Below are 141,773 nucleotides of genomic sequence, written 5' to 3' on the forward strand. Positions count from 1 at the left end.
ACATATTCATACAGTTTAGCAGACTGTAAAATCTGACAAAAAAACTCTGTTAATTCATGCAGGAATAAATGATACAAAACGAGGTAACAAACTATTTTTCATAAGAAAAAAAGAGCAATATATACCAAACACACATTACAGCTTGCTTAACAACAATCCAAAAAATATTCCTGATGAATAAAAATTTAATTTCTTTAATTTATGAAACCTTTAGAATTATTTAGTCTGTGTTTTATATTTATTTTTCATCTGTCTATGAAGATTTCTATGTGGGATAGATTTGTAAATACTATAAAGCAACACAAGTTTGATTATTAAAATGTACCATTTGAATTATTAATTTTTGCATGATCACTTACGTGAACTGCAAAATGGTCTCCTTTATTTTACATTAAAAAATGGTTAAGTTGATTACATTTAAGTATCAGCTTCCCAATTAAGGAAGCAAATTTGGTTAATTTAATCCAAAAATCATTCATTCACATTTTTCTTTGCAATTTGTTTTCTCTGTCATAAAGAAGTAGTTCTTCATTAAGTTTAATCCATCCATCCATCCATCCATCCATCCATCCATCCATCCATCCATCCATCCATCCATCCATCCATCCATCCATCCATCCATCCATCCATCCATCCATCCATCCATCCATCCATCCATCCATCCATCCATCCATCCATCCATCCATCCATCCATCCATCCATCCATCCCTTAGTGGGGTCGGTGGGGTTGCTGGTGCCTCTCCAGCTAACGTTCCAGGCGAGAGGTGGGGTCACCCTGGACAGGTCGCCAGTCTGTCGCAGAGCAATTAAGTTTAATCAAAGCTCAAAATGCCATGAATATACAGGATGTATGTCATCAAAGGCAAAAAGGAATAGTTTAGGGTTTTGGAGTACGGTTGAAAGAATTTTATGAAATGTATTAGGAGAAATGTAAAAAAACCATATGAAAAATCTTTTTTTCTTCTGTAGAAACAAAAACATGGCGTCTCCTTAATTTATTTGGTTTGCAGAGAAAATATAATGTTTGAGTTTTACTCAGTAAAACACTGACCTCTGGTGTTCAGAGGTGGAACTGCATCCTGCAGAGAAGTTCCTGGTTTATCAGTGAAGCAGGAAAAGAAGCAGTTAGAAACCATCAGCAGCTCAGGATGAAGGTCTGTCTCACTCTGATCTGCCTCTTCTTCCTCAGTGAGTACATTGTTGCTGTTTTTAAAAAGACTTTGTAGAACTCGTAGTCTTTTTAAAACATTAAATTGACAGGAAATAGGATGAAGAAATAGGGGTAAGACATTTAGCAAATGACAACAAACCAGGAATTGAACCAAGGCCAGCCAAGTCCAGGACTATGCAGAGTCTATTATTTCTATCAAGTTCTCTGCTTCCAGTCCTTCATCCTGCCCTTCTCACTATATAAAAGATTTGTTCTACTTTGTTGGAAAATTTGGAGCCAACTGTTTCAGTTTTATCTATTGCATCCCTTTTAATTTCTTTGGTAAACCAATTTCAAATAGAACTCTGACTTGTCCTCCATTTCTATGTGTTACTTTTTGTTCATTTTGTGGTGAAATTTGCTGATGTTGTAAACTTCTGGATGTTAAATCTGTTTGTTTTCACACAATAACTGAAAACTTGATAGGAGGCAGTTGTATGTAGAAGTAAAATAAAATAAAACTCATGTTTTTAACTTTCACATGCTCAGTCGGTTGCTTTCCAGAAATGTAGGTTTTCTAAAACTCAGAGAATGAAATAAACAGAGGAAACAGTTGTGAAACTGAAGAGGAACATCAAGTTCCTCTCAAACACTCAAATAATGTTTGAAGGATAACCTAGAAAGATGCGTCAGTGCTTTTCTTCAAAACTTTACTTTGCAAACTTCCTCAATTGATATTTTCAGCTGTTATGAGGAAACCATAGTGTTGTTGATTCTGTTTAACAGTGAAATTAGCTGAATTAGTTTGAGACACTTCCTTAAGTTGACACGTATTCTAATACATCCAGAAAACATAGTTAAATTCATAACTATGTTTCCTGTGATTCCCCTTTACAGTGACAGTAACTACGGTTTATTTCCTCAGCAGCTCTGCAGGATGGAGAAACTATGGAAACCTTCAACAGAAATGAAGGAGAAAACATCACAGTTAGATGTGAATTTGGTTACACAGGAACCAAAAGGTTCTTCTGCAAGGGAACCTGTGAAGGAAGAAACATTCTCATTGAAACAACTGAAGATACAGATCAGAGAGGCAGATTCAGTATCACATATGAAGAACGAGATATTTTTTCTACTGATTTTCTGCATGTGAGCATCACTGATCTGAAACCGTCAGACTCAGGATGGTACCAGTGTCGCTCAGATGAAACCTGGACTGGAACTCTATATTATGATTTTTATCTTGTTGTGACAGAAGGTGAGTTTTCTGGTTTAAATATGTATTTCAGATTTTAAACAATTCAGCTCTAAAATGCTAATATGTTCAAACTGTAAGTCATAAAGAAACAAATAAAAAATAGATTTATCCTTGATTCTGTTTCATTCTGACATCCTGAGAACCAAAATGGAATCTGCAGTGTAAAAACATAAAATCATTTCCAAGTATTTTTGTCTAGTGCAAAACTTGAAATAAGACAAAACTAATTTTAAAGTAACTTTTCAGCAAGATGTGTTGCTTTAAATCAATAATTCGTGTACTCGTTCTACTTTTCATTGGGAAACATTTTTCCATGTTTCCCAATGGATCTAGTAATTTTCCACCGATAAGGAATTATTGACCTAAAACAACAATTTCTATTTCTGAAATGTTATTTGTAAGTTAGTCTTGTCTTACTTTAAGTGTACTAAGATATTTGCACTAGAAACTAGACAAAAATAATTCGTACGATATTGTGTTTTTACAGTGTGAGACCTTTAATAAGATCAACTTTTCCCCCATCAGCTTCTACCACAAGCGCAGCAATTACATCTTCAAGAAGAACAACAGCAGCAACTCAGAGTAAGAGTTTCTCTCCTTCTCCATCTGAAACCATCAAACTATCTGAGAAACCAGCTGCAGCTTCAGGTTCATCATCTGTTCATGTTTATTGAGATCATTTGGGCCTGTTAAAGTTCATCAGTGACATTCAGAGCATTTAAAGGAAAAACATATTAGTAATAAATTTTGAAAGTCTCAAAATTGAAAAACAAAGTACAAAAACAAATATAGATAAACTAATTTCTGATTCATTTAAAAGGTTTTGTCAGGGGTTCTTGGATTTGTGGTTTACTGACTCACTGGATTAAAACCCACAAACCAGCAAAAGATCAAGACCTTAAAGCTGCAGTATGTAAATACTAAAAAAATGTGTTTTTCCATACTTTTTAAAACTGTCAGTGTGTTGAGACAGTGTAATATAAGACAGATAATTTATGGAAACATAGATCTCTTCCACCTCCTCCCTGAGCTACTATTGCTGTCTGAAGAAATGAAAACCAATCAGAGCCAGGAGGCGGGTCTTAGCGCTGACAATCAATGCTAATGGCAGATAGCCAATTTACTGATACATGAAAGTCATCTTTCTATTGTCATCATTGGTGGCTATGCTAACTAGCTTTAGCATTTTTGGAAAAAAAAAAATCTGATTTAGTTGGAGCAGAGCGTCTTGTTTGCATAACATCCAGGACAGGGTTGTGATAGTTTTGGGTTTTTTATTATACTTTAGTTTTATTTTTGTGACTTTTTTTCTAAGTCAGTTAGTTTTAAGTAGTTTTTAGAGTGTGTTTGCTAGTTTTTATTTGATTAAATATTGCTTAGTTCTACAGTTTAGTTTTTTTTAGTTATAGTAATAGTTTTAAGTTTTTGAATTCTGGACCTAAAAATTAACTAAAGTATTGTATTGTGATTATTCATACATCAATTGGGTAATGAATACTCAACAGAAGATACCATTTTATAATATATATATATATATATATATATATATATATATATATATATATATATATATATATATATATATATATATATATATATATATATATGAATACATTTCTCCCAAGTTTTGTGACTCATGTAAGCGCCAACAGGATGAGTATGGAGTGACGTAACTTACTGACAGCTGTCGTAAACCTCCAGTGAGACAAAGAAAATCTCTTTCACGTCAGCAGATTCATAAACATGTAAACAAAGGATATTATATCTATAATTTCAGTATTTTGTAGTTATATAAATACATGGTTTAGTTCCAGTTAGTTATGGTTTTCCCTCATTAGTTACTATTTTTATTTATGCCAGTGAAAATATTTTGGGTTTTTGTTATTTTGTTAGTTTTAGTTTATCTGTAATAATCTCGATCCAGGAGAATTTGATATGAGAGTTCAGATACTGACGACTGTTTTGGGTCAAACTGATTCACTACTGTGTCTCAGTGCCGACTCTCAAACAGCCAAATTTTAAAAAGAATGAAACTTCTTTTGCATTTCCTGAGCAAAACCACAACAACATTCTTACTTCACCAACCTCATCACTGTTGTAGGTTTCATCCTTGGTTCTTTACGCTGCAAAGTTTAGACATTAAATATGTTATACTAACATAGAGGCAGAGAAATGTGTAGAAATGTGTAGAAATGCTGACATTTAAATGTTACTTGCAAAGATAAATGTCATCATGAGCTGTTGGATCAAATGCACCACATTTACCACTTTGTCCTGATCAAACCAAGCAGTTCTCTTTTTTTAACTCCCCTGCAGATCTGCAGCTTTATGTGGTTTTGTCTTTGGTTGTCAAGATCATCTTGTTATCAACGCCTTTGGTTATTTTCTGCATGAAGAGGAGGGCCATGAACAGCAAAGGTGAGAAAACACAGAAACACTTGTCCTTCCTTTATGTAAACCTACATCTATGCTAAGGTCCTATTAGCCCTGAAGGCTTCTTCCTCATTTTCTTCTTCTTCAGAGTTTTATTAATCCAGAACAAGAGTCTGTCTGAAGCTTCATTGAACATATTGGAAGAATCAGCAGAGCAGTCAGATCTCTAAACAGGAAGGAGTAGAAATAAAGGTTCAGCAACAAATTTACAGAAATAGGAAAGTTATTTATAAACATTAAACTATGTTCCTCTTTCAGCTGCATCATTTCTAGAGAACAAAATGTTTCCAACATGCTCTGATCATCAGTCAGCTGTGATTTTCTAGGACTTAATCTCTGATCTAAATGTTTTTCAGGCTCTGCTGTGGAAACAGAGAATGATGGCATCAACCAGGAGTGTATGAATATTTATGAAACATCAGAGTTTCTTTAGTGTTTTAAAAATCACCTCAGTGAAACAACTCAGAGAGAGAAGAAACCAGAGAGTTTACATTTGTCATTTTAAGACATCCCATCCCTAATTTAAGATAATTTATAATAATATTAGAGCTGCTTACCAAGTACAGACATGGTGAACTTTCAGGTTGTTTTATACTTTTATCTTTAAATATGTTTGTGTGAAGTGATTTTCTGTCTTTTGTAAATGTGAAAATTTGACACCAATAAATCCTACGTACCATCTGAAGTTTCTCAGTTATTTTAATCTAATCAGGGGTCATAATCTATCATATCTGATCAGACTCAATTGGTTCAGTTATTAGAAATATGATCAATATTAAGTGCAATAAAATATATTCTAGCAATGTGGCTAGCAGCAAACAAGAAGGTCCTGAGTTTGAATTCAAATGTCAAAGAAGAACTTAAAAAAATTACAATTTCAGTGAAATGTATTCAAGCCTCAACATTATGGAGTATCGAAAGCAGCTAAGTAACTTTCAACATCAAAAATCCTTTGAAATTTACAATTTATGGAGCTCTCCCTGTGTGTTGCTACCAGAATATCAGGTAAATGTGACGCTTTAAACAAAAAAGAAACAACAAAAGAAACAGAAAATATCAACATTAAAGGCGGGTTCACACCTTCTATAAGACAGACAATAAAAGTGGCAAAGCAGTATTTAAGTATTTTTTACCACTGGTGTGAAATGATTTTTCTGGCGATATTTTAGTTGCACTTTTAAACAACAATAAAACAGTATATGTCCATAAGTATATGACTGCATAAAAATGACAACAAGTTAAGTTTGTGCTGAAACACTTTATTTGCTTAGAAGGAAATAACAGAAATAGTTTAGGTCTAAAGAGTGGCTGGAGGAACAAACTGCTGAAGGTGTGAAGTGATTTAAATGCCTTAAAATAACGTCAGTAACTTTTGCTTCAAATACAAACAGTGTGATCCTATTTTCTCATGTTTGTAGAAGTTACTGTACACAAGAAAGTTGAATGATGGAGCATAATTTGAATTTAAGCGGGTTGAAAGTTATATATTTGAGAGTGACCTCTGGTGTTCAGCGAAGGAACTGCATCCTGCAGAGAAGTTCCTGATTTATCAGTGAAGGAGGAAGAGAAGCAGTTAGAAACCATCAGCAGCTCAGGATGAAGGTCTGTCTCTCTCTGATCTGCCTCCTCTTCCTCAGTGAGTACATCATTATTTTATTTCTATCAGTTTCTCTGCTTTATCCTTCCAGTTTATCAGTTTTTCTACCTTTTGCATGAAGTGGACTTTGTTTCAAATGGCCCTAAATGTGACCAGTGTCTCTTCCTGTTGGTTTCTGTCGTAAGACACGCTGACGCTCACTTTAAAACATGAATAAATTCAGCTGCTAGCTTATTTTAAACCTTTTAAAATCATGAACATAAATATGTTTGCAAGCTAATCAAGGACCTCCATCATAGTAACTTTAGTTTTAGCTCCTTTTACCAGTTAAAATAATATGCATCACATTTTTTGGGTTTGTTCTTATCCTTTTTTGTCCACCACGTAACTTAAAAGTAACAAAAACATCTGTTGCCAATATTTACATTTGCATTTTTTGGTTAACAGAAACAGTTTATTGCTTTGGAGAAGTTATGGTCTTTGCTTCTTGAGACAAAGACCAGAGCTGCAGTGAACCACAGACAGCAGCAACATGCAAACCGTAGTTACAGAAAATAAGATATAATCTGGTGAAGAGCTCAGCATTTAACAAAGTAGAGAAGTATGCAAGTTTTATTAGTTAGATACAAACTTTCTCATTTGAACCAAAAGGCTGTTGATCCAAACAAATTCAACTAAATTGCTCTTACTTAAAGTAAGAGCAATAATAACTTAGAGGAATAAGAAACATGTAAAGCGACAGTGGAAACCTCATTTCACAAGTAAAGATGCAGTCAGCAGAGGAAGGCCGTGCAGGAAGCTAAGAAAAAACATTCGCACTTAAAAACCTTAAGTTATTATTCTTAGTTTAAATTCATAGCATGGAGTTAACCTGTTGAAACAAGGAGAGAGTGAATTTGTTTTTATTAAGCTAACATTTTCTAAAATGTTGCCACCCATTGAATAAACACCTCATGTCCTCAGTTAAATTTTTAGATTATTTTATTCTGCCTGGTCTTACAGTAACTTTATCTTTACAGAGCTGCAGGATGGAAACGCTGTGAGGAGGGAAACTGGAGTAGAAGGAGGAAACATCACAGTTACTTGTCCATTTCTCCTCTCTGGAAGCAGGAAGTTTGTTTGTAAAAATGACTGTGAAGGAGAAAATATTCTGATTGAAACAACCAACAACACAGCTGAGAGAGGAAGATACAGTGTTAAATATGAAAAAAATGGGAGTCTTTCACGTGATTTTCTTTATTTTACCATCAAAGACCTGAAAAAGTCGGACTCAGGACGGTACTGGTGTCGCTTGGATAGAACCTTTACAACCGGATATGAAGATTTTGAGCTGGTTGTGAATGAAGGTGAGTTTTCTACATAAAGTCCAGAAAACTTTTCTTAATGTCTCTGAACAGAAGATTCTGCTCTCTGACTGATTCTTCTGCTAAAATTTCCCTCAGGAACCCCTGGTTCTGTTTCAGTGTTTACAGCTTCAACAACTACAGAACCAAAGTGGACTCTGCAAACTTTTACAACATCAACAGTTCTCCCAACATCCTTCAGAACAGCATCAGTCCAGAGTTCCTCTCCTCCATCTTCCTCTAAAACCATCCAGTCTCCTGCAGCTCCAGGTAAACTGTCTTGTTCAGGTTATGAGGTTTCACTTTGCTCCTCAGAGAGTATCAGAGACTTAATCAAAATCAGTTAATGAAAAGCTGCTTAAAAAGTTAGAAAGTCTTTAACATAAAATAACTTCACCTAAGACATTTTAAAGGATTTTGATCTAAAAGGTTAAATCAGGAAATTATAGTTTTCTGGGGTTTGTGCAAATAATCAACAGGATTTAAATAAATGTGGCCTTTTATCTTTCCTGCCATCACTACCTGTAACTCTATGATGAACAACATTACAACAACATTTAATTTCCTTTAAGGATCAATAAAGTATTTTTGAATTGAATTCAATTCCATGAATAGCTTATAATAAACCTATGAGTTATACAAAATATATTCATTACATTTACATCTTATTTTTTCCAAATCAATGTTTACTCTCGTACAACCGTACATCTTTGAAAAGCAGAAGTAGAGCCTCCTGCACAACCAACAAGAATGCAGCGGGATTTTTCTGAATGATTAGTCAACAACAAAACAATTTTCAAGCAGCTATTTGTGAAACTAGCTGACCAAAGTGCTAGAACTCTTCTTGGGTTGCTAGGTAACAGGACGTTGTTGCTAGGTAACGGTGCAGTGCCTGCTGATTTGTGACGTTACTTTCCAGAGGTTTCTGAAACGGCTAATTTTTCAGGCCCCAAAAAACATAAACTTATTTCCAAAAAACGGGCTGGGTGGTTTTGTTAAGCGCTAGATTCGTTTTTAGAAGCAGTAGAAACCCAAACTGAAGGACAAAAACATGCAAAATGTGAATTTTGACTAATATTTTCTGTTTGCCTGATATGTTTTAGATAACCAGGAAGCAGGAAACTGGATGAAATATGACAGGATAAAATATGAACATCAACCAGTTTTTCAGAGTGAAACTCAGCTGTCAATGTCCCTGCAGGTCTGTTACTTCCTGTGGTTCTGGTTCTGGCAATCCTGATCATAACGTTAGCTGTGGCTCTGCTGATTTTCTTTCAGAAGAAGAACTTTGGGCAAAAAAAAGGTGAGTTACTAAAAAAAAAAACGATTCTGCCCTGACACCATTAAAGCAACCAGACACAATGTTTATTTTCTTAAGTTGGGACTGAACACATGAGATAAAGAAAAGATTTTCAGAATTATTCCCAACTTCTGATACATCAGGCCACTTCTAATATGACTGATGCGTTAAATATGAACTTGTTGACTCAAAAGCTGTTTTCATTGCACATTGCAACCAAAAGTATTTGGTTGTAATGTGAAGAAGATTGAAATAATTTGAGGGTTATGAACACTTTTGCAAGGTACTATGAAAATACAGATGGGACATTTTAACCGAAACAAAGGAAATATTAATATTTTGTGTCTTTCAGGCCCTTTAGTGAAAACAGAATATTCTGACCCCACAAAGGTGAGTTTGAGTCACTATTAAAACAAGTATAAAGTGTTGGTTCTTGAAGTGGCTGATGCAGGAGAAGCTTCTCCTTCTGCAGGTCAGTACAGTGTATGATGAGATCAGACTGGAGGAGAGAGAAAACGAAACGCCTCCTCAGGAAAAATCTTCAGTTTATTCTCTGGTCAGATCCTGTGAACCAAACGGAGCTGACCTGTACAGCCTCGCCGAATGTCCAAAGAACGACGTAAGTTGGATTCTTGAACAACAGCAATAATATGATCAGTGATACATGTTGTGACTTATATGCAATTAACTATAATTTGCATGATTAGTGACTTATTTACAATTATATGTTAAGCAGAATTATTATTATTCACTGAATTTAACATGATTAGAAAAAGGTGAACATATTTAAGTGCAAAGCATGAATTATTTTGAAGAATACACAACAGGATCTAGTTTTGACTTTTTGTCACCATCTTGCCTTCTGTTGATTTCGGTTGCTAGGTTACGAACAGCCGTTGCCGTTATCAGCTGTCGCCATTTTTGCTAAAAACAAAAAACAAAAAACTGAACAGAAATGTTCAGCAAAAGACGTCTGAGCCTCCGCTATGACCGAAGAAGCTTTCATTTTGTAATAATAATTCATTCCTACTAATAATAATTAAAATAATAATATAACCCTTTAAAAGATAAGTTTTGTTTTCTTGTTTTCCTCCAGGTTGAAGATGACGCTGTGGATTACGCTGAAGTGCATTTTTCTACAAACACCACCACCTCCTCCAACAGCGCCCCCTGTGGCCATGCAGTTAACGTGACCTAATTTGAACCTCTGTCAGCCGTGGGATCTGCCAACCTGAGCGATGATTCATCTGCTCTTTATTCCAACGTGACTTGCTGTGGATAATCAGATAGTTTATATGATTAGCTTTGAGCTAACAGAAGCAAAAACAACAAATCAACAGTAAGCTGGCTACGTATTCTTAGTTTTCATGTCTAGAACTGTTATTTTGATCTACTTTTATGCATCATGAACATTTGTATAAACCATAAAACATTTGTATAAACCATAAAAGTTTTGTGTTATTACAGGTTTTTATGATTTTTAGCTCCTTTTTTACATTTAATAAAAATATTTCTGAAGCTACTAAAGCTCAGTTGCCTCTATGTGTCATGTTATTTATTTGGATTTAGAATTTCTGAAAGTAAAATTATTCAGTACGTGAATAATTTTGACTTCACTAAAGGTAAATATGAGATTAAACAACAGTATTTTGCCAGTGCACAATCTTTATGTGTTTTCCAAACAGTTTTCTGAAGTTCTGCCGTAAAATAAAACGTTCCTGCAGGCTAAAGCAGCAAAATAAACAGATGTTTTGGTTTATATTCTTATTAGCACCAACTGGATGTCTTTACCTGAAACTCACAAATAAAATACTTCATTGTTCAAATTCAAACTGCTCATTGCATTTCAGTCTAAAAGGTACCCGCTTTATTGTCAGTTTAAATATTTTGCAGCGTGAATTTTCCTCAGTGAATTCACCTTCTGATGTAGAATTTTGTTTTTGTTTTTTATAAACAATTAAAGTGAGCAGTGGAAATAGGAGGAGAATGACTGAGTGCTTAAAGGAGGAACTCAGACATTCAGATAAGTTCCTGGTTTTCACTGAAGGAGGAAGACAAACATTTAAAACATCAGCACCTCAGGATGAACTTTGTTTTTACGTTGGTCTGCTTCTTCTTCAGTGAGTACATTATTTTATTTCTTCATGTTTCTTCGCTCTCAGCTCTCACAGTTTATCAGAAAATATTTTACTTTTGATTTTATGATTTTCATCTTGATTGTTTATGTTACAAAAGTCGGCGGCTTGTAGTTCTGCAACTTAAGCCTTTCCTTCTGCTTTCTGTGAAGATGCACAGTAAAAATGTTTTCATTCAGATTTTTCAGTCAGATTATTTCAGCATTTTAAAAGAAGCCCAATTGTCAAAAAGGTGTAGAAATGTAGACATTGTTTCAGAAAACTTACCAACATCTCCCACAGAAAGCAGAGCATGTTGCTTTGGAGAATTTACAGATTTATATAAATCTTAGAAAAGTAAAAAAAAATACAAATAATGAAAACAGCACAAACTCCATTATAAGAGCATTTTTGTTTTTTCTACCTTTTTAACAACTCCAAGACGTTTGATTTATCTTTGAACTCTTTTTATATGTTGTCAACCAGCCTCCCTGTATGCTATGCCTGAAAAGCCTGACAAGACGAGAAAATAAGTAAATAAATGAATAAAAAACATATTGTTTACAAACTATTGCAAATGACTTGAAAAATCTAGTTAAATTATCTTGGTGGAACAACCATGTTTGTGTTGTGCTGACATTTGTTCCCCTGAATTTCCTCACCAAGGTAATTATAGTTAACTAAAACTAACAAAATAACAAAAACTGAAACTGAGAAAAATAAAACAGAAAAAAATGGGGAAAAACTCCAATGACGTCACATCGAAGTCAAACTAAACTATAATAAAACCCAAAACTACTACACCCCTTTTCCTCACCGACCTGTCAGAGTGGCACATAGAGCTTTACTCAGTAAAGACGACTTCAAAGTGCTTCACACTGACAGACACGCTGGTGGTGGTAACCCACAATTGTAGCCAAAATTGCACTGGGGCAGACTGACAGACGTGAGGCTGCCATGCCACCAGTTTCTGTAACATGAAGTGCTTTGGGGTTTCTGGGCTCATAAAGTGTTGTAAAAGTACAGCAATGCTGACATAAATAACAATTAAAACTGAATCAACCTCAGAAAGTACCAAATGCAGCAGAAAACAAATCTAGTGTTTGTTTTTGTTCCAATAAATGCAGATGAAGTTCTAAGCATAATTTCTCTTTAAGATTGTTGCATATAATGATAGTAATCAAGAATTTATCGAGAATCGATTGTGTTTCTCCTCAGCAGCTCTGCAGGACGGAGAAACTATGAGATCCTTCACTGGAAAGGAAGGAGGAAGCATCACAGTTCCATGTGAATTTGGCCTTTCTGGAAACAAGAAGTTTCTCTGTAAGGAAGTTTGTGAAGGAGGAAACATTCTCATTGAAACAACTCAAAGCAGTGATCGGAGAGGCAGGTATTGGATTCAGTATGAAAAGAGAGGCGTTCTGTCATCTGAACTAGTTTATGTGGGAATCAATGAGCTGAAACCATCGGACTCAGGACGCTACCTGTGCCGTTCGGGTCAAAGTATTCTCAGTCAAAGTGACGACTTTCATCTTGTTGTGACAGAAGGTGAGTTTTCTGCTAAAAGTCCTGAAAATGTTCCTTCATTCCTCTAAAGGGAAATTATTCTCAATCAAAAAACATCAAACTGCAAACTGAGTTTGAGCAATTAGCTCAGATTCCCACCAAATCAACTGTAAAAGATCAACATGTTCAAACTGTGCATCATGCAGACACACATAAACATCAGGAAGAAATATTCAGTTAAATCAATTGTTATAATTGTTTAATTGTTTGAACTTTTCTCCCAACAGGCCCCAAAACAACAAGTTCTTCACTGTCTCCATCTGTAGCCAGAAAACTATCTGAAGAATCAGCTGCAGCTTCAGGTAAATCATCTGTTCAGGTGACATTTGGACTGAAGTCCATCTTTGTTTATCTGTAGGGCTGCAACGAAAATTATTCTTTCTATTATTCTAACAATTAATTGATTAATCAGATAAAAAAAATTGGCACATTCTGCAGGTTTTTTATTTAAGGCCTTTTTACAGAACATTTGAAATACAATGAAAGATGCAAAAACTTTAAATAAGAAAACATTTTATTGCCTAAAATTCAATAACAGCATTCCTTTAGATTACGCTTAATCATTTGTAGCAAAGGAAGAAACTGCAGATAAAAAATGTTGTTTACTCGTCTGTTGATGTTTTTGGGTTAATAACTGGCAAAAGGTGATAAATATGAGATTTTTATTGACAGAATTTGAACCAGGTGAAGCTAAAACATTTGAGGATTTCTGGGTAAAACATGTTAACAGACAAAGTAGGTTTTTAATCTTAAATGTAAAATGTTAAAATTTTTGGTATAGTTTAGGTTAAATTACTTCTCTGACTGTTGTCCTATCAACTAAGGGCCATTATTAGAAGATGTATACTCTAGTTGACGACTAATTCATTACTAAATTAGTTGACGATAATTCAAGTAATTGATTAATCCCAATTAATTTGATTAATTGTTTCAGCCCTTTTTATCAGTGAAGCTCTTACCTGCTAAAGGAAAAATGTGCCAACATTACAGACACAAACCTTATAACAATAACTGGATTATCACTTTATCATCTGCATAACTACTAATTTAAAATAACTGTTTTTAAAGTTAAATATTCCTGTAAATTTCAACATGTAGCAGCTTTATTGTGACCTTATTTTTCAATATAACTTTAAAAATGAGCTAATCATTGAAAACTTCAGCATGTTGGATGTTTTATGTGACAGTATCAGCGTGACTGAATTGGTTTTAATCAGTTAATGTTACAAAGTATTTATGGGTAAAAGAGGCGAGTAATGTGTGAACATCGATACGACTTCTTGTTTTATTTCCTCCTTCTCTCACAAGTAGAGGCATTACTATTGCAGGTTTTATGTTGAGCTCTATGTGCAGAAAACTAAACATTTAACAGATTGTAGAAACACAGATTACACTGAAAAACTGAGGATTCAGCTTCTTTTATCTCAGTCAGAAGGATGTGCAGGGATGCAAACATTTCCACTTTATCCTGATCAAACCAGGCTGTTCTCTCTTTAACTCGTCTGCAGGTTTGCAGCTTTATGTGATTCTGTCTCTGATCGCCAAGATCATCTTGTTATCGACACCTTTGGGGATTTTCTGCTGGAAGAGGAGAGCCATGAAAAGCAAAGGTGAGAAAACACTGAAATAGTTGTGTTGTCCTCATTTTACGTATATCTCAAAAATATATATTTATACCAAAGCTAAAAGTTAAAAAAGATCTTCTGGCTGAAAATAATGAAAGATTTTGCCACAGATTGAATACAACAGAAATGGGAAATTATTACATTGTGTTGATGTTTCTGTTGTCTCATTTCTGGAGGATATTGCATCAGATCAAAATCTCCCCAACATGCTCTGAGCATCAACCATTAGTGGTTGGTTCTGTTCAGATCATCTTCATATTAAACAAGTTTTCTAGGAATTTGCTTCTAGTTCTTGGAAAATCTTCTTAGATTTTTTTATATCAGAAGTTTCATCTCTCTGATCTGAATGTTTTTCAGATTCGGCTGTAGAAATAGAGAATGCTGCCGACTCTCAGGTGAGTCTGAATATTTATAAAATGTTTGTTTCATTAGAGTTTCTAAACCTCTTCTTGCTTCTCATCTTCTTCTTCCTCCAGATCAAACCAGAGGGAGGAAATCAGAGAAGAGAACAGACAAAACAAATCATCTGCTGAGGAAATATCTTCAGTTTATTCCTGAACTAAACTCTCTGAAACAATCAGAGCCCAAAGAACATTTAGTTTCATGTTTTCACAAGAAAATAACCAAACATGCAGGAATGTTTCCTTTAAGTCATAGGAGTTTTGCCAAAAAATGTTCTATTGAATGTAGTTGTTTGAAAGATGATTTAATTACTGTGTTGTAAATTGTTTTTAATAATAAACTTATATAAATAGGAAAATATTTTGTGTTAGCATTAAGATATTAGGATAATATTTTGGACTGTATTTAAACAAGCTGCAGGTTGTCAAGTTGTGTCTTTGGTATACATTGCTCTTTTTTGACAAATTTTGATTTGTATTTTTACAATTTCTGTTTAAATTTCCTTTTTTGTATGATTTATTTCAGCGCAACTTTACATGTGTGAACTTGCACGTTTTTTTCATTTAAATTTTGAAATAATAATAAATTTTTAGATGTTGAAAATTTCAGATGTAGTTTAATCTGAGGGGTTAAAGGTCAGTTCAGAAGCTCCAGCAGAACTTGACTTCTGCAATAAAACTTGGAGGATTCTGCCCTCTGGTGTTCAGAGGAGGAACTGCATCCTGCAGAAAAGTTCCTGGTTCATCAGTTCAGTGAAGCAGGAAAAGAAGTAGAGTTAGAAACCATCAGCAGCTCAGGATGAAGGTCTGTCTCTCTCTGATCTGCCTCTTCTTCCTCAGTGAGTACATTATTCTATTTATATCAGTTTTTCTGCTCTCAGTCATTCATCCTTTCATTTCCTTACAGTTTATCAGAAAGTTTTTAACTTGTTGAAATGTTTTAAGCCGAATGTTTGTGTAATTTTATCTGTTGTATTCTGTCATAAAGTATGATGATCAGTTTACAAAAAAAGCTTTATTATAAGGATAATTAATTTATTCTAAGGTAAAATTTCTCATCTATTTGCCTATTAGCCTTTACTCAGAATCCATAAATGCAGTTTTGTTTATATGTCCAAAGTCAGATTATTTCAGCATAAAACTAGATTTAAATTAACAAAATGTTCAGTTTTGTATTGAGCTCAGAGTTTGTTCATTTAAAAAACTTGCAGTTTTCTACAAAACTTAGATCAGTCAAAGAAACACAGGAAGCAACTCTTTGCTTCCTAAATTTAAAGAAGCTAAACATAGAAAATAAAGATAACCACAAAGTGCTGCAACAACAAATTTTCATCATAGGGTATGAGCTGTAATCTACAGACCAGAGCGGAGTTGCACAAAGCAGAACAATAAAATGTTGTATTATCTAAATTATGTTAACTTTTTAGTTTTTCAACCAGCTTTGATTTTCTTCTCAGTTGGAGATTTAACCAGGTGGACCAAAACAAAAACAAAACAAAAAAACAAAACAAAAACAAAAACAAACAATAAAAAAACAGGAGGTTGATGAACTAAATAAACATTTTGGGAATGTATTAGAATTAGTTAGAAATTTTGGAATAAATGCTATTATTTATTTTCACATCTTCAGTAAAATGTATGAAATATATTTTGTCTTCAAGCTGCTGAATCTCACAGCAATACTGAGTGTTTATCTTCTCTGCAGCTCTGCAGGATGGAGACGCTGAGAGACGCTTCAGAGGAAAGGAAAGAGAAAACATCACAGTTGGGTGTAAATTTCTATTCCCTGGAAGAATAAAGTTTTTCTGTAAGGGAATATGTGAAGGAGAAAATATTCTGGTTGAAACATCCGAAGACACAGCTCAGAGTGGCAGATACAACATCGAGTATAAAACATATGACTCCGGATCATATGTTCTGTATGTGAGGATCTCAAAGCTGAAACGGTCAGACGCAGGACGGTACCGATGTGGTCTGGACAATCCTGGTGTTCGATAAGATGATTTTAAGCTCATTGTGACTGGAGGTGAGTTTCTGTCCTGAAAATGTTCCTTCATGTCTCTGACAGTAAACTCTGCTCACTGACAGCTTCTTCTGATCCAAATAACATCAAACTGGTTTTAAATCTGAGTTCAGATGTTTTTAACTGATTAAATCATCCAACGTGTCCAAACTGAGACTCACAGACAAACATCTTCATTGGTATCATGAATATTTAATTTTTCACAGCTTCAAACACTTCAGGATCCATCTGGACCCTGAAGACTTTTCCATCAGCATTAGTGACATCACCTCCTGTAACAACAGCAGCAACAATGAAAGAAGGAATCTGCTTACCTTCGTTTTTCTCAAAAGAGACACATTTTCCACCTTGTCCTGATCAAACCAGGCTGTTCTCTCTTTAACTCCCGTGCAGGTCTGCAGCTTTATGTGATTCTGTCTCTGGTCGCCAAGATCATCTTGTTATCAACACCTTTGGTGATTTTCTGCTGGAAGAGGAGAGCCATGAAAAGCAACGGTGAGAAAACAAACAATGAGTTGTGTCTGTAAATCAGACGTTTCATCTTTCTGATCTGAATGTTTTTTTCAGATTCTGCTGGGGAGACTGAGAACGCTGACGTCTCTCAGGTCAGTTTGAATATCTATAAAACACCTGAGTTTGATTAGAGTTTCTAACCTCCTTTAATAAAATAAATTAATAAAACACTTCTTCTCCCTGCAGATCAACCCAGAGAGAGAAGAAATCCCAGAGGCCAGACAGAACAATTCATCTGCCAATGAAATAATTTCTGTTTATTCCTAAATTAATCTAAAAAAACATCTAGTCTCATATTTTCACAAAAAAATGACTGAATGTCAAAGATACAGGAATGTTTTCTATATATTATAAAGGAGTTTTGCCACTTGGCTAAAAAATGTTTCTTCATTCAATGTTACAGAAGTTGTTTGAAAGATAATTACCGTGTTGTAAATATTTTTTTTTATTATAATAAACTCATATAAATGAGCAAATATTTTGTATTTTAAGAAATTCGGCTTTCTACCTTGACATTAAAAATATGAGGATGGGACCTTAAATACGACAAAAGTATCAAATCCAAGTTGGAATAATTTAGATTTGGATAAAACAATGAAACCTACAAACATAAAAATTATGATTTTCATAACTTAGAATACAAAAATAGATTGAACATTTCTAAGACATATACCTAAATATAATAATCATGTTATAAAACATTATTTAAAATGATCAAAATAATCAGAAACTCTATTAATTACAACTGTTTGGTCTGATCAGCAATAATCTCCTACAGAAACTTTAACTCTGCAGTAAAAGTAGTAGTGCCCTCTGGTGTTCAGAGGAGTTACTGCATCGTGCAGAGCAGTTCCTGGTTCATCAGTGAAGCAGGAAGAGAAGCAGAGTTAGAAACCATCAGCAGCTCAGGATGAAGGTCTGTCTCTCTCTGATCTGCCTCTTCTTCCTCAGTGAGTAGATTATTTTATTTATATCAGTTTCTCTGCTTCCAGAGAAACTTCCAGTTTCTCACAGTTTATCAGAGAGTTTAACTTGTTGAAAAGTTTTAAACTGACTGTTTGTCTAGTTTTATCTGTTGTGTTCTGCTGGTCTCTGTCGTAAAATATGTTGATGATCAGTTTAAAAATAAACGGCTTCATCCTATAGATAGTTAATTTATCCTCAGCTTGTAAAATGTCTCATGTCAAACTAGCCACTGTCTATGTTGCACAAATGAGCAGTTCCTTTTCTGCATCTACATTCAGATTATTTTGGCACAAAGCAGAAAACTAACAGTCATAAAGTTGTTGAAATTCAGGCTTATATAAACAAAATGTTCACTTTTGTCTTTCACTCAGAGTTTAGAGAACTAACAGTTTTCTTCAGCTCATAGATCAAAGAAACAGGGAAGCGACTCCTTTCTTCTTCTATTCAAAAGAAACTAAAAAAGAGAATAAAGAAAAACCACAAAGTGCTGCAACACAAAAACTCCATTATAGAGTCAATGTTAAAATTTAGAGAGCTGGCTTCTACAAAGATCAAAGATAAAATAATATATACTGACTACATGTTGTTAATCTTTTCATTTTTCAACAAGCTTTGATTTACTTATCAGTTGGAAATTGAACCAGCTGGAACAAAGAAACCAGAAGGTTGTCGAGCTAAATAAATGTTTTGTCCATTTATTAGAATTATTAGAATGTTAATTTATTTTCACATCTTCAGTTAAATTTATAAGACATATTTTGTCTTCAAGCTGATGAATCTCACAGTAATTACTGACTGTTTATCTCCTCAGCAGCTCTGCAGGGTGGAGACGCTGTGAGAACCATTAGAGGAATAGAAGGAACCACCATCACATTTGGATGTAAATTTATTGTTAGGTTCCGTGTTTCTGTGTGGTTATATTTGAGTTTTCTGTGTTCAGTCCTGTTTCCCTGTGAGTCTCTGTCCTGTCCTCCCCGTTGATTGCTCCCCAGGTGTGTCTCATTCCCTTGTTTACCCCGTGTGTATTTAAACCCTCCTGTTGTCTGTGTTCCTCGTCGGGTCCTTGTCGTTTGTCGTAGTCAGTATCTATGTCTGTCTAGTGTTTGCCGTCTACACTCTCCAGTCGTACTGCTAAGTCCTGGGTTGTGTTCGCTCGCACGAAGTCCGGTTTATTCAGTTGCTACCGGTATTTGGCTGTGTGCCTGTCTCTCTGCCGTGCTGCCTGTTTTTTGGACTGTGAGCTTTATTATTAAAATCTTCATCATCATCACTTTACCTGGGTTCTCAGCGTTCTCTCCTCACCACCAACACCCCCACCTTATGACAGTAGGACCCGACCAAGACCGGTGAGGAACGCCAACATGGACCCAGCAACCACCGCCACAGCTCCACCTGTTTACCCATTCCTCAAGTCAAAGGACATTTATAACATAGAATATGAGGAGGATTTCCAGCATCTGTCAAGTATGTTTCACGCTGATCCGTTCATGCAGGACTTAATTCAAGAAATGCATGAAGAATTCCTTGCAAAGAAAATATTCACCACACCTGTCAGACCTCCGCCAGTTCCAGCATCCGCTCCAGCCACCTCCGTCCGCCCGTCTCCAGCCGCCACCTCCGTCTGCCCGTCTCCAGCCACAACAGTCCCCATGGTGATGGGGTTCCAAGCAGCCAGGCTGGCGCCCGGGCGGCAGGCGGCACGATTAGTGGCGTGGGCCGCTCCAAAGTCCCCCGAGTCTGCTGCCGGAGCGCAGCCGCCCGAGCTCCCCGAGTCTGCTGCCGGAGCGCAGCCGCCCGAGCTCCCCGAGTCTGCTGCCGGAGCGCAGCCGCCCGAGCTCCCCGAGTCTGCTGCCGGAGCGCAGCCGCCCGAGCTCCCCGAGTCTGCTGCCGGAGCGCAGCCGCCCGAGCTCCCCGAGTCTGCTGCCGGAGCGCAGCCGCCCGAGCTCCCCGAGTCTGCTGCCGGAGCGCAGCCGCCCGAGCTCCCCGAGTCTGCTGCCGGAGCGCAGCCGCCCGAGCTCCCCGAGTCTGCTGCCGGAGCGCAGCCGCCCGAGCTCCCCGAGTCTGCTGCAGGAGCGCAGCCGCCCGAGCTCCCCGAGTCTGCTGCAGGAGCGCAGCCGCCCGAGCTCCCCGAGTCTGCTGCAGGAGCGCAGCCGCCCGAGCTCCCCGAGTCTGCTGCAGGAGCGCAGCCGCCCGAGCTCCCCGAGTCTGCTGCAGGAGCGCAGCCGCCCGAGCTCCCCGAGTCTGCTGCTGGAGCGCAGCCGCCCGAGCTCCCCGAGTCTGCTGCTGGAGCGCAGCCGCCCGAGCTCCCCGAGCCTGCTGCCGGAGCGCAGCCTTCCCCCGAGCCAGAGCTCCCCGAGCCTGCTGCCGGAGCGCAGCCTTCCCCCGAGCCAGAGCTCCCCGAGCCTGCTGCCGGAGCGCAGCCTTCCCCCGAGCCAGAGCTCCCCGAGCCTGCTGCCGGAGCGCAGCCTTCCCCCGAGCCAGAGCTCCCCGAGCCTGCTGCCGGAGCGCAGCCTTCCCCCGAGCCAGAGCTCCCCGAGCCTGCTGCCGGAGCGCAGCCTTCCCCCGAGCCAGAGCTCCCCGAGCCTGCTGCCGGAGCGCAGCCTTCCCCCGAGCCAGAGCTCCCCGAGCCTGCTGCCGGAGCGCAGCCTTCCCCCGAGCCAGAGCTCCCCGAGCCTGCTGCCGGAGCGCAGCCTTCCCCCGAGCCAGAGCTCCCCGAGCCTGCTGCCGGAGCGCAGCCTTCCCCCGAGCCAGAGCTCCCCGAGCCTGCTGCCGGAGCGCAGCCTTCCCCCGAGCCCGAGTTTCCTGAGTCTGCTCCGCCCGAGTTTCCTGAGTCTGCTCCGCCCGAGTTTCCTGAGTCTGCTCCGCCCGAGTTTCCTGAGTCTGCTCCGCCCGAGTTTCCTGAGTCTGCTCCGCCCGAGTTTCCTGAGTCTGCTCCGCCCGAGTTTCCTGAGTCTGCTCCGCCCGAGTTTCCTGAGTCTGCTCCGCCCGAGTTTCCTGAGTCTGCTCCGCCCGAGTTTCCTGAGTCTGCTCCGCCCGAGTTTCCTGAGTCTGCTCCGCCCGAGTTTCCTGAGTCTGCTCCCCCCGAGACCCCAGCCGGCCTTCCTGCCGGTCCTGCGGATCCGCCTCTACGTCTCGGCTTTCTGCGCCGGAGACGCCGCCCGCCGGATCCGCCTCCACGTCTCGGCTTTCTGCGCCGGAGACGCCGCCCGCCGGATCCGCCTCCACGTCTCGGCTTTCTGCGCCGGAGACGCCGCCCGCCGGATCCGCCTCCACGTCTCGGCTTTCTGCGCCGGAGACGCCGCCCGCCGGATCCGCCTCCACGTCTCGGCTTTCTGCGCCGGAGACGCCGCCCGCCGGACCCGCCTCCACGTCTCTGCTTCCTGCGCCGGCGGAAGAGACCGCCGGACCCGCCTCCACGTCTCTGCTTCCTACGCCGGCGGAAGAGACCGCCGGACCCGCCTCCACGTCTCTGCTTCCTGCGCCGGCGACGCCCGCCGGACCCGCCTCCGGGACTCCGGTTCCTGCGCCGGCGACGCCCGCCGGACCCGCCTCCCCGCCCACCCTGGTGGGTTGTTTTCTTTGTTTTGGACTGTTTTTTCTGGACTCTAGCCCTCCTGCCGTCGTTGCCTTCTCCGCCCACCCTGTTGGGTAGTTTTTTGTTGGACTGTTTTCCTATGGACTCTTGCCCTCCTTCCGTCGCCCCTCCACCCACCCTGTTGGGTTGTTTTGTGTTTATTTGGATTTTTTTTTTGTGGGCGTCTGGTATCCGCCCTTGAGGGGGGGGTACTGTTAGGTTCCGTGTTTCTGTGTGGTTATATTTGAGTTTTCTGTGTTCAGTCCTGTTTCCCTGTGAGTCTCTGTCCTGTCCTCCCCGTTGATTGCTCCCCAGGTGTGTCTCATTCCCTTGTTTACCCCGTGTGTATTTAAACCCTCCTGTTGTCTGTGTTCCTCGTCGGGTCCTTGTCGTTTGTCGTAGTCAGTATCTATGTCTGTCTAGTGTTTGCCGTCTACACTCTCCAGTCGTACTGCTAAGTCCTGGGTTGTGTTCGCTCGCACGAAGTCCGGTTTATTCAGTTGCTACCGGTATTTGGCTGTGTGCCTGTCTCTCTGCCGTGCTGCCTGTTTTTTGGACTGTGAGCTTTATTATTAAAATCTTCATCATCATCACTTTACCTGGGTTCTCAGCGTTCTCTCCTCACCACCAACACCCCCACCTTATGACATTTATATTCCCTGGAAGCACAAAATTTTTCTGTAAGGAAATCTGTGAAGGAGAAAATATTCTGATAGAAACAACAGAAGACAGAGCTCAGCATGACAGATACAGCATCGAGTATGAAAAGCATCGTTCTGAATCTATTGCTGTGTATGTGAGCATCTCGGAGCTGAAACGGTCAGATTCAGGACGGTACCGATGTGGTCTGGATAAATCCTGGACTCGATATGATGATTTTGACCTGGATGTGACTGGAGGTGAGTTTCTCTCCTGAAAATGTTCCTTTATGTCTCTGAAAGTAAACTCTGCTCACTGACAGCTTCTTCTGATCCAATCGACATCAAACTGGGTTTAAATCTTAAATCTTTTAACTGATTAAATCATCCAACATGTTCAAACTGAGACTCACAAAGACAAACATCTTCACTGGTGTCATGAATGTTTAATTTCTCACAGCTTCAAACACTTCAGGACCAAACTGGACCCTGAAGACTTTTCCATCAACTTTAGTGACATCATCTTCTGTAACATTAACACAAAGGTTGAGTTCTTCCTCCTCTTCATCTTCATATGAAACTACCAAACAGACCAGAACTTCACCTGAACCCAAAGGTAAAATGTCTGTTACCTTCTTTTATCTCAGAAAAGCCACATTTTCATTTTGTCCTGATCAAACCAGGCTGTTCTCTTGTTATCTTCTCTGCAGGTCTGTTGCTTTATATGTTTCTGTCTCTGGTCATCAAGATCATCTTGTTCTCAACACCTTTGGTGATTTTCTGCAGGAAGAGGAGAGCCATGAAAAGCAAAGGTGAGGAAACACAGAATGAGTTATCTGTGAATCAGAAGTTTCATCTCTCTGATCTGAACGTTTTTCAGATTCTGCTGTGGAAACTGAGTATGATGACATCTCTCAGGTGAGTCTGAATCTTTATAAAACACCTGAGTTTCTTTAGTTTCTAAATTCTTTTCATAAAAATAAATTAATAAAACACTTCTCTTCTTCTTCTTCTTCTTCCTGCAGATCAACCCAGAGAGGGAAGAATCACAGAGGACTGACAGAAAAGTTCATCTGCTGATGAAATAATTTGTTTTTTCCTGAACTAAACTCTCTGAAACAATATGAGCTTAAAGTACAGATGAAAAACATATAGTCTCATTTTTTACAACAAAATAACCGATTGTCGAACATACAGGAAAGTTTTCTATAAATTATAAAGGAGTTTTAGCACTTGGCTAAAAATGTTTTTTTTTTATATTGAATGTTACAAAATATGTTTGAAAGATGATCTAATCACTGTGTTATAATTATTTTTCTAATAAAAATATACAAATAAGCAAATATTTTGTGTTAAAGTTATATTCATTAGCAGTAAGTCTAAGAGGATAGTGCCCTCTGGTGGTCAGCGGAGGAACTGCATCGTGCAGGTCAGTTCCTGGTTTATCAGTGAAACAGGAAGAGAAGCAGAGTTAGAAACCATCAGCAGCTCAGGATGAAGGTCTGTCTCTCTCTGCTCTGCCTCTTCTTCCTCAGTGAGTACATTATTTTATTTATATCAGTTTATCTGCTCTCAGTCCTTCATCCTTTCAGTTCCTCACAGTTTATCATAGAGTTTTAAATTGTTGAACAGATTTAAAAACTTTGACTTTTCCTCTTTTCAACTTTCTGTTTTCTGGTTAAGTACCTGATTATTTGAAGCACAGAATATAAACTCTGAATATTGTCACTCAAAAACTGAAACACAGAAATTAATATGTCAATGGCAAAATGATAAAACTCACCCAGCACAGAGTTTTGAGTCTGTTACTTTGGAAAACTGTAGGTTTTCTACAACGCATCTGTTCAAAAAAAAAAAAAAAAAAAAAAAAAACCAGAGGAAACAGTTTCATCATTTTAAAATATCTGAAGAGGAAGATCAGAGCAGAAGTAACTCTGAGTGCAGCAACACTGAGATCTTCCTTGGATCTCAGAAACATCAAAAAATCAACCAAGCAGAGAAACATGGTTGATTTTTCACCAAGCTTTAATTTATAGCCTTTTAAGATGGAGATTTTTTTATAGAACAAAAAGGTTGTTAATCCAGTTATTAACAGAATTTTGTCATTAGTTTGGCACACTGGCTTAAGCTGAAAGTTACAATACATCCAAGTTAATTTATGACTATATTTTCACTGTGTTATAATCTACATCAGTTCAGTTAAATTTATGAAAATATTTTTTCTTCTCAAGCTGCTCAGTCTTACAGTAACTACTGACTGTTTATCTCCTCATCAGCTCTGCAGGATGGAGAAACTGTGGGAACCTACAGAGGAAAGGAAGGAGGAAGCATCACAGTTAGATGTGAATTTGGTTACAAAGGAACCAAAAGGTTCGTCTGCAAGGAAACCTGTGAAGGAAGAAACATTCTCATTCAAACAACTAAAGACAAAGATGAGAAAGGAAGATTCAGCATCAGATATGAGGAAAGAAGTATTTTTAAATCTGATTTTCTGCATGTGAGCATCACAAATCTGAAAAAAACAGACTCAGGACGGTATCAGTGTCGCTCAGATACAACCTTTCATGGAACTTTATATGATCATTTTAATCTCTTTGTGACTGAAGGTGAGTTTTTTTAATTAAAATTTTTATTCTAGGTTTCGACAGATCAACTTTAAACTCATGATGACACAAATCACTCATAAAAACAGGAAGAATATAATTTTAACCTCAGTGGTTATGATTGTTTCATTCTCACATCCTCAGATTCTTCAGAACCAAAATGGACTTCAAGACCTTTTATAGGATCCACTTTTCTACCAACAACAATAAGAACAACAACAACAACAACAACAACAACAGCAACTCAGAGTCAGAGTTTCTCTCCTTCTCCATCTGGAACCATCAAATCCTCTGAAAATAAAGCTGCAGCTTCAGGTTCATCATCTGTTCATGTTTATCAGATGTTGAGTTGATTTGGATTTGTTGAGGTTCAGTTTTATTTATAAGTGAAACTCAGAGCTTTTACAGAAAAACACTACAGAAAAAAAGGACCCAGAATTCAAAATTAAACATGTTTAAACTTTGAAAGTCATGAAACTTGTAAGACGTTTATGTTAGAAGTTTTTTGACTCAGAATAAACTCATAAACTTTAATCATCCCTGCAGATCCGTTGCTTTATGTGGGTCTGGTTCTGGTCGTCCTGATCGTCTTGTTAGCAGCAGCTATGCTGATTTTCTGCAAGAGGAAAAACTTTGGTCCACAGAAAGGTGAGTTACAGGATGAAGGTAAAATATTACAACTAACTAATCTATAAATTATTAATACACATCGCAGGTTTGGATTTAAAGTTTAAAAACTATTTACATTCTACCTGTTTTTTTAGTTTGCTTTGTAAGATTTAAAACTGGTAAATTTTATTATAAAACTGGGATGTTGAAAAATATTTACATATTAATCTCTTGATCAAACCCTTTTCACAATTTCTGAGCAACTTTTTGCAAGTTTCCACTGATCAAGATAGATGATTTCCAAATTATTACAGATGGAAGAACTCCCTACCATCACCCTAATCTTTAGTTCCCTTCAGATTTTGGGTTCCTCCAAATGTTAATATTACTTCCAGTCAGATGAAAAATGTTGGTAATTAAACATTTATTTTATACTTGAGTCTAACAACAGTATGAATAATTCTGGGTTATGATTCATATTTAAAGTAAATATTCTTAAGTTTTATATGCAAAGATCAATAATTTTATTAATATTTATAAAAGAATTACATTCAATTTAATAAAATCTTAACTTTATCCTGAAGAGAAAATTTGCCTATATATATATTTTTTTCATGAAAATAAATTTTTTCAGGAATAATTCAACAAACTTGTTACTAAAACTAATTCTGCAGTTATGGAAAAAATGTATTTGTTTCTTTCTTATTTTACATGTTCACAGGTTTTTAGAAAGTATTAATCACATAATTATTGGAATCTTGTACAGAAGTGAAATATTAAACTTTTAGACCGGCTCTTGTTTCAACATGTTGCTGCATCATTTCTGAAACACTTTTGCACAACAATGTTTCAAAACTGATCGTTGAGCTGCAGCTTTTTTTATTGTGAAATATGAAACATTCTGGAGGAGCTCAAAGTTTTATCTGATTTCAGTGATCAGCGCCTCACAGCTTTTCTTTACTGGGTTAAATTATCTACGTCAAACAGCGTTGTAACTCGACTGAAGGACAGAACGATCCACTTTCTGTTTTGAACCATAAATGTTGCAATATTCATAAGAACCCTAAAGGAGAAGAACATTAACCTCCCTTTTTCATCACTGAGGAACAAACATTAAGTCACATATTTCCTATTTATTATCTGTTTTTCTATGAAAGAAAATCTGCTGCTCCTTTTCATAGTTGGGTACTACTTACATTTACTCAATTACATTTACTTTAGTAAATATTTTGTAAAATATGTACTTTTAGGAGTATTTTTTACGATGCTGTACTTTTTACCTTTACTTGAGTAATTTTATTTTTTAAGTATTTCTACTCTAACTTGAGTTGAAATTCTGGATTTTTTCTGCTGAGTGAAAAACAAACATGTTTTAACCAAAAATTCACCAGAAACAGACACACACCTGCAGTTTTGGTTAAAGTTTCATATGTTTTATAAGGAAAGAAACTGATTTGAAAACGTTTATTTTTTTTTAAAAACTGACTTTGTGTTTTTTGTTACTTATATGAATTATTGTCATTTTTGTCCTCAAAATATCAACATTTTGATTTAACTTTATATTTTGGTTTGTCTGATGATGTATTTTTTAAATATTAAATGATTGATAATTTGATCAGTACTTATGTAGACTTTTTGCAAAGTACTTTTTACTTTTACTTGAGGAAAAATATGTTGAAGTAGAGCTACTTGAGTACAACTTTTAGGTTCTCTACACACCTTTGCTCCTTTTTCTAGCAAAAGATGAAAGAAATCTTAGCAATGACACCGAAAAAATCTGGAAGCAGCAATATTTACTTCATCTGGTTGAGAATGTTGCAAAAAATGGAAAATTGATTGTCATATTTACTGATCTGCATTTTTTCAGGTCCTCCAGAAGAAACAGAGTATGCCAACTTCTCTAAGGTAAGAAAAGAAAGAAGGAAGGCTTAATGATCATAATTAAGTGTTGTTCTGAAAAATCTGCTATGTTTTACTTTATTTGGTTAATTAAAACTGAGAAAAGATAATTATCACATGACCAAAAAATAGCACAAATTCATTGATTTTAAAGGCTACTTTCTGCTTCTATAATCAGCTTCGAACACTTTTTATCTCAGTGTAAACAAACCAAAATCTAAACTGTCACAGATTTATTAAAATAAATTAAGTCTCCAATGGTTTAACAAACTAATATGTTGTATTTAGCATGAAGGGAAATGATTAAAAATGAAGTTGCAAACTGAAATGTTTCTGCTTGTTTCCTTCCAGGCTAAATATGATGCAGTAGAGTACTCTGAGGTTCATTTCCTGAATGATGCCACTACTTCAGCCAACAGCGCCCCCTGTGGTCGTGCAGAAAACGTCACCTACTCAGAGATTCAGATGAACTCTGCAAACCGCAGCGATGATTCTGCTCTTTACTCCAACATTAGTTTACAGCAATAGCTCTTCTGTTTTTACTGCTTAAGGTTTACTGGTTTTAATTTTTCTAAAATAGTAATTTATATTTATATATAACTACAGAAATAGTTTCAGAATTGCTGCCAGTAATTTTCTGTTTCCAGATCACAAGAACATAAATCTATAAAAAATAACAAATAGAAATGAACAAAAGTTCTCTTTTCATTTTTATTTTTTCTCATTATTTCAGGTTATATTTAATAATTTAAGTTGAATTAGGTCTCATCTTTGTTCTGACTTTAATTTTTGTTACTCCAGAAGAACCAAATGTTTGTTTCTGAATGTTGATGTTGTTGTTCAGTAAAACTAAATGCTAAATGCTAACATGTTGCTGTGAATTGTTTTGCTTCTATTTTAATATAGATGGATGTATTTGTGTAAAATTTGACAAATATTTACATCTTTTTTAATTTAAATGTTTCTGATCTCTTATTTTATATCTCATTAAATTATTTTTACTTTTCTAAGTAATTGTGGATTCCTCCTTATAGTTTAGGTAAATTTATATATAATATATATATATGTGTGTGTGTGTGTGTGTGTCTGTGTGTGTGTGTGTAAATGAATAGACTGTTTCTATTCTATTCAATAGACTGAATAGAATAGAAAGACTGAGTAAATTAACAATTTGACAGAAAATAAATGTAGTGTTCTCTGTCTTTTTTTCCAAAAAAGATGAAAATACAGCATTTCCTGTAATTTTGCTGTGAAACTAAACATTTCTGCAGAACAAACTGTAGTTTTCCTGATCATCAAAAGTTCATAGTAACACAAGATAAACTCTTTTTTCAGTTTAAATTGTGCTTCCTGGTTTCTGATCAGTACTGACTGAATGTGTTAAACTGAAACTTGCAGCTTAAAAATAAATTAGTCATGTTTCCTCACCTGTAAACAGTGATGTGATGTTTCTATGGTTACCAGGTCATGAATGTTTATCACTTATATGAAGTTGTGTGTTTGAAGATCAGTGCGATGTTTTCTGTCTTGAAGCTGCAGCTTTTTAAAATTTTTGCTCAGGAGAGTTTTAGTCTCTGATGGAAACATCCGTTTCTAATTAATGGACAAATCTGAACTGCAGAACAATTTGTGTTTTAAGAAATCCAGTCTTCTAACAACGGAGAGCGACCTCTGGTGTTCAGAGGAGGAACTGCATCCTGAAGTTCCTGGTTTATCAGTGAAGCAGAAAGAGAAGCAGAGTTAGAAACCATCAGCAGCTCAGGATGAAGGTCTGTCCCACTCTGCTCTGCCTCTTCTTCCTCAGTGAGTACATCATTTTATTTATATCAGTTTCTCTGCTTTCAGTCCTTCATCCTTTCAGATCCTCACAAAATTTTTAAATTGTTGAAAAGTTTGAAGCTGACTCTATTTCGTTGTAGTTTTCTCTGTTGCATCCTGTTGGTTTCAGTGGTAAAACATGTTGGTCAGTGATATATACAGCTGTTTAATGTCCTTTTAGTTTTGTTGAACAGTTTTAAACTGAACTTTGTTTAACTTTTCTCCCAGGTTCATCTGTTACTTTCTCTTAATTTTGTGAAGAAATAAGCCACTTTTGTAAAGCTTAGACTCTAAACTATAACATCTAAAGGAATGTAGTCATTTATCGTAACATAAAAATTAAAACTTATATCCCGTACAGGACAGAGTTTGTTGCTTTGGAAAACTGTTGGTTTTCTAGAAGTTATCTAGTCGGAGCAAACAGCTTCTTGTGTCACAATTTTCAATGTAAATAAAGAGGAATATAAAAGCAGAAGTAAAACGAGTGCAGCAACACTCAAACCTTTCTTAAAGACTCAAAGTAAGAACGACGATTGACTTCTTTTACCAAAGATTTAATTTAAAACCTTTTTTAAAGGAGTTTTTTTTTCTATAAAGGAATCAAAACATTGTTAATCCAGTTATTAACAGAATTTTGCTTAATTAATTTGAGACACCAGCTTAAATTTAAAGTTATTCAAAGACATACAAGTTACTTTATGACTACATTTCCACTGTATTATAATCTACAATCTGTTCAGTTAAATTTATAAAATAATTTAACTGAACAGATTTAGTTTGGCACACTGGCTTAAGCTAAAAGTTATAACACATCCAAGTTAATTTATGACTATATTGTCACTGTATTATAATCTACAATCTGTTCAGTTAAATTTATGAAAATATTTTCTTCTCAAGCTGCTCAGTCTTACAGTAACTACTGACTGTTTTTCTCCTCATCAGCTCTGCAGGATGGAGAAACTGTGGGAACCTACAGAGGAAAGGAAGGAGGAAGCATCACAGTTAGATGTGAATTTGATTACCCAGGAACCAAAAGGTTCGTCTGTAAGGAAACCTGTGAAGGAAGAAACATTCTCATTCAAACAACTAAAGACAGAGATCAGAGAGGACGATTCAGCATCAGATATGAGGAAAGAAATATTTTTAAATCTGATTTTCTGCATGTGAGCATCACAGATCTGAAAAAATCAGACTCAGGACAGTATCAGTGTCGCTCAGATACAACCTTTCATGGAACTTTATATGATCATTTTAATCTCTTTGTGACTGAAGGTGAGTTTTCTGGTTTAAACATTTAGCTCAGATTTTCAACAGATCAGCTTTTAAAATCAACATCTTCAAACTGTGACTAATGAAGACACAAATTGATCATAAAATGAGAAGGATGTAAATTTAACTTTAGTTGTGATTCTGTTTTATCTCACATCCTCAGATTCTTCAGAACCAAAATGGACTTCAAGACCTTTTATAGGATCAACTTTTCTACCTGCAGCTTCATCAACTCAGAGTTTCTCTCCTTCTCCATCTGAAACCATCAAACTCTCTGATAAACCAGCTGCAGCTTCAGGTTCATCATCTGTTCATGTTCGTAGATGTCGAAGTTCAAATTTATCGGTGAATCTCAAAGATGCTAGAGAAACTATTAAAAATAAAATGCTTAACATTCACCAGTCAATAAACAAACAAAATTACAGAAACTAATGTAACTAAAATTATTTCTGTTTTTTGTGGGGGATATGGGCTTGGACCAGAAAACCAGTTGACTCTTATATCATGAACTGTTGAGGTTTTATGGAGCAATATCTCATTATTGTCTTACATACGATAAAATTAATTGATGATTTAATATTCTGTCATGTATTGTGACCATTTTCAATGATCTTAGCAAAAGAATTAAACATTTTTTTAATTCCTGTGGAATTTATTGTAACAGCCTCTGTACTGTTACTGGTTTAGATAACCTGTGAAAAAAATCAATCTCCTTCACCTCCTTCCTGAACTACTATTGTTAGCTAAAGTGATGCGCTGTTCTGACCAAAAACAACCAATCAGAACCAGTAGGAGGGTCTTAGTGTTGTTAATCAACTTCATTCACTCACTGCTAAATGTGCTAATGGCAGAGAAACAACTTATCATTACAGGAAAACCGTTTATCTGCCGTCACTGGTAGCTATGCTAACTCAACTGAGCATTCACAGTTTGAATCTGCACAGCTCTGCGCTATGCTAGCTACAGCATAGCGCAGAGCAAGGGGATGAGCAGCACCACATGAGATTGTGATTGACAGCGCTAAAACCTGCCACCTCTGATTGGTTATGTCTAGATAGCACTGGGAGAAGGCAGAGGAAATATTTTTTTCACAAATTATGTGTCACATACTGTCACAACACAATGACAGTTCCAACAAATATGTAAAAAAATATATTTTTTTATAAAAGTTACATACTGCAGTTTTAATTTCACTTAGGAGAGGACGGGTCAGGAGGGACGTGGCAACATATATCTGTAATTTAAATGCAAGCCAAGGTAAAACTGTGTGGACTGGCTGCAGTCCAGACAGGAGGCTGTTTTTTTATTATCATTTTATAAAGATTGTTTAAATTTCTGTCAGCAACAAATATATTGTTTCTGTTGTGTAATTGTAAAAAGAGCAAAGACAGAGAGAAATCCTTATAGACTCCCTGGAATGATGCTAACTAGGTTGTCATTGGACAACCTAGTTCTCCAATAAGAACCTTTTGCTCACCTTTTTCATGGGACAGGGGTTAAAGGTTATGCTGGTATCGGGGTTACAGCTGCTGCTGACTGACTCACCTGTTAAGTGTGTTAAGAGGTACAGGAACAAGTTAAATCTATGAATATCTTGGTATTTCTTTTCCTTAATTCATTAAATGCTATGGAGGCAACAGTAGTCTGTAGCTAAGCAAACTCTGCTGAATGGTTGATTATCTCACAGTCTACTCACCTCTTGGTGAAAAACTGTGTTACAGATTCACACTCGTCTTTTTCTCTTTCTTATCTCTCCATTTTTTTGAAAACTTGACTTCATTATTTTCCTTAGCAGCATAGTAACTGCCACAGTCATTCTTGCTGCTGAAAACAGCTTAGCGTCAAGTTCGCCAAGCAGGAACGAACCATTTAACGCAGATATGGGGAGAGTTCGGTGTAAATATAGATGTGTGCTTTTTGGTCTGGGAGGGGTAACTTTTAATTTTTACTGCTATAAAAAACAAAAAAACAAAAACACAATAACAGTAATTGACAGGGCCCCAGTTTTTTTAAATTTCTGTTCACATTTATTTTTATTTTTTTGTGGAGGGCCCCCTGTCGGTCAAGGGCCCTTAGAAGTGTCATAACTTTCCCCCTCTATACTGCGCTGCTGAGCACAGATTAGACAGCATAAATGAACATTCATCTTCTCTCATCTCAGATGAATGCCGACATCTAAAGGTTGTATTTACAAACAGCAACAAAGATGAAGATCATCAGCTGTTGGATCAGAAGAGACATTTTCCACCTTGTCCTGATCAAACTAAGCTGTTCTCTTGTTTTCTCCCCCTGCAGGTCGGCAGCTTTATGTGATTCTGTCTCTGGTCATCAAGATCATCTTGTTATCAACACCTTTGGTGATTTTCTGCATCAAGAGGAGAGCCATGAGAAACACAGGTGAGAAAACGTAATGAGTTGTGTCTGTAAATCAGAAGTTTCATCTCTCTGATCTGAATGTTTTTCAGATTCTGCTGTGGAAACTGAGAACGCTGATAAAATATTTACAGTTTATTCCTGAACTAAACTCCCTGAAACAATCAGAGCTCAAAGTACAGATGAAGAAAAATAAAATAATAAAAAAATCAAGCATATTGCATAGTTTTGTACAGGACCCAGATGGTGAAATAAGTTCTGTTTCTTGGCTAAAATATGTTCCTCTATTCAGTGTTACCTAAGTTGTGTTGTAACAATTTTAATGTTTATTTTCAACATCTTTTAAGCATGTGAATGTGTTCATGTTCTGCATTTTTATTTTTGCCTGTGTTGTTTGATTTATTGTGCCTATGTGATACATGTTGGTTCTTTATGATGAAATTTCTCAGGTTTTTCTTTTTCTCTGTTTTGAAGATGCTTTTCAAGTTTTGCAATGAAGCAAATGCATCTTTTTGCTATTTTTCCAACTGTGGTCAAAGAAGTGGTCATGTATTTTAAGTGTTTACATCAATTTACTTTTGCGAGGTATTCTTAAGTGTATTGCTTTTACTGCTCTTTTTGAGAAAGTAATATTTTTTTCACATTTCCTATTTAATAAAGTATGTTTTCATTCTTACATGACTATATTTGGAAATCTTTCTATTTTATCTCTATATTACATAATAAAAACTGTTTATTTGCCGTTTTGGTATTATTTATTTCAGCACGACTTCACATGTTGGAATTAGACTTTGACAGATTTTAGGGACACATTGCACTTTAAATCAGACAAAAGAAAATAACCCAAATGGAATCATTTAAATTTTTATGAAAGAATGAAACCTGCAAAAATAAAAATTATATTTATTACTTGTAACACAAATCTAGATTGTGCATTTCTAAAATCTTTACCTAAATATTGCAGACAACCATGTTTTAAAACCTATATTTATAGTGATAAAGTGATAAATAGTCATCTGTTTCCATCTTGACCATCAGTTTGGATGTTTAGAGGCTCAGTTAACTAATTAATGTAATAATGTTCTAAAATATTAACATTTTAACCTAATTTAATGTTGGTTGAATATATAACTATTTTATTTAATTAAAACATTTAGTGTAGTCCTACATGAAAAGCAAACTGTTTCATCTGATCAGCAATAATCTTCAGAAACTTTAACTTTGTGGTAAAAGTTGGAGAATAGTGTCCTCTGGTGTTCAGAGGAGGAACTGCATTCTGAGGAGAAGTTCCTGGTTTATCAGTGAAGCAGGAAGAGAAGCAGAGTTAGAAACCATCAGCAGCTCAGGATGAAGGTCTGTCTCTCTCTGATCTGCCTCTTCTTCCTCAGTGAGTATATTATTTTATTCATATCAGTTTCAATCCTTCATCTTTTCAGTTTATTTTGAGGTTTTTCTACCTTGCTGAAAAATTTTAAGATGACTGTTTATCTTTTGTATTCTGTTGGTTTCTGTGGTAAAAGATGTTGATCTAATTTGCTTCATTCTAAAGTTAATTTAGTTATTATAAGTTCTTAAAATCACAAATGTATTTGCCAGTCACCCATTTTTTATTGCACAAATGCAGTTTCCTTTCTGTGTTCAACATCAGATTATTTCAGCACCAAAACAGAAAACTAACCAAGTAAACAAAATGCTCAGTCTTAACTTATAGAGGTCAGAATCTGTTGATTTGGACGTCTTGCAGTTTTTCTGAACTCTTAGATCAGTCAAAGAAACAGAGGAAGCATTTGGTTACTTCATTTTTAAAGAAGCTTAAGAGGAACATAAACAGAAACCACCAAGTGCAGCAAGACGCAAAGCTTCACCACAGACAAAGGTGAAGCTTTGATCTGCAGACCAGAGCTGGGCTCTTCAAAGATGAAAAATAAAGTAAACGACTATAACATGTTAAGTTTTTAGTTTTTCAACAAGGTTTGATTTGCTTCTCAGTTGGAGACTTAACCAGGTGGAACAAAGAAACCAGAAGGTTGTGAAGTTAAACTGATCCTTAGTAAATTATCCAAAATCATTGGAATCAAAGCTGATTTATTTCCACACCTTTAGTTAAGTTCGTAGCAGACATTTTCTCTTCAAGTTGGTGAATTTTACAGTAATTATCTTCTCAGTTGCTCTGCAGGATGGAGATGCTGGAAAAACGTATACAAGAATGGAAGGAGAAAACATCACAGTCGGATGTTTACTGCTTCCTGGAGGAAGCAAGAGGATCTTCTGTAAGGAAAACTGTGACGGAAAGAATATCCTGATTGAAACAACAGCAGACAGAGTTCAGAAAGGCAGATTCAGCATTGAGTATGAAAATAGAGGATATTTCTCATCTGTCATTCTGCATGTGAGCATCAACGAGCTGAAACAGTCTGACTCAGGACGGTACCGGTGTGGTTTGGACGGTCCGCATGAGAACTTTGAACTCGTTGTGACTGAAGGTGAGTATTCTCCTTAAAATGTTACTGCATGTCTCTGAAAGAAAAGTTAGCTCTGTAGCTGTGTTTCCATTACAAAAGTCCACAAATTTTTGATGAGGTTCTAGTAATGAAAAAAAAAAACACAATTTTGCAAATGTGGTGTTTTTCTTAAACAAGAAATTAAATTAAAATCACATGTGAATAAGTTTGTTCACAAAATAGGTCATTAAAAATCATGGCAGCAACTTTCATATCTTCTGCAGCACAGCAGCAGCAACATTAACACAAATGTTGAGTCCCTTCTTGGCAGAGTTTGGCAGCAACTAGCTACATTTAGTCAGTTTCACTTACCTGAGTAAATCTTTTGAAAACATTAACTTTTAGGAGTATTTTTACTACGCTGTACTTTTTACTTTTACTTGAGTAATTTTATTATGAAGTAACTCTTTTCTTATTTGAGTAAAACATCTGTATTTTCTACCCACTGAATGAAAATCAACCATGTTTAACCAAAAATTCACCAGACACAGACCTTCAGTTTTTATTACAGTGTCAGAGGTTTCATATTGAAAGAAACTGATTTGGAAAAATTTCTTTTGCTCGATTTTATTTTTTGCTACGTATATGAATTATTAACATTTTTGTCAATACTTTGGTCCATCTGATTATGAATTTATTTTGAATATTAAGTGATTGAAAATTTTATCAGTTACTCAGCAGACTTTTTACCAAATAAGTTTTTACTTTTACTTGAGGAAAAATATGTTGAGGTAGTGCTACCCGTCCTTGAATACAATTTTTGGATCACACATTCTGAGCATGTAGCCATGGTGGAGAGGAAAAACTCCCATGTTTGTTTTTTAACTTATTTTACTCCTGTAAGGAGTCCTGGTGGTCATCTTATATGCATAGATTATACATTGATTAAGTCAATAGATACACATAATAACTCTTTTTTTAAATAACTGAATTATCACCTTATTGTCTGCATATCTTTTAATTTGTACTGACTATTTCTAATGCTCTACATTCTGTCAAATTTCAATAAATGGCAGTTTTAGTTGGGCCTAAATTTCCAGCATAATTTAAAAAAACCAACTAAAACCAGAACAACTAATGAGCTAAGTGAATATAGCTGCCAACCGCAAATTGACACCAGTTTTACAAAAACGAATTTGTTTGTTCATTGTTTTACTGAAGTTCAAAATCATTTTTCAGCACGTTGAATATTTTAGATTACATCTCATCTATGATCGATCTGGTTTTAATCAGATGAAATTATTACAAAGTTCTTAGCAGTGAAAGATTGAAGTTAGAGTTGATTACCAGCGGTGAGTCATTATGCTTATTTTTTACAACGTTCTTCATGAAGAATGACATCACTTTTTGTTTCCTTTGCAACACCACATGTGCTATTATTTGCCCTTCATTGTCACTGTTATAAGTGTCACACTGAGCGCTTTATGTTGATATCCAATATATTGTACAAGCACAGCTTACACTGCAAAACAGAGCATTTATCTTGTTTCACCTCTGAGCCAAAGGGATGTGCAACACCAACATCTGATTACTGGGTTTGCAAATAGCAACAAAGATGAATATCATCAGCTTTTGGATCAGTTGCTCCACATTTTCCACTTTTTCCTGATAATCAGGCTGTTCTCTTGTTAAAACCCCTGAAGGTTTGCAGCTTTATCTGGTTTTGACTCTGGTTGCCAAGATCATCTTGTTATCAACACCTTTGGTGATTTTCAACTGGAAGAGGAGGACCATGAAAAGCAAAGGTGAGAAAACACAAAAACTGTTGTCCTCTCTTAATGAAAAAAAAACTACATTTATACCAAATCTCTTGTCAAACATGAAAACTTCTTTCTTGTTTTCTTCTTCTTCAGTGTTGGTCAGCCTTCTATGGCTCGCCAAAGGAGGCTATAACAAACAAAGTGCCCATCTAAAACTTAGATTAGCAATTAACAATTCAGCAACAACTTTACAGAAACAAGAAATTATTTATGAACATTTAAGTTATCTAATGTTTCAACGGAGTGTGTTGGGCAGCTGTGCCCAACGTGCTCAGTCTAACTCTCACAAGTGGAGCATCATAGCTTTGCTATGACATCTAAATATAAAAAAAAACTTGATTAGGAATTGATTTGGTTTATTTCAAATGTAATGGCAAAGAAAGAGGAAGAGAAAGGCAGAAATGTGCAGAAAAAGGTTGTCACTGCATCTTTCCTCGTTAAAAGTTATACAATAAAACGACAGGGTCGGTTTTCACCCTTTTCTGTTTGTGCAGCCGACCTCGCAGCTCTGACTCTCTATATATGGCTCTATATTTTTACAGCGAAATCAACTAAATCAAAGCAATATTAGACTACCACATATGAGCTTTTTTACAAGCTTTATAGGAGCGCATAGGTTGTTTTTGATGTCCATCATGATGGAGAGGGTCGAAGAAAGAGACGTTACATGCAAAGGGTCAATATGTATGTGTGTGTATCACCGATGAACCTGCACTCCATGCCCCTGCATGAATAGTGGAGATCCACCGAGGGAGGAAGCCCCAAGAACCACTGGAACTGGAATCAGTATCCCCACCCATCCAGAACCAAACCTCTAAATTCTGACCTCCAGTCCCAAACCCAGCATACAGACCAAGGAAGCAGCTGAATCCCAATGAGAAGAACCAACTGGGATCAAATCAGCTCAACTAGCAGAACATCTGCAACAAGAGCACACCAAACATCCAGTGTTGGTCCAACACTGGACCACAGCTACAATCAGTCAAACAAAACAACAAAACGCACCACCAAGGCAGCTAACAAGTCATACCAGACCCAAAAAGGAGGGCCAACCGAAATGCAAATCCACCGTTCGTCCAGCAGGACACAGCGAGAAGCACCAACCCCAGAAACACCACAACCAGGGACTGTCAGTCAAACAGGACAACCACGCTCTGGTATTAGACAATGTCCTGTAAATAATAGACAGTAATTTGGGATAGTTATGGTTAAGGAACTCTAATGCACATCAGCTTAATACTGGACAAGTTTTCCAGGACTTTTCTTAGTTTCTGGAAAGTATCTTAGTCTCTGTAAAAGAGAAGTTTCATCTCTCTGATCTGAATGTTTTTCAGATCCTGCTGTGGAAACAGAGTACGCTGCCGTCTCTCAGGTGAGTCTGAATATATATATATTTTTATTTTATAGAATTGTCTCAGTGATAAAACATTTCTTCGTCTTTTTCTTCTTTGTCTTCTTGCAGATCAACCCAGAGAGGAAGAAAATCAGACAGAACAAATCATCTGCTGATGAAATATTTTCAGTTTATTCCTGAACTAAACTCTGAGTTGAGGAATATTTGGACTCAACTTTTCATGACAAAAATAATCAAAAATCAAATGTAAAGGAAAGTTTTTATACTCTAAAGAGGAGCAAAAATATGGAACAGGTTTTGCCACTTGGCTAAAAACTGTCCTCAACTGAATGTGACAGAAAATGTTTGAAGGACCATTCTCTGGACTGTAAGCATTTTATGATAAACTTATTTTTCATGCATTAATTTTCTCGTAATTCAACGTACAAGATTCATATGCATGTATTTAATACTATTCATTTATAAACTGTTTTTTTTTTGCATATGATACATTTTGTATATGATACATATTGACATTATGTCATTGCTGTACTTTCTATATTATATTTTATTATTGTTTATTGTCATTATTTCAGTGGAGACTTCATTTCAGCTCTGAGCTTTCTGCTTCTCTCTCTACAAAGTGTTGAGGGTTGTTTGTGTATTTTACTGAGATAAATGGAAAAAAAAATAAATTAAACTAAAACTTTGGCAGGACTTAAACTTTAAGTTAATTAACAGAAACATTTCAGGTGACAGTATATTGTTCTTGAAACAAAATAGATTTTTTTATTGTTTTGCAATGGAACAAATCAGTCTTTATGTATGAATTTACAGGTATTTTAATATTTGATTAAACTTTACAGTCTTAAGAACTTCAGATGTAGTTTCTTCTAATGAGCCGTTATTCAAAGGCTCGGACAAAAACGTTCTCTGCACTAAAAGTAGTAATGCCCTCTGGTGTTCAGAGGAGGAACTGCATCCTGCAGAGAAGTTCCTGGTTTATCAGTGAAGCAGGAAGAGAAGCAGAGTTAGAAACCATCAGCAGCTCAGGATGAAGGTCTGTCTCTCTCTGCTCTGCCTCTTCTTCCTCAGTGAGTACATTATTTTATTTATATCAGTTTCTCTGCTCTCAGTCCTTCATCCTTTCAGTTCCTCACAGTTTCAAGTTGTTTGACAAATTTAATAACTTTGACTTTTGCTTTAGTTTCATGTCTTACTTTCTGTTGATTTGTGGTTAAATAAGCTGAAGATTTAAACTACAAAATCTAAACTGAATGTTTTCATGCAAAAACAGAAATATAGAAATGATAAAACAAAACTAACTCCTATGGAGCTCAGAATCATTTGCTTTGCTCTGGAGAACTGTAGATTCATCAGTGCAGAAGTAACTCCCTGAGTGCAGCAACATTCACACCCTCCTTAATGACTCAAAGCAGAGGAAGATATTTGATTTGTTTCACCAAAGTTTTAATTTACAATCTTTTTCAATGGAGATTTTTTTTTTATAAAGGCACCAAAACATTGTTAATCCAGTTATTTAGATAATTTTGCTTAATTAATTTGAGACACTGGCTTAAATTTAAAGTTATTCTAAGACATACAAGTTAATTTATAACTATATTTCCACTGTATTATAATCTTACAGTAACTACTGACTGTTTTTCTCCTCATCAGCTCTGCAGGATGGAGAAACTGTGGGAACCTACAGAGGAAAGGAAGGAGGAAGCATCACAGTTAGATGTGAATTTGACAACTCAGGAAAAAAGAGGTCCCTCTGCAAGGAAACCTGTGAAGGACAAAACATTCTCATTGAAACAACTGAAGACAGAGATCAGAGAGGAAAATTCAACATTAGATATGAAAGAAGATATACATTTTCTACTGATTTTCTGCATGTGAGCATCACAGATCTGAAACCATCAGACTCAGGGCGGTACCGGTGCCGCTCAGAAACATGGAAAGGAATTCAGTATAATCATTTTAATCTTACTGTGACTGAAGGTGAGTTTTCAAGTTTTCAACAAATCAACTTTAAAAGACCAACATTTTCAAACTGTGACTCATGAAGACAAATCAATCATAAAAATAAGAAGAAATTACATTTACCCTAAGATGTTGTGATTCTGTTTAATCCTCACATCTTAAGAAATTGTAGAACCAAAATGGGCTCCAAGACTTTTAATAAGATCATCTTTTCTCCCTGCAGTCCCCACAACAGCAGCACCAGCAGCAGCAGCAACAACTCAGAGTCAGAGTTTCTCTTCTTCTCCATCTGAAACCATCAAACTCTCTGGGAAACCAGCTGCTGCTTCATCATCTGTTCATGGTTGTTAGATTTTGATGAGATGATTTTGATCTGTTAAGTTCATCTTTGATAATCAGTGAGAGTCAGAGTTGCTAAAGGGAAATACTATCAGAAATAAAGTGATATTCATGTAAAAATTAAAGAAGCAAATGTAACTAAAACAATTTCTAATCCATTAAAACTTTATGTGAGGGTTTTTTGACTCGGAACCAGAACAACAGGTTTTTTAAAGGCCAAAGACAATTGAAGGCAAAGTCCCAATCTTTAAGAGACTGCAGTTCTCTTACTCAACAATGTGATGAAGAGTGGATGAAAACCCACAAACCATGAAAAAACCCCCAACAAAGATCAGAAAACTAATCATCTGATAACTGAATGCAGCTGAGTGACACAAACCAACTCTAGTTACAATCATTAGTTTTACAATAAAACTCTTTCTGTTTATCTGCAGGTAACTTATGTTCAGAAGAGTTTATTAGCATGTTGAATGTTTTATGAGACTCAGTATCAGTGTGACTGATATCTGGTTGTAATCAGTTGGCATTATTATGAAGTAATCAAGAGTGAAAGATTGGAGTTACCCATCAGTCGAGTCATATATGAAGATTATTATGATAATTTTTAACAGCTTTTCTAAAGAACAAAACTTATTTTTTATTTCCTGTGCAAAACCAAAATTCAGCTTTTATTTGACCAACTTGGTCTCTGTTGCAGGTTTCATGTTGAGCTCTTTATGCTGCAAACTTTAGATGTCCAATAAATTTTACAAGCACAGCTTACACTGCATAGCAGAGCATTTATGCTTTTTTCTCTGAGCAAGAGGGATGTGAAGGAATCATTTAAACAGTTATATATATTGTGTGCAAATGGTTCTTGGATCAAATGGGCCAAATTTCCACTTTATCCTGATCAACCCAAGCTGTTTCTCTTTAACTCCTCTGCAGGTCTGCTGCCTTACGTGGTTCTGGTTCTAGTCATCAGGTGAGTGAAGTGGTTCAGTGTAGTTTTTTTAACATGAGACAGTTGGCTAACATGAAGCCACACCTTCCAGCTAATGTTTCTGAGCAAGGCATTCAACTGTTTACCTGTAGATCAGATTATTGCAACTCCTTGTATTTTGATCAGAACTGTTGTTAATTTATAAATAATTGAATGGCTTTTAGGTCTGCTGTTGTCATAACAACCTTCCAGACATCTCCAGTCTTCTGGTTCTGGGGATGCAGAGCAGAACCAGACCCAGAACCAAACATGCAGAAGCAGCATTCAGCTTCTATGCACCACAAATCTGGAACTAACTTCCAGAAAACAGCCGAAACACAGACTGGATTTAAACCCACCTGTTTGGAGTTGCTTTTGAAGCATAATCAATGAAACGTTGACCAACATATTTGACGTTTATTGATAATTTTGATGATAGCACTCATTAAAATGTAATGTTTGTCTCAGGTTTCTTAATTGCAGTGTCTTTTATGACTTTGTATTTTTGTTTTTTATGATGAGAATAACTGAGCTTCCTTTCTGTTGAAATTTGCTTACAAATAAACTTTACTGAAATAAATAATTTTGACCTTGACCTAATGTTGTTCCTAAAGGAAGTAAAATCAACTTATAAACATGTTAATCATAAATTAAATCACTGACATTGTTTCTCATTTTGTTCATCATGTTGAATATTTACAGTTTTCAGAGCTGCTTACCATGACAGATAATTTTATACTTCTTAACGGCTAATTGAAGCGATTTTCTACAATCTACTCAGTTGATTGAAAATAAATTTGGCTATTTGACACCAATAAATCTTATGTACTACCACCTGAGGTCAACAAGTTATTTTAGTTTGATGGAGGTCATGATTTATCATATTTAATCAGACTCAGTCGGTCCTGTGTTAATCCACAGTACTCAGCCACGCCCTTAACTCCTCCCAAACTCCAGCAGACTGACTACTGACCAGCTCTCCATCTCACGGGTCCGAAAAGCCTCTAATTCTTGGGTATTACCGCAATTAAGAATGTAGAGAACTTTTGTTTAAGCTGGGAGCGAGAAAGATTCGTCTAAGCTCTAACTGCCTTCATCCAGACGTTATGCCCCGCTTCAGTTCATGAATCAGACATCGGAGTAGCCCCGCCGGTGTCCGAGCCCATAAACCACGTCTGTTCATGGCAGCTCTTTCCTTGTCATTAACGTGCACTTGTTATAACTTAGATAATTTTAGAGACTAGGATCAAGTCTCAGGGTCATTATTTATCTGAACTAAAGAACGTACGAAGCCACCCTAATTTACTAGGACCACAAACACTGGTTTTACGATAATCAGAAGAATTAATTTTGGTCGACTCAAATAATTTAACTGTCCACGGCAATAATTAGACTTTAGTAATTTTATTAGCAAGCTTTAGCAGGGGAGAAAAGACATACAGCAATTCAACAAAAGATTAAGAAATTAATACTTTTAAGAATTTTTAGAAATTACTCCTACTTCTAACCCTACACTGTGTCCTGATCTAAATAGAAACTTTGGGGAGGCAGTTTCACTCGAACCCAGATGCAGAGTTGACCTTTGGCAGCAGAGAACCACAACGTCCATGGATGGAGTCCTGTCTTTGTCTTGGCAGAATCCTTTTAGAATAGATCCAAAGTTGAACTGGTGAGAATCCTCAACGAACTCAGTTCTTTATCCATATAAGATCTTTGTCTATTCCCCATGTCCGCTGCAGCATCGTTGGAATCTTTTGGGTTGAGTGTGGGGCCGCAGTCGAATCAGAATCCCGGGTTGTGGGTAAACGGATCTTGTTCCTTTCTTGTGCAGTGAGTAGTCGTCCCCGGGTGTCATCACGCAGCCCTCCATTGATTCTGCATCTCCATGTGTGCTCGACTCGAACGCTGCGGAACAAAGAACCCCGATCCTTCTGTCTGGTGTCTTTTTATTTCTTGTCAGCAGCCACACAACTTTCCTCACGTACGTTTTTCCTTGATGTCAACTGTCTTTTGGTTGGCCTCAACCTTCAGACGATCTTGTCTTTTCCTTGGAACTGAATTTTCTGAGGTTCTCTGTTTGCCTTCTGCACCTGTTTCTTTCATGCATCTCAAAAATCTCACTTCCAGTTTCTTCTGTACTGACTGCTTGGACAGATGATCTCATATCCATCACCATCTTGGAGACATGATGTCCGCCTTGGTCACCTCTGCTCTCCTTTCGGTTCCTCCTCTTTTCCCCTGACCTATAACCTACCATCTACCTCCAACACAACATCAGTGACCTTTAGTTACAGTTACACATTTTACCACATTTCAAGTTCAATGTCAAAATCACATTTATAACATTTATTTTCTCTGATTTAGCATTCATTTGTAATTTTATAATAACCATTATGTGTTAGTTACTCTTATTATAATCATGATGTGAGTTATTACAGACATTTCTGGAAATCTAATTATTTGATACCATGTTAAAGTTACTTGTTTCACCTGTAAGTATTTCCACAAGTGTAAGAGTGAGTGTAGATATTCTTATAATCAAACCAACATCGACCACTGGTTAAACCAATATTAATTATTGGTTTTATCATAAGTTATCATTATTTTAAGTATTTTACTCTGGGTTTTATCCAATTACTCAAAATGTTTAGATTTCATTCTTTAAACCTTTAATGCTTAAAATGAGCAATCTGAACTATTTTTATTCACTGCAGGCTGGAAACGTCCTCTGTCTTCAGGAAACCTGCTCTTCATGTTCCATGACTCTCTTTCTGTCTGATTATGATTTTTTATGATTAAATAGAAAAAAGTAGAATTAAAGCAAAGTTTGCAGGACACAATAACAACACACACAACCAGATTAATTTTATTACCGTCTGACTCTACTGTTGGGTCTTGATGTCACCTGTGTATTTAGTTTTAAAGATAACTTTATTTATTGTTATTATTAAACTAAAATCTCCAGCATGGGGAAGTGGGCTGAGCTCGACTTTTCTCGACACCTGTCATCAGAAATATCTCTGTGACTGAGTGTAATAAAATATATTCCAGCATTTTTTGCTTGAAGCAAGAAGTTGGAAAGTAGCTAAGTAGCTTTCTAATCAAAATCCCAAGTTTTACAACTAGTGTAAAATGATCTATCTAAATAATTATATATTTCTATTCCTATAGGATTTCTATTTGTTCATCAATATATTGCTTCATTGAAAAAATGTGTTAATTTTCACAATTCTTAAAGCATTTGAGTGTTTATGACCATTTCTGAATATAAATCTCTTTATTGATCTTTGGCTGAAGTTTGTGTTGAAACAGATACTTTCTTAGAAACTGGACTTTTAATTTGTGTCTGTACTGATCAGCATGGCTGTAAAGTTCCTTTTCTTGCAGCTACATATGTTTGAGTCAGATCAATTCAGAGCAGCTTAAACCAAGAGATACAAGAAAATGTGTCACCTTAATTCACAAAATATCTAAACACAAAGAGAAATAAACTAACATGTTAAAATACAGAAAGTTAGAAATGGTTTGCATAGAAGCAAATAACGGAAGCAGTTTAGGCCAAGATGGTAACAGATAGAGATAGAGGAACAAATTGCTAATGTTATGAGACTATGTAAATGCCCTTAAAATAACTTCAGTAACCTTTACAACCTTTGCTTCAGCTACAGTTAGTGTGTTCATATTTTCTCATGATTTTAAAAGTTAGCTTACAACAAGAAAGTTGACTGATGGAGCATAATTTAAATTTAAAAGGCTCAATTGGAAGTTTTAACGCAGAAATAAAATAAAGTGGAAAGTGACTTCTGGTGTTCAAAGGAGGAACTGCATTCTGCAGAGAAGTTCCTGGTTTATCAGTGAAGGAGGAAGAGAAGCAGTTAGAAACCATCAGCAACTCAGGATGAAGGTCTGTCTCTCTCTGATCTGCCTCTTCTTCCTCAGTGAGTACATTATTTTATTTATATCAGTTTCTCTGCTCTCAGTCCTTCATCCTTTCAGTTCCTTACAGTTTATTAGAAGTTATTTAACTCGTTGGGAAGTTTTAAACATAATTATGTTCGACTTTTACTCCAGTTCCATTTGTTACTTTATGCTGTTTGCTGTGGCCAAATAGACTGATCCTGGTAAAGCTTAGGATCTAAATTCTGGATATTTTCACAAAAAATACCTCCCATGAAGCTCAAAATCTCTTGAAGAACTAGGTTTTCTAAAAGTAATCTATCAAAAGAAAAGCTAGGAAACAGCTGTCTTGTTATCTTAAAGCAAACAAAGAGGAACATCAGAGAAGTAACTGACCAAGTGCAGAAACATCAAGACTTTCTGTAAAGACACAAAGAAGTTTCATTTCTCCAAAGTTTAATTTGGAAGTTTGTTCATAAGTTATTTAGGGAATTTATATAAATTGGTTTGAAGCTGAAATTATTGTTTATTCTAAACGCATTCAGGTTAGTTTATAACTATTTCAACTACATCATGTTCTACAATGACAGGAACTACTGACTGCTTGTCTTCTCAGCAGTTCTGCGGGATGGAGAAACTGTGAGAATCTTCACCAGAAAAGAAGGAAACGGAATCATAGTTAGGTGTGAATTTACTAATTTTGGAGAGAAGAGGTTCCTCTGTAAGGAAACCTGCAACAAAGGAAACGTTCTCATTGAAACAACCAAAGAATCGGATCAGAGAGGCAGAATCAGCGTTACGTATGAAAGAAGAGATTCATTATCTAGTGATTTTCTGTATGTGAGCATCACAGATCTGAAACCGTCAGACTCAGGACTCTACCAGTGTCGCTCCGATACATGGAAAGGAACTCAATACGATGAATTTGATCTCGTTGTGACTAAAGGTGAGTTTTCTGAATTTAAACATTCATCTCTGATTTTCAGTAGATCAACTTTAAAACACCAAGTTGTTAAAACTGCATCAATCATAATCTAGGAATATGTATTTTAACTTTACTCTGCAAGAACACCAATTCTTACCAAGTATTTCTGCTCTATTTTCTAGTGTAAAAGTCTTATTACAATTGAAATAAGACAAAACTAACTTACAAGTATCTTTTCAACAAGAAATAAGAGTTTGTTTTCAATAGATAGTTCCTTAATATTGATGGAAAAGTAGTTCCATTGGTAAATTTTTAGCAAAAATGGCAATTCAAAGTGTTTTATATAATAAAAGCACAAAAATACAAAGTCATAGAATACAGTCAATAACTGAAGCATTACATTTTGTGAAGTGCCGTTGTTACACATCATAATGTTTATTAATGTTTCATCTATGATGTGACCAAAGCAGCTCTAAACAGGTGGGTTCTTAGTGTTGGTTTAAAGGAACTCAGTGTTCCGGCTGTTTTGCAGTTTTCTGGAAGTTTGCTCCAGATTTGTGGGTCATATAATCTGAATGCTGCTTGTCCATGTTTGATTCCGGTTCCGGATGCAGAGCAGAACCAGAACCAGAAGACCTGAGAGGTCTGGAAGGTTGATCCAGCAGAACTTTAATGTATTGTGGAGCTAAGCCGTTCAGTGTTTTATAAACTAACAACAATATTTTATTCTCTGAGCAACAGAGAGCCAGAAATAATCTGCCAATAGAACTAATACATTTTCATTTATATTAAGGTAGTATTTAATTAAAAGAACTCCTACATCTTGTAGATAAGTTACTTTTAAGTTAGTTTTGTCTTAATTCAAGTGTAATAAGATATTTGCACTAAACTAGACAAAAAAAAACTGGTATGTTTTTGCACTGTAGTTGTTGTGATTCTGTTAGTCCTCACATCCTCAGATACTTTAGAAGTAAAATGGACTCTGGGATCTTTAATAAGATCAACTTTTTTCCCATCAGCTTCCACAACAACAACTCAGAGTCAGACTTTCTCACCTCCTCCGTCTGAAACCTTCAAACTCTCTGAGAAACCAGCTGCAGATTCATGTACGTCATCTGTTCATGTTTATTAGATGTTGATGAGACGATTTTGATTTGTTGAAGTGACATTTAGAGCTGTTGAAGGTTAAACAGTTGGAAATAAATTTTCAAACACTCAAGATTTGATAAATAAACAAAGTTTCCAAAGTAACTAAAAGAAATCTCTCTAACCAGTTAATGCGCGATTCAGCTCTGCCCCCATAGTGATTGGTTCTATTATTTGGTCTCTTCCTCATTGGCTGTTGCTTGTAGCAACACTCAGCAATGGGAAACATCAGGGTTGATGGACTCAGATAAACCCAGATATTTTCTTTTGTCTTACAGAATGATAAAAATTCAGATCATTGATTGATTGCTAAATTAGTCAATGATTATTTTAACAATCAATTAATCACAATTAATTTGATTAATGATTTCAGCCGCAGTGAAGCTCAGACGTTAAAGTAAAACCTTGTTGAATGCTGAAGATTCAACAAACAACATTGCAGATGTAACTGAAACAAAAAATAATCCCTGATAATCCCTCCTTTATTATAACTGGATTATCACTTTATCATCTGCATAGCTGCTAATTTACAATAACTGTTTCTACAGCTAAACATATCTGCAAATTTCAACAAATAGCAGCTTTATTGTGACCTAATTTTTCAATATATTTCTTTTAAAAATGAGCTGATAAGTGAATGTTGCTGCTGCTAACAAACTGAAACCTGTTACAATAAATAGTTTCAAAATAAAATATTTCTGTTCATCTATATTCATAGAACTACTTCAGCATGTTGAATGTTTTATGAATATCAGTGTGGCTGATCTGGTTTTAATCACTGTGAAGGACTTAGGACTGAAAGAGTTGAGTTGTGTCTGATCATTCTGACTATTTTTAAGAATGGTTCTCGATGCAAAATGACACTTCTTTTTCATTTCCTCTAAAAAATCACATGCACTCGTCACTGTTGCTGGTTTCATGTTGAGCTCTCTGTGATGCAAACTTTAAATACTTAATGTATTGTACACAGCAAAACAGAGAATTCACCTTATTTTATCTCAGAATCAGAAGGTTGTGAACAGATATGCAAACATTTTCCAGTTTGTCCTGATCAAACCAGGCTGTTCTCTCTTTAACTCCCCTGCAGGTCTCCAGCTTTATGTGTTTCTGTCTCTGGTCGCCAAGATCATCTTGTTATCAACACCTTTGGTGATTTTCTGCTGGAAGAGGAGAGCCATGAAAAGCAAAGGTGAGAAAACACAGAAACTGTTGTACTCCTTTTATGAACAACTACATTTATCTCAAAGCTCTTCTGAGCCATGAAGGCTTCTTCCTCATTTTCTTCTTCTTCCTTGTTTTCTTCTTTTTCCTCATTTTCTTCTTCTTCCGACTGTTAGCGTTGGATAATCAAGCAATGCATCTCTGTTTTCTTTGAACATATTGGAGCAATCAGCAGAGCAGTCAGAGCTAATGGATCCCTAAAAATGAAAGAATTAAAATATAAATTCTGGTTGAAGACGAGGAGAGATTCTGCAACACATTTACAGAAGCAGGAAATTACTTATGAACATTATCTGTTGGTAGTAAACTTCTGATTTACTTCTGTAAAGTTTCATCCTTCTGATCAGAATTTTTTTCAGATTCTGCTGTGGAAACTGAGAACCCTGCCATCTCTCAGGTGAGCTTTGATTAGTGTTAAACTGTGTCTGATGCAACTTTTCCTCATAATCTTCTCCTCCCAACACAGAGAAGGAGCAAAATCAAAAAGGAGGACAGAGAGAACAAATCATCTGCCATGGAAATACCTTCAGTTTATTCCTGTACTAAACTCTCTGAAACAGAGCTTACAGTAAACATTTAGTCTCATGTTTTCTCAAGAAAATAGCCAAAATTACATGAACAGGGCAGTTTTGTGTAAGTTATAGAGGAGATAAGTAATGAAACGGGTTTTGCCACCCTGCTAAAAAATGTTCCGTTATTAAATGTTACAGGAAATGTTAGAGCAATGGTCTATTACTGGCTGTAACCATCACATTTGTAAAATTAAAGTCTCATTTGTTTGATTCATTTTGTATTTAACACATATTGATAGTATGTCATTGCTGTGCTGTCTATGTTATATTTTATTATTATTGTTTATTGTCATTGTTTTAGTGAAGGCTTCATTTCAGCTCTGAGCTTGCTGCTTCTCTCTCGGTAAAGTGCTGAGGGTTGTTTGTGTATTATAAAATACTAAAACTTTGGCAAGAATTTAACTTTCAGTTCATCAATAGAAACATTTCAGGTGACAATATGTTGTCCCATAAACAAAAGTTAGTTTGAATTACTTTTGCAATGAAACAAATATTTTTTTTTTGTTATTCATCAGGAATATTTTTGAACTGTAATTAAAGAAGCTGCAACTTGTGTCTTTGATAAACATTTCTCTCTTTTTTTGCCAAATTTTTATTTCATTTATAAAAAAAATCATATGAAAACCCATTTAAATTACATTGTTTTGTATCATTCGTTTCTGTGTAACTTCACATTTCGTATTTTTATATTTAATTAGACTTTAGAATTTGTTAAAAATTTCAGATGTTTCATCTAATGAGTCAAAACTCAGTTCAGAAGCTCCAACAGAACTTGACTTCTAAAATGTGAGGATTCTGCCATCTGGTGTTCAGAGGAGGAACTGCATCCTGAAGTTCCTGGTTTATCAGTGAAGCAGGAAAAGAAGCAGAGTTAGAAACTATCAGCAGCTCAGGATGAAGGTCTGTCTCACTCTGATCTGCCTCTTCTTCCTCAGTGAGTACATCATTTTATCTATATCAGTTTCTTTGCTCTCAGTCCTTCGTCCTTCCAGTTCCTCACAGGTTTTTATACATTGTTGAAAGGTTTAAAGTCGATTCAGTTTCTCTAGTTTTCTTTGTTGGTTCCTATTTTAAAACATGTAGGTGAATTTAAATACAAATGTCTTTATTCAAGAGTTAATTTAATTATTCTAACTTTGTTAAATCACTCATTTATTTGCAAATTGACCTTTATTTTTGATGGAGGAATGTTTCAAAGATAAAGGGAACCCAAAGACAGATTATTTTGGCACAGAAACAGAAAACTAACCATCTAGAACTTGTTTTAATGCAAATAACCAAAATGTAAAGTTTTATCTTGAGCTCACGATCTGTTGCTTTGGAGAACTTGGAGTTTTCTACAAAACCTAGAATAATAAGTAAAAGAAAAAGAGTCTTTCAATGTTGTTTCATAGATCATTGAAGGAAACTGAAAACAAAGATCAGCAGAAACCACAAAGTCCTGCAACATTAAAACTTTTTCACAGACACAGTGACACAATCTGCAGGACAGAGCTGGGTTTTAAAAATGTGATAAGAATATAAATCATGTTAACTTTTCAGTGTGGAGATACATAAATATTTAGAAAATTCACCAGAATGTCAGAATTAATGTTAATTTATTCTTACATCTCCAGTTAAAATGTTTAATGATATTTTCTCTTTAAACTGCTGAATCTTACAGTAATTAATGTAAGGTAATTTTATTTATACAGCACATTTTCAGCAACAAGGCAATTCAGAGTGTTTACATCAATTAAAAGGAAAAACAAACAAAATAACAAACCAAAGGAAAGAGCAAAATTAGAAAAAATAATCTAATAATGTTGATCAAAAGTATATAAACTCGATACTCCAGTTCAGGATATTTAAGTGTAAGTATTCTCTGGACTTTCGTTTCTGATAACTTATCTTCTCAACAGCTCTGCAGGATGGAGACTTTTTATTGAACATTTTTAAAATGAACTTTAGGTTTTCCTCCAGTTTTATCTGTTATTTTCTGTTCATTTTGTGGTCAGGATCAAAACTCTGATTATTTTCACACAAAAACTGAAAAAAAATCCAAATGAAAGTTGTTCAGATTTATAATTAGATAAGCAAAACTTACTTCCCATGGAGTTCACACTCTGTTAGTTTGGAGACTTGTTGGTTTTCTACAACTCATCTAGTCGAAGAACTACAGGAAGCAGCTGTTTGTTTCATAATTTTTAAAACACCTGAAGAGGAAGATCAGAGCAGAAGTAACCCAACGGGTGCAGCAAAGCTTCAAACATTCCTTAGAGACATAAAATAGAGAAAAATGTTTCAGTTTTGATCCAAAGCTTTGCTGTACAAATTTCCTCTCTGGAGATTTTTTCAGCTGCTAGAAAGAAACCAGAAAATATTTAGAGAATTTATGTGAAAACTAGGTTAAATTAACATTTATTCTGTATCATATTCTACAATGACAGTATCTATTGACTGTTTATTTTCTCAGCAGCTCTGCAGGATGGAGAAACTATGGGAACCTACACAGAAAAGGAAGGAGGAAGCATCACAGTTCAATGTGAATTTGGTTACTCAGGAACCAAAAGATTTTTCTGTAAGGAAACGTGTGAAGGAGAAAACATTCTCATTGGCACAACTAAAGACAGAGATGAGAACGGCAGATTCAGCATCAAATATGAGGGAAGAAATATTTTTTCATCTGATTTTCTGCATGTCAGCATCACAGATCTGAAACCGTCAGACTCAGGACGGTACTGGTGCCGCTCAGATACATGGAAAGGAATTTTATACAATCATTTTAACCTTACTGTGATTGAAGGTGAGTTTTTCTTTTATTATTATTAAAATTTTAGTCCAAGCTTTCAACAGACCAACTTTAAAAGACCAACATGTTCAAACTGTGACTCATGAAAACACAAATTGATCATACAAATGAGAAAACTGTCAATTCAACCTCAGTTTCTTTGGTTTTGTTTCATTCTTACATCTTCAGATTCTTCAAAGCCAAAATGGACTACAAGACCTTTTGTAAGGTCAACGTTTCTCCCAGCAGACTCAACAACAACAAAAGCAACAAAAGCAACAACAATGAGAACAACAGCAGCATCACAGAGTCAGAGTTTCTCTCCTTCTCCGTCTGAAACCATCAAACTCTCTGATAAACCAGCTGCAGCTTCAGGTTCATGTTTATTAGATGCTGATGAGATGATTTGGGTTTGTTGAAGTTCATCATTGTCTGTCAATGAAGCTGTTAAAGGCTAAATTTCACAGTGTTCAAAAATCAGCATGATTATAATTTTGCACATAATTGAACTCCTAAAGCGTTTATGTTGGAGGATCTTTGACTCAGAATAAACTGAGATAAACTTTAATCATCCCTGCAGATCCGTTGCTTTATGTGGGCCTGGTTCTGGTCGTCCTGATCGTCTTGTTAGCAGCAGCTCTGCTGATTTTCTGCAAGAGGAAAAACTTCAGTCAACAAAAAGGTAAAATATTACAGGCAACAAATAACCTATAAAATCAGTGACACACAAGTTTAGATTTAAAGTCCATTACTCATCAGCCAAATAAATTAACAACAATACATGGGTAGTATTGCTATCAAAACAGCCAAATTTCATTGTTTCTTTTGAAGTTTTGACATAAAAATGGACATCTTTGTAAGATCTTTGTAAGATCTTTGCTGATCTTACAACAGTCAATTATTTCTTATAATTTCTCAACAACTATTTCAAGTTTCCAGTGATATGTCAATATTTTCTTTCTTTGGTGAAGATCTTCCAGTTTTTGAGGATGGAATGCCTCCTTTCCATCACCCTAATCTTTAGCTTCCTTCAGATTCTTCCAAAACGTAAATATTATAGTTTGTAGAAACATGTTGGTCAAATTTAAAGATTACTTTAAAACTAAATCTGCCAGGGGTATGAATAATTCTGGCCTTTATTGATTACAAACTATCCATATTTAGAGTAAATCTTATAAAGGTTTTAATTAATAACAGAATAATATTAATAAATATAATAAATTATTATAACACATTTATTAATGTCCACGGTGAAAAAGAACATTTTTATCTGAAGCTTTATTTTTTTAAGAATAAGTCAAGAGGCTGTAACTGATTCTACACCTCTGGGAAATTTTCTTTATTTCCTTATTTCAGAAGTTCACAGATTTTAGAATCTGAATGTGATGATCAGCATAAGAACAAAGTATCTATAATCTTGTGTAAATGTCAAATATTAAATAAACTCAATGCTTCCCTTTCACCACTGAAAGTTGCTGCATCTTTTCTGACCCTGATGCAGACAGAGTCGGTGAGGAAACATCAGTCTGCTAAAAGTTCAGACAACATTTCACAACAGATCGTTCAGCTCCAGCTCTGTTCTTATTGTGAAATATAAAATGTTCTGGATGAGCAAAGCTCAGATTGGCTAATCGGGAAAACTGGGACAATACCTGGTGGGCTGGTCTGAAGTTTGGGTCGATTTTATCTCTATATGTTTTTTGTTTTTGTTTTTTTGGGAGATATTTACTTCTTTTTGTATTTATTTTTAAAGAATAACTTGAATAAACAAGCTATTAATTCATTTGTAATATAGTAACTACAATGTTACAAACCAATAAAGTAACAAATTTTTCTACCGTGTCATAATAGGTTAAATGATGCTAAAAATGTTTTAGATTAGAAAATCTATTCTCATATTTACTGAAGTGCATGTTTTCCAGGTTCTTCTGAAGAAACAGAAAACAGCAAAAACACCAAGGTAACTAAGGAAAATATACAGGAAGGACTAAAGGAGGAAACATTTTAACAATTTAACAGAAAACTATTGTGTAAAATCTTAGTAAAATTTTAGAAAATCAACTTGTGAAAACAAAAAAAATATTACTGTGTCACAAAACAACAAGTGTAAAACATGGATAGTATTTCAAGGTCACTCTCTGTCTCCATAATCTGTTTCAGTAGTTTAATTATAAGGTAGTAAGTTAACATCTAAACTTGACTCAGGCTAATTTAAATTAATAACACATTTTGTGTTCCTAATGGTTTATTTGACTAAAATATTATTTTATGCATGAAGGGAAATGATTAAATATGAAGTTGCAAACTGAAATGTTTGTTCCTGTTTCCTTCCAGGCTAAAGATGATGCAGTAGAGTACTCTGAGGTTCAGTTCCTGAATCTGACTACCACTTCAGCCAACAGCGCCCCCTGTGGTCATGCAGAAAACGTCACCTACTCGGAGATTCAGATGAACTCTGCAAACCGCAGCGATGATTCTGCTCTTTACTCCAACATTAGTTTACAGCAGTAGCTCTGCTCTGGTTCTGCTAAAACGTTACTGTGTTTATTCTCTCTAAAATCATCAAACTGATCTATAAATGAGTCACATAATTACAGAAATAGTTCAGAAACTGAAATTTGCTTCCAGTAATTTTCTGCTTCCAGGTATTGAGAACATAAATCTATAAAAGTCACAAAGAGATGGAAATTAAACAAATGTCTTTTTTTTTTACTTTTATTTAATATCTAAGTAGAAAATATATGGTGTGATACATTACATTAATGAAAGGAAAATAAAATTGTCGAACTAACAAATAAAAGAAATCGGAGGGTATTGTGTTGCAAAGAATGAATATTATTAAATTAAAGAAATGTCTCTTTTCGTTTTTATTCTTTCTCATCATTTCTAGCTATATTTAATAATTTAAATTCAATTTAGATTTGTGCAGACTTTCAGTTTCGTTACTCCAGATGAACCAAATGTTTCAATGTTCAGGTTGTTGATTAGTAAATTTAAATGTGAACAAACTGATGTGAATCGTTTTACTTCAACTTTCTTGTTAATCTGTTTTTGATATAATCTGAAAAGTCAGACATATTTGTGTAAGATTGATGAGAAAATTATTTTTATCCACTTATAATCTTTACATTTTTGAAGTCTTATTTCAGATTTTATTAAATATTTTTATAAGTAATCACAGCTCCTTTTTTATAGTTTAAGTAAATATATTTGCTAAGATAACAAGAAACAAAAGAGCAGTTAGCCCATCTCTTAATATGTTTAAATGTAAAATAATAGCCATACTCAATAATTTCATAATGTGAAAGAAAAATAATTCAATATTTAGGTTTTCTTATGTTCTCAACATTACAGGATACAGGATATCCTGTAATTTTGCTGAGAAACTAAACTTTCCTGCAGAGTAAGCTAGTTAAAGAAAACTCATCAAAGTTCATAAACAAGTTGAACTCTTTGGTTTAAATTGTGCATCATGATTTCTGATTAGTGCTAAACTGAAACTTGCGGCTAAAACATAAACTAGATGTGCTTCCTCATCTGTAATCAGTGCTGTGATGTTTCTATGGTTAACCAGTTATGAATGTTTGATGTTTTCTGTGTTGAAGCTGCAGTTTTTTAACTTCTCAGCTTCTAATTTCAGCATCAGTTTCTATTTAAAGAACAAATCTGGGCTGCAGAATTTGTGAAATAAAACGTTTTGAGTTTTAATCCAGAATATTCTTTGATCTGATGAGGAATAATCTACAGAAACTTTAACTCTGCAGTAAAAGTAGTAGCGCCCTCTGGTTTTCATAGGAGGAACTGCTTCCTGTAGAGAAGTTCCTGGTTTATCGGTGAAAGAGGAAGAGAAGCAGAGTTAGAAACCATCAGCAGCTCAGGATGAAGGTCTGTCTCACTTTGATCTGCCTCTTCTTCCTCAGTGAGTACATAACTATTTTATTTCTATCAGTTCCTCTGCTCTCAGTCCTTCATCCTTCCAGGTCCTCACAGTTTATCAGAGAGAATTTTAACTTCGGCTGCTTCTCTGTAGTTTTCTCAGCTGCATCCTGTTGGTTTCTGTGGTTAAAGATGTTGATCTGTTTATGTATAAATGGCTTAATTCCAAAGTTAACTGAATTATTTTAAGCTTTTCAAATCACTTGTATATTTGCAAATTAGCAATTATCTATGTTCCTGGAATGCACAGTTTCCTTTCTGGACGCGGAATCAAAATATTTCAGCACAGAAACAGAAAACTAACCACCAAGAAGTTGCTAAATGCAGATTTAAATAAACAAATTGTTCAGGTTTGTCTTTCAGAGCTCAGAGTTTGTTGCTTTAGAGAACTAGAAAAATATATTTTTGTCATAGATTTAAAGAAGTTGAAACGGAAACGACAAAGTGATGCAATACTGAAACTTCATCACAGCCACAGTCATAAAATCTACAGGAAAAAGCTGTGTTCCAAAAATATAAAAACAAAAATAAAAACTGAATGGTGTTAACTTTTTAAGTTTTTTAAACAAGCTTTGAGTTGCTTCTCCGTTGAATATTTAACCAGGTGGAACAAAGAAACCAGAAGGTTGATGTGCAACATAAAAGTTTGGGGAATTTATTAGAATTAGTTTAAAATGTTGGAGTCAATGTTAATTTACTCTCATATCTCCAGTTAAATTTATAAAATATATTTTCTCTTCCAGCTGCTGAATGTCATAGTAATTATTGTTTATCTTCTCAGCAGTTCTGCAGGATGGAGAAGCTGCAGAAACTCATACAAGAATGGGAGGAGAAAACATCACAGTTGAATGTAAATTTAATTTCACTGGAAACCCGATAATCTTCTGTAAGGAAAACTGTGAAGGAGAAAATATTCTGATTAACACAACAGAAAACAGAGCTGATAACGGCAGATACAGCACTTTCTATGAATCAGGTTATACTTCATATGCTGTGTATGTGAGCATCTCAGACCTGAAACGATCTGATTCAGGACGGTACCGATTTGGTTTGGGTAAAAACCGATCTCGATATCATGAATTTCATCTGGATGTGACTGAAGGTGAGTTTCTCTCCTGAAAATGTTCCTTCATGTCTCTGACAGTAAACTCTGCTCACTGACAGCTTCTTCTGATCCAAATAACATCAAACTGGGTTTAAATCTGAGTTCAGATGTTTTTAACTGATTAAATCATCCAACATGTTCAAACTGAGACTCACACAGACAAACATCTTCACTGGTATCATGAAGGTTTAATTTCTCACAGCTACAACTTCATTTTCTTCTTACTCCTCATCTTCAACCACCCAACAAACCACAACATCATCTGCTGATGTTTTTTATGATGTTGGTTATTGACAGTTGACATTTTATGATTTTCTTAAAATGCTGTAAATCAACAATGTTGACAAAACATTTAGAGTGTGACAACATTTAAATTTTAATGTTGCAGAATTTCAGACGTCAACATGAAACTGCGATGGTTCTAGATTACTCTAAGTGGGTTTAATGTTTGTGGCTCAGAAACAGAACAAAAAGAACCAAAAATATAAATTTGTATTAAAACAGGTCAAACAGATCAGCTGCTTTATGTGGGTCTGAGTCTGGTCCTGATCATCTTGTTAGCGACGGCTCTGCTGATTTACTGCTGGAGGAAACGCTTCCATCAACAGAAAGGTGAGTTATAAAACACACACTGGTGTTTCCATCTCACACTGTCACACCTGAAAATAAACTCACATCCTGGTTCATTTATTATTTACAAAATGTAATTTACCAACAGAATGTAACTATGCCTCCATTTATGGTGATTTTACCAAAGTTCCTTTGTGTTTTACACGCTCATAGATTATAAAATCTATATGAAATCAATAAGCATAAAAAGTGATCTTGAGAATATTTGCTTCGTTGTACAGTGTTACATGAAGGCAAAGCTTTTTATGCATAGCTGTGTTGACACAAAACTTCAGGGGTAAAAAAGGGAAATTGCGCAAACTTGAAGCAGACCAAAGTTACACATATCTGTAACTTCATCATTTTGACTCTGTGGTGTGAAAACATGAATCTGCCAGGCCTCTGCAGAACTTGTTGACATATAAGGAGATAATTCAGCCTCCTTGAATATGTTGGAGCAGAGATGCATTCAAAAGTTGCAGGAAGTCGCAGACGTTAGCTCAAAGAAATATTCTTGTGTTAGAATGGTCCAGTCAAAGTTCAGATCTAAATCAAAAAGGGAATCTCTGCTAACTAACAGTTTTGTAATATTGTTTTAAATCAGATATTTCCTTGTTTTGTTTTTCAGGTCGTCCAGTAGACACAAATCCTCCTGACTTAACGGTAAGTCAGAGTAAAAACATCTGCAGCGTCGTTCTGATCCTACAGCAGTCAGTTTGTAAACCTGCTGCTTCATCCAATTTAAACTCTTGGTTCTGCAGATCAACACCGTTTATGAGGAGATCAGAGAGGATGGCAGAGAGAACAAACCTCCTGCTGGGGAAATATCTTCAGTTTACGTTTCTGTCCAACCCAACAAACCAAACGCAGCTGAAAGCAACGTAATATACAGCCTGGCCAGCGAACCGCAGTGCCAAGTAAGTGGAAAGACAGTAATAATAATGTTGTTTTCTTAATTTTTGTCATTCAGTTTGAGCTAAAAGTGCAAAGTATAGTTTCACTATCGCAGAGCGGGGGACGTCTGAGCTCTGAGTGTTTCGTTTTATGTTTCATGGTAAAACATTTAATATTTTGCTCAAAATCCTGTAAACAAGGTAACTTTCATTAGATTTATTCATAAAATGATAAACTTTTTTGATTATCAGGCTTTTCCTCTTTTGCATTTACTGACTTATAGAATATGGGAAGCCATTCCTATGTCCTACAGTATAATTATGATTGGATGCATTTGCAAGTGAATAAAAAAGATTTGCAATTTAGTTTCTTATATGTCATAAAAATTTGGTTTTACTCTCTTGTGGCAGAAGCACAATATATTTGTGATAATTTTATTTGATAAAGATTTAATTTTTAATATCCTCTAAAAGCATTTTAAATAATCTGATGAATTGATGTGTTTCTAATAATTATTGTTTAATCTGGGTTTCACTTTAACTTCTTGAAGTTGTGATATCCATGCAAACTTGTAGAAAACAGAGCAGTTTAAACTACAATTGAAGTTTTATGTTAAAGACCAACACAAAGTGGTAAAAACTTGTGAAGTAGAAACAAAATTATACTTGATTCAAAACGTTTTTTATAAATGAAAAATCGTATGATGTGCAAAAGTATCCAGCTTTGTTGAATCTCCTTATTCAGCTATTCTAAATTCGGCTTGCAGAAACATTTTAAAGTATAAATTAACAAAATAAAACTTTTCTCCTTGTTTTCTTCCAGGCTAAAGAAGAAGCAGAGTACTCTGAAGTGCAGATGTTGAACGATGACACCGGATCCAATGGCGGCCATCTTGGTGTTTCAGATAACGTCATGTACTCAGAACCTCAGTTAGATATGAGCTCTGGTAGCCATGGCAACGGGTCACCTGCTCTTTATTCCACCATTACTTTAGAACCAGAGCTTTGCTGATATGGACTCAACAACAGAGACGTAACCAAAATCAGTCCATTATGAAGGTTATTGGAACATTCGCTACTCATTTATCACAACTAGAAACAAGAGATCAGGCCTGAAATCTGGATGTAGAGATGGACCGAACCTTCAGAGTCACATAAAGACAGTTACAAAGTCTGTCTTCTATAACCTGAAGAACATTCCCAGGATTAAAGAACTAAAATCTCAACAAGATCTAGAGAAACTCATCCATGTGTTTATCTTGAGTCACATTGATTACTGCAAAAGTGTCTTTACAGGTCTACCTAACAAATCAATCAGATCCAGAACCACTGCTGCTGGCGTTCTGACTTAAACCAAGAAGCTAGAGAACATCACCCAGTTCTAAAGTCCCTACACTGAGAGAATAGACTTTATAGGCTCCAACAGAAGTACTTCAACATATTTGTCAAGTTAATTATTTGCTAGCTGATATTGAAAATCATGCTAATGATTACCGTTGTAAGATAAGCTTTTTGTTATTATCTTTGTTTCAGACTTCCTGCTATAGTCAGGTCAGCTGCTGTGGTTGTTCTGATGGGTTGTGTTGAATTAGTGTGAAGTGAAACATAAAACACTGCAGCAAATTCAGCTCATATGATGCTGCAGCTGCAGCTCTGCCAAACAGCTGCATGGCTCCTCAATGTTGTCAAAATTAACTGATAATAACTAAAAAACACACAAAATATGTCAGGCTTAGGTATAAATGAGTTAAAATACAAAACAATAGGGGGAAATGTAAGACAAATATTTGATAAATATTTCCCTTTACACTTTGGAATAAGAATAAAAAATAAACTAAATAAAACATTCAAGACAGTAGCATAAACACAGAAAACACAGGAGAAAATGAAGGTCAGACAGAATAAAAGCTGATCAACCCAGAGACAGGAAATCATAAAAGAGAACAGACAGAATAAATAATCTGCTGAGGAAATATCTGCAGTTTGTTCCTGAACTAAACTAAGCTAAATTATTTAATATGTGGCTCCTCACTAAATAATGTTCCTTTACTGAATGATCTCCTTTCAAACAAAAGATGTTTGAAAGATGATCTAATCGCTGTCACTGTTTTTATGAACTTATTTTCATTCAATGGGTATTTAATTAAACAACAGTATGTATGCATATGTATTTTATATTGTTTATTTTTATATGCAATACACTGGTAGTTAGTGAAATTTCACTACTTTCTGCTTTTTCTCTGTTTAAAAGACTTGAACAAGTTTTGTTGTGGATCAAATAAAATATTTTTTTATGATTCAGCTGGAATATTTTTTCAGACTTTGGCTAAACAAATTTTCACGTCCTTAATTTTTAGCTACTTAACGATACACTGAGGGGCATGGCTAAAAGAGGTGATGAGCCGAGAGGTTTCATCTGTGTACCTTTGTGAGCAGTAGGAAAATTCAACTGCAGTAACCACTGTTCAACCAAAGAGGGCAGCACTGAGACGGTTTTAGGCAAAAACAAATTTACAGGATAATGTTAAAATATGCACAGAAACGGACCGTTAGAACCCCTAAGAACTGATTTAAACAGTAAAAATAGAAACAAAAGTTTCTTGGGTGTTACATGTAATGTCCTCACAGTCTTTATGTTACTTTATATTTGTAAGTAAGTAAGTAAACTTTATATGTCACCTTTCACAGACACGAGAAGTCGCAAAATGTTTACAATGAGAGTAAACATAATAAAACAAAGAGAAACTAAAAACAAGAAACCAAAAAGTTAGCCATAGTCCTGTCTAAAAAAGCATGTCTTGAGAATTTTTTTGAATGCATCGGTTGAAACAGAACACCATAATGTTCTGTTTCAACTAGAAAAAAACTAGTATTTTTCTAGTAATGCTACATGGAGAGCATTCCAAGGCCTGGGGGCCAGTTTTCAATTCCCAATTATATTTATGTTTTAGAATTATTGTATGTTAGAATGTTTGTATTGTTTCTTGGTCTTATTTACTTTAACACAACTTCACATGTCTGAATTTAGTCTTTTTTTTCATTTTGACATACTGTAGCAATACATTGGACCTTAAATCAGACAAAAACATAAAATACAATAAAGAAAAAGTTTGATTGTCTTAACAGTGAAAACTACAAACATGAAAACTGAAATCTTGTACCCAAAGCCTTACTTATAATAAGATAAGACAACTCCTCATCTATTTTTCTGTACAACTGTTTAAACTGCCTCCAGACACTCTGTTTGCAGTTTAAAATCTGTTTCCAGGACGATCAGAGAGCATCACCAAAACTTCACTATTGCCTAAATCACCTTAATGTAACAGAGAAAAAAGCTTGTGTGTGTCTTTGTGTGAGTTTTGATCAAAATGATTGTAGTGATGGTTGTAGGTGTTTATAAGATTTTTGGTCACTGCGTTTGGAGCCACCTAGTGGTGTGATGAGTGACTGCATGCAACGGGTCCGTCAGTTACTCTCGCGGCTTCCCCCACCAGAATTCTGAGGAGCGCTGCTGGAGGTAGGTGCGAGATGCGAGACTCCTTTTTTACTTAGGGTCATATTTTTCTAGTTCAACAATTAACGAAGTACTGTTAGAATATTTACCATTATCAAATATAATTTGTAAAGTTTTCTCGTGGTTGGGCTGGAAAAATGTGACCCTATGAGTGGGAGCTGGGCCGGTGGCTGACCACTCGGTCACGCGCTAAATGTGTCTTTTATTTTTCAGCATGTCGGTCCACTGGGTGCAGACAGTCACATTGTGAGGAGTTTTTCGTTCTTTGTTGTGCTAGGTGGATTCAAACTGTGAATTTGTTGATATATATATGTAGAAAAATGACTGTTTTGACTGTTAACTGGTGTAACAGCTGTCTGTTATTTTACTGTTTTTGCTGTTAGTGTTATTTTTGATTGATTCATTGAATACGAATGTTTTGTTTTGTTTTTGGAAATCTGTTATTATTATTATTATTATTATTATTATTATTATTATTATTATTATTATTATTATTATTATTATTATTATTATTATTTAGATTTGATCGTATAATTTAAAATAATAACAGTTAACAAATTTCCATGTGACTCCTCACAATGTGACAGACTGCAGCCAGTGGTCCCACAGGCTAAAAAATAAAGACACATTTAGCGCCGTGACCGTGTGGTCAGCCACCGCCCCGGCTCCCACTCATAGGGTCACATTTTTCCAGACCAACCACGAGAAAACTTTACAAATTATATTTGTAAATGTTAAATATTCTTACAGTACTTTGTTATTTGTTGAACTAGAAAATATGACCTAAGTAAAAAAAGAAGTGAATACCTGCCTCTCCCCCACCTACCTCCAGCAGCGCTCCTCAGCTGGTGGAGGTAGGTGGGGGAAGCCGCGAGAGTGCCTGACGGACCAGTTGCATGCAGTCACTCATCACACCACTAGGTGGCTCCAAACAAACGCATTGACCAAAAATCTCATAAACACCTACAACCATCACTACAATCATTTTGATCAAAACTCACACAAAGACACACACAAGCTTTTCTCTCTGCTACATTAAATCTGTTAATTAAAACAACAGATTGCTAGAAGGAAAACAAACACTTTCATCTGATGAGGAATAATCTACTTGAAACTATAACTCTGCAATAAAAGTAGTAGCGCCCTCTGGTGTTCGGAAAAAGAATTTCATCCTACAGAGTAGTTCCTGGTTTCAGTGAAGCAGGAAGAGAAACTGAAACCATCAGCAGCTCAGGATGAAGGTCTGTCTCACTTTGATCTGCCTCATCTTCCTCAGTGAGTACATTTACATTTATTTCTATCATCTTCTGTGCTCTCAGTCCTTCATCCTTTCAGTTCCTCACATTTTATCAGAGAGAATTCCAACTTTGTTAAAAGATTTTAAGCCGTGTGTTTAACTAGTTTCATCTGTTTCATTCTGTTGGTTCTGTAGTAAAACATGTTGATGATCCGTTTTAAATATAAAAAGTTCATTGTGAGGCCAACTAAATCATCCAAAGCTTGTCAAATCACAATTTTTTTGCTAATTGCACTAATTAAGTTCTTTTCTGTCTGATCAGATAATTTCAGCACTAAACCAGAAAACTAACCATCAGAAAATTGTTGTAATGCTAAAAAATTAGTTTAAATAAATGTACAGTTGTATAAACTTCAGACTTTGTTGATTGGTAGAACTTGAAACAAAAAACAGCAAAAAATAAATAAAAATAAATAAATCAATGATGTTAATGTTTTAGCTTTTAGACAAGCTTTGATTTGCTTCTCAGTTAGTGATTTAAGTACATGGTGGAACAAAGAAACCAGGTTGTTGAGCAAAATAAAGAGTTTGGGAATGTATTAAAATTAGAAATGTGGGAATCAATGTCCCTGTGACAGACTGGCGACCTGTCCAGGGTGAACCCCGCCTCTCGCCCGGAACGCTAGCTGGAGATAAGCACCAGCAACCCTCCCGACCCCATTAAGGGACAAGGGTGTACAGAAAATGGATGGATGTACTCAATGTTAATTTGTTCTGACATCTTCAGTTAAATTTATAAAATATATTTTGCCTTTAAGCTGCTGAATATCACAGTAATTACTGATCGTTTATCTTCTCAGCAGCTCTGAAGGGTGGAGACGCTCTGACAACCGCTAGAGGAAAAGAAGGAGGAAACTTCAGACTTGGATGTAAAGCTTTGTTAGCAGGAAGAAGAAAGTTCTTTTGTAAGGAAAACTGTACAATAAATATTTTGATTAGCACAACAGAAGACAGAGCTCACAGAGGCAGATACGGCATTGACTATCAAAGCTTTCCTGATGGTACTGCTATTATGAATGTGAGCATCAGAGACCTGAAAATGTCAGACTCAGGACGGTACCGATGTCTTTTGGAGAAGCCTGGTGTACCGTTACAGTATGCTGATTTTGACCTGGTTGTGACTGGAGGTGAGTTTCTCTCCTGGAAATGTTCCTTCGTGTCTCTGAAAGTAAACTCTGCTCACTGACAGTTTCTTCTGATTCAAATAACATAAAACTGGGTTTAACTCAGAGTTCAGATGTTTTTAACTGATTAAATCATCCAATATGTTCAAACTGAGACAAACATCTTCATTGGTATCATGAATGTTTAATTTCTCACAGCTTCAAACACTTCAGACTCAAACTTGACTCTGGGAAATTTTACATCAATATTTCTGTCGTCAGCGTCTGTAAAAACAACAGCAGCAACTCTAATACAAAATTTGACTTCCATCATACCTAAAACCGTGAAACAGACCAGAACAACAGTCAAACCCAAAGGTAAAGTATTTGCTCATGTTTTCATGATGTTGGTTTGTTATAGTGTGTTTATGATTTTATTAAGTTGTTGTAAATCAATAATGTTGACAAAAGAGTTAGAGGGCCAAAAAATTAAAATTTTAAGGGAACAGAATAGTTGATATCAATTTATTACAATAATTCTGGAATAATCTAACTGGGTTTAATGTGGTTCTGGGCCAAATATGTTAATTTGTATTAAAACAGGTGGAACTGATACGATGCTTTATGTGGGTGTGAGTCTGGCCATCATGTTAGCTTTGTTAGCGACGGCTCTGTTGATTTTCTACCAGAGGAAACACTCCCATGAACAAAACGGTGAGTTATAACACACACTGCTGTTTTTAAATTTCTTATAGAAAAATAACTATCAAACTCTGAAACCAAACCAACTTTAAACAATCAAGTTCATTTACTTTCCTAAAATTTTATTTATTTATTTATGCAGATAATTTATTCAATTCAATCAATCATTCAGTTCACTTTATTTTGGTAAATTGTTTAATTATATACAGGAAACAAAAAATAATGAAAAAATAACAATGAACAAACAGATAATTTACCAAAACAGGAACAGGCAAAAGCCGGGTTGACTTTTTTGGGAGCAAAATGAATGTACGTAGCTGAACATAGACAACAACATCGGTAGCCTATAGGCTACTTGTTAAGCTTAAGGTGCTGTATTGATATTATCTAGTCATCTTTTAGCTAACATTACCTGCATCCAACAGCTTTATTTACTGAACTCAGTCGGTTAGTTTGGGGGAAAAACTGTGAAAAGTTCTTTGCGTTTTGCTGGTTTGCTGCCGTGATTCTAACACAAACCTGCATATTTGCACAGCAGCAGGTCTCCTTCACTGCTGCACAGGTATAAACCCAGCGCTAGTGTCGTAGCGCTCATGTTGCGTTTAAAGGCGGTTCGGAAAAACAGGTTACTACATGTTAACAACAGATTAAACAGTTTTAACTGCTGATAAAAGTGACAGAGGACACAGATATGGGAAGTTTGGAAGCCAATACTGTATCAAATTGACAGAGGAATAACAGAGAGTTGGCCATTCTTATGTAAAAACCCAGCGCATACAGCGTTCATGTCTTTTTTTTTTTCCATCCAGACAGCTTTTGTGCCCCCCATGCAATGCCACGGCGCCCCCTGTAGGGGGCGAGCCCCACAGTTTGGGAACCTCTGCTCTAATCTATATTATACAGTTTCTGTCTTTATAGCTGAACTCTGTCGGAGTTTTTTAAGCTGAATTACTGTAAAATGAATAAATAAACTTTAAAAAAAGAACTAAATGACTGATAAATACAAAAAGTTACCCAGTATGCACCAATATCTCAGTGGATACTGGTGCGTACACCAGGTCTTTCTCAAAAAACCTAGTGTTTCTCTTAGTTTATGTAAATGTTATTTGCTCAGAGCGGATTTGTCTGAACGCCTGTCAATATCAACTCTAATGCGTAAATATCAATTCTATCCTTCATAGGAATTTGAGCAACATCCCATTATAAATTCATAAAGTTTAAAAAGGATGTTGGTCCACCACTTGCTACCATAACAACTTCAACTCTTCTGATAAGATTCCTATTCCAGAACAGCATTTATGAGGTCAGACACTGATGTTGGAAGAGAGCCTGACTGCCAGATTTTACTCTAATTCATTTAAAATGTGTTCAGGCTCAGGCCAATCAGGGTCTTTGAGACCAAACTTCCTCATTTATATCTTAATAGACTTTGTTCTCTGCACTGGTGTGTAGTCATAGTAGGAAGGGGCATCTATGGGGAGTGACATGGGGCATTAATCAGAATTAGCTTCTATGTACATCTATGAAATTAAATTCCTCCACATATTATACTGAAAACCTGGCAGAAAGATCATTTTAAAGCATAAAATTGTCCAAAATGTCTTGGCTTAATAAATATTCTATGAAAATTCCTTAATAGAAACATTTGAATCAAATTAATGGTTTAAAACCAGATATTTGTAAAAAAAATTGCTGACATGTTAAACAAATTTTGACATAATTTTTTAATTGTGTTAAAGTTGAACATAAAGATTTAATTTAGTTTAATGTTTTAGCTGCAGCATTTCCGGAAAATGTTTCTGTTTGTTGCATCAGAGCAAAGTCTACCCATCATGCTCCGTAGCATCAATCAGCAGAGCTTGGTTCGGCTCAGACCGTTTAGTTTTTAACATGCCCTCTTGGGCCATGCAGCACGAAGAATTGATTTCTGAATTAATACGGATTTGCAACTGGATCATTACTGCATTATGGACATAAATGTGGAGGGAAAGGTTTAAAAGGAAAGAAGGATAGAGAGAATACAAGACAAGTTTGCTTCTAGTTCCTAGAAAGTCTCCTGATCTCTTTAAATCAGAAGTTTCATCTCTCTGATTTTAATGTTTTTCAGATTCTGCTGTGGAAGCTGAGAATGATGACGTCTCTCAGGTGATTCTGAATATTTATAAAACACCTGAATTTCATTAGAGTTTTATGAAACTGGCTCTTTGAAACTCCTCCTCTTCTTCTTTTTCTTCCTGCAGATCAATCCAGAAAGGGAGGAAACCAAAGAGGACAGACAGAACAATTCATCTGCTGAGGAAATTTCAGATTAATGTTGAACTAAACTCTGAAACCATCAGGACTCAAAGTAAAGATGAAGAACATTTAGTCTCATGTTTTTACAAGGAAAGTTTTCTACAGTTGTCTAAAACTTTGCTAAAATATGTTCCTCCACTGAATGTTACAGAAGATGTTTGAAAGATGACCTAATCGCAGTGCTGTAACTGTTTTTATGATAAACTTATTTTCAATTGTTTTCAGCTAGAACAACAGTTCATATTTCCTAATATACATTTGCAGTTTAGCCAATAACTACATTTTATAAGACAGCAGGATTATTTTGCAGACTGTAGTTAAATGAACTGTCATGTCTTTAAAATGTAACTAACTGCCCTGTGGAAGCCCCGCCCCCAGACTAATTCAGAGAATTTCCACCAAAGTGGGCGGAGCTTAGAGGCACCGAGGGGCGTGGCCAATGTTGAGCAGCGCTGTGGTCAGGAGGAGAGAAATACTGCTGCCGACTTGGTTCATTGTTGCTGTTTTAAGGCACAACGTTCTTCCATTATGACCAAAAGGAAAATTCAGCTGCAGTAGCCACTCAGCAGAACTGAGATGGTTTTAGGCATAATGTTGACATAAAAATGTCAACATTTACACAGACAAATAAAGATAGAAATCTTAAGAACCAATTATTTTTATATTTACCTATTTTAAACTCAAAGTGGGTCTGTATTGCTGTATTAGGATTTTTTAAAATATATATTTCCTATTGGAACATGTTTATTCTGTTTTGTTTGCTATCCTCTAATTCAACAGAACCTCATATGTGAATTTACAGTTATTTCTTTTGCCACGGTGCAGTGACACATTGGACTGTTTTCTGAAAGCAGTAAAACTTACAAACATGTAAATTGGATCAGTTTTATAACTTAGTACAACTAGTCCGTTTCAAAAACCTGTATACCTGAATATAGCAAACAACGCTTGTATTAAACCTTATTTATAATAAAATGCAGACTACTCCTGATCTGTTTTCCTGTACAACTATTTAAAACTGCCACCAGATTCTCTGTTGGGAAAATCTGTAGGAAGATGATCAGAGAATATCACCAGAACTTCACTGCCTGACCTCCAAGACGTTTTCACTAAAGGATGCAGATACAGGAACCATCAGATCTGTGGTGCTATGAGGAGATGTTGCATTTTATCATTTCACTGCAGCTGATCTACAGCCATGAATGTGATGAATAAGGTCGGATCCGAACTGAACGTCACTGTTTCTCAACAAATCTCACTATTCTGCATCCTGATACGCGCAAGTGGGAAGAAAAACAATAACCATGACGGATTATATGAGGATTAAGTTGTTAATATGCTGCTCTGGCCGGACAACAACTTAAAATATGTAAGCTAAGCTCCACCGTTAGTCTCCATGTTTACTTCCGCAAAAACTGAGCACTTCTTCTTTTTATGGCAGTTGGCAGAACACTGAGAACGCTGAAGCTATTGCGCCCTCTACTGCCCATGCGGGACACTTTCAGGTCGTTTGCCCGTTTACACTGCAGAACACATGCAGGTCGCATTTAGAGGCAGTGTGAACGGCCCTGGCAAAAAAAATCGGAATTGCCAAAAAATTGGAATTGGGTCACTTCAGGCTGCAGTGTGAACGCACCCTTAGATTGTAAAATCTGCATGAAGTCAATAAGTATAAAAAATGATCTTGAAAAAATTGCTATGTTGTACAGTGTTACATGAAGGCAAAGCTTTTTATGCATAGTTCTGCTCACATAAAGTTTCAGAGGATATTGCACAAACTTGAAGCAGACCAAAGTTACACATATCTGTAACTTCATCATTTTGACTCTGTGGTGTGAAAACATTAATCTGCCAGGCCTCTGCAGAACTTGTTGACATGTAAGGAGGTAATTCAGCCTCCTTGAATATGTTGGAGCAGAGATGCATTCAAAAGTTGCAGGAAGTCGCAGACGTTAGCTCAAAGAAATATTCTTGTGTTAGAATGGTAGAAAGGACCATTCTACCATTCTAACACAAGAATATTTCTTCAGATCTAAATCAAAAAGAGAATTTCTTTTAACTAACAGTTTTGTAATATTGTTTTAAATCAGATATTTCCTCGTTTTGTTTTTCAGGTCGTCCAGTAGACACAAATCCCCCTGACTTAACGGTAAGTCAGAGTAAAAACATCTGCAGCGTCTTTCTGATCCTACAGCAGTCAGTTTGTAAAACCTGCTGCTTCATCCAATTTAAACTCTTGGTTCTGCAGATCAACACCGTTTATGAGGAGATCAGAGAGGATGGCAGAGAGAACAAACCGCCTGCTGGGGAAATATCTTCAGTTTACGTTTCTGTCCAACCCAACAAACCAAACGCAGCTGAAAGCAACGTAATATACAGCCTGGCCAGCGAACCGCAGTGCCAAGTAAGTGGAAGGACAGTAATAATAATGTTGTTTTCTTAATTTTTGTCATTCAGTTTGAGCTAAAAGTGCAAAGTATAGTTTCACTATTGCAGAGCGGGGGACGTCTGAGCTCTGAGTGTTTCGTTTTATGTTTCATGGTAAAACATTTAATATTTTGCTCAAAATCCTGTAAACAAGGTAACTTTCATTAGATTTATTCATAAAATGATAAACTTTTTTGATTATCAGGCTTTTCCTCTTTGCATTTACTGACTTACAGAATATGGGAAGCCATTCCTATGTCCGACAGTATAATTATGATTGGATGCATTTGCAAGTGAATAAAAAAGATTTGCAATTTAGTTTCTTATATGTCATAGAAATTTGGTTTTACTCTCTTGTGTCAGAAGCACAATATATTTGTGATAGTTTTATTTGATAAAGATTTAATCTTTAATATCCTCTAAAAGCATTTTAAATAATCTGATGAATTGATGTGTTTCTAATAAATATTGTTTAATCTGGGTTTCACTTTAACTTCTTGAAGTTGTGATATCCATGCAAACTTGTAGAAAACAGAGCAGTTTAAACTACAATTGAAGTTTTATGTTAAAGACCAACACAAAGTGGTAAAAACTTGTGAAGTAGAAACAAAATTATACTTGATTCAAAACGTTTTTTATAAATAAAAAATCGTATGATGTGCAAAAGTATCCAGCTTTGTTGAATCTCCTTATTCAGCTATTCTAAATTCGGCTTGCAGAAACATTTTAATGTATAAATTAACAAAATAAAACTTTTCTCCTTGTTTTCTTCCAGGCTAAAGAAGAAGCAGAGTACTCTGAAGTGCAGATGTTGAACGATGACACCGGATCCAACGGCGGCCATCTTGGTGTTTCAGATAACATCACCTACTCAGAACCTCAGTTAGATATGAGCTCTGGTAGCCATGGCAACGGGTCACCTGCTATTTATTCCACCATTACTTTAGAACCAGAGCTTTGCTGATATGGACTCAACAACAGAGACGTAACCAAAATCAGTCCATTATGAAGGTTATTGGAACATTCGATACTCATTCATCACAGCTGAAAACGAGAGATCAGGCCTGAAATCTGGATGTAGAGATGGACCTTCAGAGTCACATAAAGACAGTTACAAAGTCTGTCTTCTATAACCTGAAGAACATTCCCAGGATTAAAGAACTAAAATCTCAACAAGATCTAGAGAAACTCATCCATGTGTTTATCTTGAGTCACATTGATTACTGCAAAAGTGTCTTTACAGGTCTACCTAACAAATCAATCAGATCCAGAACCACTGCTGCTGGCGTTCTGACTTAAACCAAGAAGCTAGAGAACATCACCCAGTTCTAAAGTCCCTACACTGAGAGAATAGACTTTATAGGCTCCAACAGAAGTACTTCAACGTATTTGTCAAGTTAATTATTTGCTAGCTGATAATTAATATGATGCTAATGATTACATTTGTAAGATAAGCTATTACTTTTTGTTATCTTTGTTTCGGACTTCCTGCTATAGTCAGATCAGCCGCTGTGGTTGTTCTGATGGGTTGTGTTGAATTAGTGTGGAGTGAAACATAAAACACTGCACACTGATAATAACTAAAATACACACAAAATATGTCAGCCTTAGGTATAAATGAGTTAAAATACAAAACAATAGGGGGAAATGTAAGACAAATATTTGATAAGTATTTCCCTTTACACTTTGGAAGAAGAATAAAGCATAAACTAAATAAAACATTCAAGACAGTAGCATAAACACAGAAAACACAGGAGAAAATGAAGGTCAGACAGAATAAAAGCTGATCAACCCAGAGACAGGAAATCATAAAAGAGAACAGACAGAATAAATCATCTGCTGAGGAAATATCTGCAGTTTGTTCCTGAACTAAACTCTCTGAAAAAAATCAGAGCTCAGAGTACAGATGAAGAACATTTAGTCTCATGTCTTTGAGAAAATGACCAAATGACACTTACAAGAAAGTTTCCTATCATAGATAAGCTAAATTATTTAATATGTGGCTCCTCACTAAATAATGTTCCTTTACTGAATGATCTCCTTTCAAACAAAAGATGTTTGAAAGATGATCTAATCGCTGTCACTGTTTTTATGAACTTATTTCCATTCAATGGGTATTTAATTAAACAACAGTATGTATGCATATGTATTTCATATTGTTTATTTTTCATATGCAATACACTGGTAGTTAGTGAAATTTCAATACTTTCTGCTTTTTCTCTGTTTAAAAGACTTGAACAAGTTTTGCTGTGGATCAAATAAAATATTTTTTTATGATTCAGCTGGAATATTTTTTTAGACTTTGGTTAAACAAATTTTCACGTCCTTAATTTTTAGCTACTTAACGATACACTGAGGGGCATGGCTAAAAGAGGTGATGAGCCGAGAGGTTTCATCTGTGTACCTTTGTGAGCAGTAGGAAAATTCAACTGCAGTAACCATTGTTCAACCAAAGAGGGCAGCACTGAGACGGTTTTAGGCAAAAACAAATTTACAGGATAATGTTAAAATATGCACAGAAACGGACCGTTAGAACCCCTAAGAACTGATTTAAACAGTAAAAATAGAAACAAAAGTTTCTTGGGTGTTACATGTAATGTCCTCACAGCCTTTATGTTACTTTATATTTGTAAGCAAGTAAGTAAACTTTATATATCACCTTTCACAGACACGAGAAGTCGCAAAGTGTTTACAATGAGAGTAAACATAATAAAACAAAGAGAAACTAAAAACAAGAAAACAAAGAGAAACTAAAAACAAGTAACCAATAAATTAGCCATAGTCCTGTCTAAAAAAGCATGTCTTGAGACTTTTTTTGAATGCGTCGGTTGAAACAGAACTCTGTAATGCTAGATGGAGATCAATCCAAGGCCTGGGGGCCAGTTTACAATTCCCAAGTATATTTATGTTTTAGAATATTTGTATGTTAGAATGTTTGTATTGTTTCTTGGTCTTATTTACTTTAACACAACTTCACATGTCTGAATTTAGTCTTTTTTTAAATTTTGTCTTACTGTAGCAACACATTGGACCTTCAATCAGACAAAAACATAAAATACAAAAAAGAAAAAGTTTGATTTTCTTAACAGTGAAAACTACAAACATGAAAACTGAAATCTTGTACCCAAAGCCTTACTTATAATAAGATAAGACAACTCCTCATCTATTTTTCTGTACAACTGTTTAAACTGCCACCAGACACTCTGTTTGCAGTTTAAAATGTTTCCAGGACAATCAGAGAGCATCACTGAAGGTTGCTCTCTGATCACTGACTGAAGGTTAGTCCTTGTCAAACTACGTTTTGGCTAAAGTCCGAGAGGTTAAAGTGATAAAGGTTAGAGTCCTTGTCAAATGGCGGTTTGCTAAACTTATATGGGTTAGAGTCCTTGTCAGGTGGTGTTTCTGACTAAATCCGAAGGGTTAAAGTCCCAGTTGACGACGTTTCAACTCTGAGAGGTTAAAGTTCTTGTCAAACGGCGTTTGACTAAAGTCAAAAGCCTTGGAGACAGCTTTTTATTTCTCTTTCTCACTGTTTACGTTTTAATTATGTTTTCTTTTAAATCTCTTTCCAATGTTTTTGATGTTTTTATGTTTTTTTAAATTTCTTTCTGTTTCTATTTTAATTATGTAAAGCACTTTGAAATGTGCTATACAAATAAAATTTGATTGATTTGATTGATTGATCACCAAAACTTCACTATTGCCTAAATAACCTTAATGTAACAGAGAAAAAAGCTTGTGTGTGTCTTTGTGTGAGTTTTGATCAAAATGATTGTAGTGATGGGTGTAGGTGTTTATAAGAGTTTTGGTCACTGCGTTTAGAGCCACCTAGTGGTGTGATGAATGACTGCATGCAGCGGGTCCGTCAGTTACTCTCGCGGCTTCCCCCACCAGAATTCTGAGGAGCGCTGCTGGAGGTAGGTGCGAGATGCAAGTCTCCTTTTTTACTTAGGGTCATATTTTTCTAGTTCAACAATTAACGAAGTACTGTAAGAATATTTAACATTTACAAATATAATTTGTAAAGTTTTCTCATGGTTGTGCTGGAAAAATGTGACCCTATGAGTGGGAGCTGGGCCGGTGGCTGACCACTCGGTCACGGCGCTAAATGTGTCTTTTATTTTTCAGCATGTCGGTCCACTGGGTGCAGACAGTCACATTGTGAGGAGTTTTTCGTTCTTTGTTGTGCGAGGTGGATTCTAACTGTGAATTTGTTGATATATAAATATATGTAGAAAAATGTTTTGTGTTTTGACTGTTAACTGGTGTAACAGCTGTCTGTTATTTTTTTACTGTTTTTGCTGTTAGTGTTATTTTTGATTGATTCATTGAATACGAACGCTTTGTTTTGTTTTTGGAAATTTTTTGTTGTTATTATTATTATTATTAATTATTATTATTATTATTATTTAGATTTGATTGTATAATTTAAAATAATAACATTAACAAATTACAAGTGGTCTGACAGGCTGAAAAATAAAAGACACATTTAGCGCCGTGACCGAGTGGTCAGCCATGAATACCAACCGGCCCAGCTCCCACTCACAGGGTCACATTTTTCCAGCCCAACCACGAGACAACTTTACAAATTATATTTGTAAATGTTAAATATTCTTACAGTACTTTGTTATTTGTTGAACTAGAAAATATGACCTAAGTAAAAAAAGAAGTGAATACCTGCCTCTCCCCCACCTACCTCCAGCAGCGCTCCTCAGCTGGTGGAGGTAGGTGGGGGAAGCCGCGAGAGTGCCTGACGGACCCGTTGCATGCAGTCACTCATCACACCACTAGGTGGCTCCAAACAAACGCATTGACCAAAAATCTCATAAACACCTACAACCATCACTACAATCATTTTGATCAAAACTCACACAAAGGGCGTGTTCACACTGCAGCCTGAAGTGACTCAATTCCGATTTTTTGGCAATTCCGGGCCGTTCACACTACCAGTAAATGCGACCTGTATGTGTTCTGCAGTGTAAAACGGGCAAACGACCTGAAAGTGTCCCGTATGCGCAGTAGAGGGCGCAATAGCGTCAGCGTTCCCAGTGTTCTGCCAACTGCCATAAAAAGAAGTGCTCAGTGTTCGTGGAAGTAAACATGGAGGCTAACGGTGGAGCTTATCTTACATATTTGAAGTTGTTATCCGGCCAGAGCAGCATATAAACAACATAATCCGTCATGGTTGTTGTTTTTCTTCCCACTTGCACGTATCAGGATGCAGAATAGTGAGATTTGTTGAGAAACAGTGACGTTCAGTTCGGATGAATGCGACCTGGACGTTAGGTGGCATTTGAATCTGATACGTATCGGATATGGGTCAGATTCGAAATAGAATCCAACCTGTGCTGTTCACACTGCCATGAAAAGATCAGATACATGTCGCATTATGTCAAAAAAATCGGAATTGAGTCACTTCAGGCTGCAGTGTGAACGCACCCAAAGACACACACAAGCTTTTCTCTCTGTTACGTTAAGTCTGTTAATTAAATCAACAGATTGCTAGAAGGAAAACAAACACTTTCATCTGATGAGGAATAATCTACAGAAACTTTAACTCTGCAATAAAAGTAGTAGCGCCCTCTGGTGTTTGGAGAGGGAACTGCATCCTACAGAGAAGTTCCTCGTTTCAGTGAAGCAGGAAGAGAAACTGAAACCATCAGCAGCTCAGGATGAAGGTCTGTCTCACTTTGATCTGCCTCATCTTCCTCAGTGAGTACATGTACATTTATTTCTATCATCTTCTGTGCTCTCAGTCCTTCATCCTTTCAGTTCCTCACATTTTATCAGAGAGAATTCCAACTTTGTTAAAAGATTTTAAGCCGTGTGTTTAACTAGTTTCATCTGTTTCATTCTGTTGGTTCTGTAGTAAAACATGTTGATGGTCCGTTTTAAATATAAAAAGTTTCATTGTGAGGCCAACTAAATCATCCAAAGCTTGTCAAATCACTTTTTGTTTTTTTTGCTAATTGCACTAATTAATGTCTTTTCTGTATTGATGATGTTAAGAAAATAAATTTAAAATAAGCTAGTTTTAAAACTGAGCATGTCTTGATTCAAATGGCCTAAATTGTGGTTTTAAATCAGTGACTTATTCTGGCCTGTTGACCTTTGTTTTGCCTGTGGCTGCAGCGGATGGTTTGCTAGGATCATTTGAACTGCCTTTTGTCTGTGTGGGAAAACAATACAGGAGAAGTTCCAGCTTTTCACACTCATCTGTGAAAGGCCATAAACACTGCAGGGGTTTTAGGCTTCAGATAAGGGGTCAGAGATAGCTCCTGGATTGGATGAGCAAAGATACGCCTTATTTGAATAAATTAAAGAAAAGAAGATAAAACTTTCTACACAGAAGTAACAGGTCAGATTTTGCTCTTGCAACTTCTCCAAAGACGTCTTTGCTTTTTGTTTGTCGTTTCCATCTTTTGTCTTTTTCTCTCTCAGGTAAATTCATGTGTTGTTTGTGCTCTGAGGTTTCTGATGTTTTGTGATGTGTTTGTCTGGTGATAGTATGCATCTGTCTTGAATAAATGCTGATTATTGTGACGCTGTTATCTCTGCGTGATCTCAGTCTTTGCGCACAGCATTTTTCTGAACCCGGGCATAAGAGAGGATTTAACGAGTCAAAAGGTTTTTAATTTTTCCTCTCTTAACAATGATCAGATCATTTCAGCACAAAACCAGAAAACTAACCATCAGAAAATTGTTGAAATGCTAAAAAAATAGTTTTAAATAAATGTACAGTTTTATAAACTTCAGAGTTTGTTGATTGGAAGAACTTGAAACAAAAACAGCAAGAAATAAATAAATCATAATGTTAATGTTTTAGCTTTTAGACAAGCTTTGATTTGCTTCTCAATTAGTGATTTAAGTACATGGTGGAACAAAGAAACCAGGTTGTTGAGCAAAATAAAGAGTTTGGGAATGTATTAAAATTAGAAATGTGGGAGTCAATGTTAATTTGCTCTGACATCTTCAGTTAAATTCATAAAATATGTGAATATCACAGTAATTACTGATTGTTTATCTTCTCAGCAGCTGTGCAGACCGGAGACGCTGTGAGAACCGCTAGAAGAAAAGAAGGACAAAACATCAGATTTGGATGTAAAGCATTGATAGCAGGAAGAACAAAGTACTTTTGTAAGGACACCTGTAGAGAAAAGATTTTGGTTAGCACAACAGGATACAGAGCTCTGAGAGGCAGATACGGCATTGACTATCAAGCCTTTCCTGATGGTACTGCTATTATGAATGTGAGCATCAGAGACCTGAAAATGTCAGACACAGGACGGTACCGATGTCTTTTGGAGAAGCCTGGTGTACGGTTACAGTATTCTGATTTTGACCTTATTGTGACTGGAGGTGAGTTTCTCTCCTGGAAATGTTCCTTCGTGTCTCTGAAAGTAAACTCTGCTCACTGACAGTTTCTTCTGATTCAAATGACATAAAACTGGGTTTAACTCAGAGTTCAGATGTTTTTAACTGATTAAATCATCCAACATGTTCAAACTGAGACAAACATCTTCATTGGTATCATGAATGTTTAATTTCTCACAGCTTTAAGCACTTCAGACTCAAACTCGACACTGGGAAATTTTACATCAATATTTCTGTCTTCAACACCTGTAACAACAACAGCAGCAACTTTAACACAAAATTTGACTTCCATCATACCTAAAACCGTGAAACAGACCAGAACAACAGTCAAACCCAAAGGTAAAGTATTTGCTCATGTTTTCATGAGGTTGGTTTGTTATAGTGTGTTTATGATTTTATTAAGTTGTTGTAAATCAATAATGTTGACAAAAGAGTTAGAGGGCCAAAAAATTAAAATTTTAAGGGAACAGAATAGTTGATATCAATTTATTACAATAATTCTGGAATAATCTAACTGGGTTTAAAGTGGTTCTGGGCCAAATATGTTAATTTGTATTAAAACAGGTGGAACTGATACGATGCTTTATGTGGGTGTGAGTCTGGCCATCATGTTAGCTTTGTTAGCGACGGCTCTGTTGATTTTCTACCAGAGGAAACACTCCGATCAACAAAACGGTGAGTTATAACACACACTGCTGTTTTTTAATTTCTTATAGAAAAATAACTATCAAACTCTGAAACCAAACCAACTTTAAACAATCAAGTTCATTTACTTTCCTAAAATTTTATTTATTTATTTATGCAGATAATTTATTCAATTCAATCAATCATTCAGTTCACTTTATTTTGGTAAATTGTTTAATTATATACAGGAAACAAAAAATAATGAAAAAATAACAATGAACAAACAGATAATTTACCAAAACAGGAACAGGCTAAAGCCGGGTTGACTTTTTTGAGAGCACAATGAATGTACGTAGCTGAACATAGACAACAACATCGGTAGCCTACAGGCTACTTGTTAAGCTTAAGGTGCTGTATTGATATTATCTAGTCATCTTTTAGCTAACATTACCTGCATCCAACAGCTTTATTTACTGAACTCAGTCGGTTAGTTTGGGGGAAAAACTGTGAAAAGTTCTTTGCGTTTTGCTGGTTTGCTGCCATGATTCTAACACAAACCTGCATATTTGTACAGCAGCAGGTCTCCTTCACTGCTGCACAGGTATAAACCCAGCGCTAGTGTCGTAGCGCTCATGTTGCGTTTAACGGCGGTTCAGAAAAACAGGTTACTACATGTTAACAACGGATTAAACAGTTTTAACTGCTGATAAAAGTGACAGAGGACACAGATATGGGAAGTTTGGAAGCCAATACTGTATCAAATTGACAGAGGAATAACAGAGAGTTGGCCATTCTTATGTAAAAACTCAGCGCATACAGCGTTCATGTCTTTTTTTTTTCCACCCAGACGGCTTCCCGTGCCCCCCATGCAATGCCACGGCGCCCCCTGTAGGGGGCGAGCCCCACAGTTTGGGAACCTCTGCTCTAATCTATATTATACAGTTTCTGTCTTTATAGCTGAACTCTGTCGGAGATTTTTAAGCTAAATTACTGTAAAATGAATAAATAAACTTTAAAAAAAGAACTAAATGACTGATAAATACAAAAAGTTACCCAGTATGCACCAATATCTCAGTGGATACTGGTGCGTACACCAGGTCTTTCTCAAAAAACCTAGTGTTTCTCTTAGTTTATGTAAATGTTATTTGCTCAGAGCGGATTTGTCTGAACGCCTGCCAATATCAACTCTAATGCGTAAATATCAATTCTATCCTTCATAGGAATTTGAGCAACATCCCATTATAAATTCATAAAGTTTAAAAAGGATGTTGGTCCACCACTTGCTACCATAACAACTTCAACTCTTCTGATAAGATTCCTATTCCAGAACAGCATTTATGAGGTCAGACACTGATGTTGGAAGAGAGCCTGACTGCCAGATTTTACTCTAATTCACTTAAAATGTGTTCAGGCTCAGGCCAATCAGGGTCTTTGAGACCAAACTTCCTCATTTATATCTTAATAGACTTTGTTCTCTGCACTGGTGTGTAGTCATAGTAGGAAGGGGCATCTATGGGGAGTAACATGGGGCATTAATCAGAATTAGCTTCTATGTACATCTATCAAATTAAATTCCTCCACATATTATACTGAAAACCTGGCAGAAAGATCATTTTAAAGCATAAAATTGTCCAAAATGTCTTGGCTTAATAAATATTCTATGAAAATTCCTTAATAGAAACATTTGAATCAAATTAATGGTTTAAAACCAGATCTTTGCAAAACATTTGCTGAGATGTTAAACAAATTTTGACATAATTTTTGAATTATGTTAAAGTTGAACATGAACATTTAATTTAGTTTAATGTTTTAGCTGCAGCATTTCTGGAAAATGTTTCTGTTTGTTGATCCTGATCTCTTTAAATCAGAAGTTTCATCTCTCTGATTTGAATATTTTTCAGATTCAGAAGCTGAGAATGATGACGTCTCGTAGGTGAGTCTGAATATTTATAAAACACCTGAATTTCATTAGAGTTTTATGAAACTGTCTCTTTGAAACTCCTCCTCTTCTTCTTTTTCTTCCTGCAGATCAATCCAGAATCGGAGGAAAGCAAAGAGGACAGACAGAACAATTCATCTGCTGAGGAAATCTGTTCAGATTAATGCTGAACTAAACTCTGAAACCATCAGGACTCAAAGTAAAGATGAAGAACATTTAGTCTCATGTTTTTACAAGGAAAGTTTTCTATAGTTGTCTAAAACTTGGCTAAAATATGTTCCTCCACTGAATGTTACTGAAGATGTTTGAAAGACGACCTAATTGCAGTGCTGTAACTGTTTTTATGATAAACTTATTTTCAATTGTTTTCAGCTAAAACAACAGTTCATATTTCCTAATATACATTTGCAGTTTAGCCAATAACTACATTTTATAAGACAGCAGGATTATTTTGCAGACTGTGGTTAAATGAATTGTCATGTCTTTAAAATGTAACTAACGGCCCTGTGGAAGCCCCGCCCCCAGACTAATTCAGAGAATTTCCACCGAAGTGGGCGGAGCTTAGAGGCACTGAGGGGCGTGGCCAAGGTTGAGCAGCGCTGTGGTCAGGAGAGAGACAGCAGGCGCAAATCGTGACACCGCACCTACTAATGGCACTTCCGGTGGCAGGTGTGACACCTGCCACAAATGCCACTGCTTTCGGGACTAGCTGCCAGTGCTGCCACTGACTTCGGCTGACCTCGGCACTTCATACTGGCACTTCCTCTGACACCTGCCATTAGTGCCACTGTTTTCGGGGCTAGCCGTAAGTGTTGCCACTGGCTTCGGAAAATGGACTACATATCCCATGATGCTTTATTACTAGTCGAAGAATAACTTGAAGACAGACGAAGAAGAAAGAATTTAAGAGTTTTTTTTCGCAGAAAGACTTATGTCAGCTGAATTCCTACACTTTTTTATATATCATTATGTATGATTCGTTCATCCTATTTATTCACTAAAGTTCATCTGAATAATCCAGACGACTCCTTCCGTCTTTGAATTAATCAAATACACAGCAGGTATCAGGGATGCCATTGGTTTCAGCACCTTTGTAACAGCTGAGTCTGGCTTCCACTAGAGCTACCGTTAGGTGTCCAGGATGTTTCAGAGCTGTCGCAACTGGTGCCGATGTTTTGGGGGATGGCAATGACAGTTTTTTGGAAAACGTGTTACTTATATTGCCTGTTTATAAATTTTTATTTCAATGGTAATTGTATTGGTTAATTATCCTTGAATGTTTTTTACTTAATTTAATTGAAGGAAGATGGCCAAAGTAATTGAATCTACCACTGTCACTATTACAGTGGAACCTGTTGAACCCCTTTGGGTTGCCAGATAGGGCTTTGGCCAAGATGGAAATACGTAGTAGTTGTGTAAACCGTATATTGTAGAAATTAATAAAGTTTGAAAAATAATTTTTAAGCGTAATGATTATAATTTCTCATGGATGAATAATAAGTTATTTGATCCTGATGTAGTAAATTCACACGTTGACTAAACATGAATTTTACAGTAGACTTCAAATGATTTCAGAGAGGGATTTTATAATACACAAATACTTTAGTTCTTGGCTATTGAGAACTTATGTTATTGCTGTTTAAAGTATTTACATTCAATGGCTAATAAATATTGACAAATCAATTACTATGCATATACCTTGTGACATAAACTTTAAAAAATGTTGAAACATATCTGCCAAATAAAATAATATGTAAACAGCACAATTTTCTTTGAAAAATCATTTGCATCTTAAGTATAACCCAAAGTAATTTTTGTTTCCAAAAATATGTAACAATCTTGTTCTTAATGCTGCTTAAGATTCACACATTGTCAAAGTTTTTGAGGTGTACATACTTTGTGTTTTGACTTATCAATATTAGTGTAAAAAATTTGAAGGTGGTTTAACTTGAAAGTGAAAGTCCTCCTGCTGCCTTGAAAATGCTGTTGAAATGCATTTTGTAGCTCAGATTTTAGTCATTCTCTCATCTTTGAATAAGAAAACTTTGAAGACAATGAACAGAACCAGAAACAAACACAGAGAAGCAACCTTCATGTATGCCACACAAATCTGTAATGAACTTGACAAATAATGAAAAATAGCAGAGATTAAATTTATTAAATAATAAGTAATAACTCTTTAAAACTGGTTAACAGGCATTTTTGGAAAATTATGATAACATGTTCTTTGAAAAATTGCATTATCTTAAATAAAACACTGAAAGTTATAGTGGCAGCCACTATAACTTATGACATCCTGTGAACTGTCATGGAACCATGCTGAACATAATGTCACTCTGGAATTGTCGATATCTCATGTTGCCACTGTCGCTAATATTAACTACTAAGTCAATATTAGTGAACTTACCCGGTTTAATAATCAATAGCATTATATTAAGGTCACTGTATGAAAATAATTATAATCCGGAATTGACAGGAGCTTGTCAGCACTGACATAACATGGCGACCGAGTGTCAGTTGTAGTGGTACCTAGTGGCAGCTATTATCAGCTGTTGCAGAAGAGGTCCCATCTGACATGGATTCAGTGCAGGAGTTGTCTTTTTCTGTTAAGTCTGAACACCGTCTGTATATTTAAATATGTATGAGAATTATGTTTTAATTAAGATATATTTTATTTCTATTTCTTGAAATAAAGTTATTCATATGCTACATTCTACCTGAAACAGAGAATGAGGTTAGCAGCCTGTGGCACCCATGGCCACCTTACTTGTGCCACCTTACCCAGTGGTAAGGTGGCACAAGTGACACCTTATGGCAGCTGTCAACATGTTTTCACTGAGGCTCTTTATTGGAAACTGAAATTTGAGACTGTATAAAAAATAGACCAGTGCATATTTGCTTTTTTGAGGGAACACAACGCTTAAGAGGAAATGCAATACGTTGTGCCAGATCCACTGTTGTTTTCATTAATTATAAATTCATTCATATTAAATCTGACACAGAAGCTGTCACCAAAGAATATTCTATTCCTATTCTATTGTTTTTCCCACAAAGCATATTTAAATATGTTTAACTATGTATAATACAATAAAAAAAAAACCTTTAAAATGACATTTTTATAAATATAGCTGTTTGTATAAGGTTTCCAGTAACAAAACAGCATGTTATGAAAGATTAAATGCGCAAATACGTCATTGTGCCTGTCCAACGTATAACGCTGAGTGGAGCGGTCGACCGCTCTAAAATGGCCGCCCTAAATCTCATCAGCGAAAATAGGCCAGAGCGGTCCTTGAGGCGTGGGAGGTGCCAGTATGAGGTAGCGGCAACCCTTGGAAGGTGCCGAAGTCAGTGACAACACTGACCGCTAGCCCCGAAAGCAGTGGCACTTGTGGCAGGTGTCACACCTGCCACCGGAAGTGCCATTAGTAGGTGCGGTGTCACGATTTGCGCTCGGCCCTGCTGGGTCAGGAGGAGAGAAATACTTCTGCCGACTTGGTTCATTGTTGCTGTTTAAAGGCACAACGTTCTTCCATTATGACCAAATGGAAAATTCAACTGCAGTAGCCACTCAGCAGAACTGAGATGGTTTTAGGAAAACTACAAATGAATAAATTTACATAAAAATGTCAACATTTACACAGACAATTAAAGATAGAAATCTTAAGAACAAATTATTTTTATATTTACCTATTTTAAACTCAAAGTGAGTCTGTATTGCTATATTAGGAGTTTTTAAAATATACTGCTCAAAAAAATAAAGGGAACCTTCAAATAACACATCCTAGATCTGAATGAATGAAATATTCTCATTGAATACTTTGTTCTGTACAAAGTTGAATGTGCTGACAACAAAATCACACAAAAATCATCAATGTGTTGCTTCCTAAGTGGACAGTTTGATTTCACAGAAGTTTGATTTACTTGGAGTTATATTGTGTTGTTTAAGTGTTTCCTTTATTTTTTTGAGCAGTGTATATATTTCCTATTAGAACATGTTTATTCTGTTTTGTTTGCTATCCTCTAATTCAACAGAACCTCATATGTGAATTTACAGTTATTTCTTTTGCCACGGTGCAGTGACACATTGGACTGTTTTCTGAAAGCAGTAAAACTTACAAACATGTAAATTGGATCAGTTTTATAACTTAGTACAACTTGTCCATTTCATAAACCTGTATACCTGAGTATAGCAAACAACGCTTGTATTAAACCTTATTTATAATAAAATGCAGACTACTCCTGATCTGTTTTTCTGTACAACTATTTAAAACTGCCACCAGATTCTCTGTTGGGAAAATCTGTAGGAAGATGATCAGAGAGCATCACCAGATCTTCACTGCCTGACCTCCAAGACGTTTTCATTAAAGGATGCAGATACAGGAACCATCAGATCTGTGGTGCTATGAGGAGATGTTGCATTTCATCATTTCACTGCAGCTGATCTACAGTCATGAATGTGATGAATAAGGTCGGATCCGAACTGAACGTCACTGTTTCTCAACAAATCTCACTATTCTGCATCCTGATATGCGCAAGTGGGAAGAAAAACAACAACCATGACGGATTATGTTGTTTATATGCTGCTCTGGCCGGACAACAACTTCAAATATGTAAGCTAAGCTCCACCGTTAGTCTCCATGTTTACTTCCGCAAACAGTGAGCACTTCTTCTTTTTATGGCAGTTGGCAGAACACTGAGAACGCTGACGCTATTGCGCCCTCTACTGCGCATGCGGGACACTTTCAGGTCGTTTGCCCGTTTACACTGCGAACACATGCAGGTCACATTTAGCATTTAGTGGGAGTGTGAACGGCCCTGGCAAAAAAAATCGGAATTTCCCAAAAATCAAAATTGAGTCATTTCAGGCTGCAGTGTGAACACACCCTTATTTCCCCAAAATGTAATTTACCAACAGAATGTAACTATACCTCCATTTATGGTGATTTTACTAAAGTTCCTTTGTCTTTTACATGCTCATAGGGTGCGTTCACACTGCAGCCTGAAGTGACCCAATTCCGATTTTTTTTTTTTCTTTTGTGACACAATGCGACCTGTGTCCGATTTTTTTCATGGCAGTCTGAACAGCACAGGTCGCATTCTTTTTCGAATGTAGAACACTGAGAACGCTGACGCCATTGCGCCCTCTACTGCCCATGCGGGACACTTTCAGGTCGTTTGCCCGTTTACACTGCAGAACACATGCAGGTTGCATGTAGAGGCAGTGTGAACGGCCAGGGCAAAAACATTGGAATTGCCAAAAAATTGGAATTGGGCCACTTCAGGCTGCAGTGGGAACGCACCCTTAGATTGTAAAATCTGCATGAAGTCAATAAATTGAATATGTTGGAGCAGAGATGCATTCAAAAGTTGCAGGGAGTCGCAGACGTTAGCTCAAAGAAATATTCTTGTGTTAGAATGGTAGAACGGACTATTCTACCATTCTAACACAAGAATATTTCTTCAGATCTAAATCAAAAAGAGAATTTCTTTTAACTAACAGTTTTGTAATATTGTTTTAAATCAGATATTTCCTCGTTTTGTTTTTCAGGTCGTCCAGTAGACACAAATCCCCCTGACTTAACGGTAAGTCAGAGTAAAAACATCTGCAGCGTCTTTCTGATCCTACAGCAGTCAGTTTGTAAAACCTGCTGCCAGTGTTGTGTTCAAGACCACCTAACCCGAGACCAAGACAAGACCAAGACCAGAGTGTATCGAGACCGAGACAAGACCAAGACTTTTGGGGTCCGAGACCAAGTCAAGACCAAGACCGAGGGGAGTCGAGACCGAGTCAAGACCAAGACCAGCGGCCCGCGCTACATGACACAATAAAATGTAAAATATGATCGAAATTGCTTCTCAAAATAATCTGAAAGATCCATATTACCATAAAACACCTAGATATTAAATACTTAATACATTTTACCAATATTAAATATTCCATTTATGTGCTAAAAAGTGTGATGGTCTCGTGCCATCCCTAAAAACATAACGCCCTGGGCATTTGCCCATATTGCTCATATAAGAAACCACCACTGTCTGCACCATTAAACATAGCAATTGAGGCAATGCCCTGACGGTAAATAACGCTCAACCATGAACACTGACCAAGGAGCAACAAGCAAGAAGTAACCAAACAGAAGGCGCTCATCGTGACTGTTTTCACTCTCTATCCCAGTACATGAAGCCAGGTAGTCTGACACCATGGCAGACATTACAGCTGCCACTTTGAACAAAAACAATCAAAGAGCAATGTGCATGCTCTGCGTGCTCTTTCGTTCTTGTGTTTTAGTTATTTGTTAATTTAAATATCAATGTACATAATTAAATAAAATAATGATGCAGTGTACACAGAACAAAGAACGGGTGTTCTGTCAGGTCAGATCGTCATACGCTTAGCACGAACTCGCGGTGTTTTGTCAGATCAGCATACGTTGTTAGATAGTCGTACGCTTAGCTCAGACATGCATACGCTGTCATTACCATATGATTTTATTTAATCAGCAACATAGAATAATGACATAGATCATCATACACTTGGTTATTAACAGTTGTATGGCATCCAGCTGCAGCCAGACCTGCTTTAAACACATTTTGAAACCACGACAACGCATGTATATCCATCTAGTTATCACATTATGTCATATTAGAAACAATTTAATTACTTATTTTCGTCATAACTTGTTGCGTATACTGACAACTACACTGACGGTCGGACTTAATGCGCATGCGCTGGCATGGTACTCACTGCATGTATGCTATTCTGACAGCGTATGGCTATGTGATAGAACACCGGCTATATCTGTCAGACACGTCATTACCATAAGATTTTATTTAATCAACAACATAGAATCATGACGTAGGTCGTCATACACTTTGTTATTAACAGTTGTATGGCATCCTGACTTAGCGGTTAAGTGAGTTTTACACGGGCATGTGTTGTAGCTGACTCCAGCTGCAGCCAGACCTGCTTTAAATACACTTTAAAACCATGACAACACATGTATGTCTATATAGTTATCATTGAAAACAATTTAATGACTTATGTTCATCATAACTTGCTGCATATGGTGATCTGACAACTCCTCTGATGGTCGGATTTCTTAATGCTTAATGCATGTATGCTATCTTGACAGCGTATGGCTATCTGATAGAACAACGGCTCTCAGTGAGTGACACTCCAGTCCTATCTAATAAGTAAAGAGCCGTGGAGAAGAATTGACTGTTTCTGAATGTCACCTCACTATATTACAGACTTTTGGACATAGCGTTGTCCCATATATGCGACAAGTCAGTCAACACCTCCACACAATAATTCAGCACAGTGAGTGATAACATTTTTCATCACAATGCTTATGTGTCTCTATACAGCTAGCTTTGCTAACATCACGTCAACGGAGCTTACCTTCTTTGAGCTACTTTTCTAAGTGACGAAAAAAGTTAGACGTTTTCCCCACCGTCTGTGAAAGCGAAGCGCTGCTGAGTTAGCTGTGGCCATCAGATTTCTTACTATTTATGCAGCGCTATTATATTACTGACGATTAGACAAACATTTTCTGCCGCTGAGAGGAAACCACTGCGCGTGTCCTGGAGCGCCGCGCGCGAGTGAAAGGTGGGGAGGGGAGGGGGAGGGAGAGTAAAAGGTGGGGAGGGGAGGGGGGAGTAACAGAAACACGTGGTTGCTTGGATTTTAATCGGTGAGTTTTGCATCCACTGAAAACAAAGATGTTAACAAAGTGGACAGAATGCTGTACGTTTAGTGATATTTTCACAGTTGCGGTCTTGACTGGTCTTGAAATAAAATGCCGAGTCCTCAGCGCCCGAGACCGAGACAAGACCGAGACCAAATGCGGTCGAGTCCGAGACGAGACCGAGACCATCAAAAAATGGTCTTAAGACCGGTCTTAAGACCAAGACCAACTTCGAGTACCACAACACTGCCTGCTGCTTCATCCAATTTAAACTCTTGGTTCTGCAGATCAACACCGTATATGAGGAGATCAGAGAGGATGGCAGAGAGAACAAACCTCCTGCTGGGGAAATATCTTCAGTTTACGTTTCTGTCCAACCCAACAAACCAAACGCAGCTGAAAGCAACGCAATATACAGCCTGGCCAGCGAACCGCAGTGCCAAGTAAGTGGAAGGACAGTAATAATAATATTGTTTTCTTGATTTTTGTCATTCAGTTTGAGCTAAAAATACAAAGTATAGTTTGACTATCGCAGAGCGGGGGACGTCTGAGCTCTGAGTGTTTCGTTTTATGTTTCATGGTAAAACATTTAATATTTTGCTCAAAATCCTGTAAACAAGGTAACTTTCAGTAGATTTATTCATAAAATGATAAACTTTTTTGATTATCAGGCTTTTTCTCTTTTGCATTTACTGACTTACAGAATATGGGAAGCCATTCCAATGTCCTACAGTATAATTATGATTGGATGCATTTGCAAGTGAATAAAAAAGATTTGCAATTTAGTTTCTTATATGTCATAAAAATTTGATTTTACTCTCTTGTGTCAGAAGCACAATATATTTGTGATAATTTTATTTGATAAAGATTTAATTTTTAATATCCTCTAAAAGCATTTTAAATAATCTGATGAACTGATGTGTTTCTAATAAATATTGTTTAATCTGGGTTTCACTTTAACTTCTTGAAGTTGTGATATCCATGCAAACTTGTAGAAAACAGAGCAGTTTAAACTACAATTGAAGTTTTATGTTGAAAACCAACACAAAGTGGTAAAAAAACATATGATGTGCAAAAGTATCCAGCTTTGTTGAATCTCCTTTTGCTGCAGATCTGTCTTTACCAGCTCTGCACATAGTGACTGAAACTCTTTGTGAACATTTGTGAATAATAACTAATTAATTATTTAGCTATTCTAAATTCTGCTTGTAGAAACATTTTAATGTATAAATTAACAAAATAAAACTTTTCTCCTTGTTTTCTTCCAGGCTAAAGAAGAAGCAGAGTACTCTGAAGTGCAGATGGTGAACGACGACACCGGATCCAATGGCGGCCATCTTGGTGTTTCAGATAACATCACCTACTCAGAACCTCAGTTATGAGCTCTGGTAGCCATGGCAACGGGTCACCTGCTATTTATTCCACCATTACTTTAGAACCAGAGCTTTGCTGATATGGACTCAACAACAGAGACGTAACCAAAATCAGTCCATTATGAAGGTTATTGGAACATTCGATACTCATTTATCACAGCTGGAAACGAGAGATCAGGCCTGAAATCTGGATGTAGAGATGGACCTTCAGAGTCACATAAAGACAGTTACAAAGTCTGTCTTCTATAACCTGAAGAACATTCCCAGGATTAAAGAACTAAAATCTCAACAAGATCTAGAGAAACTCATCCATGTGTTTATCTTGAGTCACATTGATTACTGCAAAAGTGTCTTTACAGGTCTACCTAACAAATCAATCAGATCCAGAACCACTGCTGCTGGCGTTCTGACTTAAACCAAGAAGCTAGAGAACATCACCCAGTTCTAAAGTCCATACACTGAGAGAATAGACTTTATAGGCTCCAACAGAAGTACTTCAACATATTTGTCAAGTTAATTATTTGCTAGCTGATATTGAAAATCATGCTAATGATTACAGTTGTAAGATAAGCTTTTTGTTATTATCTTTGTTTCGGACTTCCTGCTATAGTCAGATCAGCCGCTGTGGTTGTTCTGATGGGTTGTGTTGAATTAGTGTGGAGTGAAACATAAAACACTGCACACTGATAATAACTAAAATACACACAAAATATGTCAGCCTTAGGTATAAATGAGTTAAAATACAAAACAATAGGGGGAAATGGAAGACAAATATTTGATAAGTATTTCCCTTTACACTTTGGAAGAAGAATAAAACATAAACTAAATAAAACATTCAAGACAGTAGCATAAACACAGAAAACACAGGAGAAAATGAAGGTCAGACAGAATAAAAGCTGATCAACCCAGAGACAGGAAATCATAAAAGAGAACAGACAGAATAAATCATCTGCTGAGGAAATATCTGCAGTTTGTTCCTGAACTCAGAGTACAGATGAAGAACATTTAGTCTCATGTGTTTGAGAAAATGACCAAATGACACTTACAAGAAAGTTTCCTATCATAGATAAGCTAAATTATTTAATATGTGGCTCCTCACTAAATAATGTTCCTTTACTGAATGATCTCCTTTCAAACAAAAGATGTTTGAAAGATGATCTAATCGCTGTCACTGTTTTTATGAACCTATTTCCATTCAATAGGTATTTAATTAAACAACAGAATGTATACATATGTATTTCATATTGTTTATTTTTTATATGCAATACACTGGTAGTTAGTGAAATTTCACTACTTTCTGCTTTTTCTCTGTTTAAAAGACTTGAACAAGTTTTGCTGTGGATCAAATAAAATATTTTTTTATGATTCAGCTGGAATATTTTTTCAGACTTTGGTTAAACAAATTTTCACGTCCTTAATTTTTAGCTACTTAACGATACACTGAGGGGCATGGCTAAAAGAGGTGATGAGCCGAGAGGTTTCATCTGTGTACCTTTGTGAGCAGTAGGAAAATTCAACTGCAGTAACCACTGTTCAACCAAAGAGGGCAGCACTGAGACGGTTTTAGGCAAAAACAAATTTACAGGATAATGTTAAAATATGCACAGAAACGGACCGTTAGAACCCCTAAGAACTGATGTAAACAGTAAAAATAGAAACAAAAGTTTCTTGGGTGTTACATGTAATGTCCTCACAGCCTTTATGTTACTTTATATTTGTAAGCAAGTAAGTAAACTTTATATATCACCTTTCACAGACACGAGAAGTCGAAAGCAAAAAGAAACTAAAAAAAAAAAAAAAAAAAGTTAGCCATAGTCCTGTCTAAAAAAGCATGTCTTGAGACTTTTTTTTTGAATGCATCGGTTGAAACAGAACACAGTAATGCTACATGGAGAGCAATCCAAGGCCTGGGGGCCAGTTTTCAATTCCCAAGTATATTTATGTTTTAGAATTATTGTATGTTAGAATGTTTGTATTGTTTCTTGGTCTTATTTACTTTAACACAACTTCACATGTCTGAATTTAGTCATTATTTTTTTCATTTTGTCATACTGTACACATTGGACCTTCAATCAGACAAAAACATAAAATACAAGAAAGAAAAAGTTTGATTTTCTTAACAGTGAAAACTACAAACATGAAAACTACAAACATGAAAACTGAAATCTTGTACCCAAAGCCTTACTTATAATAAGATAAGACAACTCCTCATTTTTCTGTACAATTGTTTAAACTGCCACCAGACACTCTGTTTGAAGTTTAAAATGTTTCCAGTACGATCAGAGAGCATCACCAGAACTTCACTATTGCCTAAATAACCTTAATGTAACGGAGAAAAAAAAGCTTGTGTGTGTCTTTGTGTGAGTTTTGATCAAAATGATTGTAGTGATGGTTGTAGGTGTTTATAAGAGTTTTGGTCACTGCGTTTGGAGCCATCTAGTGGTGTGATGAATGACTGCATGCAACGGGTCCGTCAGTTACTCTCGCGGCTTCCCCCACCAGAATTCTGAGGAGCGCTGCTGGAGGTAGGTGCGAGATGCGAGACTCCTTTTTTACTTAGGGTCATATTTTTCTAGTTCAACAAATAACGAAGTACTGTAAGAATATTTAACACTTACAAATATAATTTGTAAAGTTTTCTCGTGGTTGGGCTGGAAAAATGTGACCCTATGAGTGGGAGCTGGGCCGGTGGCTGACCACTCGGTCACGGCGCTAAATGTGTCTTTTATTTTTCAGCATGTCGGTCCACTGGGTGCAGACAGTCACATTGTGAGGAGTTTTTCATTCTTTGTTGTGCTAGGTGGATTCAAACTGTGAATTTGTTGATATATAAATATATGTAGAAAAATGTTTTGTGTTTTGACTGTTAACTGGTGTAACAGCTGTCTGTTATTTTACTGTTTTTGCTGTTAGTGTTATTTTTGATTGATTCATTGAATAAGAATGTTTTGTTTTTGGAAATTTAACTGTTATTGTTTTAAATTATACGATCAAAATAATAATAACAATAACAATAATAATAATTATTAAATAATAATATTATTAGTATAATTATAATAATACAATTTTAAAAAAACATTCTTCTTCCTCAATGAATCAATCAAAAATAACACTAACAGCAAAAACAGCTGTTACACCAGTTAACAGTCAAAACATTCACAAAACCGAGTGGTCAGCCATGAACACCAACCGGCCCAGCTCCCACTCACAGGGTCACATTTTTCCAGCCCAACCACGAGAAAACTTTACAAATTATATTTGTAAATGTTAAATATTCTTACAGTACTTCGTTATTTGTTGAACTAGAAAATATGACCTAAGTAAAAAAAGAAGTGAATACCTGCCTCTCCCCCACCTACCTCCAGCAGCGCTCCTCAGCTGGTGGAGGTAGACGGGGGAAGCCGCGAGAGTGCCTGACGGACCAGTTGCATGCAGTCACTCATCACACCACTAGGTGGCTCCAAACAAACGCATTGACCAAAAATCTCATAAACACCTACAACCATCACTACAATCATTTTGATCAAAACTCACACAAAGACACACACAAGCTTTTCTCTCTGTTATATTAAGTCTGTAAATTAAATCAACAGATTGCTAGAAGGAAAACAAACACTTTCATATGATGAGGAATAATCTACTTGAAACTTTAACTCTGCAATAAAAGTAGTAGTGTTCGGAGAGGGAACTGCATCCTACAGAGAAGTTCCTGGTTTCAGTGAAGCAGGAAGAGAAACTGAAACCATCAGCAGCTCAGGATGAAGGTCTGTCTCACTTTGATCTGCCTCATCTTCCTCAGTGAGTACATGTACATTTATTTCTATCATCTTCTGTGCTCTCAGTCCTTCATCCTTTCAGTTCCTCACATTTTATCAGAGAATTCCAACTTTGTTAAAAGATTTTAAGCCGTGTGTTTAACTAGTTTCATCTGTTTCATTTTTGTTGGTTCTGTAGTAAAACAAGTTGATGATCCGTTTTAAATATAAAAAGTTTCATGTGAGGCCAACTAAATCATCCAAAGCTTGTCAAATCACTTTTTTTTTTGCTAATTGGACTAGTTAATGTCTTTTCTGTATTGATGATCAGATTATTTCAGCACAAAACCAGAAAACTAACCATCAGAAAATTGTTAAAATGCTATAAAATTAGTTTAAATAAATGTACAGTTTTAGAAACTTCAGAGTTTGTTGATTTGGAGAACTTGAAAACAAAACAGAAAAAAATAAATAAATCAATGATGTTAATGTTTTAGCTTTTAAACAAGCTTTGATTTGCTTCTCAGTTAGTGATTTAAGTACATGGTGGAACAAAGAAACCAGGTTGTTTAGCAAAATGAAGAGTTTGGGAATGTATTAAAATTAGAAATATGGGAGTCAATGTTAATTTGTTCTGACATCTTCAGTTAAATTCAAAAAATATGTGAACATCACAGTAATTACTGATTGTTTATCTTCTCAGCAGCTCTGCAGACCAGAGCCGGTGTGATGACCGTTAGAAGAAAAGAAGGACAAAACATCAAATTCGGATGTAAAGCTCCGTTATTAGGACAAGGAAAGTTCTTTTGTAAGGGAAACTGTAAAAAAAAAATTTTGGTCAGCACAATAGAAAACAAAGCTCAGAGTGGCAGATACTCCCTTGAGTATGAAAGCTTTGCTGATGGCACTGGTGTTTTGAATGTGAGCATCAAAGATCTGAGACAGTCAGACACAGGACGATACCGATGTGCTTTGTACAACAAGGGAGGACCGTTACAGTATTCTGATTTTGACCTTATTGTGACTGGAGGTGAGTTTCTCTCCTGGAAATGTTCCTTCATGTCTCTGAAAGTAAACTCTGCTCACTGACAGTTTCTTCTGATTCAAATAACATAAAACTGGGTTTAACTCAGAGTTCAGATGTTTTTAACTGATTAAATCATCCAACATGTTCAAACTGAGACAAACATCTTCATTGGTATCATGAATGTTTAATTTCTCACAGCTTCAAGCACTTCAGGCTCAAACTCGACTCTGGGAAATTTTACATCAGTGCTTCTGTCGTCAACATCTGTAAAAACAACAGCAACATCTTTGAGTTCAGCCGTGCAAAAGAACAGAGCAGTCAAACCCAAAGGTAAAGTATTTGCTCATGTTTTCATGAGGTTGGTTTGTTATAGTGTGTTTATGATTTTATTAAGTTGTTGTAAATCAATAATGTTGACAAAAGAGTTAGAGGGCCAAAAAATTAAAATTTTAAGGGAACAGAATAGTTGATATCAACTTATTACAATAATTCTGGAATAATCTAACTGGGTTTAATGTGGTTCTGGGCCAAATATGTTAATTTGTATTAAAACAGGTGGAACTGATTCGATGCTTTATGTGGGCGTGGCCATGCTGATCATCTTGTTACAGAGAGCTCTCATGATTTACTAGTGGAGGAAACGCTCCCATCAACACAACGGTGAGTTATAACACACACTGCTGTTTTTAAATTTCTTATAGAAAATTAACTATCAAGCTCTGAAACCAAACCCAACTTTAAACTATCAAATTCATTTACTTTCCTAAAATGTGATTTTTTATTTATTTATTTATTTTTGCAGATAATTAATTCAATTCAATCAATCATTCAGTTCACTTTATTTTGGTAAATTGTCTAATTATACACAGGAAACAAAAAATAATGAAAAAATAACAATAAACAAACAGATAATTTACCAAAAAAGGAACAGGCTAAAGCCAGGTTGACTTTTTTGGGAGCAAAATGAATGTACGTAGCTGAACATAGACAACAACATCGGTAGCCTACAGGCTACTTGTTAAGCTTAAGGTGCTGTATTGATATTATCTAGTCATATTTCAGCTAACATTACCTGCATCCAACAGCTTTACTGAACTCAGTCGGTTAGTTTGGGGGAAAAACTGTGAAAAGTTCTTTGTGTTTTGCTGGTTTGCTGCCATGATTCTAACACAAACCTGCATATTTGCACAGCAGCAGCAGGTCTCCTTCACTGCTGCACAGGTGTAAACCCAGCGCGAGCGTCGTAGCGCTCACGTTGCGTTTAAAGGCGGCTCGGAAAAACAGGTTACAACATGTTAACAACGGATTAAACAGTTTTAACTGCTGATAAAAGTGACAGAGGACACAGATATGGGAAGTTTGGAAGCCTCTACTGTATCAAATTGACAGAGGAATAACAGAGAGTTGGCCATTCTTATGTAAAAACCCAGTGCATACAGCGTTCATGTCTTTTTTTTCCATCCAGATGGCTTCCCGCGCCCCCCATGCAATGCCACGGTGCCCCCCGTAGGGGGCGAGCCCCACAGTTTGGGAACCTCTGCTCTAATCTATATTATACAGTTTCTGTCTTTATAGCTGAACTCTGTCGGAGTTTTTTAAGCTAAATTACTGTAAAATGAATAAATAAACTTTAAAAAAAGAACTAAATGACTGATAAATACAAAAAGTTACCCAGTATGCACCAATATCTCAGTGGATACTGGTGCGTACACCAGGTCTTTCTCAAAAAGCCTAGTGTTTCTCTTAGTTTATGTAAATGTTATTTGCTCAGAGGGGATTTGTCTGAACGCCTGCCAATATCAACTCTAATGCGTAAATATCAATTCTATCCTTTATAGGAATTTCAGCAACATCCCATTATAAATTCATAAAGTTTAAAAAGGATGTTGGTCCACCACTTGCTACCATAACAACTTCAACTCTTCTGGTAAGATTCCTATTCCAGAACAGCATTTATGAGGTCAGACACTGATGTTGGAAGAGAGCCTGACTGCCAGATTTTACTCTAATTCATTTAAAATGTGTTCAGGCTCAGGCCAATCAGGGTCTTTGAGACCAAACTTCCTCATTTATATATTAATAGACTTTGTTCTCTGCACTGGTGTGTAGTCATAGTAGGAAGGGGCATCTATGGGGAGTAACATGGGGCATTAATCAGAATTAGCTTCTATGTACATCTATCAAATTAAATTCCTCCACATATTATACTGAAAACCTGGCAGAAAGATCATTTTAAAGCATAAAATTGTCCAATAGAAAAGGTCTTGGTTTGATGAATATTATATGAAAATTCTTTAATAGAAACATTCTAATCAAATTAATGGTTTAAAACCAGATCTTTGCAAAAACTTTGCTGACATGTTAAACAAATTTTAACATAAATTTTAAATTATGTTAAAGTTTGTGACGGGGTTCTCATATGACTTAGACAAACAGAAATATGACTGCCCAAGGCCAGAGTTCACTTTGATGAAATTTATTTAGCTCTTCAAGTGGACAAAGATGGCAGGTGCAAAAATATATACAAGGACGTCCTGGCAGGTCAAAAAACAAACAGCAGTACCTTCAAGGAAAGAGTCCATCACCTTCACTGTGACATGGCAGGAGTCTAGCCACAGACGGACTACCTGTGGCGCAGAGCCCTGCTTTTAAAGCCACAGGCTCCGCCCACAGAAAGACCAACCGAGCAAACAAAAACAATTACTTCTAATAACTCTTAAAGGATACAAAACAATAATGATAATAATAAAATAAATAAACAAACTTGTAATCAAATACAATAATCAATTTAATAATTTAGTAGAGAACACTCAGTATGTTCCGATGACGTCACTACGTCATCACCTAACTCCTGGCGCACCACACCCGGAAATAACCCTGCTTGAAAACAAAACCAGTAAAACGTTTGGAAGTGAAAACATGGATGGATGCTAATTGAAGCAGGAACACCGCGTGTGCACCCACGATGAACCGCGTCAGTGTAAGCTGGAACAGAAGTTAGTTAGCGATATTTTGTATTTGTACCCATGTTGACACGGACTCATAATTAAGTCCCGGCTCGTGACGGCTCCTACGTCACAAAGATGAACATGAACATTTAATTTAGTTTAATGTTTTAGCTGCAGCATTTCTGGAAAATGTTTCTGTTTGTTGCATCAGAGCAAAGTCTACCCATCATGCTCCGTAGCATCAATCAGCAGAGCTTGGTTTGGCTCAGACCGTTTAGTTTTTAACATGCCTTCTTGGGCTGTGCAGCACGAAGAATTTATTTCTGAATCAATACGGATTTGCAACTGGATCATTACTGCATTATGGACATAAAAGTGGCGGGAAAGGTTTAAAAGGAAAGAAGGATAGAGAGAATACAAGACAAGTTTGCTTCTAGTTCCTAGAAAGTCTCCTGATCTCTTTAAATCAGAAGTTTCATCTCTCTGATTTGAATGTTTTTCAGATTCTGCTGTGGAAGCTGAGAATGATGACGTCTCGTAGGTGAGTCTGAATATTTATAAAACACCTGAATTTCATTAGAGTTTTATGAAACTGTCTCTTTGAAACTCCTCCTCTTCTTCTTTTTCTTCCTGTAGATCAATCCAGAAAGGGAGGAAACCAAAGAGGGCAGACAGAACAATTCATCTGCTGAGGAAATCTCTTCAGTTTACTGCTGAACTAAACTCTGAAACAATCAGGACTCAAAGTAAAGATGAAGAACATTTAGTCTCATGTTTTTACAAGGAAAGTTTTCTATAGTTGTCTAAAACTTGGCTAAAATATGTTCCTCCACTGAATATTACTGAAGATGTTTGAAAGATGACCTAATCGCAGTGCTGTAACCGTTTTCATGATAAACTTATTTTCAATTGTTTTCAGCTAAAACAACAATTTATGTTTCCTAATGTACATTTGCAGTTTAGCCAATAACTAAATTATATAAGACTTAGCAGGAATATTTTGCAGACTGTAGTTAAACAAATGGACCTTACCAAGCTCCACCCTGAAACGCCCCTCTAAGGTCCCACATGGCTACATGTCTCACAAGCAAAGTCTCGCGGTTCTTAGTTTCTATGTGTAAACATGGCATTTTTCATTTTGACTGACTCTCTGCAGAGTATTTCTGAATCAATTAGTGTAGCATTTCTGCCGGAATTTCAAAAAATATCAGCCACGACAATGGACAGGGGAACCAACAAGTTCATGTCATCTTTTTTGGACGACATCAAGGTGTTTGAGCCGCGCGATGCCTCCAACATTGTGCGCGCCGCAGCTAAATGCTACCGGTCGATGAGGAAAACAGCAGATCCTCACACCCTCAGCATAAATATTAGGGCTGTATAAATAAATCGATTCGGCGATATATATCAATATTTTTCGCCCTCGGAAAGTATCGATTTTTCATCCACGAGTATCGATCCGTTAAACCATATGGGCCCATAGCCTTATAGTTCTTTTTAACGTCTAGTTTGTTACGGTATAGCAGCAAGACTCTGCCTCCTTCAGTCTCACTTTCAACTTGAGCTTAAAGTGCACATTATAAACTACACACCAGTTTTTAAATTGTGTTAATAGGCCAAGTATAACCGGAGTTATGCTAAAATTAGTAAATCATATTTTTCCGAATGTCAGAGAAATGTCAAAACTGGCGCCATTCCCCGGCTTTTCCGATTATGTGAGAGGGAATGAGCTTCCAAACGTACGAAACGAAACATTAGATTCCTGTGTTTTTGGAAATGTAAAATCTTCCATAAATAACGATGGGCTGTATTTTGTTGCTGAGAAACTAAGTAAAGTTACACAAGTAACCGTGAAAGAGAAGCGGAACGGAGTAGCGGCGCGAACGGAGCAGCTGCAAAAGCAGTGAGATCGCGAAATTAATGCAAATGGGTGGCATTCACTTCGTAATTAGTTTTTTAGCTTAGCGGTTTCTGTTCTGTAAGGATTACCTGAAGAATGAACATGGGTTGATAACATCCGGGCATGCAGCGGCGCTGTGTTTTGAGCAGGAAGATGAAGAGGAAAAACCTCCAGCCGGAATCCGCGGCGCAGTGAGGATTTCCATGAAAACAATGACTGGTCGATCATTCTTATTAGCAACAGACAAAAAGTATCAGAGACTGAGAGTACTATGAGATGCTGGCAGTCTGAGAGGCAGCTACTCAGAGAGCTGCGTAGCTGCAGGGAGTCATCACTACGGGGTGAGGCGGAGCCACTACTTTAGCAGTTAGAAGAAAGCAGCTTACAGCCACGGCTAACTCCGGGAGCCAAGGTAGAAAAGCCTTTTTCCCCATAGTCCAAAAGACTGCATTTGTGGCTGCATTTTTCTCCAAAATCCAGCCACAGTGTCCAAAAGAAAAAAAACGTAAGTGCAATCATTTGTATTTTCTGATAATCTCCCCACTCTGCTCCTGGATTACCGTTTAAACTTTTGAGTTTTATGTCAAATCCACATGAATTAAATGACAGAAACTAATTCTCTCACTGCATCTTTGATTCATTTTGTCCAGCTGCAGACTGTTAGACTGTCCAATCAGAGTCAGGTATTGTGTAGTTGGTGCTTTTAATCAATTTTCAGTTAACTAAATTCAAGTCTATGGAACACAAAATGTCACTAAAATCACTCTGTCCTTCTAAAATCTTTCAGAAAATTGTAAAAATGCACTCAATCGTAGCGAATTGTATTGCTCAACAAATATCGTGATACATATTGTATTGTGACCAGAATATCGTATCGTATCGTGAAATTATTGTATCACTACAACCCTAATAAATATAGCTGTGGACAAGATCACTGACACCTACTGTTCTTGTAAGGCGGGGTAAGTAGGACATTCATGGTTAGTGGTCCCCAAACTACGGCCCGCGGGCCGGATCCGGCCCGCCTCCACATTTGGTCCGGCCCCCTGAACAATACCAGAGAGCATTTAGATTTTTTTTTTTTCATATACCATATTTTCCGGACTACAAGCCGTTTATATATGGATTTTTCTTCAGCCACCAGGTGGCTCTTCAACAGGAAGTGAATCATTGGAAGTCTGGTTATTTGGCGCCAACATTGAGCCCACAAACAGTAAAATGAGTAAGAAACAGATGTCTGTGGAAAGTTTCTTTGCAAAGGGGAAAAGGCCCAGAGAAGAGACAGGAGAATGAATTTATCCTGGACCGGTAGGTGAGTCAAACATTAAGCCGCTCTGTGCAACATGCGGCGACCAGCTGCTAATGAGGCCATGAAGCTTCAAACTGCTTTGCCACGTAGAGACCAAGCAGGCTGTGGATATAAGCAACACTTTGGGTGTCATTGTGTCTCCCATCACTCCCAGATGGGACCGTCTCGTTGCAGAGAAACAAGCTCAGGGCTCCAGTTAAGTCATTATCGTGAGTTAAAATTTTCACGAAAGCTCGTTTTTGTGGTGCTTCTGTATCTTATTTCAATGGGATATACAAACGTTACCATAGCAACCCTCCATTATGACCAAAAGGAAAAATCCTCTACAGAAGCCACTCAGCAGCACTGAGATGGTTTTAGGAAAACTAAAAATAAATACATTTCCATAAAAATGTCAACATTTACACAGACAAAGACAGGAACCTTAAGAACCAATTATTTTTATATTTGCCAATTTTAAACTCAAAGTGGGTCTGTATTGCTGTATTAGGATTTTTTTTTATTTCCTATTTGAAAGTGTTTGTGTTAGGAGGCAAAGAGAAGATAAAAGCTGATGAACCCAGAGAGAAGAAATCAGAAAAGACAGAGAATAAATCATCTGCTGAAAAAAATATCTGCAGTTCATTCCTGAACTAAACTCTGAAACAATCAGAGCTCAAAGTACAAATGAAAAACATTTAGTCTCATGTTTTCATAAGAAAATGATAAAAAATAAAACTTGCAGGAAAGTCTCCTATAAATTATAGATAAGCTAAATTATTAAATACATCTCCTCACTTGGCTAAATAATAATGTAACTGTTTTTATAAAATTATTTTCATTCACTAGGGTTTTAGTAAAACAATAGTATGTATACATATGTATTTTAGAGCTGCACAGTGGCGCAGTTGGTTGAGCTGTTGCCTTGCAGCAAGAAGTCTTTCTGCATGGAGTTTGCATGTTCTCCCTGTGCATGTGTGGGTTCCACAAACATGACTATCAGGTTAATTGGCCAAATTGCCCCTAGGTGTGAGTGTGTGTATGCATGGTTGTTTGTCTCTGTGTTGCCCTGCGACAGACTGGCAGCCTGTCCAGGGTGACCCCGCCTCTCGCCCGGAACGTGAGCTGGAGAGGCACCAGCAACCCCCCGACCCCACTGAGGGACAAGGGTGTAAAGAAAATGGATGGATATGTATATTGTATAGTTTTGTTTGTTTTTTATATGCAATATGCTGGTTAATGAAAATTATCTGCTTTTTGCTTTTTTTCTGTTTAACAGACAAGTTTTGCTGTGGATCAAATAAAATATTTTTTATGATTCAATAGAATATTTTTTCAGACTTTGGTTAAACAAACTTTCACGTCTTCAATTTTTAACTGTGCAAACAGTATTTGTTCATAAATATATTGCTAAATAAAAAGTGACATTATTTTTGAAAAATTCTTAAGACATTTTAGTGTTGAGTGTTAACAGTGTTTGTGCTGAAACACTTTATTTGCTTAGAAAGAAATACATTTTTATGGCGAAAAAGTCGCTGGAGGAACAAACTGCTGAAGGTGTGAAGTGACGTAAATACCTTAAAAATAACGTCAGTAACCTTTGCTTAAACTAACAGTGTGATCCTATTTTCTTATGGCTGTAAAAGTTAGCTTACAACAAGACAATTTACTGATGGAATATAATTTTAATTTCAAAGACTCACAATTTTTAATGCAGAAATAAAATAAAGTGGAGAGTGCCCTCATTATTTTATTTTGATCAGTTCCTCTGCTTCATCCTTTCAGTTTATCAGTTTTTCTACCTTCTGCAGGAAGTGGACTTTGTTTCAAATGGCCCTAAATGTGATCAGTGTCTCTTCCTGTTGGTTTCTGTGGTAAGACACGCTGATGCTCACTTTAAAACATGAATAAATTCAGCTGCTAGATTATTGTAAACCTTTTAAAATTATGAGGATAAATGTGTTTATCGCAAGCTAATCAAGGACCTCCAGCATTAAAAAAATTAGAAGCATACAGCTTCTAATTTCAGCATCAGTTTCTATTTAAAGGACAAATCTGGGCTGCAGAATTTGTGAAATGAAACGTTTTGAGATTTAAGAAATCCAGAGGATTCTTTGATCTGATTAAGAATAATCTCCTACAGAAACTTTAGCAGCCTCTGGTGTTCAGAGGAGGAACTGCATCCTTCAGAGAAGTTTCTAGTTTATCAGTGAAGCAGGAAGAGAAGCAGTTAGAAACCATCAGCAGCTCAGGATGAAGGTCTGTCTCACTCTGCTCTGCCTCTTCTTCCTCAGTGAGTACATTATTTTATTTATATCAGTTTCTCTGCTTTCAGTCCTTCATTCGTTCAATTGAAGGACTGGAAGGATGTGTATTAGGAAGTTTTTCTTAACTTTGCTAAAAGATTTTAAGCCATCTATTTCACTAGATGCATCATGTTGGTTTCTGTAGTAGCACCTGTTGATCAGTTTGAATATAAACAGCTTCAATCTAAGGCTTACTAAATTATGCAAAGCCTGTCAAACCATTAATTTATTTGCAAATTAGCCATTATTAATGTTGCACAAATGCAGTTTCTTTCTGTTTCGATGGTCAGAATATTTCAGTACAAAGCAGAAAACTAACAGGAAGTTGTTGAAATGCTTAAAAATTAGTTTTAAATAAATGTACAGCTTTTTAGAACTCAGAGTTTGTTGCTTTGGCAAATTTGAAACAAAGTTTTGCTTTAAGATTTAAAGAAACTAAAAGGAAGCATAAACAGAAACTATCAGAAGTGCTGCAAGACCAAAACGTCATCACAGACACGACGATAAAATCTTCAGAACAGAGCTGGGTTCTACAAAGACGAAAACAAAAATAAAAACTAAATGATCTTAACTTTTAAACAAAATTTAATTTCTTAGTTGAAGTTTTAACCAGGTGGAACAAAGAAACCAGAAGGTTGATGTGCAACATAAAAGTTTGGGGAATTTATTAGAATTAGTTTAAAATGTTGGAGTCAATGTTAATTTACTCTCGTATCTCCAGTTAAATTTATAAAATATATTTTCTCTTCCAGCTGCTGAATATCACAGTAATCACTGTTTATCCTCTCAGCAGCTCTGCAGGATGGAGAAGCTGCAGAAACTCATGCAAGAATGGGAGGAGAAAACATCACAGTTGAATGTAAAGTTAATTTAATTGAAAACCCGATAATCTTCTGTAAGGAAAACTGTGAAGGAGAAAATATTCTGATTAACACAACAGAAAACAGAGCTGATAAAGGCAGATACAGCACTTTATATGAATCAGATTATACTTCAGCTTCTCTGTATGTGAGCATCTCAGACCTGAAAAGATCTGATTCAGGACGGTACCGATGTGGTTTGGGTAAAAACCGATCTCGATATCATGAATTTCATCTGGATGTGACTGAAGGTGAGTTTCTCTCCTGAAAATGTTCCTTCGTGTCTCTGACAGTAAACTCTGCTCACTGACAGCTTCTTCTGATCCAAATAACATCAAACTGGGTTTAAATCTGAGTTCAGATGTTTTTAACTGATTAAATCATCCAACATGTTCAAACTGAGACTCACACAGACAAACATCTTCACTGGTATCATGAAGGTTTAATTTCTACAGCAATAACTTCATTTTCATCTACAACCATCCAACAAACCACAACATCATCTGAACCCAGAGGTAAAGAATCTGTTCATGTTTTTTATTTATTTTTTTATTTTCTTACATTGCTGCAAATTAACAATATTGACAAAGCAATTAGAGGGTTATAACATTTAAATTTTAATGTAGCAGAATTTCAGATGTCAACATGAAACTGCGATGGTTCTAGATTACTCTAAGTGGGTTTCATGTTTGTGGCTCAGAAACAGAACAAAGAGAACCAAAAGTATTAATTTGTATTAAAACAGATAAAACAGATCAGCTGCTTTATGTGGGTCTGAGTCTTCCCGTCCTGATCGTCTTGTTAGCGACGGCTCTGCTGATTTTCTGCCAGAGGAAAAACCTCCATCAACAGAAAGGTGAGTTATAACACACACACTGCTGTTTCCATCTCACACTGTCACACCTGAAAATAAACTCACAACCTGTTTCATTTATTATTTACAAAATGTAATTTTTTTAATCAATAATTTACTAGCATATTGTATCTATGTCTCCAGTTATCCAGTTCCTTTGTCTTTTACATGTTCACAGATTATAAAATCTTCATAAAATCAACAAGTAAAAACAATGGGTTTGACAATATCTGCTTTGTTGTAAAGTGTTACACAAAGGCAAAACTTTTCATGCATCGCCTTGCTTACACAAAAACTTCAGTGATAAAAAGGGGAAATTGAGCAAACTTGAAGCAAACCAATGTTCATCATTTTGACTCTGGTGTGAAAACATTAGCCTGTCACAAGTTTTTAAAGAAACTGAAAAATGAACTCTAGATTTCTTTGGATCGACAGATTTGAAATGTTCTTGAACTTGCAATTGCTGGAGTGGAGGAACTCATGAAGGAACCGGTCTTAATTTTTTTGCTATTAATGTGATTTGATCTATCACCTCGCAGCGTTCTTTGTTTTGTTCGGTTAATCCAGACCTTACAGCGTTGTGTCTCTGTGCTGGTGGCGTCAATATGTGACGAGTTGGGAGTGAGAATGTGTTGAATATTCACACTTCAACCACAAATTTGTCAACACTACAGAATTCCCAAACCCAAAAATTGCTTTAAAATGTAAAGCACTTTAAAAAACTATTTAATAATCTGAGAATGTCTTAAATATAAATGTTCCAATGGCTCCATTAGTTATTGTTCTGAATTTATGTCAGTATCCACATAAATGACATGATGAACTTTTTTGACATCCCATTATAAATCCATAGAGTTTGAAAGGAATATTTGTTCTCCCTTTGCTGCCATCACAGCTTCAAACCTTCTATGAATATCTGATCATTGTTCCAGAAGAACATCTGAGGCCAGACACTGATGTTGGATGAGAAGCTGGTTCCCTGATTCCATTCTAATTCATTTAAATGTTGATGTTAGAGCTAACCATTCAGGTTATTCAACACCAGACTCACTCATTCATATCTTAATGGACTTTGTTCTCTATACTGATACTTAGTCATGCTATCAGGAAAGCATCAACCTTTAAGCAGTTTACATTAAGTTGGGAGCATAAAATTATCCAAAATGAATGGCTGAATAGTCATTTTGACTGAAACTAAGGCGCCTAGAGTTGGTTCCAATGGGCATCCACAGAAATCTGTATCGACCAAAAGATGTGCTAAATGTCGTCAGCAGGGATTATTTTTTGTCGCTCCTGCCAGAATGAGTTTTTGGCATCCAGCACAGAAAACATGGTTGCTCCTGACATGTTTCAGCCGTTTCTTTAACGCTCCACATGGGATATTGAGGGATTTTCAAGGCCAGTTGAGGTTTTAGGGGTTTATGCAGAGCCTGATTTCTAGCTTGTCCTGTTTAACTGCTGCTACCAGTGAGAAAACCCAGTCAGTGGGTTCTGTGACCACAGTTAATACACCATTACTTTCCAACCGGTTGAGTTCAGCTTTAACATTGTCCTGCATCACCACCATGGGTGTCACATCTGGGTTTAATGTCATGGAGTATGTTATAGGAAGCTCTCCCAGTTTATCACTGAATAAATCTCTGTCTTGTGAGATGATTTTGTTTTTGAAGGTGTTGTCACTCTTTGCATTAACATGATGAACTTCAGGATTTAGTTTGTTGATTTCCAGGTCTGTGCATGTTAAAAACCCAGTAGGGGTTGTACTTCCTTGTCTGCTATGAAGAAGTTCAGTGAATGATGTAGATCTTTGAAATCGCATGGCAGGGTGACCAGGTTGCTAGTTTGAATCCTGTTACCACCAAATGCATCTAGGTTGGGTGGATTTCAGCAGTTGGTAAGTTGTTCTCTATTTGTTCTTCTTTCAAATGTGTGGAGGGAAAACATGTTTCATTTTGCTCCTGTCTCAGCTTTAAGTTCAATGGGAACATAATTAATGTCGATGGTGACATAACCTTCCTGCTCAATATCGGCTTTCGGTGTGATGCTGCCAACCTCAGTGCCCTCCACATAGAAAGTGTCGTTTAGAGTCGGCTGCTCAACAGCAACATCATGTACTGATTGTATGTCTTGGCAGAATTTGGAGGTTTGCAGCAGTTTTCGCAATGATTCATTTTCCTGCACTTGCAGCACTGCTCTCTGAATCCTGGGCATTTTTTATTTTTGCAACATGAGATCCTCCTCAATTATTGTCGTCAATTATAATATGTGACTGGGGCCCAGATCGTTGTTGCTGTTTGTCGGAGAGGTATACAACATCAACTGTGTTAGCTTGGCTAGCTAATGATTTGCTTCCCTCCTATGTCATTTCTTTAATCCGACTTTTACTACAGTCATTGTCTCTTAATAAAGCCTTCCTGAGAGTCATCTGAGATGCACAAACTATTCTGTGGCAGATGAGTTTGTCAGTGAGCTCACCAAAGTTTCAGTTCTTAACTTTTATCTTCAAATCGCTGCTAAAAAATTCAACGCTCTCAATGTCTTTACTTTCTAAAAAGAAACCTGCGCCGCTCCATTGTTCTGTTCCATTGGGGGTTGCAAATTTCACAGAAGTTCAGTTTCAAACAGTCCAGATCCTCCTTTGACTCTGCTGGTGTGATGATGGCTCCGTCATCATCACACCATGATGATGGTGTGATGATCAGATCTTGAACAGCAGCAGCATAAACAAACAAACACTCCTGGTCCATCGCCTGTGATGTTGAGATGAATATGAGCTCTCGTTTTGGCAGGCTTCTCCTGATGTGAGGCAGCAATAACAATGTGCCAGTTTTTAGCCACATTCTCATAGGAAACCTTGGGGTTGGGTCTGAGAAAACCGTCCACTATTACATCCAGGGCACTTAACGTTCCAGCCAGCAGGCGTAGAATGACAATGCAGAACAAAAAATGATGTTGGACGAGGTGAAGAATGCAGAAAAAAGATGAGAAAACAGGTTTATGAGTGACAGGTTGAGGATCCCTTCTGACAGCATGCAAATACTTGCTGTATGTTAGCAATGAAATAAAAGGAAAACAGACAAACAGGAGAAGTTTCACTTAAATGGATTGTTGTTGCGCAACACCCCCCCCCCCTTGTCTCTCTCTCTACTTCCCCTTCTGAGAGGAGGGAGATGTTGCTCCCAGCTCTCCGTCTAACGGGTCCGAGAAGCCTCTAACTCCAGAGTATTACTACAGATGAGAATATAGAGGACATTCTGTTTAAGCTGGGCGTGAGACAGACTAGCCTGGTTTCTGACGACCTCCATCCAGATGTCCCACCCTTCTTGTCTTGCAGCTCTGTAGCTCCTTTCTCTTCGTCTCATGATCTTTCTGGTCCATGGAGAGGTAGAAGAGCTGGTCTCATGGAAGGAACACACCAGTTCTTCCTCTTTGCCTGTGTTCTTTGCCTTTGTCTTTATCTTCATCTTTGCCTTGGTCTTTTTCTTTGGGGTCTCGAACCCAGCTGATGAGAGAAATGCAATTTGAATCCACATGTTGCGGGGCTAACGGGTTGGTCCCCATATGCAGAACAGTCTTCGGCTCTGTGGCTCCGGCTCTTCTTCAGCTGCAGAGTTCTTTGTCCATCTCGATCTTGGCTCGAAGCTGCATGAAGGATCCAACCAAAGACTCCTCTTTGCACTCACCTTATAAAGGGTTTGCTTGGACCGATGATCTCATATCCATTACCGTCTTGGAGACATGATGTCTGTTCTAATGACCCAGGGTTGCTCAACAGTCCTCTTGTGTCTAACCTTTTCTTAGGAAAGTTGAAGTTCAGCAATAAGGCCTTGGTCACCTCCGCTCTCCAATCAGTTCCTCTTTCCCCCTGACCTTTCACCTACCATCTACCTCCAACACAACATCAGTGACCTTTAATTACAGTTACACATCTTACACCATTTCAAGTTCAATGTCAAAATCACATTTATAACCTTTTAGTTTATCTGGTTTAGCATTCATTTGTAATTTTATAATAATCATTACTTATTAGTTACTCTTATAATCATAATGTGTTATTACAGACATTTCTGAAAAGAAACCAATAATAATCCATTATTCTAATTATTTGACACCATGTTACAGTTACTTCTTTCACCTTTAAGTACTTCCATAAGTATAAGAGTAAGTGTAAATATTCTTATAATCAAACCAACATCAGCCACTGGTTAAACCAATATTAATTATCGGTTTAATCATAAGTTATCATTATTAATTTAAGTATTTTACTCTGGGTTTTATTCAATTCCTCAAAATGTTTAGATTTTATTCTTTAAACCTTTAATGCCTTGAAATGAGCAGTCTGAACTATTTTTATTCACTGCAGGCTGGAAACTTCCTCTTTCTCCAGGAAACCTGCTCTTCCTGTTTCATAACTCTCTTTCTGCCTGATTATGATTTTTTATGATTAAATAGAAAAAAGTAGAATTAAAGCAAAGTTTGCAGGACACAATAACAACACACACAACCAGATTAATTTTATTACCGTCTGACTCTACTGTTGGGTCTTGATGTCACCTGTGTAATTAGTTTTAAAGATAACTTTATTTATTGTTATTATTAAACTAAAATCTCCAGCATGGGGAAGTGGGCTGAGCTCGACTTTTCTCGACAGGATCTTTAGTGACATGAACTCCAGCAAACAGCTTCCACAGATGGAGTTCATCAGTTAATTTCATAAGACCTGTATGGCAAACGCTGTAGGACAAAATAATAATTTCTCAAATGATTTACAAATTGCTCATTTTAAAAACCAACTAAGGCCAGAACAACTAATCATGTAACTAAGCTGCTGATGCAAACCGACTCCAGTTACAATCAAAGATTTTACCGTAAAACTCTTTCTCTTCATCTTCAGTTAAATTCTGTTCAGAATAATTTTTTAACATGTTGGACATTTTTTGAGAGACAATAATTTTGTGACTGATCTGGTTTTAATCAGTTGACATTACAGTTAAATAATTGGGATGAAAGATGAGTTACTCATCATATTCGAGTCATACATGCACATCCTTCTGAGAGTTTTTAACTGTTTACTGAAACTTCTTTTTAATTTCCTGTGCAAAACCACAGATAAGCTCTTATTTGACCAACCTTATCACTTTTGCAGATTTCATGTTGAGCTCTTAAAGCTGCAAACTTTAGACATCCACAAAGCTTACACTGCAAAACAGAGCATTTACCTTTTTTAATCACAGATCCAGAGGGACATAAAGGGATGTAAACATTTAAATGTTGTGCTTGCAAACAGGAACAAAAATGGAAATCATCAGCTGTTGATCAGAAAAGCCACATTTTTCACTTTATCCTGATCAAACCAAGTTGTTCTGTTTTTACTCCCCTGCAGGTCTGCAGCTTTATCTGGTTCTGACTCTGGTCGCCATGATCATTTTGTTATCAACACCTTTGGTGATTTTCTGCTGGAACAGCGGGGCCATGAAAAGCAAAGGTGAGAAAACACAGAAACTGATGTTCTCCATTTATGAACAACTTCATTTATACCAAAACTCTTTTCATTTATCCTTGTTTTCTTCATGTTCAGAAAAACTTAGCAACAATCAAATAATGAGTCTGTTTGCAATGAGCATGTTGGAGCAATCAGCAGAACAGTCAGAGCTGATGGAAATTAAAGATTCTGACTGAAAATGATGAGACATTCTGCAACAAGTTTACAGAAATAGACATTTTTTTATGAACATTAAAGTTTAACTTTAATTAACAATTAAATGTTGTGTTTGCAAACAAGATAAAGATTAGATGTTTGCTCAGAAGAGCCTGATTTGCCACATTTCCACTGTATCCTGATCAAACCAGGCTGTTCTCTCTTTAACTTCCCTGCAGGGCGGCAGCTTTATGTGTTTCTGTCTCTGGTCATCAAGATCATCTTGTTATCAACACCTTTGGTGATTTTCTGCTGGAAGAGGAGAGCCATGAAAAGCAAAAGTGAACATTTAACATTGAACATTTAATTTAGTTTAATGTTTTAGCTGCAGCATTTCTGGAAAATGTTTCTGTTTGTTGCATCAGAGCAAAGTCTACCCATCATGCTCTGTAGCATCAATCAGCAGAGCTTGGTTCGGCTCAGACTGTTTAGTTTTTAACATGCCCTCTTGGGCCGTGCAGCACGAAGAATTGATTTCTGAATTAATACGGATTTGCAACTGGATCATTACTGCTTTATGGACATAAAAGTGGAGGGAAAGGTTTAAAAGGAAAGAAGGATAGAGAGAATACAAGACAAGTTTGCTTCTAGTTCCTAGAAAGCAAGGGCGTAGGTTCGGTCTAAGTTTTGGTGGGGACCTTGACCCCCCCCCCGGCAGCACAGTGAAATGCCCAAGAGCACCGAACATTTTTGAGAAGGGGGGGGAAACCACATTGGCTTAATAACCCCTCCCCCCAACCATAACCATATCATACATCTTGTGTATACAACAAGGGCGTAGGTTTGGTCTAAGTTTTGGTGGGGACCTTGACACCCCCCGCCCCCCAGGCAGCACAGTGAAATGCCCAAGAGCACCGAACATTTTTGAGAAAGGGGGGGGAAACCACATTGGCTTAATAACCCCCTCCCCCCAACCATAACCATATCATACATCTTGTGTATACAACCAGATACAGTCATACTCAGCAGATCAGTTCAAGAACACTTTACTTTTTCCTTTACAAAATTCAGCAAACGTTACAAGTAAGATCAAAAGAAATATCCTCTGGATACAGCAAACACAATTGCAGATAAGAAGAAATCAATAATAAAATAAAAAAGGAAAAATATTACATAATTAACAGACCTATTCTACCTCACATTCAGTGCTGACCTTACTAAACACCGGACTTTACAACAAATGCGTTGCGTGATAGATATCTAACTTATGGGTCCACTCACTGTACTTACAGCCGACGTAGCGAAATAACTTCTAATGTCTGTCCTTTTCTTTTTTGGTGGCGACATGGTCTCGGAGACTCAGAAGGAGACGCGTGTGCCCAGCTAGCCGCCGCCTTTTGCAGCTAATCAAAGAACATCCGACGATTCAACTGACTCCCCCTCCCCCCACCCCCGACAGCACCGTTCCGACACGGTCTCGGAGGCTCATAATAAATGTCAAACTAAGAAGCTTCCGTTCCGCGCACCGCCTGTTGCTGCTAATCAAAGATCGTAGATCCACGTTCTTTGAGTCAATATGGCAAAAATTGGTCGGGACTTTTTCATATCCCGTGAATATTGGTCGGGACATGTCCCTACCGTCCCTACCCAAACCTACGCCCATGGTATACAACCAGATACAGTCATACTCAGCAGATCAGTTCAAGAACACTTTACTTTTTCCTTTACAAAATTCAGCAAACGGTACAAGTAAGATCAACACCTCACCTGGAGCCCTGAAGCTCCAGCCACCTCTCCATCGTTCTGCTCTGCCCCTTGCTCTGCTGTCTGAGCATCCTATGTGAAAAAATATTACATAATTAACAGACCTATTCTACCTCACATTCAGTGCTGACCTTACTAAACACCGGACTTTACAACAAATGCGTTGCGTGATAGATATCTAACTTATGGGTCCACTCACTGTACTTACAGCCGACGTAGCGAAATAACTTCTAATGTCTGTCCTTTTCTTTTTTGGTGGCGACATGGTCTCGGAGACTCAGAAGGAGACGCGTGTGCCCAGCTAGCCGCCGCCTTTTGCAGCTAATCAAAGAACGTCCGACGATTCAACTGACTCCCCCCGCCGACAGCACCGTTCCGACACGGTCTCGGAGGCTCATAATAAATGTCAAACTAAGAAGCTTCCGTTCCGCGCACCGCCTGTTGCTGCTAATCAAAGCTCGTAGATCCACGTTCTTTGAGCCAATATGGCAAAAATTGGTCGGGACTTTTTCATATCCCGTGAATATTGGTCGGGACATGTCCCTACCGTCCCTACCCAAACCTACGCCCATGCTAGAAAGTCTCCTGATCTCTTTAAATCAGAAGTTTAATCTCTCTGATTTGAATGTTTTTCAGATTCTGCTGTGGAAACTGAGTATGATGACGTCTCTCAGGTGAGTCTGAATATTTATAAAACACCTGAATTTCATTAGAGTTTTATAAAACTCTCTTTGAAACTCCTCCTCTTCTTCTTTTTCTTCCTGCAGATCAATCCAGAAAGGGAGGAAACCAAAGAGGACAGACAGAACAATTCATCTGCTGAGGAAATTTCTTTAGATTAATGCTGAACTAAACTCTGAAACAATCAGGACTCAAAGTAAAGATGAAGAACATTTAGTCTCATGTTTTTACAAGGAAAGTTTTCTACAGTTTAAAACTTGGCTAAAATATGTTCCTCCACTGAATATTACTGAAGATGTTTGAAAGACGACCTAATCGCAGTGCTGTAACTGTTTTGATGATAAACTTATTTTCAGTTGTTTTCAGCTAAAACAACAATTTATGTTTCCTAATATACATTTGCAGTTTAGCCAATAACTACATTTTATAAGACAGCAGGATTATTTTGCAGACTGTGGTTAAATGAATTGTCATGTCTTTAAAATGTAATTAACTGCCCTGTGGAAGCCCCGCCCCCAGACTAATTCAGAGAATTTCCACCGAAGTGGGCGGAGCTTAGAGGCACCGAGGGGCGTGGCCAATGTTGAGCAGCGCTGTGGTCAGGAGGAGAGAAATACTGCTGCCGACTTGGTTCATTGTTGCTGTTTTAAGGCACGACTTTCTTCCATTATGACCAAAAGGAAAATTCAACTGCAGTAGCCACTCAGCAGAACTGAGATGGTTTTAGGAAAACTACAAATGAATAAATTTACATAAAAATGTCAACATTTACACAGACAATTAAAGAGAAATCTTAAGAACCAATTATTTTTATATTTACCTATTTTAAACTCAAAGTGGGTCTGTATTGCTGTATTAGGATTTTTTAAAATATATATTTCCTATTGGAACATGTTTATGCTGTTTTGTTTGCTATCCTCTAATTCAACAGAACCTCATATGTGAATTTACAGTTATTTCTTTTGCCACGGTGCAGTGACACATTGGACTGTTTTCTGAAAGCAGTAAAACTTACAAACATGTAAATTGGATCAGTTTTATGACTTAGTACAACTTGTCCATTTCATAAACCTGTATACCTGAATATAGCAAACAACGCTTGTATTAAACCTTATTTATAATAAAATGCAGACTACTCCTGATCTGTTTTTCTGTACAACTATTTAAAACTGCCACCAGATTCTCTGTTGGGAAAATCTGTAGGAAGATGATCAGAGAGTATCACCAGAACTTCACTGCCTGACCTCCAAGACGTTTTCATTAAAGGATGCAGATACAGGAACCATCAGATCTGTGCTGCTATGAGGAGATGTTGCATTTCATCATTTCACTGCAGCTGATCTACAGTCATGAATGTGATGAATAAAGTCCTTGGTTTCAATGTTTGAAGGTTTAGTGTCAACTAATTAATGTGTTCATGTTCTAAAATATTCTAAATTTAAGCCTCATTTCCTACTGTTTGAATATGAAACTATTGTATTGCTGTTGTTCCTTTATAATCATCTAAGTAAGCAGGAACAATATTAATTAAAACAATTAATTGATTCCTAGATGGAAAACAAACTGATTTGATGAAGAATAATCTACAGCAGAGGTCACCAACTCCAGTCCTCCAGGGCTACCATCCTGCAACTTTTAGATTCACCTCTGCTCCAAAATGTCTGAATTCCCTCACCAGCATTCATTCCTCTCTGCAGCAATAGGCTGGAAACGAGCAGTTTATTTGATCCAGGTGTGTTTGAGCAGAGACGCATCTAAAAGTTACAGGATGGTAGCCCTCGAGGACTGGAGTTGGTGACCCCTGATGTACAGAAACTTTAACTCTGCAGTAAAAGTAGTAGTGCCCTCTGGTGTTTAGAGGAGGAACTGCATCCTGCAGAGCAGTTCCTGGTTTCAGTGAAGCAGGAAGAGAAGCAGAGTTAGAAACCATCAGCAGCTCAGGATGAAGGTCTGTCTCACTCTGCTCTGCCTCTTCTTCCTCAGTGAGTAGATTATTTTATTTATATCAGTTTCTCTGCTCTCAGACCTTCATCCTTTCAGTTCCTCGGTTTATTAAGAGGTTTTTTTTTAACTTGTTGACAAGTTTTAAACTGAACTCTAACTTTTATTCCAGTTTCATCTGTTTCTTTCTCTTGACAAGTTGATCAAATAAGCTCAGACTCTAAATGTACATTCACACTTACACATGAGTGTAGTAATTTATTTAAATATGTAGAAAAAACGTATAAAACTTACATCCTATATAGGTCACAGCTTGTTGTTTTGGAAAACTGCAGATTTTCTAAAAGTCGTCTAGTTAAAGAAAAAGAGAAAACAGTTCCTTGTTCCATAATTTTTTAATGTAAATGAAGAGAAATATCAGAGCAGAAGTGATCCATCAAGTGCAGCAACACTGAAACTGTCCTTAAAGACATAAACAGAGAAAAATGTTTGATTTTGTTCTCCAAAGCTTTATTCACAAACTTCTGTTTTTTCTTGCAGAAATAAACCAGGAAGTAAGAGGAAAAGGGCATTTAGAGAATTTAGGTGAGAAACTGGGTTAAATTAATATTTATTCTGAAGCATCAAGTTTAATTTATGACTGTATATAAACTATTTTATATTCTACAATGACAATAACTACTGACTGTTTTTCTCCTCAGTAGTTCTGCAGGATGGAGAAACTGTGGGACCCATCTACAGAAATGAAGGAGAAATCATCACAGTTACATGTAAATTTGATTACACAGGAGAGACAAGGTTCTTCTGTAAGGAAACTTGTAAAGGAGAAAATATTCTCATTCAAACAACTAAAGACAGAGATCAGAAAGGAAGATTCAGCATCAGATATGAAAAAAGACGTCGTACTGAATTTGATTTTCTACATGTGAGCATCACAGATCTGAAACTGTCAGACTCAGGACGGTATCAGTGTCGCACAGATGGAACTGTGCTTTTAAATTTCTTTGGAAATCAACATGCTGATTTTAATCTTGTTGTGACTGAAGGTGAGTTTTCTGGTTTACATATTTAGCTCAGATTGTAAGAGCACACTAGGAGGACCCAAAATCAGCCACAAGACAAAAGTGAGCAGAAACCACAGATCTTTATTGAAGACAGCTTAGAGTGGCACACAGGAAGGTCAGCTGCAGCACTGGCTAGGAGATGGTGCACGGAGGCTGGGGGAGAAGCGCTGAACAGGGCAGCGTACTCACACTGTGGAATGAGAGGTATAAAGTTCAGATCCGAGTTCTTGGTCAGCCGGGCCGAGGTCATACACAATGAGGAAGAGAGCAGAGTCCGAGGGAGTGGGCGTGAGCGGTGTCAAAGAAACAGGCTAGGGTCGAGATCCGAGTAGGCAAATCCAGAGAACAAGGGCGAGGCAGTAACACAGAGGACGAGATGGGAGAGCTAGAAACTACTTGCTGAAAGCGTTTGATAATCTGGCAGCGTGGGGGTGACAGAGAGAGGCTTAAGAAGGGAACCAATCAGGGAGCGACGCTGCTGCAGGGAATAAGGGAGATGAGGGACATGACAAGGATGGTCTCAAAACAAACAGGGCACCATGTAACCATCACACAGATTTTCAACAGATCAACTTTAAAAGACCAACATGTTTAAACTGTGACTCATAAAGACAAACATCCATCATCAGAATATAAAGTTGTTGTGATTCTGTTTTCTTCTCACATCTTCAGATTTTTTGAAACCAAAATGGACTCCAAGACCTTTAATAAGATCAACTTTTGTCCCAGCAGCTTCAACAACAACAACAGCAGCAGCAGCAACAACAACAACAACAACAACAACAGCAGCAGCAGCAGCTTCAACAACAACAACAACAGCAACAACAACAACAACAACAACAACAACTCAGAGTTTCTCTCCTTCTCCATCTGAAACCATCAAATCCTCTGATAAACCAGCTGCAGCTTCAGGTTCATCATCTTTATGTTTATTAGATGTTTATTCGATGATTCGGATCAGAGACTCAGACTATTGTTAAAATAAACAGTTAGAAATTTGCAGATAATCAAAAAAAAACAACTCTTGATTATTTATAATAGATATTCAAATTCAGTAAAACAGTGAAAAATATCTGTGACTTTAGTGTTGAATTATGTTTGAATCAAAGGCTGGGAGGCAAACAGAGCAGAAATCATGAAGCAAAGGGAGGAAAAGGGGAAGCAGAAAGAACCAAGATGTTGGACACAAAGTGTAAAATCTTTACAGACCTCTAGGAACCTGTAGTTTACTGGACTGACACAACAACAAAACACCGAATGGATAGAAAACAATAAAAGCTGGAGAATCTGATCAGTGCAGATCATTAAACACACAATATGTGTCCTGTGAATTAAATGCACAAAAATCTGGTTTCTTATGAGCAGCTTATGAAGGAAGAACATTAATGCACATGGCATGTTTAACTGGAACATGTTTAACTGGAACACGTTTGTGTAATAAACTAAATAATCTTAAATCCCTGCAGATCCGTTGCTTTATGTGGGTCTGAGTCTGGCCGTTCTGACCGTCTTGTTAGCGACGGCTCTGCTGATTTTCTGCCAGAGGAAAAACCTCCATCAACAGAAAGGTGAGTTATAACACACTGCTGTTTATCAACCCAAAAAAAAAAACTTAGCTGTCATGCACTGAAACTAACTATGCCTGTCTTCATATATCCATCCATCCATTTTCTGTTCAGCCTTGTCCCTTAGTGGGCTTGGGAGTCTCCACATATAGTTAATTTTAATGAATTTCTGCATATTCACAAACTATAAAATCTATGAAGTCAAGAAATTTAAACAGTGGACTTGAGAATACCTGCTTTGTTGTCATAAATACAAACATTTAATAAAAGCATTGTTGTTTGTGTTGAGCTGCTCACACTTGTCCTGTATACAGAGGGGAAATTATGCAAATTTGAAGCAGATCAATGTCCAGCATTTACTGTAACCTCATTATTTTTACCCTGATGTGGAAAGTTAGTGTGGAAACAGCATGCCTAAAATTTTCACAAGCTGAAAACTTTCTTTAAGATCGGCCAATTTGAAATATTCTTGGACTGGAGAAACTAAGGGATGAACTGGTTTTAATGTTTTTGTTATTATCATGATTTCAGCAATCAACAGCTAACAGTGTTGTTTGTTTGTTTGTTTGTTTGCTTGTTCTGCTAATCTGTATTATATAGTTTCTGTCTATATAGCTGAACTCTGTTAACACAGAGTTTGTAAAGCTGAATTACTTTAAAATGGATAAATAAGATTAAGAAAAAGAACTAAATGATTGATAATCCAAAAAGTACACCAGTATACCCAAATACCTCTTAGACTATGCAGGTAGTGCGTAGGAATCTCTAAAATATAAATGTTTTTATGACCTCATTAGTTGCTCAAAGTGGTTTTGTCTGAACAATATCAACTAATCCTTTGGCTCTGCCTTTTATATGAATTTGAGCAACATGCCACTAGAAAGTCATAGGTTTCAAAAAGGATGTTGGTCAACGTTTGCTCCGCCTCTTCTTGTCACAAACTGTTCTCCCCACTTCATGTGAACATATTGTGTGATTAGTATGAATTTCCTGGCTGTTTATTAAGCAGAAACTAATGCTACTCAACTCCCAGAAGCACCTGAGGACTGAAGTTGCAAACATCTGGTTTAGTTTAAATATTCATGTTAGAATGGCCCAGTTAAAGTCCAGATCTAAGTCAATCAGTCAAGTTTATTTGTATATCACATTTCAGCAGCAAGGCAGATCAGAGTGCTTTAGATAATAAAAACACAAAATTATGAAGTTATAGAGAAAACATCCTATAGTCAACAATTGAACTAACGTTACATTTTGGTGATCGCCTTCACCAAAATCAATACTGTTGGTCAAATTTTCACTTAATGTTGTTCAAAAGCAACTCAATACAGCTGGGTTTTTATTTTGATATAAAGGAACTCAGTGTTTCAGCTGTTTTGCTGTTTTATGAAAGTTTTCAATCACCAATAAGTCATAAAAAAAACAAAGTCAAACTGAATCTCTGGGAAAACTTAATTATTGTTGTTCCCATACTCTGTCCAACCAATTAGGCTCATAAAAATAAGCAAATATTTCAGTCTGCAGGTGTGCAAATCTGGATCCCATGATATTGACTTTATTACTACTTACAGTTTTACAATGTTGCTTTAAATCAGATAATTCCTCGTTTTGTTTTTCAGGTCCTCCAGTGAAAAAAGATCCTACTGACTTCACAACGGTAAGTCAGAGTAAAAACATCTGCATCGTATTTCTAATCCTGCAGCAGTCAGTTTGTAAAACCAATTTAAACTCTTGGTTCTGCAGATCAACACCGTTTATGAGGAGATCAGAGAGAAGGACAGAGAGAACAAACCTCCTGCTGGGGAAATATCTTCAGTTTACGCTTACGTCCAGTCCAACAAACCAAACGCAGCTGAAAGCAACGCAATATACAGCCTGGCCAGCAAACCACAGGGGCAAGTAAGTGGAAATGTAGAATGACAGCAATAGAAATATTAATAATAATTATTTACACTCTGATTCGGCAGATTGGGGGCGTTATTATTATTATTATTATTATTATTATTATTATTATTATTATTATTATTATTATTATTACTATATTTTCATTCAGTTTGAGCTAAAAATTCAAATGCACACATCTAGTTTTAATGTGGGGGAACTCTGAGCTCTAAATGTTTTGTTTTATGTTCCATTTCTGCAGATCTTTGTAAAACATTTAATATTTTTGCTCAAAATTCTGCAAAAAAGGTCAATTTCTCAGGGAGATTTAATTAAGATGAAGAACTTTATTTAATATCAGTTTTTTTGTCCCAGTTGCATTATCTATGGGAAGCAATTCCAGTGTACTTGAATGGATTTGCAAGTGAAATGAAAATATTTGCAAATTAGTTTCTAGCATTTCATAACAAGTCGGTTTTAATTTCTTGTGGCAGAAGCACAATATCATCTTTGTCAGAATTTTATGCAGAAAAGATTTTATTTCCTCTAAGCTTTTTAAACCATTTGTTGTGTGTGTAGTGAATCTTTTTTTAATCTGGGTTGCACTTTAACTCCTTATGATATCCATGCAAACTTGCTTAAGAAAAGACCAGTTTACCCAGGATGTAAGATTTTAATTCCTGCTGCTCCTACATGGTTACTCAAATCCTTAGAGAACAGTAAAGATATTTTTACTCTGCTTTGGTTATTACATCTGAAACCTGTGTGCTCTGTGCAGTTATTAAAAGTACATTATATTCTATTTATGTGATGGTTACAGGATCAAGTAAAAACTTAAGTAAATGAATTTTCATTGTTTTGTTTCCCCATTTTGCAAATACCTGCTGGTGAGATAGTTAATTTTTTACATCTTTGTAGCCATTTAGAAAGTTTTTGTCAGGAATGCTTTAAATAAAATCCAGGAACCAGAAAGACACTGTACACATTTCACTAATCTTTGCATAAAATCAGCAGGATATACAGTGTAATTTTCATGTCTCATCACAAACTATTCTTTGTCTCTTCTATGTTAGTAAACTACACTTAGAAATAATTCATAGTGGATCACAAATCTGCAAGTACTTGAGACACACACAAATGCCTACTTTAATATTTCAAATACTAAATATACCTTAAAATGCATTAATATGCAAAGTACAAAACATAAGCTAACGCTAATTAATAGTAGCATTGTATGTAGGCATTTCAACTTCTATCTGCATTTCCTATTTAATATTTTTGACATAATCTACAAAATAACCTGCAGATACACAATTTACCGCAAAAAACCTCGAGTCATACTCCACTAAACAATCCACAAAAGTAGAGTTGAATCTGCAAATACTAAACTGTATGTATTTAAAATCATACTGACTTTTTAGTTAATAATTATGTATTTATTATTTTATATTCTGCTTGTAGAAACACTCCTATTCATAAATGTATAAACTTTTCTCTGTTTTCTTCCAGGCTGAAGAGGAAGACATAGAATACTCTGAAGTGCAGCTGCCGAACGGTGCCATCAGATCAAACGGCGGCCATCTTGCTGCTTCAGATAACGTCACCTACTCAGAACCTCGGTTAGCCACGAGCTCAGGTAGCCATGGCAACGGGTCACCTCCTCTTTATTCCACCATTACTTTACAAGAGTAGCTTTGCTGTGGATCTGCCGTTTGCTTGTCCTCAGGGAAAACTCAAACCCATTAGCTCTATAATTAGCTTTGAGTCACTAAAACTGTAAATTTAATTAATATGATTTTGTAGGACACATGCTAACCTGTTGTTATGGACTGTAAAATCCATATAAAATGGACTCAGAAACAGACATCAAAATCAGTCCACATGGTGATTCTTTGAGCGTTTTTAAAAAAATGCATAACAAGCTGGATAATCAATTCAATATCTGAGTTTAATATGGCAGTTTTTGTTTTTCACTCTCTGTTAACCGAGACGACAGAAAAGTCAACAGATGGAGCTGAGAAGGATTTTATCCTATTATTGCAACAAACTGCAGTAAAAATACTGAAAACTCAGGTCAGTGTGACTCAGTTCATCAAATAAAACATAATTGTTAATGCTTTTTAATTTCTCTATGGAATTAATTTTTGATTTGAATTTGCTATCTGCAAAGCTAATGCTGGATGCTAATTTGATTTTCTTCTATTTGTGACACAGATGCTGCTTTGCACTGTTCTGTTAGAATAGTTAGCAAATATTTTCATTATTTTAAACATTTTCTAATTGCTATGCATAGATTTAGGTAATATTTATTATCATTATTGTATATTTGTAAAATAGGCAATTAAATATTATCTGTGATGCTGGTTAATAACTGTAACTTAGTTGCACTCTGTAAAATGCATGCATAAAACCATGAAGCAACTTCCAGACAAACATTTTGAAGTTATTGTTTAAATGAATGAGGCAGAATTTAAAAACTGTCCTTCAGTTTGTGGTGGAAATGCACGAAAGAGGAACTGAAACAATGCTGCAGCAACAACAGCTCAAAAAGTGGTGCAGAAATACCATTTTAGAAAAATAAAGGAAGGAAGAAGAGTTTTTATTGGGTGTAATAGTACATGCATGTGTGGTGGTTGGAATAAGATTACTAATGTAGCTCAATATTAAACCTGACTAATGTTTGGTTTATTAGAAAAGTCTTCCCTTTGAGGTCAGGTCAAAGGTTTGTGTTTTATCAGATGTGAGTCCGGATATTAGACAGGATGTGGTTTATAGCAGACTGTTCTTCTGTTCAACCATGCAAGTAACAGTTGCATTGTTCTGCTTTTAATCAACCAGCATTTAAAACTATTTATCTCAGTGAACAAGTTTTACTTCTGCTTCAAAAGTACAACCTATAATAATCTTTTTTGATCAAAACAACAAGCCAACAAATTAAACACAAGATGAAATATAATCATATGACTGAAAAATAATATTAGTAAAATTATGTGGCTGCAAATAAGATTCCCATAATTTGTTCATGGAGATCTGGTAGAGCACTGACTCTGTCAAAGTGACCTAACTTCCTAAAAACCAAACACTAGTGATGCATTGCTGTGACCTTTGACCTACATAATGTTGCAGTTGTTTACGTCACACATGCAAAGGTTTGTCGACATGGATGCAAATATTTCTGTAATTACATGCATCTTTTTACGTGTGAAACGAAACATAAAAGTTTTCAGATAGAATATGAACTGATATTGATGACCGTTAGTAACATTTAATAAATATGGGGTATTATTATTTGTTGTATTGTTCTCCTTTGTGCAGTTTGTTTTGCTGTGATTGGCTGTTTTATGTTGAACATGTATAAAATTAAATCTATTTTCACTGAGGACACATTATTTATTTTGGTCGATAAGGAAATAAATAAAATAGTATTCATTATATTTGGAGAGGGATTGGATTATTTGAACTTAACCACTTCATTTTTTAAAAGAATAATCCACCAGAATATAAAATGCTTTAACAATTTTGATTTATAGTTTCACTTCAGCTGAAAAATGAAGCTCCATTAAATCTACCCTCCATCAAAAAGAGTTTTATTAATCATTGTTTTAATGGGATGGCATCACTGGGACCATTTCCCATCTTCATTTATTCCATTTATTAAACTATTGATCAGGCTCAAAATGTGGGCTCAGACCTGAACCTTAATACGCATAAAGACGGTTACAAAGTCGGCCTTCTGTCACCTGAAGAACATTCCCAGGAAAAGAGGACTGATGTCTCAGCAGGTTCTAGAGAAACTCATCCATGTGTTTATCTTTAGTTGCATTGATTACTGCAGCAGTGTCTTTACAGGTCTGAAAAAAAACAAAAAAAAAAACACGCTGCTGCTGGTGTTCTGACTAAAACCAGGAAGCTAGAGCACATCACCCCAGTTTTAAAATCCTTACTAAAATCCTTACTATGGCTCCTCAGAGAAAAAACTTTAAAATACTTTTGTTAGTTTATAAACCGCTGATCGGATTATATGCATTAAAGATCTGCTGCTGTTGTTCCAGATCATTCAGGCCTTCTGGTCAGACGAGGTCCTGCAGCGACCAACACAGTCTCAGTTCTTTAATTGTGAATGAAAGCAGTAAGAAACATGGATAAAACTCAGATTAATTGCATATCACATCTACATTAACATTTTTTTTTTGTCGATGACACCATTTTGTAATTGTTGGGCAAAAAATAAAACCCAACACTGAAAAACAGTAATATAAAATCTGGAACAAAAGTGACAATAAAAAGCAGTAAATTTAAATATTTTAATGAAAATAAATTTGACAATAAACATTTGCATTTTTTGACAGTATATGGTCTCCAAAACAAATTAGAAAACCAAATTCTGCAGAGAAAACCACACTTATTTCCACTGCAGCAGCTGTTTTCACTGTCTGAATAAATGTGTTTCACTGAAACTGGCAGCTGAAAATAAAACACTTCCACTCATGTGACGTCGTTGTCAAAATAAGCTGATAACTACATAAAAACAAAAAGAAAGTCAGCTTAATGTAGAAATAAGTCAAAATGAATAACAGAGAGAAACGGAAGACAAACACTTGATAAATATTTCCCTTTACAGTGTTTCAGTGCTGGAAGAATCAAAAATAAACTAAATACAACAAATGAGGCTGTGGCATGACATAGGAAAGACTTAAGATCAGCTGAGAGAATAAAAGCTGCAAAAATAAAACTTCTCTAATGTAGAGAAAACAACTGCTGCCTTTATAGTCATGTTTAAAGGAATATTTTGGTTATTTTATAGCAGAAAATGGTCATTTTTGTTACCTGAAAGGAAAAAAGGTCAAAAATAGTGTTTGCTAACCTGATTCTGCAAAATAACCCTTTAAAATGGCGGCTGAAGTTTTTTTTTAAAAATCAAATACCTTCTCTCTGAAGCTCATTTATTTTCCTTAATTCATTAAAAATGTCTCTGCTGTCCAGCATGTGAGCAGACTGCAGATTATTCAGCACTGTTAGTTGGAGCAGGAGAGGAAACCTGACCATGTTTTTAATTTTTTATTTGCAACTCATGAAAGCATAAAGATGGATGTTAGGAAAACGTAACGGGGTCAGGCTAAAAAAATAAAAAAATAAATCAGCAGATCTAAGCTGCAGAAACCTCCAGCTTAGACAAGAAAACAGAAACATTTGGTCTGTAGATTAATGGTCTAGTTTCTAATGCAAATATCTTAGGAAACTTAAAGTAACAAAACTAACTTACAGTAACTTTTCAGCAAGTTGTAGGATCTTCTTTGAAGTCAATTTCTTAAAATTCATTAAAAAAGCACTTGTTACATTGGCAGATTATTTAACTTATAACAAGACATATTTCCCTTGTTACAAGAGACATAATATGACAAGAACTAGGAATTATTGATATAAAACAAGCTCCTATACCTTATTAGTTTTATCTTATTCCAAGTGTGCCAAGACATTTGTACTAGAAACTACACAAAAATACTTTTTGTACGTTTTTGCAGAGCAGGAAGCATCTCTCCTGCTCCAACAAACGGTTCCAGACGAACCCAAACACTTTCTTTAAACAGGAAAAACACGAGTGGAAGAACATGGATGTCAGTCTAACAACAAAGAATCAGAATCAGGTTGTTTGGAGTAATTTTCAGCTACGTATATCAGCTCGCACATGATTCTCCTTAATCTGACGGATTATTAGCAATAAATACGTTTCTGTGACACAGTTCATTCAAAACATCCAAGGTTACAATAAAGATTGTTCATATGTAGAAAAATATTATTACTTAGTGACAAAATAAAGACTGAGGTGAGGCTAAAAAGGCAAAGTGCAAAAATAACCGAGGCTCAGCAGGAAGTGCCGTGCAGCCGGACTTCCCCCAACATGGCCGCCAAAGGAGGAATGCCCAATTCAGAAGCTCAAGGAACCGATTTAATGTTGAAGCTTGAAGGAAGAAAAGAACAGCTGCACACATCCTGACAGAAACCTCGGCTTGGTTACAGATTCATCCCTTTATGGTACAATAAATAAAGTTCAAGAGTGAGTTCATTATTGCTTTTCTGCTGCAGCTCAGGAACACAAAGGCTGTAGTTTGTTTAGTGATGCTTCACAGAATGAGGATGTTTGCAGCCACAATGAGTTCCTTCCCTTAAACGGGACGTTTAGCATAACATTTGTTCCTGTTTCATGGTCTAAAAATGTCTTTTTTAACTCACTTATCAGAGATAACCATTAGCAACAATACAAACACTACAGATGTTTCCGGACAGCGGACACAGGTGGCAGCGTTTCTCATGCTGGAAGATGTTCAGAGCGGAAGAAACGTTTTCTGATCACAGCATCTGTCGGTGCAGCAGGAGGACAGATTACAGGACAGGAAGACGACTGAATCAGCTCTGCTTTGCATGAAATCACCACACAAAGGCACTTAAACATCCAAACTCCACAGCTGGAGCTTCTGACTGCAGCTCAGTGTGAACAGAAAGGTGGATGATGCTTTCAGGCGCTACCAGAAACACCTTCAGTCCATGAATAAACACGATCACAGCACATGGAGGAGGAGGAGACGATGGTCCTGAAACTTTCCAGGAAGGCTTCCTAATTATCCTCCGTTGATCTCGCTTCAGAAACATCTGGCAGCAGCTGGTCTGATTACTTGGAGTGCAATAAAATGATTGTCAAATGCTCAGTAATCATGGCAACACGTTTAAACCATTTTAAAAACTTGGCTCCTTAATTCTCCTCTTAGCAGTTTGATGTAGTTTATTTTTTACGTGTTTGATAAATGTTGTAATTCAGTAGATTTATGTCTGTGTTTAAAAAAATAAAAATTTTAAGTCAATTCAGCGATGTTTTTCTGTATCAGATCACTGTCGGACGATACTAAACTTCAGATATCGGTATCGGAAGTGAAAAATGTGGATCGGTGCATCCTTACTAAATGACAGAAATTATCGTGATAAAAACTCAGATCCTTCTTAGGAACTTACAACTTCATTTGGTCAACATCTGTCTCACTGTCTGTTACCTGCTTGTTGAGGAATTTAATAAACTATAAAACATTTTTAAAAATGATCATGATGAAATTTTAAGTCAGTATCACCCATCCTTAATACAGTGACACATATTCAAGCATAATTAAACTGAAAAGATGCTCACTAAAACCACTAAATTAACTGACATTGGTCTGGTGTTTTACTATATTTACCTTACGGTGTTTATTGCTATTTTATATTTTTTGTTTATTTATTATTGTTAAGATGTTTCAGTGAATTCAGGTACTCAAAAAATTATGTTCATTTTAAGTTATTTAAATTAGTTTAGGGAGAAATATGTCTTTCTTATCGCTCAGAAGAGTTGCTAACGTGTCAAACAAACACTTTTTTAAAATTTTACAACAGTGTGTAAAAAATTAAGGATCAAACTGGGAGTTTCCTGGTGGGAACTGGATCTTAAATGACTGGTTTATACTGGGAACAGTAACGTCTTAGGTCTCAGTATCCCTCTGATAAACCGACCTCTGATGAATCGTTTGATGATGTCACAGTGTGCCGTAACTTTGGTGTTCCCCTCTCAGGTTTTTATTGTGCACCACTCAGGACGGTGTGGAAGGCGCCGCTGAGAAGGCATCATGGGATCACAGTGTATGTGGAAGACGGAGCAGCAGACTGCCGCTGCGCCGCCGGGCCAAGCGCCGCTACACCTGCTGCATCAGCCGCCTGTAGTGAGGCAACACTTTACTTTCAGGGAGGTACAGCGCCATCTCCAGGGCAACCAGGATGATGAACTCAAACGAAATCAGCTCCTTCCGGCTGATCCTGAAGCGCTCCTCCAGCTTCTGCAGACAACAAATCTCAATTCAGTGGTTCGACTTTAAAGAATCAGTTAAAGTTTAGAAAGTTTTTTGTAAATCTTCATCTAATCAGCCATTAGACTTAATAACTCCTGACAACAAGCAGTGTTTATCTTTGCATTAAAGTGTTATTGCAATAATTTTAATTTATTTATTTTACAGCTGCAACAAATGATTATTTTAGTAATTGATTATTCTAGTTGGATAAAAAAATCTGACACATTCTGTAGATTTTTCATTTAAGTACTTAAACCTTTTTACACAACATTAAAAATACAATAAAAGATAAAACAAGCGAATAATTCAATTCCTATTTTAAATAAAACATTTAAAACATTAGAAGTTTGTCTGTTAGAACCAACCATCTTTGGGAATTTTAAATATTTTTTTGAAAGAAATTCAGCCATTTTTCTTTAATATTTTTCTTTTCCATATATGTCTAAACCTATAAAGAGGTAAACTCGATTTCTGTACATGTCCAGTTCTGCATAAGGAGCAGAAAGAACCGATATTCTGTGCACAAAATCACTTGGAAACTATGACTTGATGTCACATGTTTTATTCTCTGTTTTCATCCAGAGATTTAATAAAAACAAAATGAAAGTTATAGAAACATTGGTAGGTAACATTTTAGCAGCAGGAGCAAAATTAAGATTTTTTTTAGCTTTCCGTTTAAAATTTCGGTGCTTACACCGTCAGAGTGGAGCTGTGGCAGACAGACTAATTTTGTGTGAACTTTGTGTTGTGTTTTTGCAGAAAAGTCTTGTGGCTTGTTGAGTAAGGAGAAGTTTACAACACAGAGTTTTAAATATGACGAAATCATCCAGTGGGGCGAGAAGATAAGAGAAGTTTTGGGTAAATTTGCATCACTCGGCTCCTCAGAGTCGTTTCTCACAGCGGCAAGCGGTGAAACAAAAATAACCATGAATTTCTCTAGCACTAGAGAATCACAAAGTTTATTTTTTCTAAAAACTGTGGAGGGAGAAGTACAGTTTAGAGTACTTCTCATCTAGTTTCCAGTTAAAACTAGATAAAAACAAAACTAACTAAGTTATAGGAGTTTGTTTTCAGTAAATAATTCCTTAATATTAATAAAAAGAGACTAGTTCCATTTACAATGAAACATTTTTCCCATGTTTTAAGTGAAATAATCTGCCAGTAGTACTTCATCATCAGTACATAAAAATATTAACTTAAAACAAGCTCCTGAATTTTGTTGAAATGTTAGTTTCCAGTCAGTTTTGTCTTATTTCAAGTGCACTAAGATATTTGCACACAAACATGTGTATTTTGCAGGGCACTGAGGAAAAGAAGCTGCTCAAGCTAAACTTTTTAAATTGGTCACCGCCAGCTGATTGGTGCCATCAGAGCGAACCGGGTTCAGAGTTCAGATTCTGCAGCTCAGCGATCCAGTCCCACTTTTTCCGCTTGTTCAGGTGGAACAACCACATAAACAGATGAGCAACCTGATCTGATTCGCAGGCAGGAGTCACCACCATGACAACCTCTGTGTGTGTGTGTGTGTGTGTGTGTGTGTGTGTGTGTGTGTGTGTGTGTGTGTGTGTGTGTGTGTGTGTGTGTGTGTGTGTGTGTGTGTGTGTGTGTGTGAGTGACTCACATCTATGAGGTGTTTGACCTCCTGCTTCTTCAGGTCGCTGCTGATCTTAGCAGCTAAAAGGATGCAGGCAGCCGACACCAACTTCCTGTAAAACAACAACATGCCAGGCGGATCAGGCGTCTGCAGGGGCAGCCATGTTGGTTTCTGTCACTTTAAATCATGGATGATTTTATCGATTAATCAAATTGGATCATTTAATTTTTGGAAAAATTATGTCAGCACACCCAGGGCGGCCATCTTGTTTGACAAGCGAGTTTACAGGTTCTATTTATTTGCATTTTGAATTCAGATAAACTCTTTGATGGAATATTAGGGTCAGGCTACAATATCTTTAAAAAAATTACAAGAAAAAAGTTGTAATATTAGGAGAATAAAGTAGTAACTTCATCCAACATGAAAAATAAAAAAAATAAATGAGGAATGTTGTGTGAAGTTATCCTTTGATAACAGTTTTACAGATAAATATTTAATGGACATTTCATCTTTTAACTGGTCAGTATCAGAGTAGCAGCAGGATTTTGAAATGATTGAGTAAACATTCGAGTGAGTCTATTTTGAAGAGCAAACCAAACAAACTGAGGTGGTAACGTCAGATAACTGGAAGCTTTTTCCTACCAAATAAAACTTTATTTTTTCTTTTACATAATTTTAAGGGTTTTTTTCTGGCACAAATGCATCCTTTTTCTGTCACTATAATGACTATTTCAGAATTAAATAAATATTCTTGCAGTCTGACCCTAGAAAAGAGAGTAAAAAAAAAAAAGAACACAATCGATTAAAATTCAAAATTAGATCTGATATGAAAAAATCTGAGATTTTATTTTTAAGTCATATCATCCCAGCTTTACTCTTCAACATGTCAAAATTCTGCAGAAACCCTCTAATGAACCAAGAAATTACTAAAACATGCAGGATACCGGCCCTGGAAAACTGATTAATTTGCTCTGAATTATTAAAAGAATATACATAATTATATTTTTAATGTTTTATGAGACGAACAGAGGCAAAAGTTTTGCTCTGGTTTTATTGGGCAACAATTAACACTGCAAATAATGATGGAATTGCAGAGATAATCAGCGAGGCACAGCTGGTTATCAGAGATATAATAAATGTAGCAGCTTGTTTTTTTATCCTAATAACAAATGAACCACAAGAGGGCGCTAGAGTTCCAGCAGAGCACAGGTGGCGAGAGCGCCCAAAAAAAGACAAACAGATTTTACTCACATAAAAGTATCACTACTTCAACATGTTTTTACTAAAGTAAAAGTAAAAAGTATCCATCCAAGAAATTACTCAAGAGTAAAAAAGTATTTGGTAAAAATGGATACTTAAGTACTGAATAACTGATCAAATTATCATCAATTATGACCTCAGATGGGCTTAACAATAAAGTTATGTGGAAAGTCAACCTCACAGCAGAAACAGTGGAGTCCAAAAAATTAATAAACAAAAGGAAGAATATGAAAGAAAAGGTTTGAATTTACCTGTTCTGTTTGTTGAGTCGACCCTGCAGCACCAGCTTCTCAAAATACACAAACGCCATGGCAACGGTGACGGGCTGCAGGCCGCAGTCCTCCCCGACGAGCCTCATCTCTCTCTTCAGGCTGGGCAGAACATCCAGGACGGTCAGAGACGACTTACAGGATAAAATCTAAAACACGTTTAAGTGTTTAGATTTCAGCTTTACCTGCGGATTTTACTGAGGGTGAGCTTGATGTGGGGAAACTTCTCCTTAAAAGTCTCGTTCATGTCTTTCTTCAGATCGGACGGTTTGACGTACTCGATAACAGTCGTCTGAGGAAGAAAAAGAACATAATGAGGGAAAAAATGCATAAACAGAAGAAAGATGATCCCTGGATGGAGAGTAAGCAGAGGTATAGAACAGTCAAACAACGGTCAGCCGGCTGCAAGAGAATGTAAACAATGAGAGGAGCAAATATTTCTCTCATTATGCCAGGATTACACAGATTATTTTACAGGAAAATTGGAAATGACTGTTCACAGAAACATTCAGGACAACGTGGAAAACTCAAACTTCACAGAAATCCCCTTCATCACGCCGTTTGTTCATGATTTTATTTCGCTTTAGAGAAGGTTATTGTGCTCCATCTTTTGCATGACTGAAATGTGAAATATGAATCATGTAATTTGAATTTTTCTTAATTTAATGACAAAATAAGTTCATAAAGCTCAACTCAGATTTACGTAGTCTTTTAAAAAGTTTGTAGCTGGTTAATAAACAGAAACTGAGGGATTAACTTTATTTTATGAAAAATTGACATTACAAAAGAGAAAATATAAAATACCATTTTACAACTAGCATCTAGTTTTGCAACATGGACCACAGTCCTACAGTTGAAAGTATTCAGGGCCATATTGTTTTTCCAACTTAAAACAACTTAAGTGCTCAGCAATAAAATAAAGATACAATATGTTAATGAAACAAAGTGGCAACTTTATCCTCTTAATGTGATGCATGTCACAAATGACACTGATCTTTGAGAACAGGATGTCTTTGCGCCTTTTACATTTAGATAAATATACCTGCATATATACGTCATTTTCTCTAAATAAATAAGGAAAACCTGATTTAAGGATAAAGTCTACTAAAGCAGAGAGATGTCATCTATTCACATAAAGCTCCTTTGTGGGGGATTTATACAAAAGATGAACATGAACACATTTGGCACATTTAAAAAATGTCCACTGGTTTAATTAATTAGCTTTACTAAGTTTTCTGCTGTGCAGAAATCAATGGGAATCATTTGATGCAGATGTGAGGCCTGTAGTGAAATGATCACAACTCTTCCTGCTGCTCTGATTTTAGTTCAATATTTATCATTTTTCTCCTCCTATGCAGCCACTGGGGGAAAACAAAGCTTTAATACAATCAGGACTTGATTTACGGCCCAAAATAAACATGCTGTTGGCTGCTTTTATGCACTCTAACTTCTACAAATCAGTTGTTTTCACTATGTTTTCCTCCTATCAGTTTGTGTGACACGACACAAAGAAAAACATGAGAGGTTGTTGGCCTTGCTGCATATCGCTAAAGATTTCCCTCACATGGGAACAGAAATGGCAATAAAATATGTTTTTTCTCTCAAGCTGGTTATGGGGTAGCTGCTGCACCGAAAAACATTGAGGGATCTGGTTGACCCCATTATAATCCATATATTTGTACATCCTCTTGTGTCTAATCATTACTGGTGCAAAGTGCAGGAACTGATAAAGAAGCAAACATATTTTCCAGACTATAATTTGGAAAATATAGTTTATCTGGTAATGCGACTTGTAGTCCAGAGCTACTTATAAATGTTTTCTTCGCTCTTCATAGCACATGTTTGTGCTTCGGATCATCTTATATTCCCAGGGTTTTTGAAGAATTCACCAACTCAAAGTCAAGACTTCTGAAGACCCTTCAGAATGTAATTTAAGACCTAAATCTCCACAGAAATGTACAAATTTCATCCAGCCAGCCAGCAATAAATTTGTACTTATACACGATAAGATAAATAGTAAGTTAGCGAGGGTGTGTTAGCAGTGAGTTAGCAGTAGCCTGCCTGTCTAAGTGGCTAGTTATTTCCCTAGCTAGTGAAGGTATGTTAGCAGTGAGTGAGTCTAAGAAATGAAGATGTCTGACTGTGACTCAAACTTTTGCCTGAATAAAAAATCCCACAAAAACAAATAAATAAAAACAGTCATGTCAAGACAAAATTTAAGATCTGCGATTAACACATTAAAAGGCCAACTTACCTTTTTTTCTTAAGACTTTTTAAGGATGTGAATAAATCCACACATTAAACAAAAAAAAAATCAGCTTCAGTTTTCTCCTAATCCATCCCTAAAGCTTCCATGTCAGCTTCATCCTACGTTCCCTCACCTGTTATAGACAGCAATGAATGAAGGTAAGCTTCCTTAATTAGTCCTTAAACCTGTGTTTATTCAAATGTCAGTAAAAGTGTGAGAGTATGTCATGACGCATCCACAGATTAGGCATAATTTAAAGGTGGAAAAATAATCCCACACATCTTGGGTTGCTCTGAGGTGGGAGTCAGACCAACCCACCTCACATTAATCTTCTCAGAGGAGTTAAGTAGCACGACATTCAGCCTGTGTGTGTGTGTGTTTGTGTGTGTGTTTCCATACATTTAATTCATCTCTAGAGAGGGATCAAACTGAGCCGCAGCCTCCAGGATAATTCTCCCGATGTAAAGGAGGCGAGTTTCTCATGATGGCTCCACATTTTCATCTTTTCTCCAGGTTTTTTTTTTTATTCAACTGCTAATTTACCCCACTTTTCGGGATTAGAAAAATCAAGAATCCAGCTGTGTCGTAATTAACTCCAGTATTTATTCCCCTTTTAGAAATCAATTTATGATGCAGCATTGGTATAAAGAGCTATTTGATATTCCTAATTAGGAACTGCAGTAAGTCGATGGAGAAAGGAAAACAGACACGCAGCAGTGAACGTCGTCAGTAGACGGATGGACTGGATTGGTACAAGTCCAATATTGTGTCATGTTTCTGGAAATGCAGTGTTTTTATTCTGTTTGAAGGCTTTTAAAAGTTCATTAGAAATCAGTTCACATTTAAAATGATATTACCATTGTTGTTTTGACACCACCTTTAAATAATGTGATGATAATGATATAATAATGCAAGTATACCCTCTCAAATATCACTACACTTTAATTTCTAACTAATACTTACATAAGATTTTATGGAAGACATTATAAAAATCCAAAATACATCAACAAAGCAACAGAGACAACAAATAAAATCAATTGTGAATGTGTGTAAACAAAATTGTTGTTCAAAAAAGGGCTGGTTTAGACCAAAGCACCAGACTGAAGACTTTTATCATCCAGTTTCTGGTAGAAAGAGATTATTTATTAATCACAGGATTAATAAACTAATTAATCATCTGATTAATTGGTTTATTGCTTCTGTTCAATAGTCCAGAAATTACAGTAACTGTGTGTGAATCAAAGCTTTTAGTCCAGTAAAGTACCTTCAGATAATAGTTGTTAGAAATGATGCAACATAAATAAACTGAATTCAATAAATAAGCACAGATAACTCAACTATCTCAACTTGAATATCAAAAAACTGGCTGCTGGTCTCCCTGATGGTGGTGAGGATAAACCGTGACCCGCCAACGAGGTGTTTAGTGATGAGCTGGAGCAAATCTGATACGCAGAGGCTTCAAACCTCAACCTAAAGGGCTTAAAGGATCTGCTGCTGAAGTCTTGGAGCCGCCCGGCAGGTCAGAGCGACGCTGGCGTCACACCGAGAGCTCAGAGCATGTTAGCCTGAGGTCGGCTCAGAGGCTGCAGCCACAGCTGCCCCACCATCAGAGCTCGGATTATCTGGACTATTCCTCTTATACACATTCACACAGCATTAGATCGAGTAAAACAGATTTTTCATAAACTATCAGTGTACGGAAAGCATCAATCATCTAAAGGTGTCGAGCATTGGGACGTGGAACGATGAGACCAATGGATGTTTCCAAAACAAAAAACTAAAAATACGAATACGCCTCATAAATAACACGGACGGCGGTTGAATGCGGCAGCAGTGTGAATTCCTACCATGTAGGAGGCGAAGATCAGCACCCGTTTATGTTTCCCACAAGGCCACTGGGGGTCGCTGAGGAGGTTGGGGTCGTATTCCGACACGTCTTCCACACCTGAACCAAAACAGAATCAGACGCGTACAAAAACAAACATAATGTTAGTAATTAATCACTTCCTGGATCCTTGGGTCAAGAAGGAGGCCATTTTGTTTTCTACATATTAAACATACTTACATTAAAGACCATTTTTAATAAGTTTGCAGGTGGAACAACAGAAGAACTTATTTTTTAAACATCTTTCCAGATGGAGGACTCTGTACACAAACTGTTGCTACACCATGAAGAACAATAAGATCAATAAACGGCCATCTTGTTTTTAACTATATGCTGCTCAACCTGCAGAGAGGTCACATGATGCAGATGTTAGCCGACCTTCTGATGAGCTCGGTTATTGCAGCTGCGCCTATAAACGGACAGAAACTGAAGACAGAGGGAGGTTCTGTAATTTTCTGGCATCTTTAACTTTACATGTAAACTGAGATGAAAGAGGATGAAATATTACATCACAGGAAAACCAAAAATGCCAGCCTTACATCAGTGTGCATGCTGACACAAATTAGTTTCTTCAACCCGCACACACAGCTGTGTTATATTAAAACAATCCTCTGCCTGTGTGCGTGTGTGTTTACAGATAAAGGATGCGACATATGTTTGAGATATACTCTGACCCAAACTCCAGCACAGCTGTCTGGTGTCCTTCCCTCCATCCTGTATTTGTTTTCACTTCCTCCAGTGGCGTCCTTCATCTGTCTTTGTGTTTTTGCCTTCCTGCCCCTCTGGCTTTACTTCCTGGATTCACTTTTTATATCTAAAACCATATAATTTGCATCTGAAATTAGAGTCATTTAATGTCCTAATGGATGTCAATGTAGAGATTTTCAAATTTAAAACTAAAATGTCAAAATCAGTGGTCCGCATGGAGCAAGACAAATGTTTTCTGGTGAAATGTTTAACCGTCTGATGAGACAAATATTGATTTATGTGACCATAAAGCTATTGCAATAAATTATAATATTGTTGCTTAGGGACCATTTTCAAGCAATGTAATGTAATAGTATAATAATGCAAGAAGACATTCTCAAAGATCAATAACCTCAGACACTGGAAGTGGAAAACATTTTATCCAAAATAGACATGACAACAGAAACAACATAGAAAATTAATTATAAAGTCTCTGTTCTTCAGAAAAAGGGCCTGTTGAGATCCAAACACCATACTTAAAACTTTTACCACCCAGTTTCTGATAGAAAGAAAAATGACAAATCATGAAAATGAAAATTATTGAGCTTGTTTTAATTTATCACGAGATTCATTGTTTTCTTGTTTATTGCAACAGGTCTGCACTCTGGACAGGCAGCCAGTCCATTATGGAGTCTAAAGTGTCTCAAATAAAACTAATTATAATACCAAAGTGTACTTGAGCCAACAAAAAAGGTGGTTTCAAAATGAATAATTAAGAACACACCATTATATCCTTTAGATAGAACCAGTCTGACATCATGAAGCAGGGTGAGAAATCTTAAAATCTGACACATTATGTGCAAAAAATCTTGGTAAATTAAAGCCCAGATGAGAAATAAAGTCAGTGACATCTATCAGAGTTGAAATGGTTAAAAAGTCATGTCTCAGACCTCAGTGAACCACAGTCAGAGCCACTCCGCTCAAATGGAGGAAACATGAAACAGTGGTGAACTTTCCCAGGAGAGATCGGACTCCCGAAGTTCTGACTCATCCTGGAGGTCACGAAACGGCCCAGAACAACATCTAAAGCTCTGCAGGCCTCATTTGTCTCTGATGAGGTCATTATTCATGATTTAACAGTAAGAAAGGCAAAAACTGCATCCACGAGATCTGAGGAAAAAAATCGACTGCTGACCAAAAGAAACAAAGATGCATCTCACATTTGCCAAAAAAACATCTTCATGATCCCAGGACTTTTGGGAAAATCTTCAGCGGACCGACGATAAACACAGAAGTTTCCATTACATTGGCGGTAAAAAAAACAGCATTTCAGGAAAAAGTACCACTGGCTGACAGTCAAAGAGATCCTGCTCTCAAGCTGAAAATCCTTCTGTACAACCAACAGATAAAACTCAAACTAAAACCAGCTTGGATTATTAAGCAGGACAATCCACCTCTAATTCCTCCACATCAATGTAAAACAAACGTCTCCAGCTGCTGAAAATGCTTTAGGTTTGTCACAACATTTCACTAAGAGCCAGATTGATTTGATTTTCTCTTAATAAACAAAATCATCATTTGAAAAAGTTTGTCTTTGTCTGATAACAAAATCTGTTTGATAATCTGAAAAATTTAAATGTGGCAAACTGACTGCAAACCTCTGACTGGCACTGAGCTTTTTCAGCCTTTTAACACAATAAACAGACACTAGGGGGCGCTGAGGTGCATTGATGATATAATAAAAGTCAGGTAAGGTCAGCAAGTGATTGACAACATGATTTAGTACGCACACTTTAAAGAACTGCTGAGAATATGATAGAAAAAGTAAACATGTTTCTGTCAATACTAGAGTGCAGAATATATTCATTAGGGGAGAAAATAGATATTCACCAAAGTCACTTCCACTGTTCTGCACTAATCTAATCAATAATCAGCTTTGATTTCCAAAGATATTCAGAAATATCTGGGTTAAAAACATGGACTGTGGTCAGACGGGGCAGAAATACTGATTTTCTTTTTCCCGAAAGGCAGAAGATAAAAAAGACGCAGTTAGACTCATTTCAGCAACAGGTCCCTGCAGTCGGTCTCTGTTCTGGAGTTTCATCGTTTCCTTTGGGAAAACTCAGATGTGGTTCCAGCATTAATGCAGATAAACTGGAGAAGCATACGCTGCACCAAATCCTTCCATGCATTTTGCAGAAAGACAATAAAAAACCACCACCTAACCAAAGTAGACTTTTTTAAAAAGGTTGTGTAAAATGTGTGCAGATTTTTTTTTCTGCTGGACTGAAGGTAAAAAAATGAATAAAGAAAATTACCTTAAGACCTGCTCTGCTGAAATAATGGGACAAAATAACATCTGGAAAACTTCATCCTTTTGTTTCATTAATACCAAAAGCTACAGTTTGATTTATACTTTAAAACAACACCGTTGGCTGTAAACTAAAACAAATAAAACAGACATAAAACAAAATAAATTTTGTTATTAAGATTAAAGCCAACACCTCAAGCTGAGTCAAAAACAAAAGAAAAATATTTAAGGAATATTTAAAATAGTAAAAGTATTGAAAGTGAATTTGTAAAAATTAATCAATAACATCGCATCACTGAAAGTCAAAGTTAATATAAAATAATAGTTTTTATGTGTTAATTTGCTCTTAAGAATTTTAATCATTAACTTAGTTTCATCCAAATAAAATGTTTGGATCACAAAAATCACTGATGATGTTTCAGGATTTGTTCCTAATAACTTATTTTTGCATTACATTTGCATTGTTGTGTGCGTTCGTTACCCAGATCCAGTCCCACGGTGCTGCTCAGGCGGCTGGGCGGGTGGCTCCTGCCCGGGATGCTGTGTGTGCTCCTGGACATGGGGATCTGCAGCGTCAGGTCGCTGGCTGACGACGGCTTGCACCTCACCAGAGCATTGGTGGGATACAGGAACTGGGCGTAGGACACCGACTGACGGGGCAAGAAAGTAGATGAATGGATCTGAAGACAGAGGACTTGGAAAAGAAGAGAGGAGAGACTTACCCTCCCATAAGAGTCCAGCTGGAAACCCTCGAGTCCCGGCAGCATCTCCAGGGTGGTGGAAATGTTCCCAGAGGAGTGTCTCCTCCTGGGGTGGTTTAACGTGGGGTCACTAAGCACAAAAAGAGGCAGGGAACTGAAACAAATGCAGCCGACAGCATAACAGAGTTCCTGTATATACAGACTCAAATTTCTAATGAAAATTTGACTTTTGATTTTCTTTTTTTCTGTAAATACTTTGTGTATAAGATCCAGGATTTCCGCCAGAAATCTAGATAAGCCTGGTGATAGGGGCATGTGGGCAGTTCACCATTTCCCCCATCGTCTTTTTATATTAAAAATATTAAGTTAAGGAAATTTGGAAGAAAATACAGTAAAATAAAACTAGTCTTCCTGTAGGTCGATCAAATGCCATAATATTTTTGAATATTGTCTGCTAAAGATTACTGATGTATATAAATCTACCTTAACTCTTTGCTATCACTGTTACTGGTGTCTTAAATGGTTATATTTTGTCTGTTTATTGTCTTCTGAAATGAAATGAACAGTAAAAAGCATTCTGATTCTGACTGTAAAAAGTAATTAAGACAAACAAACAACGCTTAGTCTTGTGGTTGGGGGCAAGTAAAGCCTGGTGGCCCGCCAGGCTTATAAAACACTGGTGGAAACCCTGAGATAAACACTTCTGATTTGTACGGAAGATCCACTCAAAGCAAAAATGTGCGTCTCTCACGCCAATTGTATCTATTCCTGCTGCTGACTGCAGATACCTCTGTGTGCAAATGTTTTGTTTTGCATATTCATGAAGACAGACAACAGGATTTACACATTAAATTTATCGATTCTCCTCAGTTTGCATCGTTTTGCCTGTAGATTTTGTTTATATATGCAGAGACCTTTAGGAGATCGGGTTCCAAGACGTAAACATGTATATTCGCATTCATTTTCCACCCAATGTGACTGATTCAGTTTGAGTGACAAATACGTGACAATTTTATAGCATCTAGCTGGTGGAGACAAACCCCAAATGACTTGCAGCACTCAGAAGGTTATATATATATATATATATATATATCTCAAAGCCATTTTGAAAACCATGACCAATGTTTGATGCATCTTTGTAGGTCTACCACATCCAATTTCAGTTCGTCATTAGTAAAAGTGAAAAACTTCAAGGCACATGACTCATTCTGCAAGCAACTGAGAAACATAAAGTTAGAGTTTGTAAGATTCAAGTCAACGAGCTAGGAAATGTAAATACACATTAGAGCATCTAAAAACAAAAGTGGGACATGTCTGTGCCTGAAAGGTCACAGAAACCACGGCGCTGAATCCTTCCAGTTCCAGATCACAGCCGCATCTACTTGATAAAATGTGAGGTCTGAGCTCATTTCCTCTGCGGGTGAAACAGAAAAAAAAAAACCCGAAGGCGTCACATCTGCCTCAACCACCGTGTGTGTGTTCAAACCATTCCCACGTAATGCATCTGTGTGTGTGTGGGCAGTAGTAAGGCTATGATAATTATCAGGTTGTTTTCCTGCTGTTCTGCAGCATCACACCAACGAGACGTGATGGCGTGCAAAAAGATATCAACCAGAAACCAAGTGTATAAAGATCAGAATGAAGTTTACTTAACACCTCCTCTGCGTTTGTATCTCAGCGTCTGTATGAGAACTAAGTGGTATCTTTGAGGATGTTTATGTGTGACTATGTCGCCGTGTTTGCGTCAGTCATCAGGGACATCCAAGGTTAACCCTGATGGCTTCATGTCAGCTTTCCAAACTGCTGCCTCTCTCATTTTCCTTTGTCTTAAAGTAGGAAATGACATCTTCCAGTTTATCTCCTCCTGTGGCCGGCTTTCTTTCTCTTCTTGAACCCTTTGTCCCCGTCCCAAGTCCTTCAATCTGCTGAGATTGATTCTGAATGAAGTGTGTTGATTACCTCAGGTAGAAGCTCTCTCCGTACGGCAGGATGGAGAAGGCAGCACACAGAGACCTCTTCGCACAGATGAGCACAATCCTGAAATGCAAAACAGTCCAAACCCAAACCGGTTAACATCTGTCCGCTTGGTTCCATTTATAAGAGCAGAACCGAGGCTCGGCTGGGCTGCAGGATCTCAGGGGAGCAGCGGCCGTCGTTATCTCACAAAAACACACGCAGACAATCAACTCTGAAGCACAGCTGTGACTCAAACAGCTGAGATAAGAAGCTCTCGGCAAACACCATGAAGCATCTGAAAACCGAAATAGTTTATTTATTATTTCACTTAATTTCTGGACATATTTTCATGGTAAATTCATTTATCTATCCATGCTAGTAATTCTGCAACCATGCAACACTTGGGTAATGTAATATTTTAATATTATGAAGAGAAATGTGGCAACTAGTCCGAAAAATTACAGCAGAGCAAGCAATAAACAAAACATTGTTTAATATGGGGCAATTTAAGAACAAAAATTAGTGTATCCTAAAAATGTAAACATATCCCAATTGTCGTTATTGGCTATTACATCAAATTATTAATTAAAACCCATTATTAGTTTATTAGGAGGATGGTAAATATGTTTGATACCTTGAATCTGGTCATTTTAATATTTTCTGAACCAAAGAAAGGGGGAATCCTTTGGGTCAAATTGTGTTTCTTTTTTGTTCCACACAAATATAGAACTCTTCTGGATATTTTAATATTATCCCAGTTTATCCTCACTTCTGATAGTTTTTAGGTCTCCTTCACAAAGCGTCAACCTTTCTCCAGCACTAGAACGTTTCACAGGTTCATCATATTGTCTGGCACATTGCAGCTGTACTTTGTTAGCATCATAATATCATTTTAAAGTTGTTTAATACCTGTGCTAAAGAGTCTCCTCACAGCCTAACTTTCCGAATAAATATGTGTTTTTTGGGGAAACAAGGGAAGTTTCTGCACCTCCTCCATCAGTTTTAGCCTTAATGTTGAAGAGGATAAACTGTCAGGACAGGGAGGCGAAGATGTTTCTATATAAACTAGAGATTGCTTTCAGATATATTCATCTGAAAATCTGCCTTTCATAAAGCACTTTCAGCTGATTAGATTGATATCCTGAAGGTTGAAGCTGTTTCTTTATAAATTGAGTTCCAAATTATATAAAATGAAATAAAATTAGACACCCTGGTGCCTCATTCTTTCTCCTTCAATTTGACCCCATTGCTGAACACGACATCAGGGCTTCATAATGATGTAGAAAAAAAAAATCACATTCTGCATTAAAACAGGAGCTGAAAGACCCAACATGGTTCGGTCTCCCAGCAACCAGCCTATCCACGCAGCCTGGAGGTGTGTGCTTCTCCTTCATTCAGCAGGACTGTCAACCATGTAAATTAATGAGCAAAAATCCTGAGCATGGCCTGGTTTTTGTTTTGAATTGTTAATTTCAGCTACCTAATGAGTTTATTTTTCTTGCAGAGCCAGGACATCATGCATTTTCATCCACAACGTCAAAGATTGACTATAATTTACTTGGAGAACTGAGCTGTGTGATAAAGTTGGGTGTTTGGCATCAGGTGAAAGTCTTAAAAATAGGGGTGGGCGATATGAACATAACATTTTATCAAAATATTTTGTGGCACCACTGTGATAATAATAAAAGCATTGATAAGAACTTTTTATTACTTATTTTTTTGGTGATTGTATGGTTGTGACTGCATGACGCAGCAACCACAACCCCACAACCCCACACTGCTCTTGAAAAACATTCTGATTTTTCTTTAAGACACCAGTCACATAAAGAAATGTGATTTTTATCACTTTACTGCACAAATATTTTCAAATGTACCGATATTTAGTGATACATTTTTTGAAAAGCCAATGGAGAAAAGAGTAAAACGAACAATCCAGTCAGTTTTGGGAGGCTTCAAACATTATTCATTGAGCTTTATCATGAGAACGAGAAATTAAAATTCTAATTATAAGAAATTGATCACAACAAATGATCAATGATATGATAAATGCTCACCCTTACTTAAAAATCAATTCAGTTTGTGTGGTTTTTGCTTTCCTTGCATCTTTGCCTTCGATATGTTAACTGTGACATCTCATCAGTGCTCCGTCTGGAGCGTGAGAGAGTGT

At 36.5% G+C, this 141,773-nt stretch overlaps 12 protein-coding genes and 1 long non-coding RNA gene across 21 annotated transcripts in view; 12 read left to right on the forward strand and 1 right to left on the reverse strand.

Annotated features, from left to right (window-relative positions):
• Positions 1–1,088: 1,088 nt before the first annotated feature.
• On the forward strand, positions 1,089–5,522 carry LOC106932967 (natural cytotoxicity triggering receptor 2-like). Of its 2 annotated transcripts, none has more exons than XM_015011951.2 (5): positions 1,089–1,188; positions 2,079–2,408; positions 2,934–3,056; positions 4,725–4,826; positions 5,198–5,522. In XM_015011951.2, the coding sequence occupies exons 1-5, from the start codon at positions 1,149–1,151 to the stop codon at positions 5,272–5,274; spliced, it is 672 nt and encodes a 223-aa protein (XP_014867437.2). In that variant the 5' UTR covers positions 1,089–1,148; the 3' UTR covers positions 5,275–5,522. The 2 variants fall into 2 exon arrangements, with proteins under 2 accessions (XP_014867437.2, XP_087863244.1); XM_088007118.1 differs by having other exon boundaries at positions 2,934–2,990.
• An 864-nt stretch (positions 5,523–6,386) lies between these two features.
• On the forward strand, positions 6,387–17,799 carry LOC106932966 (uncharacterized; the record flags this gene model as incomplete). The annotated part of the gene is made up of 13 exons (XM_088007518.1): positions 6,387–6,477; positions 7,458–7,784; positions 7,881–8,051; positions 8,983–9,084; positions 9,434–9,471; positions 9,554–9,700; positions 10,178–10,253; positions 12,414–12,743; positions 12,989–13,063; positions 14,270–14,371; positions 17,204–17,305; positions 17,378–17,415; positions 17,510–17,799. Coding segments are annotated over 13 exons (1,680 nt in total), but the record flags the coding sequence as incomplete, so codon positions are not given.
• Positions 17,800–17,842: 43 nt separating this feature from the next.
• On the forward strand, positions 17,843–29,047 carry LOC106932962 (uncharacterized). 4 transcript variants are annotated; one of them, XM_088007111.1, is made up of 7 exons: positions 17,864–18,273; positions 19,101–19,173; positions 22,512–22,762; positions 22,962–23,117; positions 23,212–23,313; positions 23,382–23,419; positions 23,527–23,844. In XM_088007111.1, exons 1-7 carry the CDS (start codon positions 18,234–18,236, stop codon positions 23,587–23,589), a joined length of 723 nt encoding a protein of 240 aa, XP_087863237.1. In that variant the 5' UTR covers positions 17,864–18,233; the 3' UTR covers positions 23,590–23,844. The 4 variants fall into 4 exon arrangements, with proteins under 4 accessions (XP_087863236.1, XP_087863237.1, XP_087863238.1 ...); XM_088007112.1 differs by having other exon boundaries at positions 19,104–19,173; XM_088007110.1 differs by lacking the exons at positions 19,101–19,173; positions 22,512–22,762; positions 22,962–23,117; ... (1 more) ...; positions 23,382–23,419; positions 23,527–23,844 and adding exons at positions 24,778–25,107; positions 25,249–25,419; positions 25,651–25,752; positions 27,581–27,618; positions 27,964–29,047 and having other exon boundaries at positions 17,843–18,273.
• A 65-nt stretch (positions 29,048–29,112) lies between these two features.
• On the forward strand, positions 29,113–33,813 carry LOC148158393 (uncharacterized). The gene is made up of 5 exons (XM_088007119.1): positions 29,113–29,415; positions 30,373–30,702; positions 30,863–30,997; positions 32,995–33,096; positions 33,165–33,813. The coding sequence occupies exons 1-5, from the start codon at positions 29,376–29,378 to the stop codon at positions 33,215–33,217; spliced, it is 660 nt and encodes a 219-aa protein (XP_087863245.1). The 5' UTR covers positions 29,113–29,375; the 3' UTR covers positions 33,218–33,813.
• A 568-nt stretch (positions 33,814–34,381) lies between these two features.
• LOC148158394 (uncharacterized) lies at positions 34,382–39,541 on the forward strand. The gene is made up of 5 exons (XM_088007121.1): positions 34,382–34,459; positions 35,238–35,555; positions 37,217–37,318; positions 38,668–38,705; positions 38,796–39,541. Exons 1-5 carry the CDS (start codon positions 34,420–34,422, stop codon positions 38,865–38,867), a joined length of 570 nt encoding a protein of 189 aa, XP_087863247.1. The 5' UTR covers positions 34,382–34,419; the 3' UTR covers positions 38,868–39,541.
• A 6,309-nt stretch (positions 39,542–45,850) lies between these two features.
• On the forward strand, positions 45,851–68,481 carry LOC148158395 (uncharacterized). The gene is made up of 6 exons (XM_088007120.1): positions 45,851–45,890; positions 46,466–46,795; positions 47,794–47,880; positions 49,008–49,109; positions 67,750–67,787; positions 67,883–68,481. Exons 1-6 carry the CDS (start codon positions 45,851–45,853, stop codon positions 67,952–67,954), a joined length of 669 nt encoding a protein of 222 aa, XP_087863246.1. The 3' UTR covers positions 67,955–68,481.
• On the forward strand, positions 50,590–55,339 carry LOC106910506 (uncharacterized). The gene is made up of 6 exons (XM_014977148.2): positions 50,590–50,647; positions 52,172–52,498; positions 52,673–52,858; positions 53,064–53,165; positions 54,406–54,443; positions 54,818–55,339. Exons 1-6 carry the CDS (start codon positions 50,608–50,610, stop codon positions 54,992–54,994), a joined length of 870 nt encoding a protein of 289 aa, XP_014832634.2. The 5' UTR covers positions 50,590–50,607; the 3' UTR covers positions 54,995–55,339.
• LOC106910504 (uncharacterized) lies at positions 56,285–72,645 on the forward strand. Of its 4 annotated transcripts, XM_088007116.1 has the most exons (7): positions 56,285–56,402; positions 57,201–57,521; positions 57,727–57,810; positions 58,029–58,136; positions 58,762–58,796; positions 58,895–59,050; positions 59,850–61,327. In XM_088007116.1, exons 1-7 carry the CDS (start codon positions 56,363–56,365, stop codon positions 60,036–60,038), a joined length of 933 nt encoding a protein of 310 aa, XP_087863242.1. In that variant the 5' UTR covers positions 56,285–56,362; the 3' UTR covers positions 60,039–61,327. The 4 variants fall into 4 exon arrangements, with proteins under 4 accessions (XP_087863242.1, XP_087863240.1, XP_087863239.1 ...); XM_088007114.1 differs by lacking the exons at positions 57,727–57,810; positions 58,762–58,796; positions 58,895–59,050; positions 59,850–61,327 and adding exons at positions 70,052–70,086; positions 70,186–70,341; positions 71,140–72,645; XM_088007113.1 differs by lacking the exon at positions 57,727–57,810.
• Positions 72,646–77,608: 4,963 nt separating this feature from the next.
• LOC106913646 (uncharacterized) lies at positions 77,609–90,727 on the forward strand. Its single transcript, XM_088007519.1, has 4 exons — positions 77,609–77,723; positions 85,826–85,884; positions 88,277–88,432; positions 89,258–90,727. The coding sequence occupies exons 1-4, from the start codon at positions 77,609–77,611 to the stop codon at positions 89,369–89,371; spliced, it is 444 nt and encodes a 147-aa protein (XP_087863645.1). The 3' UTR covers positions 89,372–90,727.
• Positions 90,728–97,009: 6,282 nt separating this feature from the next.
• LOC148158396 (uncharacterized) lies at positions 97,010–101,721 on the forward strand. The gene is made up of 3 exons (XR_015763780.1): positions 97,010–97,124; positions 97,596–97,633; positions 97,729–101,721. It is a non-coding gene; the product is annotated as an uncharacterized LOC148158396 (long non-coding RNA).
• A 797-nt stretch (positions 101,722–102,518) lies between these two features.
• Positions 102,519–113,767, forward strand: LOC148158397 (uncharacterized). The gene is made up of 8 exons (XM_088007117.1): positions 102,519–102,573; positions 103,377–103,697; positions 103,902–103,961; positions 104,192–104,302; positions 109,683–109,784; positions 110,177–110,278; positions 112,338–112,375; positions 112,469–113,767. The coding sequence occupies exons 1-8, from the start codon at positions 102,534–102,536 to the stop codon at positions 112,541–112,543; spliced, it is 849 nt and encodes a 282-aa protein (XP_087863243.1). The 5' UTR covers positions 102,519–102,533; the 3' UTR covers positions 112,544–113,767.
• A 527-nt stretch (positions 113,768–114,294) lies between these two features.
• On the forward strand, positions 114,295–122,264 carry LOC148158398 (uncharacterized). Of its 2 annotated transcripts, none has more exons than XM_088007106.1 (8): positions 114,295–114,364; positions 114,864–114,908; positions 115,025–115,369; positions 116,120–116,299; positions 116,854–116,955; positions 118,569–118,606; positions 118,693–118,848; positions 120,340–122,264. In XM_088007106.1, exons 1-8 carry the CDS (start codon positions 114,325–114,327, stop codon positions 120,520–120,522), a joined length of 1,089 nt encoding a protein of 362 aa, XP_087863232.1. In that variant the 5' UTR covers positions 114,295–114,324; the 3' UTR covers positions 120,523–122,264. The 2 variants fall into 2 exon arrangements, with proteins under 2 accessions (XP_087863232.1, XP_087863233.1); XM_088007107.1 differs by having other exon boundaries at positions 115,028–115,369.
• Positions 122,265–123,120: 856 nt separating this feature from the next.
• Positions 123,121–141,773, reverse strand: part of LOC106932460 (CDK5 and ABL1 enzyme substrate 2-like) — a 39,607-nt gene continuing 20,954 nt past the window's right edge. Inside the window, exons 3-10 of the mRNA XM_015011182.2 lie at positions 139,610–139,687; positions 137,672–137,780; positions 137,431–137,599; positions 133,914–134,011; positions 130,004–130,110; positions 129,801–129,920; positions 128,317–128,401; positions 123,121–126,683 (exon numbers count right to left, since the gene is read on the reverse strand). Coding sequence (XP_014866668.2) covers positions 126,543–126,683; positions 128,317–128,401; positions 129,801–129,920; positions 130,004–130,110; positions 133,914–134,011; positions 137,431–137,599; positions 137,672–137,780; positions 139,610–139,687 — 907 coding nt within the window. The 3' untranslated portion in view covers positions 123,121–126,542. The remainder of the gene's footprint in view (positions 126,684–128,316; positions 128,402–129,800; positions 129,921–130,003; positions 130,111–133,913; positions 134,012–137,430; positions 137,600–137,671; positions 137,781–139,609; positions 139,688–141,773) is intronic.

Source organism: Poecilia mexicana, unplaced genomic scaffold, assembly GCF_051168715.1.
Source record: "Poecilia mexicana isolate PSO_F unplaced genomic scaffold, ASM5116871v1 scaffold_7, whole genome shotgun sequence".
In the NCBI taxonomy this organism is placed as follows: domain Eukaryota; kingdom Metazoa; phylum Chordata; class Actinopteri; order Cyprinodontiformes; family Poeciliidae; genus Poecilia; species Poecilia mexicana.

Coding starts and splice junctions, on each gene's coding strand:
- LOC106932967 (XM_015011951.2), top strand. CDS start 1,149: ATGAAGGTCTGTCTCACTCTGATCTGCCTCTTCTTCCTCA. Junction 1,189..2,078: donor GATCTGCCTCTTCTTCCTCA/GTGAGTACATTG, acceptor TTTCCTCAGCAG/CTCTGCAGGATGGAGAAACT. Junction 2,409..2,933: donor TTATCTTGTTGTGACAGAAG/GTGAGTTTTCTG, acceptor TTCCCCCATCAG/CTTCTACCACAAGCGCAGCA.
- LOC106932962 (XM_088007110.1), top strand. CDS start 18,234: ATGAAGGTCTGTCTCTCTCTGATCTGCCTCTTCTTCCTCA. Junction 25,108..25,248: donor TAATCTCTTTGTGACTGAAG/GTGAGTTTTTTT, acceptor TCACATCCTCAG/ATTCTTCAGAACCAAAATGG. Junction 25,420..25,650: donor AAATAAAGCTGCAGCTTCAG/GTTCATCATCTG, acceptor TCATCCCTGCAG/ATCCGTTGCTTTATGTGGGT.
- LOC148158393 (XM_088007119.1), top strand. CDS start 29,376: ATGAAGGTCTGTCCCACTCTGCTCTGCCTCTTCTTCCTCA. Junction 30,703..30,862: donor TAATCTCTTTGTGACTGAAG/GTGAGTTTTCTG, acceptor TCACATCCTCAG/ATTCTTCAGAACCAAAATGG. Junction 30,998..32,994: donor TAAACCAGCTGCAGCTTCAG/GTTCATCATCTG, acceptor CTCCCCCTGCAG/GTCGGCAGCTTTATGTGATT.
- LOC148158394 (XM_088007121.1), top strand. CDS start 34,420: ATGAAGGTCTGTCTCTCTCTGATCTGCCTCTTCTTCCTCA. Junction 37,319..38,667: donor GAGGACCATGAAAAGCAAAG/GTGAGAAAACAC, acceptor AATGTTTTTCAG/ATCCTGCTGTGGAAACAGAG. Junction 38,706..38,795: donor AGTACGCTGCCGTCTCTCAG/GTGAGTCTGAAT, acceptor GTCTTCTTGCAG/ATCAACCCAGAGAGGAAGAA.
- LOC148158395 (XM_088007120.1), top strand. CDS start 45,851: ATGAAGGTCTGTCTCTCTCTGATCTGCCTCTTCTTCCTCA. Junction 47,881..49,007: donor GAAACCAGCTGCAGATTCAT/GTACGTCATCTG, acceptor ACTCCCCTGCAG/GTCTCCAGCTTTATGTGTTT. Junction 49,110..67,749: donor GAGAGCCATGAAAAGCAAAG/GTGAGAAAACAC, acceptor AATGTTTTTCAG/ATTCTGCTGTGGAAGCTGAG.
- LOC106910506 (XM_014977148.2), top strand. CDS start 50,608: ATGAAGGTCTGTCTCACTCTGATCTGCCTCTTCTTCCTCA. Junction 52,859..53,063: donor TAAACCAGCTGCAGCTTCAG/GTTCATGTTTAT, acceptor TCATCCCTGCAG/ATCCGTTGCTTTATGTGGGC. Junction 54,444..54,817: donor AAAACAGCAAAAACACCAAG/GTAACTAAGGAA, acceptor GTTTCCTTCCAG/GCTAAAGATGATGCAGTAGA.
- LOC106910504 (XM_088007116.1), top strand. CDS start 56,363: ATGAAGGTCTGTCTCACTTTGATCTGCCTCTTCTTCCTCA. Junction 57,811..58,028: donor TGATGTTTTTTATGATGTTG/GTTATTGACAGT, acceptor GTATTAAAACAG/GTCAAACAGATCAGCTGCTT. Junction 58,797..58,894: donor CAAATCCTCCTGACTTAACG/GTAAGTCAGAGT, acceptor TTGGTTCTGCAG/ATCAACACCGTTTATGAGGA.
- LOC106913646 (XM_088007519.1), top strand. CDS start 77,609: ATGAATGTGAGCATCAGAGACCTGAAAATGTCAGACACAGGACGGTAC. Junction 77,724..85,825: donor TGACCTTATTGTGACTGGAG/GTGAGTTTCTCT, acceptor GTTTTAAATCAG/ATATTTCCTCGTTTTGTTTT. Junction 88,433..89,257: donor CCAGCGAACCGCAGTGCCAA/GTAAGTGGAAGG, acceptor GTTTTCTTCCAG/GCTAAAGAAGAAGCAGAGTA.
- LOC148158397 (XM_088007117.1), top strand. CDS start 102,534: ATGAAGGTCTGTCTCACTCTGCTCTGCCTCTTCTTCCTCA. Junction 109,785..110,176: donor CGGGGCCATGAAAAGCAAAG/GTGAGAAAACAC, acceptor ACTTCCCTGCAG/GGCGGCAGCTTTATGTGTTT. Junction 112,376..112,468: donor AGTATGATGACGTCTCTCAG/GTGAGTCTGAAT, acceptor TTCTTCCTGCAG/ATCAATCCAGAAAGGGAGGA.
- LOC148158398 (XM_088007106.1), top strand. CDS start 114,325: ATGAAGGTCTGTCTCACTCTGCTCTGCCTCTTCTTCCTCA. Junction 116,956..118,568: donor AAACCTCCATCAACAGAAAG/GTGAGTTATAAC, acceptor TTTGTTTTTCAG/GTCCTCCAGTGAAAAAAGAT. Junction 118,849..120,339: donor CCAGCAAACCACAGGGGCAA/GTAAGTGGAAAT, acceptor GTTTTCTTCCAG/GCTGAAGAGGAAGACATAGA.